General features: G+C 41.3%; 1 protein-coding gene across 1 annotated transcript; it reads right to left on the reverse strand.

Annotated features, from left to right (window-relative positions):
• Positions 1 to 7,236: 7,236 nt before the first annotated feature.
• Positions 7,237 to 118,790, reverse strand: crim1 (cysteine rich transmembrane BMP regulator 1 (chordin-like)). Its single transcript, XM_036592948.1, has 17 exons — positions 117,825 to 118,790; positions 104,241 to 104,414; positions 61,554 to 61,796; positions 60,328 to 60,448; positions 58,276 to 58,397; positions 38,400 to 38,582; positions 35,564 to 35,761; positions 23,891 to 24,019; positions 21,096 to 21,252; positions 17,001 to 17,122; positions 15,364 to 15,576; positions 14,011 to 14,226; positions 12,302 to 12,523; positions 11,871 to 12,059; positions 10,191 to 10,304; positions 9,214 to 9,401; positions 7,237 to 7,835 (listed from the first exon to the last, which is right to left on the reverse strand). Exons 1-17 carry the CDS (start codon positions 118,120 to 118,122, stop codon positions 7,659 to 7,661), a joined length of 3,066 nt encoding a protein of 1,021 aa, XP_036448841.1. The 5' UTR covers positions 118,123 to 118,790; the 3' UTR covers positions 7,237 to 7,658.
• Positions 118,791 to 144,179: the final 25,389 nt, after the last annotated feature.

Genomic DNA, 144,179 nt, shown 5'->3' on the forward strand with positions numbered 1-144,179 from the left:
TTAGCCATTGTAAATGCTCATGTGAAAGACACCTGTAAGGCAGCTTAGGTGTGTTTGGGTAGTTGCTTGTGTGAATGTTAGTGTTTCTTTGAATGAGAACATCAGTCAGTCAGTGACTCCTTTAGGAACAGCTTTTGTTGGGAGGACACAGTTGTAACTGGTTGTTTTTTAGATTGGAAGGATGAAAGAGTTAAAGGTTGAAGTGACAGTACAGAGCACAGAAGTGCGGAGTGGTCAAATTAAATACTGATAGATTCTGTTAGAAAAATGAATAACTTCACTGTTTGGTCCAAAAATTAAACAGACAAAAGGTTGCTCTTTGTCTTGTTCAGTACAGGAGATGGGAAAATTTTCAGATTAAATGGGTTAAACCAGGGATTCTTAACTTTTTTACTCTGCAACGCTTTTTTGGGATTAAAAATATTCCGTAACCCTCTCTTTGCCAACCCACTCCCTGTCCTGCACCCCCTCACCACACATACTGGTATACACGATAATGAAATTACAGAAGAACAAACAAGTAGTTAGTCTACTCACTTACATAGCCTGCATTCCTTAGCTAGCACTTCAACAGAAACCACACATCTTTAGCCTGGTGCTTTAAAGACATGCTGTAAGTTCAGCGGTCAATTAAGACCCTCCCTCCGTGACGAGCTCACCAAATCATAACTGACACTAGCCTGTCTTCCATGGCCTGTAGGTGGATCCATTCAGCAGAGCTCGTATGCACTCATCAAAATTATTTTCTCTATGATTGATGTGGTATATTTGGTAAGTGACTCCCAAGGGGTCCCGACCCTCAGTTTAAGTATTTTAGAAGTAGTTAAACTATTTCTTAAAGAAGAACCCTATAGTCAGGTTATTCATAATTTGGGAACATGCTTTAAACCATACCCTTTTGTTATAGCCTACACATTAAAGCACAGACCGGAGGTGGGCAGATTGTGCAGATACTTGTGCTGAAATCTATGACCGTTTTACTTCTGCAAGCATTTTATAGCTCTTTGTCTCCCCTCTGTGGTTCAGCTGGGTATCACAAGGGTGTACATTACTAGTCTGAAATAGACATGACATTTACCAAGATGCTATAAGAGAGAACAAAAATCATTCATATGTTCATGCTTCACTAACACTGAGGCTAAATGCAGTCACTGTTACGAGGACATGTAAATAATATATATGCATTTCCACTTTAATCTGTGTGCTGCCTTCAGTCGAGCCACAAAGCCTTCACAACTGCAGCTGTTTGAAGTCCCATGTGAGCAGACCTATCATGTGCAATTTGTGGTGATGGCATTTTTATTGTTTTTTTTTTCTTTTTTTTATCCAGTTCAAGCTGTATGTTGTTTTAGTGTGGACTGCACTGCCATGACTGGGTCAACAGGTCTCTTCAGGGAAATCATCGTGGCACGTATTCAGAATCGGTCACAGGAGGTCACCTGAATTAAATTTGCTGATTGTTTCAAAACTATTTAATACAACTTTTCCTGCATTTTAGGACCTTCAAATGGTGAGCATAACCCTGGCCATTTCATAAGAAACATCTCCACCTTGTCCACCATGCTGCATGTTTATGTTGTTATTTACAGCCTGTTTTAGCATTGGTCTCGGCATTCATACATCAGTTTCTGACCACAGAACTGCTCTTGGCTGAGTATTTTTGGATGGTGGACGCCTTTCAACCCAGCAGTGATAATGAAGTATGTTAAAACCCCAGTAATACCACTGTGCTTGATCTACTCACACCAGCGCCACATCCACCTCTATTGTTAACACAACCCAAATAATACCTGGTCAACACCAGTCCTGTGATCAGAAACTGACCGCTGATGAACGAGACCAAAGGTGGCTAACAAATGCTGCAAAAACAGGCCGCAACTGTAAACCAGCAGTAGTATGCAAAAGTTTTGGCGCCCCTGGACAAATTACATTTTTATTGTGAAAATGTTACACATCCTCTACAGAGAACACACCTCTGCACAGTTTAATCCACAGTTTAACATACTTAACATTTTACTACATAAAATGTAGCCTGTGCAAAAGTTATGGCACATTTAACGTTTAGTTTTTTCCAATTTGTTAAACTCAGCAAATAAACAGAAATTGTGCACTAAATTTGAAAAAAGCAGCCATATTTGTGTGATCTCGGTAGAGGATTTGTTAACTTATTTTAACATAAAAAATCAAAAAAAGGTCATTTGACAGGGTGTTTTGTATATGACTGTATACAGTGGCCTATAACGTAGATGGAGCTCATAAAGTGTCCAGTGAGTGGAAATAACAAGGCAAGTATGGATTGTGAGTGTAAGCAGAGGAGGTTTCCAAACTTTTGGGGGCCCCTACGTGACATCCTAGTAGGCCCGCCATTCATGTACGTGATATTAGCTTGTGAAGAATGAAGGAAGAAAAAAAAATCGCTATGGTAAACACAAACAATTATTAACTATATATGGCGCAAATAGAACTAAAAATAAACTACAATACAAATAAAACAAAAAAGATATTGTTGCTGTTTTTGTTGCTTTTCATTTCTATTATGTGGAAATTTCATTAAGATTGATTCAAAAGAATTGACTTGTAATATAATTTCTTTATGCTAAATTGAAAAGCAAAAATAAGTTAGTATTTTGAATTTTGAAGGTTTTGGTCTGACAGTGACGAAATGTAAAATGAAATAAATAAATGCAAATAAACTGCAATGTTTATCTTCAGTGATGTATCTCAGGCATTTTTATCAATATCAATGTGAAATATTGATTTTATCAGTATCATAACAGAAATCAAATGATAACCTGCCAAAAAAACAAAAAAAAACCCAAAAACAAATACTGCTTAATGTTTATGTCCTGAGTGCAGGCAAAAATGACAGACACATGTAAATAAACCAGCAAAAAGGGATCAACTGTTTAAAAAGTATTTATTGTGCTGCAAAGAAACAAACAAAAATAATACATGAAAATTGAAAAAAGATCTGCTGTGCTACGGGAGTCAAATCTTCATCTACCCTCTTTAGAAATCTGCAATATCACCACCAGTACTGACAAGTCTTGCTTTTTTACATGAGCATAAAACACCAGTAGTATACAAACTCGAGAAGGGCTCTGTGGATAGACTGAGTGAGAAGGAAGAGGGGAGATCAGGAGAGAAATTTCTCCAAGTTCATTAAGCTTACTTACTGGAACGCAGGACTAGCCCCCTAACTTTTCCCTCATGGAAACAGCAATGTTCCAAAAACAAACAAACAAACAAGAATAGACATTAAAACAGTCGGGGAGGAAAAGAACAGCCTAAGTGTGGATGAAAAAGCATGTACTGTTTCTGAACTCAGTCATTTTGAAGCACTCTTGAGAGACCAAGACAACAACAAAACAAGTTGCACGATTTCAGCTGTGTCTTTGTTTGAAACTCCTATACGCTCAAATTGCTCTGCTCATCAATAAATTATTAAGGTAATTAAAAACAATAAATTAAATCTTTCATTTTTTTCTCTTTCCAACCTTTTTTGTCTTTTTTTTTAAGTTCTGTTTTGGCGAGTGACACTCAAGTATTTACAACAATACTTGGAGGATGCACTAAAAAAAATAAGATTTCACCCTGCGAGACCCCTCGAACGTGCAGATCTGCCACGAGCGGAGGCAGTCTATGGCGTTCCTCAGTCATTAGATAAAAGCAAAAACCTGCTCAGAAGGACTAAATAGGAAAGAAAGTTGCTTTGTCATGCGCGACATTGCATTTGAACTTGAAAGTGAGCTGCACATCCATTAGTGTGCTGCTCATTAATTATGCATGCGCCTCACTAAAGTCTGTCATATTTGCTTTGTAGAAGCGACGCAGCTTTGTGGTTTTATTCTACAAAACAATCCTTCACAGCGCTCCATTACGCTGTTTGTTTACTGCATCTCTCCGTTATGCTTTCCGACTTGGCGTGACTGCGAGGCAACTTTCAGTGAGTTGTCCTGTTTGCAGAGTGAGCCGAGTTGTTATGCAGAGTATCAATAAGAAGGAAACGTTCCTCATTAGCTCACATTACCCCGTTAACGCTCGCTTCAAACCCGTCAGAGATGTGGCCTAATCGTAAACCGCAAGGAGAGACGTTCTTTTTTCTTTAATTCGTTTTGGAACGAATGAACCGTCACTGCTCTGCATGGGATCCCGCAAGGTTTTTAGGAAAAACAAAAGGGCAACTTTTTTTTTATGAAAGGATTTGTTAGAAAACAAAACAAAACAAAAAAGAAGAAAGAAACACAAAGGTTACGTATTTCTCTATATAAAAGTGCCAAAATGTATAATTCTACAAACATTATCAGACAAGAGATTTAAGGTACAACCAAGACAAACTATCACAAGAGTACAGCCCCTCCCCCTCCCCGCCCCCCTCTCTTCAACAGCTTATGTCTGCCGAGGTTCCAGTAGTTGAGAAGCCTGCAGGGACCCGTGACCAGAACAAAGGAGCAACAACCAGCCACCAGCAACTCAGTCTCTGTGTTTCAGTATTATCCTTAACACGCCCTCGAATACTTCCTCAAACCTTCTTTCAACAAGAACGTACTTATTCTCAGTAACAAGCACAAAAACACCAGTTTAGGTGATTTGCTTGGCAGCTAACATGCTAAGATTGCTGCAAACTGTGTGAGCTGTAAGATGTTTTTGTGGGAAGACTATGATCCCAACATCGGCATGTTTATTTACTACCTGGGACAACCCTGCCCTAGTCGGAGAGAGCTTATTAGCTACACTCTTAAAAAGATGGTTCTTCAAAAGTTATTTAGTAAAAGGAACCATGAGGTCTATATAGAACCGTTTTATGCTTAAATGGTTATTTGCCTGGCGAAATGGTTCTTCAGATGGATGGAGAAATGTGCTTTAGATGGTTCTATATAGGACGTTTTTGAAAAGGATTCCATAAAGCACCAAAAGGGTTCTGCTATCGTTATACAATGTCAAGCTTGAAACAATAGAAGAACGCTTTTTGGTGCTAAATAGAACTCTTCTCAAAAAGGCTCTATATAGAATCATCTACAGCACATTCTCCATCAATCTGCAGAACCCCTTCATGATGCAAAGAACCATTTAATCATGCAAAGGGTTCTTTGAGTGTTTTCTTTTTAAAGAATGTATTACCATTTAAGTATGAAATGGTTTTGTATAGAACTCATGGCTCTAAATAGAACCATTCCCTTTACTAAAGAACCCTTGAAGAACCATCTTTAAGAGTGCAGCTAAGCAAATTCTGTGTTTTTTTTGAGAAGTACAAGCATAACATACATTAAGAACTAAGAAATTGGATAAGCTTGCAATTATTTCCATTTAATAATAATAATAATAATAATAATAATTCCGTTCCGCTCCTGAAGTCTACACTACTGCTGACTCGATACCTCAGTCCTCCAAAGAGCCATCTAACTTTGCTTGAGCTCATACAGTAACAAAACAGCTCTGAATGCTGCATTACGACAAGTCTCTTGTTAAAATTGAGTCAGGAGAAAAGAAAACACACTGAAATATGTGTTCATGTGCTGCTGCGAGTCTCTCTGTAAAGCCTGAAATTGTCAGTTAAAAGTCAGAAGTGTCAGTTCGGGTTTTGCGACATCATGTTTTTACATACATTCTAAAAGAATTTTTAAAAGAAGTCTTAAATGCAAAATTGACATTATACAGATGACGATATGATGTCAATAGTAAATAATTCACTTTGTTTCCCATCAGATTCATCTGCTTGGGGAAAGGGTTCGAAGCGTAGCCACGTTACAGAATATTCTTCCACATTTCACGTGCAATTACGTATTTCCATCAGAGAGGTCTCCAAATCCCAAAAACGTACATAGTGTAGCTTAAAGGGCAAGTCAATGAGGGCGTGTTAAAGACAGTCTGAAACGCAGAGAAATGTCGGATCACAACAGAGAGCCGCAGGACGCCAGAAGCGGAAGCAAAGACACTCAGCTGAAGAACACACCTTCCGGCCACAAACTGGCCCAGGGCCAGAAAAAAGTCAAAGGAAACCAAAATTACAAAAAAAGGAAACAAATAAAAATAGAATGAGATGTTCATCGTTTTCTTTCTGCCTTTTTACCGTCTGTCTTTCTCTCAACTTACTATCAAACAAGCAAGGCAATGGAATGCCTGTCATCATCGGTTTTCCATAGATAAAAATCTTTTTTTTTCTCAGTCATAAATACATTCAATAGGAAAAAATGAAACGGAGAACTTTACAGGTGAAGCAAAGTAAATGTGTGCATGCATGTGCGTTTGTGTGCACACGTACATACATGCTAACACAAACATACACACATACATATATACTCACACAATAGTTCAGGTCTTTTTCGTCGTAGCATTAATATGTACATAAATGTTCCTATAACGTGTGTAGGTTGTTCTGAAGCCAATTTCGAAGTAGACTGCTTTTTTTCCCCAAGCAAGGAAAAACAGAGAACAAAGGTGCTTCAATAACATTCCGAAGCTTCCAGAGGAGGAGGCAGGTTCGTAATCAGTAAAAACTAGGGAAAAAACACATTAAAGAGCGTTTTGCATCTCAAAACCCCCCCTAGCAAAAAGTCGTTTGATCATATTCTTTGATTCTATGTTTCCTTGCATCATTGTTTCCTAGAGGATGTAATTAATACTCTTTATAGTTCAACCCCTAGAAAACAAGGCTTAGAGAATCAAAGCAGAAAGCAGCACTTGTAGCATAGATTCATCAAACCAGTATAACTACCTTTTATATTATCTTTATACCATGTAACAACCCTTTCGTCGCAAAATATATTGTCACTTGAAGTGTGAGAAAGAGTGAGTCTGCCCTTTGTGGTAAAAATAAAGAAGCCAATGATTGTTATGTGAAAAGGGGCAAAATGCTTATACATCTAAGCAGAAATACTACAAAGAGACCAACACGAATCCATCTAGCAGGAAGAGCTATTGTCCACTGAGCCGCTCTCAGTCGTCTTCCGTTCGTCTTTCAAGGGGCGAAAAACAGCCAAACCGGACTGCGGTGACTGGGCGAGAAAAAGGAGGGAAGGGCCTCGACTGCACTCTACCAAAATCTTACTTTCGTTCGCTCCTTTTCCTCTCTCTTTTCCCTTCTCCGCCCCGGGGCTCTCCCAGAGAAGCTTTGGTTCCGTGTTCGCACAAAACACTTGAAGAGTTTTCTCTCTTTTCTTCAAACAGTTTTCAAATAGCTTTCTTATTTTAGAAAAGAAAAGCCGGAATGCACAAAAAATATCACTTTCGACACCCAAAACACCCCAGTCTGTCCTAATCCCAAATATGTACGTTTGATCTCATAAACCTCCAACCGCGCAGACACACACACTTACACGCATTCTCTAATGCACAAAAATATTCCGAGGAAGCTTTCAGCTCCTCCGGTTCAAATAAATACACTCCCCGCAGCGACCGGCGTGGTAACGTTATCCCGTCCCGATGAGACCGTCAGTTGTCTGCGTGCGTTTCGGAGTGACGTTCTATTAACATGGGTATTATGATTGTTATTCTTTACCGGGGCGTCTACCACTCTCCACATTTCTTTGTCCATCACTGTAGTTAGTAGCAGTTGGTAATGTGCTCTCTCAGGTTTCGGCAGCAGACCCTGGTCTTAGTCTCTCTCTCTCTCTCCCTCTCTCTCTCTCTCTCTCGCACTCTTTCTGGCTCTTGCTCGCTCACGCAGTCTGGTAGAAGTTGTCTGCCTGCAGGTTGTTGTGTTTGGGCATGCTGTAGTAGCCGCTGTAGCGCGAGTCCGGGTCGGCGATGCGGAGCATGCGCTGTGAGCTGTCCACCTGGACCTTCGTCCCCTTCTGGCAGTCCACGTACACCAGCTGGTTATTCAGACACGTGGGCTGTTTCAAACAGACACATACACACACACACACAGTGAGCTTTCACATAAGTACAAACACACATCTTGTTTCACACCTTTTCCTACTTTCTGGCCAAAACTAAGGATGATCTGATCCGAAAGATGGGAGCCAATCAAGTAGCCTTGGGCTGATAATTATTACTAGCGAATATTGTGATATTTTAAAAGTGCCCATATTTTACAAATTATCGTTCTTTTGTTTTTTTCACATGCTGAGTGATTTAACCACTCCTAATGTATAACCAGTCTAATCTAGTTTTAAAAAATGTTGCGCTGCACTTAATTATTGGCTGTTCACACAGAACATCGCCAACTCATTAACTACACAAATACATACTCTGAATAATCACTTTGAGGGATTATAACGTAGATTTTCAGTCCGGCAAATAATGCTGGAGTGCAAATGAAACAAAGAAATGCTTGTATGGAAGATCTACTGCACAGCAGACAGTTACATCCTCAGTTGGACAATATTTTTTTATTTGGTTTCCAACCAAGCAAACATGGAGAACCACTGGATGTGAGAAGTAACAGCTTTTTGACAGCTACACATCCTTTCAGACTCACAGTGTCTCTCAAAGATTCATGTTTTTTCTTGGAATTTCCTTTCTGCAAGTGGATTATCTTATATCTAATTGCCTCATAAATATCTCCAAAAAATGAATAACTTCTACTTAATTAATAGCCTGTACAATTTTGACTGGATATAATAAATATATTAAGGGTGGTCCCTGACTTTTGCACAGTGCTGTAGTTATCATTATAAATGCTAAAATAATATCAGTGTGTAATATTATTTGTATTAGTAACATGAGGGAAAATGAAAGCTATTGGGTAACATTCACATGTGGTGCTTCGTAACTGATTTGGTTCACAATTACATTGTTTATTACGACAATTCTGCAGATGATAAGTGTCTAAATTAATGATTTGGATCAAGGCATATTTTAACAGATCAGTATTGGTTATATTAAGTCTAGTTCTGATATTTTGCTCAGGATTTTTACCCAATTACATTCTATTTACACAACAACTGCAGAGGTGACCAAGTTAACCAAGTTGGAAGTTAACTGGTTCATCTGCAGTGTGGAACTATTTTAAAGTTGAAAGTGCAAACAGCCTGTGGGTAACCTCGAAGTTCACACTGTGAGGTTTTATCTATGAAAACATAAATATCAGATCAGAATTGGCCTCGGCAGATATATTAGTATTGAATGACTTGAATCAAACACTTGATGGGGACATCCCCAATCTGAATCATTTCAACTACCCAGGCAGCCTAGGCAATGAACAACTGGGGAAGACTGAAATGCCTTAAAAAGACACCATATATAGAGGTGGTTACAGTGCACACCTACCTTAGTGGGAGTGCGATAGCAAGGCACAGGGATCCACTGCTTCCTCTGATTGACCAACAGCAGGGCGGTGACAGTGAGCACCATCATGAGGATGGGCAAGGCCACCCAGGCCCAGTGAAGGCTAGGATCCTCACTGGGCAACGGCGTCTTCCCATCCAGATATGGCATCTGTAGGCTCCCAAAGTCACCTACAGCAACCACATGCCCATTAGCACTCTTACAGCTAACCTCATAAGAACCATTTTAGGAGACCATGTTATTTAAGAAGCATCAAACAAGTCTGAAATGTCTGTCTCTTCACTATGAACAGTGTCTACTAAATAGCCCAAAGTGGCAGTCACTATGAAATGCTTACGTGCCCATATAACAATGTCCACACAACAATTATGGTAAGAGTGTGCAGAGAATTTAGGGCCAAGCACAAGCTTAAACGAGAGAAAAACAGATGAAAGGAAAACAAATAATTGGCAAATACAAAAGCAAATCAGGCTTTTCATCAAATTTGTTCAAATCAGAAAAAAATGTACTTCAATTTACTTCAATATACTGTTATGTAGTTATCTACAATAACAGATTTTGCCACAAAACTGAGACAAGCTGGCAGAAATCACAGTGGCTGTGGTTTGAGCTGAATGCCATTCTGAATTCATTTCATCATTTAAATCACCTGTGTTTTGTTTGTGTTCCTCTCACAAGCAAACAATACATAGCAGTTTCTAATGGATGTTATTCTGAATCCCCATCATCTTGTAAGTGGAGCCATTCTGCTCTAACTGTGAGTGATGTCTGCACTTGCGTCATCTTAGTTTAATGGCTAGTGTTACATTATGTTTGTAAGGGAGTCTGTTTAACAAATAAGGAAGCTGCATTATTGTTTGCTGTCACATGTTTCAGCTAAGCAACTGGCAAAAGTGTTTGAAAACATGAGCGTAATCTGTTCAGCAGGGGGCTGATAGGAGTTAGAGGTGAACTCTAACCTCTGAACTGCGGCATGATGTCGTTCTCGCTGTGCGTAGGCCAGGCTGGCCGATGCCTCAGTCTGTCTCCATGCTGGTCTGTCTTCTCTATGGGCACATTAGTGGGGACTATTTCTATAGGGAAAAATCAACATTATTTTAGTTATAACCACTTTCAGAATCTTTACTATCTGAGCATAAAGGTTCTTTAGCTTCTTGTTTTGTCTGTATAGCTGCATAACATATTGTGCTAAACACATTACAAACACATTGACACATAATAAATGCATAGTATTGCATTTACTGTCTGACTGCAGCTTTATGTTTGTGAAGTCAGATTTATGTGGAAGAAAATGGTTTTGCCTGAATGTAAAAAGCACTTCAGCTTGGTGGAAACCTGTCCAGCACAACTTCATCACAAAGCAGTGGTAAAAGACTGTGTCCAGTGTTCACTTCTTCTCATTAATTGTCTTGAAGTAGATTTGACACATAGAACAGCTTGAACGTGGAAAGAAAGCAGTGTTGCACATTAAAAGCACATCGTCAGCCTCGGAGAAAAGTGAGAAAAAACGCTAAAGGATGTGTGTTTGTGCCAAGCAGGGCATGCTCCAGGAGCATGCAGTGCCTCTCTGCTCTCCGGCTCCTCATTGATCTCGCTGCGAGTGACACAGCAATAAAGAGGGCCATGATCAATGGTTTTATCTCCCAAACGCACAGAGAGCTAATTTAGGTCCCCGACCAGACGCATCTGAATCCCTTTAAACGATTCATCTTAATGAGCCCACATTCTGTAAAGCCCCACTCAATTAGAGTAAACACTACTTTATGAGAGTGAGTGTGTGTGAGAGAGAGAGCGAGAGATATGAGTGAGTGAAAGAACTGAAAAGAGTGCAGCTGCAGGGCATGGACTCAGTCAAGGCCTCTCTCTGTCTGCAGGCACATTGTGTGATATACTCCAGCTTTCTTGACATCAGTGTTGTCTGTATTTCACATACCACATGCTTAAAGGCTGTGGCTTCTCAAGCCAGTCTGAAATGACACACAGCCCAGGGGCGCTAGATAATAAATGCCGGAGCTAAAAATGTGTGAAATGCAATGGTGCACGACAAATTTGCTTTGGGGATAAGAGATTATTCGGGTCAAATTTGCTGCGCGGATCATAAGCTCAAGGTAGCTAACATGCTGTACAGGCCTAAAGTATAGAAACAAGCACTATTTTGACAGTATTTTAATATTTCAAATATTTTATAATCAACAACTAACATAGTACAAAACCTTCCACTGGCTCGCATGTACTCTTACTCAAATGTGTGATATGGAAAAGGTGAGGCTGTATGGGAATTAGGGCTGTCACTATCAATTCTATGAGTTTCAAAATGAGTCCATACAGTCCCTGCAAAAACAGCTTGTTTTGAATGTAGTGTTTTCATAATAATATGAAAGCCACACATTTAGATGGTTCTTTCTGTAAGAGAGAGCAGTAGGAGAATTAACATCATGCAAAATGCCAACTATTCCCTGCTGAATCACAGAGATGCTACATTTTGATATAATTTTTTAAATAACTGAGTAATAATTAATAATAATTAATCTATTAATTGTGACAACTGTAGTCTCTTCCAAAGGTTTGGCCCGTAGTGTAGATCCCATGTGACAAAGTTTCCAGATGAACCCTGTAGTGTAGCATGAGAGAAAGCTGACCTGGGCACATGGGGCAGCAGCTGCCCTCCACTGTGATTGGCTGGTTGCAGGGCAGGGCGGGGCAGCTGACAGTGGAGCACAGCGTCTGGCCCTGTAGGCAGTAGCAGTGTGTGCAGCTGTCGATGTCCCATCGCTCCTCGTCCACGTACGTCTTCCCGTTGAAGTGGCACACGGCCCTCGGAGTGGCATCTAGCCGGGAGACGGCCGGCAGGAGAAACAGATGTTAAGTGTCAGCGAACACGACACCCACGTACAATCAGGCTGAAGCCAACATGTCTAAGCAGAGCAGTTACAGCTCTATCTCCATCTATGTTATGCCTCTCACTTAATGTTTGCAATTTGATGTACAGATGGTAATACATATTGCCAGGCTGTGACAGAACATGCTGTAATGCGCAGTGAAACAGCCTGTGGTTGGCATGTTAATGTACCTAGACAGTAGGGGCAGCACTGGCCCTTACGCAGGACAGGCCGGGCGCAGTTCACCGGAGGGCAGGACTCGGAGAAGCAGCTGATAACTCCGTCCAGGCACACACAGCTGGAGCAGACATTGGGCTTCCAGGACTCGGCGGCCAGGAAGATGTCACCCTCCTCGTTGCGGCAGTAACTGGGCATGCTGTCGTTGCTGGGAGCTGCCGGTGTTACTGGCTCATCTGAAACACAAGATAAACACACAAACAAATGAAATATCCTATTCATGCTCTGCCCACCAGTTAGTTCTTCTGCAGACACTATTGCTAGCTTGGACCAAATTTACAGAACACTGACAAAAATCTCTTTTGACCTAATGAAAAAGTGTAGTGCATAATGTGCACAACACCTATATTTAGAAAGTATGATTTCAAATGATTTTTATTTGTATACAGGGAAAATGGGGGTTATTTTGTATTAAAAAGATAAAGAATTTAACTTTATAATAACTTGTGCATAGTAAAGACCTATGTGTATTTGCCTTAGGGAGGAGTTTATATTCTTTTAAGTTTTACTTCCATTTTTCAAAATCTGCACAGTTTAATGCTGCATTTTCATAACAGCTTAATTGCTACTATTGCTGTTAGTCAATTCTCGCTAAAACACTTGAGACGGCCAGAGAAAAAGTTGCAGAGCTAATGTGTGTTTTGTACGCTCAATCTCAGCGTGTAGCAACTATGGGTGTAACACATTAGTTACTGCCACAATCTGATTTGTTGCAGCTCATTTGCAAGATGGGATTTCGGTTATTAAAAAATTGTATATTTTTGGCTTGACATCCCTGTGTACATATATGCTGATTTCCGTGGTATGTGCCCCTTTACGGTATTGACAAAAAACCCCACAACTCAGCCCGTTCATCCAAATTACTGTGTAAAAATTGAAACAGTTGCTGCAGACGCTGTTAGTGCAGGAGTGAGTGTGAGCATATTTTCTAAAAGAAAGGTATGACCCTTCCTCCTTCAGCTTCCGCCAGGCAGCTTCCTCACGCTCCACCTGGCTGCACGGCCCTGACTCAGGTCCATCAATATTCATGGGCCTCTCCAACAAAGCGCATCAACCTCCCCAGGTGTCTTCATTCTCTCACTCCAGCTGGAGACTGCAGGCTTATCTCAGCACGAGGGAGGACGTGTCGAACAGGGCCAGTCAGCCTGGTGTAAATGAGTCGGTTCATGTGTTCTTCAAGTCCAATGAAACAAGCCTATTGTACTGTACTGTCTCTGACACTCAGTAGGCGTGCCATGTACCACTTTCACCATACACTATTCATAAGTAGCCCCACTGTGCTTATACATTATGCACAATCGTAAGTCTTCTTGCAAACTTTTCTTCATGTCATGGGTTTCCACCATGCCAAACGTGTCTGGATCTAACACAGAAAAAAATCGGTCGTCACTGGGCCGTTGAGTTTTTGTCCTTTTTTGTGTCACTTTTGTGTAACTGTCACTGGACGTGGCTATAAGAACTTCCCTGACTTTGCTGCGATCTTGGTGTTCTTCTAATATGAGGCTGAAAGGGCTTACAGCTGAGCAGGGAAGCCTTGCGGCCGTGCCCAGGGCAGTAGCAGTATTTGCAGGCTGCCCTCTAAAAAATATCTGAATATAAAACAGCAGAGGTTTTAAAAATACATAAGGGTTGGAGTGGAACCAGAGGTTACAGGACAGCTCACCTGGGCAGTGTGGGCAGCAGGAGTCCTGTGTTCTGATTGGGCTCTGGCAGAGCAGCGGTGGACAAACCTCAGTCTCACAGAGCACACGACCAACGTGGCAGGTACACTGGGTGCAGGAGTCGATGTTCCACGTTTCACCTTCCACAAAGTACTCCCCACCTGGGGCCAAGCACACGGACGCCTCGCTCAGCTCCGGCTTATGAGAGCCTGACTCATCTGGATGAAGGAGAGATGTTTTAGAGCATGTAACATCAAACATTGGACTGCAAAGCAAAAATCATAGACAATTTATTCCAGACACTAATAAAGCCTAAAGCAAAACAGACCATGTAAATTAGTCTGAGATTACAGTCAAAGGTTAAATAGTTTGGCAGAAGATAAAACTATTTGGCCAAACAGCAGTCGATCCAGGTGACCAGCTACATTTGGGGTAGGGCTGTCACTATTTAGAATATATAGAGGAACTGGGTAATGTATCTTTTTTTGCCAATTAATCCAGTAATCAGTTTTTTTGCTTGTTTGTTTTTTGTGTAACTGAACTCTAACATACTGTACAGAGCCTTTCAATTTCAATTCTTAAATTTTTTCAAGATTCAAGAATACTTTCCTCAAAAAGATTAGGGGGGAGTCTGTAAATAATTTATATATAAATAAAACACTGCATGTAAAAATACATAAAATCATTATACTGTAGTATGTGGTAGTTTAATGCAGAGATCCCCACTTTATACGTAGTCTGAGTACGACAAGGCTAACAACTTCTGCTATCGCTTCTATGGTCATTTCAATGTTTTGTTAGGACCAAGCCAGCAGTGGTGTTCACTTGTCACACAGGGTTTAATACTACCTTGCCTAGCTCTGCTTGAACATCTGAAGCATTTGAAGCTTGTAACAGACATTCAAGTAGCATATTTTTTTACTTTGCACATTGCAGTTCTACAGTGCATCTTTATTGGAGTAGTGTGTTAGCACGTTCAGCCGAGACCTTGTTACTTCATATGTACAGAATTTGTAAACTTTTCATTTTACTTCACATACAAGTTTGTAAATACAAATATATGAGCGCTAATAGTTACCCTTTGTAGCTACTGCTGAACACGGCTTTATAATGATTTCATTTATGTCATTATCATTCAGACCACAAACTATTTAATAAGCAAATTAAAAACATAAACTGAACAGATTAATTTTGTAATTAATTGATTTTATTATTATTCATTGATATTAATTGAAGTATTTGTATTTGTGTAGTTTGGGGTAAGGGGAAAATTTTGTAAACTTGATTTTTGCCTTAGAAGAAACAGCTGGATGACAATGTCAGGTAATTAAATTGAAAAAGAAAGGTTACTGAACCTGGACACGTGGGGCAGCACTGGCCAGCGTGGATGCTGGGGTTGTCGCAGGAGGGCACTGGGCAGGAAATGAGGGCACACATCTCTCGGCCGGCATGGCAGTAACACTCCCTGCAGCCGTCGTGCCAGCTTTGACCGTTCTCATGTCTCCGACCATCCATAGACAAACACGAGCCCAGTTTAACCGAGGGGCCGGCAGAAGAGGAGCTCTGGTCTGGAAGCACAAGCCCACAGCTCATTGAGCAAGTAATGTTTAAGAGTCAGTAATGAGTGTATTTCAAATAGGGCACAGTTCAAACATCCTTGGAAGGCAGCATAACTTGGCTCCCAGTAAAGCAATTCGTTCTAGTTCAAATGGAGCACTGACTGACTAACTCCTTCACTAAAAAACATGAGAAAACCACAAGCTCCTTCAGCCAGCTGTATTTACATTTAAATTCCTGCCACTTGACCTCATCAGTGAGGTGCCACTGCCAACAGTGGGCGGCTGCACTATGTGCAATAAACGTCTTACACCCACAAGCCCCCCGTCCTAGCGCACTCCTTCTAATCTCACTGTATCCGCCAACAGCCTCTCCTCTCAATGCCTCTCCATAACAGCGGCAGCGGCCAACCAGCCTCAGATCAATACCACTGAGAGAACTCACCTTGATTAAAATCCTGCCTGCGAGATATGAGGCGGATGCGCTTTTTCAGAAATTCAAAGAGGGATAGATTATGAAAAAAAAAACGGAAAAAAGAGTTATTCTTTGCTTCTCGTTAATCAGATCCTGGCTCAGTGCTCCTCATGAATATTTCACGTGCGAGAATTCATTATTTAGGGCAAATCAAATGAGAACACAAGGTACACGAAAGCACAAGGGAGGATGAAGCTAGCCTTCGCGAGCAACAGGACAGCTTGGAAAGAGAAAATATGGAGAGGCTGACTAAGGTATGGAATCTGATCTTGTTTTGATGTCTGCTCTCCACATAATCTAGAGTTCACTCAGCAACACAGTCAACAACGGCTGCGGCACCGATGAAAGGTATGCAGCTATGACATTTCAATAAAAGAACGTGGGCCTACACAAGGCCGCAGCTATCCTCTTGACAATGAAACTGGACATTACAAGGTTCTCATAATGCCTGTTTTATTGGATTCTTATGAGCTTACATAAATCTCTGAGGACTGATTTGGAGGCTATACCTGAGCTGTTATTTGTGTTGACTACTTGAGCCACAGTGCAGCACGAAGAAAAACTGCCTCACATTAGTATGGACCAGATCACAGTAACAGAAAATGGCACTCACTGTCCGTAAGTAGCTTTTTACACGAGCTGTGCTGCACTTAAACTTCAGTAGGCCATATTTTGGCACCTCTACTGGTTTGGAAAGAAAAATGACACTTTTTACTCCAAACATTTTCTGCAGATAGATTTTGCAATAAAAAACCCTCTAAGCAGTGAGAACGTTTGTTCACAAATGCAGTCGAAAAATAAATGGACAATTTTAGAGAATTTGCATATTCGCAGACCTGAACTGTGGTATTCACTGAGCTGTGTAAACCCATAATTGCATGCATTTAAAATAAGCACTGAAATAATTACCATTAAATATGTTCAGTCTCACTTCCAAAAGCGTAAACGAACAGAAGCTTACCTCGACACTGGCATATCAGGCAGCCTAGCTCGTCCTGCTGGAAGCCCATTGGACACGGCTTGTCACACGGGAGCTCAGGGCACTTCTTACAGCGACAGGTGTCGCAGCCATGCTTGTTTTTACTGACAAAGGAAAGAAGAGAGAAACTGTTAGAGCGGTTACACTAGCGTGTGATCTGCTGTGGGAAAGAAATGGACACATAGAGTAACAGTCAAAAGTTTGGACACACCTGAATGCATGTTTTTCATTATCTTTAAGACTTTTGCTTAAATTCATTAAATCTGATTCCAAGATAAACAGAAAGTAAATTACATTTTTCAAAGAAAATGTTAGAAAAGCAACACAAGTGGCTCCTCATGAAGCTTCTTGAGAGAATGTAAAAAGTATATAATGCTCAATGCAAAGGCATGGAAGCCCATTCCTGCCAAGTACAGGAGAAAAAATAGTCCACTTTTTCTCTTCTCCTCTTTCTGGCAACAGTATGTCATAATTCTGATGTAGTATCACAACATAAATGCATATATATTTTTTAAGATTTTAACTGAGTGTTTCGAAATAATGACTTGTATCCCTAAATAATCACTTACTTTCTTTAAATTGAATAACAAAATCTTGACAAGTCAAAAATTTGAGAACAGAAATCATTTTGACATGGTAAGTCAAACCTTTGAGAAAATATATTATTTTATTTAGTACGTCAGAATCTTGAGAACATAAATCATCACTTTGAGATATTAAATGCAAATTTAGAGAAAATATGTCATTAATATGAGATACTAAGTCAATATTTCAGGTCAAAATTTTGACATTCTGCTCCCAGAAAACTGAGTAGGAAAAAAAAAGTTTTCCCCTCTACTTGCTGGGAAAGGGCTTCCATACAAAGGCGAGCTAGAATCAACAATATCACATAGTTTTGATTTAATGCTTTTTGATTGCTGTGCTTTTTAACCCTTTCGTATGAATTCACTATTATTCTAAAATGTAGAAAACAGCAAAAATATGAAAAAACTTTCCCTGGGCAGGTGTGTCTAAACTTCGAGTGGCACAGTGTATGGACACTAAGCTCTTTGGGACCGCTCATGGCTGCTGAGACACTGAATCAGTCAGGATATGTTGAAGTTTTGAGCCACCAAACAACTTTCTATTAAACTGCTATAACCACAGAGTGGACTTTGTCATTGCTTATGTACATATTGATGCGTTTATATTGTGCATGCGTAACGCACCAGGTGCTGAAGATGAAGCCCAATGTCATCAGTTAACGCAGGACAGAGAGTAAGAGAGAGCGAGTGAAAGAGAAAGAGGGAGACTAGCCGTCTTTAATGACCTTACATGTAGGAATGTCAGCAGATGGCACATTAAAAATGACTAACTAAAGGGACGTATCAAGTGCTCACATCACCCGGGCACCTTTATTCAGCCTGCGGTCCACTCTGCTGGAGCCTCCGCTGCCCCCTACACACATACACACACAAACTCCTTCCCTCTGTCCGTCGCTCCTCCTTATCTCATGAATAATAGCCGTGAGAAGCAGCCATGTGCAATGTGAATTCTGTTTGGTGATAAGGAGCTATCAGGTGTGATTTCACTGTTGGGGAATATCAATAGACTGTGCAGGAATGGGTAGACAGCACGTCACCTCATGCATTATTCACACACTGGCGCTGTGCTGGCTTGAACAATGGCCATCACTTTGAGGGAGCATAAATAGATATCTAAAATTAGAATCTAAGATGCGAGCATTCCCGCTCACACACGATGGCGGAATTGACAGGGGAAGCGGAGATGGAGCTGTGGTGACGTCACGCTGATGACAAAGAGAGGAGGCTACACTTTTAATCTGTGACAACTGAGAAACTCACTGTGACGGCTACAGCTGCATAATATATCATTCCTTAATCGTTATCGCAATACTGGCCGCCAAGAGGCTGATATCGTAGAGGTCTGCAATATGCAAATGAGCCTCTAACCAATCACTGAATGTTTAGTTGTGTGATGTATTCTGACCAATCACAGATGTTGTCTGGATGTTTGAAGTGTATCAATTAGGCTACTGAACAAGCGAACTTTTGCACAAGAAACCTCTTATACGCTGGAAGAGCCATGAAAAAAAAACAGGTCAGTTACTGAGACAAAACGGCGTCTATAATTTATACGGGCATGATGAAAGTTTTGGCCTTTGGAGGTAGAAACACAGATTTTTATCTCATTACAATGTCAGGCTAAAATATGCACAGAATAGCACAGTAGATGTTACATCTTGAAATTTGAAAATGGTCAAAATTTGAAAAAAAAGTCAAAATGACCATCTCATTTTAGTGTTAAAAATTTCGTCTTAGAGAGAGGAGAAAATCAAGCTCCCCTCTTGCTTTAGATCTAAAGAAATCCACAGGTGTTTCTGTCCGTCCTTCCACTGTGAGAAGATAACTCAACCCTATGAGTATGAAAGTATGTGTAGCTGTCAAGGAGCTGCTACTGAGAAAAGAAAATAAAACAAAAAGGAGGGAAATTTGCAAATCAAACTGACTGACCAGAGAGAGTCAAACATCTCATCATCACTGAATGCGTCTGGGATTATTTGGATCGTGAGAAGCAGAAAATGCAACCCACCTCTAAGACTGATATTTGGAGGTATGGAAAAGTACTCCTGTAGATTTCTTTGAAAAACTGAAAGCAAGAATGGAAGCTGCAATAATGACACCAAAATAGGATTTAGTGTTTGGACACCAAATACTAAAAAAATTTAAAATTACATTTAGGTGTCCAGGCTTCTGTGTATTTTTCTGTCAAATATGGAGTTTTTTTTGCTGAAGCTGAAAAATGAATAACTACCTAAATAAACTGAATAAACTAAATAAATGAAGGGTGGCCTTTGACTTTTGCGTAGTACTGTATGGTGGATTAAATGGGTTTATATTGAGGTTCCAATAATAGTATTGGCAGTATTCTGTATTGTGTTGATCTTTAACACCAAATTAAATTTTATGTAGAGTTTGTATTCAACAGTAATGCTAGAACAGTGACTCTGGAGCAAACATATCAAATACACAAAAACTCGCCACTGACAGCAGAAAAACCAGGCGAAACACAGAAAGAAATCATGAGATTAATACCACCTGATGCCTATCAAAACCAAGGACCCCATAGTCTTTTGCAGCACAGTGAATTAATGTAATACCTAGCAGGGCCTGTTTGTATCAGCCATTCCTGAAAAGAGCAGTACTCGGTATCTGGTCACAACGAAAGGTATCTGTGCAATTCTAGTTAGTAACAGAGATACAGCAGTGCAGGGGTGACTTTTAAAGAGTGCCTGTGAGCACTACACTGAGGAGGAAAAAGCCCAATGAGAATCATTGAATCTCAGATTATCAGATATCATTTCAATGATCAAGCAGCGATCTGTATTAAAGACAATGCTTTTAATTGTGTCTGTGGCATTTTTGGTTTCATCAGACAGTTTTGACAGTCATCCTCCCACACTGAGCTGCGAGTGTGTGAGCCAGGTGCTCTCCGTGCCTCGCTGTGGATGTGTGTACAGTCCCTCATTAACCTGCTGACAGAATAACTCTGCAAAAGTTTTTCTAAAGCGCCTCGCTGTAATTGATATGGGTGTGCACGCTCACGGAGGACTGGCGCTGGGTTTATTTGCAACGGCACAGGTACACGCTGTTTGTGAAGATTAGACCTTCAGTTCCACTATCGCAGGCCATCCTTTACCTGGGCCAATCGCCGGCGCTAATCTGAGTCTGGGCTAATTAGCTGTCAGATACATACCTGCAGCAGCCTGGTCCAAAACGAGCCGCCTGCTCTAGGGAGCAGGGTTTCGTCATTCAAAAATCAAGCCAAGCATGCAAGCAAACTGCAAGGAAGAGGTTTAGCTTGTGCTGACAGCTCTGCGGTTCTGCTTTGTCAGGGGTGACATGTCAAAATGAAGGTGTGATATGGGGAAAGAGGGGAAAAAACAGATTGAAACGTCTCCAAGATGAGGCTTAGGAGAGAGATAGAGGGGGCTGTCGACAGTAGAGGAAGGAGAGAGAGAGAGATGATGGTTTTGAAAGCACAGAGGATGCTAATGGTAAATGCTGGCAGTCTTACACGAAGCCAAAGGGGCAGTTCTTGGCGCAGGCTACCGGCTTGCACTTCTTGTGGCGCTGCCGGCACTGGCACAGGGCACAGCCATGGGCATCTGTCTGGAACCCGAATGGGCACTTCAGAGTGCAGCCTGAGATCAGACCCCTGCACAGCTCCTCTCCTAGAGACGAGAACATGCCAGACACCAGAGGTTATTTCCTCATTTACAGATTGAAAGCAAGTTTTAGCTTGAAAGAAATTAAACAGTTAAAGGACTCTTTCATTGATGCAGCTTAAAAGGTGATAATCAGCATGTTGGGAAAGAAAACTGAGGACTTCAGGACTAATTTAACCTTTAACAGCTTGCTAAATAATATTAAATACTGAATACGGTAAAATTATGAAAATACAATAATTCATGTATCCATTAATGCATCCAAAACTGGACCTCTATGCTATTACAACAGAATACATCTTGTTTTTAATATGTAAAGCATGTAGACACAGTTTTGGAGCTCCCTATCTAGCAGAGTTGCTTTAAGCTGGGCATAAAATCCAAACAGCTTTCTAAAACAGAGAGCATCATAAACTTAACGTCAGATTGTGAAAATCTGTCAAAAAGAGTAAATCAGGGTTAAAATTAGGGTACTGTAAGTCCAGTTTTAATGTTCGTCATTTAGAGAAGAAACAGCCATGAACCTCAGCAGGAGCTAACAAACACATGTCTGCAGTAACAGCTTTCAAAAACAGAGGTTAGAAAGTTTATTACCAAAAGACACTGAGTTACTCAGTATTATTAATTTTATCAAATCAGTTAATCCTAAAAAAAAAGACTGTATACAGTGATACACATGCAATTTGCACTGTGCTGGTCTCAGCCTCAGACACTGTGACTACATATAAACAGAGCTCTTTTCCATGTTAGGCTGGCCACCAGTATTGTCAGGTCCTTTGATTGGCTATCCAGGTTTCAATAGTAAACAAAGATAAGAAGAGTGTGAAGATCACAGAATCTTGTCTTTAAAAGTTATTCAAGTTTCCTTTGTAGCATTTAGTAGCTTTTAAGTGAGACATCCTCAAGTGCTTGCTAACACAATATGTTTCCTGCATGTTTTTGTGGCCCCTTTTTGAAAATCCCTAGCCTCCACATGTCATGCTACTACTCTGGTCTGTAGTTGGTTATTCTGTATGTCAGTAAAGCGGCTCTTTCCTGTCAAAGCAGGCAGTTCTAGGCCACGGTAAGGGCCAAAACACACCAGACACAGAAGTCTGGCTTGCAAGGCTAGCACAGTGCCTATTAGTTGGCGTAAACTCCTGATGCTTGTCAGACAGACAGGCCTCATAGCTCCATGGCAAAACTAAAGAACCAGACTTTAGACACCAAGCAAGTCTTGGCTGATCGACTATGTCTGAAATAGAAGAAACGCTGTGTAAATGTGATTTTCATTTCTTCAAGCTGAACTTATTCTCACAGGTATGAACAGTAAAACAAAGTGAACTACAGTCAGCTAAGCCTGCCTTCCACATGTCTGAAATGAAACTCTGAAAACATGATGGGAAGAGCTCACAGCTTTAGAAATAAACACCTGGCAGGCTTTTTCCTTTTAACAGAATCACACTGCAAGAGTTGCGAGCCCTTGATGTGACTGAAAAACATCAAACAAGCCGTGTTTTGTGCCACACAGCTGGTTTTTCAGTCCTCCATCGGCTAAATCAGCACTATCCTTCTTTTGATATGTGTCGCCCCACACACTCTCTCCCTCTCTTAGCATACTAAACAATGAGCTAATCCAGCAGCCTTCTCTGCGAGCGCTCTCCTGAATCCACTACTGCCTGGAGAGTTCGCAGCTAAACACTCAGTGACAGGTGGCTCTCCTGCCTCCATTGCAGGAGGACTGTAAAGCAGGCACACCTTCTCCAGTGGTCCGAAATAAGGTGATCTGGTTAATCCTAATAGGCACCCATGGCATTTTAGACATTAAACTATTTTCTTAGATTTCATTTCATTATTTCCCACTCGTAGCACTTTGAAACAAGGGGATGTTGCCAAAAGAGGGGATTCTAAAGTCCATATTTTATCTCATACTATGATCTGAATTTGATAAATTTAAAAACAAACAAAGAATTCAGAAGTGCAACCTTTCAATATGGAATGTAAATCAAAAATACATGTAATTCATTTTGTAACTAACTATGAATTAAGTAACTGCATTTAAGCAATAATGTAATGTAGATCTAATACAGCACATTATGACAATAATCCGATCATAATCGGATTTCTGCAGTTATCTGATTAATCAAATGGTCATGTAAACAGCAAACTCCGATTTCTTAGATTGCAGTAAGACCTAGAAATCCGATTAAGAAATCAGAAGAGAGCTGGATTTTAGCCTAGTAATCAGATTTCTCAGTGCATGTAAACTCTTACTTTACTTTACTTTCAGATTTCTCAGTCTGCGCATGTGTGAATCAGACTGCGGTACCGGAAGTAAGCAAACAGCGTTGCTGCGAGTTCTGGAGCGACGCTGAAACCAACTACATGTGTGACGAATTGAAGGATATAAATTTTCTTCATCTTCTAGATGATATATTCATAATTTTAGGTAAAGTGGAGCTCATAAGTGGAGCTCATAAGTGGATAACTCATTGATGACTTAAGGGGTTAAGTACAGAGCAGGCCATTTGTAATGTGCTTGACAAAAGAAATTCAGACAGCACTGCTTTGTTAAAACACAACACACACGTAATTCGTTATGGACTAAACTTTTTGTAAAGGTACTTAATTATGTAGTTCCATTCAAATGCACAATAGGTCTCACTTGTTTTGCAGCTGCAAGTGCGACAGCCGTCCTGGTCCAGCTGGAAGCCGTACAGGCAGTCCTTCTCCGTCAGCGTGCAGTTCTCCAACGGGCCACAGGCAGGGGGCGCCAGGGTGATGTAGGTGGGCTCTGGAAAAAAAAGGAGAAAAAAAAATCATACACACGAATCCCCCCAGTGGAGGTGAGTCAGGCTGTGTAAGTCTGTGTGTGTGAGCGAGAGACAGAAAAAGATAGAGAAAGAGGGAGCTGTGAGGGAATGTGGAGACTCATACGGGACGAGGCTTATGAGTCATGGGAGTTGAAAGCAATTTTCCACACACCTCTCTTCTTAGCTGCTGTTAATGGCTGAGAGTGAGATGACAGAGAGCACAACAACAGGAGACAGGAGAGAGAGAGAGAGAGAGAGAGAGAGAGAGAGAGAGAGAGAGAGAGAGAGATAACATATGTTGAAAGGTCCTTATCTATTTTCTGTTTCCCTTTCATGCCCCTCATACTGACATCTAATTCTAATGTGAATTCCTGGTGGTTATAATTTATTTGTTAGAATCCATTAAAAGATTATGGGTGGTTTTTAATATGGGCGAGCGTGCGTGCTGTATATCAGTGGCGTGCGACCCCGACTCGCAGTTTAGGTTATGACAGCTCTGACAAGCTGCAGCGCCGTCGCTGTCATCGCCACTCTAAATCATGCCATGCTCTCAGCCCAAACACTGCCACTGAGCCCATGGAGCTGGACCACCAGTACATCCTGAGAGAGATGAGGAATCAGGAAAGGGAGACAAGCTGTCAGGGGGACTACTCATGAGATGCTTTACTGGACACCTGTCTACAGCTGACACACGTAGCTTTCATCACAAGTGATGCAAATGAGGTAGGAAATAACACATAAGGCTACATTCTAAGGCCCACCCAATATACCAGCCTATATTAGCATCTGTCTAACTTACTGTAAAATAAAACACATATACTTAATGTCTTGCTTAGTACTGTAACAAACAGATGCCCCTGATACAAGAATAACTAAGAATTCTGAGGATTACTGGATTCTTATGCTCATAAGCTTTAGACTACTTTTATACCTGACATTTACCTGATATTTCAAGTATTTGACAGTCAATGTCACATCAGTCACTAAAGCACTGTTGCCTCAAAACTACTGATGTCTGTTTACATTTATTTAAATTATACTGTCAGTATAATCAGTCACAAAACGGATACTGGTCACACTACAGCCCTGAATCAAATTTTTCTGAACAAATCAGATTTTTCTAGAGCTGTGTGAACACAAAATCCGGATTACCATGAGACTGTGCTGACATAACAATTAATGCGATTCACATCACTTTACTGCATGTGCATTTCACTATGATCATCTTCCAGCATCTATGGTGTGTCAGCAGTGGCTAACTTCATGATAAAATGTGTGCACTGTGTACTTTTAAAGGTTTATTTACACAAATGACAGATACGGGTCACTTATAAGCACAAGAGTGTGAACCATCAAAGCAGAAAGATCTGTGGCCTGTGATTTGAATGCAGCCTTAAAACAGAGCACTTTTTAAAGAACAGTGGTAGGAGAATGGGGTAGCCATCCATAGCGGCACGTCTAGGGATGACAAAACGCTGATGTCATGGGTCCACCGTGGCCAAGAGGCAGCTGAAGCATGCCGGCTATTTGGGCTGGCGGTCAGAGGTCGTTTTGTTGAAAATTCCCACGGGCTGTTTGCGAAGAACGAGGAATGAGGCTGAAGGCTGAGGAATTGCTATTATTTTCTGGACGAGAAATTTAATTAAGCGGGATCAGATAGGGGCTGAGAATGACGAAGTCTTTCTTTCTCTTTTTCTACCACTCTTTTGGCCTGATTTTTTTTTTACTAGTTCTCTTTCTCAGTGCGCCTCTGCCCAAGGTTATTTTGTCTCAATCGTTTATGGACCCTTTTTTCTGAGAATATATGGTTATTATGAATTAAAAATGAACTCACTCTTATGGTCCTGAGGGCAAAGATGCAGAGTCTTTCCTCGATTCATTAAAAGAGCTGCTTTTCATTAAGCCTCAATGCCCTTTCCTTGACAGGGCCTGTGCGTGTGTGGGCCCGGAGCAAAAACAAGGCAAATCAACCACACACAAATAAACTAAAGCACAGAGATATTCTTGTGCAAACACAGAAATAGAGCCCGTCATACATACACATAGACACACTGGATGAGGTGTAACTCAGGCGTGGATCCCTTGGCGTTTGTGAGCCTCGCTAAGCGCGGTGTGAGCTCATAGCAGCTCGTCCCAGTCTGACAGTCTTAGTTTGTTTAATTACACACCCGGCGTCTGGCACAAAACTCCCCTCGGACAGGAAGAAGGGGTGTCACCTTGAGCAAAACAAGGTCTCTCAACAAATAACATTCAGGGAATAAAAATGCATGAGCACAGAGTGACCAGTAAGGAGCTGAAGATCAGGCCTAGCCGGAGAGCCAGGGCTAAATCTAGCAGGACTCGTGGGGTCTGGACGCAGTGAGTGTCTGAATGGCCATACAGAATGCTGTGGTTTGCCAGTGGTGCCAAAAAGCTGAGTACTGGCTCTCACTCAGCTGCTAGCAGCTAATACAGGCTGATACATTGTGTTCTAGCTTTGCGATGTTAGAAGCACATTGTGTTGCCAGGCAAATGAGTCAATTACTATTTCACAGTATCCCACTCCTGCCCTACATATTTTGACATTTTCCCTACTCTGACACCCCTGAATCAAGCTCTCAGTTAAGGGACACGTATCATGGAAAACTGTATTTTCCTCACTTTCTTGAAGCATAACTGATGTAGTTTGTGAAGTTTCAAACATACTGTTCACTCATCAGTTCACACAGCCCATAGGTGGAGACTAAGCTGTGAAAATGACCCATTTGAATTTGTTGTTTTTGTGACGTCATAAAAACCTTGTATTTACATATATCCGCCTATTTAGCCTACAGCTCACTTTAGCCCTGCCCACTCTTGCTGAAGTTATAAGGAGTGTTTCAGCCCGAACTGCTGTTTGAACGAGGCATAACACAGGGCAGCCAATTGAGTTCATTTACATATACAGTCGTATGCAAAGGTTTGGTGTTTCTGGTTAAATAACATGTTATGTTGATTTATTGAAAAAAAGTATACATCCTCAGCAAAGAAAACAATTCTGCACATTTTAATGCACGATTTGGCTGGGGGTGTTTCAACTTTTATAGATGACTGTGTCAGTCTTAAAGGCACAGTAACAGAAACAGCCTGTTTAATTATAAAAGATAAAGAGAGGTTGGAAAATACTAATACAAAAATTAATTATGACTATTTTTGTGGACCTCAGGGTAAAAATACAAAATACTAAAAAAAATGTAGGATATGGGCCCTTTAGTTGCTAAGGACTTGTATAAGGGTCCACATTTCCGTCCTTCACTCTCATAATCTTAAATCTTATGATAGTTACTAAATACCACTTCCGAAGATTCATAACTGAATAATAAGCCTGCAGTTAATGGGGTTAAAAGTAAAAGCATATGAAAATCAGCCCCCTAACATGTTAAGTTCAAGTCAGAATTCCACCGCACATGTCTGAGTCAGTGGTCATATTTTTATATGTATGATCATATTATATGTCAGGGTCACTGACATAAGCACACCCAATGTCACAGCCAAAACAGCAGTGTGCATTACAGACAGTGAGCATACTTACTCCCTTTGCATTTTCTTAAAAAAACATTTGTTTTCTTGTCTGAAAATGTACTACAACGTAGTACTAATGTAAGTCATCTTAAGATGCCCACAAATCCTATGGTTTGCAGTTTGCTGCAGGCATCCACGTTTTTCCGAGTAGAAGCAAAGGGCAGCATTAAGATTGGAAACTGGGAACACCAACTCAGAAATATCTGACTTACGAGTACAACAGAAAGCAGCAGGAAAAACACTAAAATGCGCAGGTCAGGAAGACCAGGGTTGGCAATCACTGATGCAACGTCATGAGCAGCAGTAGTCAGTGGTTTCAAAAAGACTTTTCACGCACTAGAGGTTTCACAGACCAGTCAAGCAGATGACTTGTCGACTAATAAAGCCACTAGTCGGCGCTGTGGGCAGCAGTTGAGCAGTCGAGGACAATTTAATAATGAAATACAGCAGCTTAGCAATGAAATACAGCAGCAGAAAAAACAGCAGTGAACAGCCAGGAGGAGACTCAAACAGTTTTTCTGCTAAACACAAAGCCCCGAGTACTTCATCAGTGTAGAAATACTACACAAGGTGAAACCAATTTCACTGCAAGCAGCTAACACCACGCTGAAATACAGTCTTGCAAGCCAGTCTGTGCAGGTTTCGAGAACCGCCGACTTTGATAGGAAAGGGCCATTTGATTGACCAATCACAAACCGTTTAACGTGACCTGTGTGCAATGGAAAACAAATGCATGTAGTACACCAGCCACCAAGGATATCTCATTCAGCTGCTACAAACAGTCTAAAACTAGTGGTGCACAGAAGCGCAGACAGAATATTTTTCTTATATTTTTTTCCTCAGACACCACTTATGATATTTGTGTGGTTAAAGTATCAAAAACAGTTACAATACATTTTTACAGGATTTTCCACCCTTTCTTCATCCTGTAGAATTTCACAGTCTGTCTATTTCTGTGCCTATAATAATGATATATGTAAATGGGCTCTGTTTTGATTGGCAGTCCGGTTTTGTGCCTTATTCAAAAAGTTGTCCAGGCTGAAACATCCCCTTCCAACTTCAGCATAAACAGCTGCTGCAGGCTGAATAGGAGGATATTTGTAAATGTGTTGACATCAGAGATCATTTGAGTTCAAAACAGCAGCTGTTCTATGTATGTACTGTATGGACTGGGGAGAGAAAGGTATGCTCTAAAACTCAGTGTTTACCTACTACATTAAACTCTTTTATTTGAAAAAAGTGAGGACAATTCAGCTTTCCACGATATGTACCTATGGCATGCGCCCGTACCCCAGGCCTCGACGACGGCCGCAAGAACCGGTAGGAAGGCGGGGCCTGAACTCCAGGCGAGGACAGAAGAACTGGTGGACGGTGGGGGACAGTGCACAAATCCTGAACACTGTCGAGGGACGCGAGTGATGGCGGGAGGAGGACGTCAGCGCCCGGGAGGGGACGACGACAATGACTGCTACAAGAGGCATGAAGGCGGGATGCAAGTCCGAACTCGACTGCTCGGGCCCCGCTTCCTGTTCCGCAGAGAGGCCGCTTCACTACTCCTCCCGTTCGATCCAGGCGGTCGAGATGATGGGGAGGCGGAGCAACAAGCTCTCTTTCCCTCTCAGCTCAGGCGAGTGACTTGCTAAAAGAGCAGAGAGGGAACACAGGGAACAGAGAGAGGGACGAGCAGAAGCAGCAAGAGCTGAAAAGCTCAAGTGAGAAAAGGACTGAAACGTCTAGCTTGAAGCCTCTGAAACGTGGGCAGCATAGATTTTGGTTTTGTTTGGTTTGTTTTGTGTGTTTGGAGAGAAAATTAAAGTTAAATGGCTGCTACGGCCCTGAACCCTGCCTGCAGCGTCGTCCTTGTGCCCAGGGTAGTACACGTGCTACCGTACCCTTTAATGTGGTTCCCACAATCCTTTTTTTAACTGGCTTACATGGATGCTATGGACTCCATGCTCTCTTACACACTTCCCACATGTTGTCCTTGCCATAGTGCTTAACATTCAAACTTGACCAGCAGCCACCACTGCACTATATAATGCTCCTTCTTGTGTAGGTGCTTCTAGAACACAGTTAAAAAAGAAGCACTTTCAGGCTTCTAACTGAAGTCAACAGCCTGACTCTAGGCTAATCTGAACATGCTTATAGACACACAAAAACATGCACACACTTTTACTCACATTCTCAGGGGTCTGTGTGGATGCAATTTTGAGCAGCCTATCATTTCCCTCATTGTGCCCTCTCTCACCTGCTCCCCAGGTGCCAGCTAATGTATAGTGCTGGCAGCCGAAGCGGTAAAATGGTTTTCATGTGACATAACTGCCTCCTCCCAAAGCATGGCACACACACACATGTGCACACATGCCTTATGTAAATGAGCAAGGGGGAATGGACAAAGAGTTCTGTAGTCCTTGCCAACAGGTATGGCTATTTTTAAAAGACATCTGTCTAGGGGGAGAGTGGGTATCGTTAGGGTCCTGTTTTATTTCCTACCGCCCTGTGCAATAATGGGGCCACAAATGGAAGGCCTGCATGTGTAGAGGCTTAGAGGGAAACGCAGCCTTGGCTAGCCGTACTCCCTCCCCTCCTCCATCCTCTGCTTTCGGTTGTGGAATCACAATGGGCTGAGGCGGCTATGGCGCTGGCAAAAATAAGTAAATAAAATAAAATAAAAAAACAAAAAAGAACAGCAAGGTCAGAAGGGCATGGTGTAGCACAGCACATTCAATACACAGGTAACGTAATACAGCGCACGCCCTGCAAATCAATACACCCTCTGTCCATGAGAAAGCTTTCCCAGAAACGAGAGCGCACAGAGCTGAGCCCACAGCAATGAATGTACTCTTTAAATGCAGAGAGGGTTATCATTATTTAAACAGCTGTCTTTAGCACACAGCCACGCAGAAGAAGATACTCAAATACACACTGTCTTACAGTGAAATATAGGGTAGTTCATATCAATTACTGAGCCCAGGAGGCTCCTGAGTGGGCTGAGCGCCGCCGTACAGTGTAAAAGTGTAAAAACACACTGGATTTCCCTAAGTTTACGCAGAGCACAGTGATGAGCAGCAGCCAGACACGGTTCTCTTTGATCCAAATCAGACTGTAGATGCCGGCCACAGAGAAAGAGAGAGAGAGAGAGAGAGAGAGAGAGAAATGGAGAGAAAAGGAGGGGGGGGGAGATAAGGGGGCAGAGAAAAAGAGAGAGATAGAGAGAGGGAGATAGAAATGGGGAAGGGGGCAGAGAAGGAGAGAGAGAGACAGAGAGAGGGAGAAGAAAGACAGAGAGCGATAAGGGGGGCAGAGAAAAGGAGAGAGAGACAGAGAAGGAAGACAGGGCGAGAAAGGGGAGAAAAAGGAGAAGAGGGGAGAGACAGAGAGACAGAAAGCGAAAGACACAACGAGGGAGAGGGAGAGGAAGGGGGGGGGAGAAGAAGGAAGAAGAGAGAAGGAGAGAACAATAGGGAGAAGAGAAAGATTAAAAGTGAGAGAGGAGAGAGAGAAAATGAGAGAAAGAGGGAGAGAGAGATAAGGGGCAGAGAAAAAGAGAGAAGGAAGAAAGGGGGGAAGAGGGAGAGAGAGAGACAGAAAGTGAAAGACAGAATGAGAGAGAGGGAGAGGATGAGAGAGAGGGAGGGGAGAGAAAGAAGAGAGAAGGATAGCAACAGGAAGAAGAGAAAAATTAAAAGTGAGAGAGAGAAAGAGAAAATGAGAGAAAGAGGGAGAGAGCAAGAGAGAGAGAGAGAGAGAAGTGAGGAGCAAGAGAGAGCAACAGAGAAAAAATGAGAATTATGAATCTTGAATCCAAGAGAGAGAAGGAGAGAGACAGAGAGAGAGAGAGAGAGAGAGAGAGAGAGGTGTGTGAAGGACTGGATTAGAATGCGGTTCTGGTATTGTATGTATGGAATGTTAAATGGAGCAATGGGGCTCCACCTGCCTGCCAGTCTGCCCCTCCACAGCCGTGTGTGTGTGTGTGTGTGAGAATGCATACCCTATACGTGCTTATGCACAGTCCGTCAGACTCACAACTCTAATTGCTTCACGGGCAGACAGCTGCATAAAAGATTAGTTGAAAACGCAGTGTGAAAGGAAGAGAGAGGCATGGACAGAAAGAGAGAGAGAAAGAAAGAGAGAGAAAGAGACAGAAAGAAAGAGGCAGAGAGACAGACCGTGCTGCCCATGCATGAGAGAGGAAGCCTGCGGGCATGCGGCTGCCTTCTTTCATTCATCCTCCTCTCCTCTTTTGCTCTTCCATCCCTTCTTCCAGCCAAAAATTTTCAGCAAAGCCGGCCCGGTCAGATGACCTGAGGCCATACGCCCTCTAATTGGACCCTTTGCATCCTGATTATAACAGGAGGTTATGAACGGACAGGAATCTGGCTGACGTGGTACATGCAGTGTAATATTCACTTTCCAGCTTTTTTTTTTTTGCCTTTTTTTCCTTTTACTGATGTATTGATCTGTAGAGAGGAGTGCTGCGCTGGTGTGGATGTTTAATTGGACGCAGGCCGGAGGAGCAGAGAGCAGAGTAGACAGACAGCAACCTTATTACACCTGCCCATGGACATTTACACAGGAGAAACACACATAATCACACCCAACGACGCAGTGGAGGAGGTTTACGCACAGTATCATAACCCTCTAAACCCAAAACATTACACTTTTTATTACTGCTTACTGCCTCACCTCCAATTTCCTTACAGCAATATTAGGCTACTGCTTCTCAGCCTAAAGTATTAGGAACTGTACATGTTTTATTTGTGAAGCACCTCATGGACTTGGCAACCAACTAAGGTTGGAGCAATGAGAGCCATGATCTGACAAACAACAGACACCAATGGATGGCAATGTGTAAAAATTACAATCCATTGTCCACTGGAAAAGTTGACCAGAGTGAACCACAATTGGAGACAATCTGGGGCAGGACTTCAGTCAGGTACAATCAGTGTTGTGAACAAGATGGTAGAGCTCACAGTCCAACTTTAAAGTGTGTGCACGAGTCTATCACGAAGAAAAACTGGCAGCAATTTTCACCTGTTTGAATTAATTTTCTGCTCTTTAGGAATGCAGCCTCACTCACTCACCTCGTCCCTCATTCGCTCCCTCACTTACGCATCTCTAGCAAGCTGAACGTTTCCAAAGTAGGGAGCTGTTAACACTGAAAGGGAGGAAACTAGTATGAACCTACATCAGCAGGATATCAGTAATGCACTGAAACACTCCCTACATAAGAAAGTGAAGGGCACATTTGACACGACTGCCGTTGCAGCACGACAACAACTATTTACTGATGTGGTAAACATTCACTCAATCAGAGGTGAGACGATCACAGAGTTGTGTAGAGGCTGAAAAAGCACCAGGGGTGCTTCACATCAATGACAATGCGTGTTCTTGTTATTTTCCGACTCAAAGAGATTAGACGAATTAGAAAGGTCTTGATAATCACTAGATGAATTGGATAAGGTGAGTAATGAAACATAATGTGAAGCAAATGTGCAGTGCATGGTGTACCCAAGACCAGAACTGAGAAGCATTAAGCAAATTACAATTAATAACAGCGGGGTGCAGACTGTGTTCTGACTGAGTGTTCCGTTCTTCGAGAATGTCACTGATTTTTTTGAGAAAATCACTGAGGCAAAAGCTTCACTCTGCGCATCCGCAGAGTGAAGCTGCTGAGAATCCTGACAGCGTACAGTGCTGATATCAAATCTATATCCTTCAGCTTGAGCTGAGGGAAGATGCCTTCGTTTCTCTGGCTTCAGCCAATCCAGAAAGACATTCATCATCTGACATAGCTGCCACTCATCTGTCAACTGCTTCTCCTTGTGTGTGTGCGTGTGCATCTGTAGATGTGTGTCTGCGGGCAGCCTACCTGAACCTCGCTTACACATAAGCTAAAATAAAAACACACTCAAACAGCATTCCCAAATGTCTGGGTGAAAATCCATACCAGAGTCTGCTTAATCAAAGCTTACAATTTGCAGCAAAACAACACAGCTCTCACCCGTGGCTCTCACTCAGCAGCCAGGCAAGACCGCTGCCGTGTGAGAGTGGTCCTGTGTGTAGCCCGACAGTCCTGAGAGTGTAATAGCAATCATATATTAGGCACATTGTACCTACACATTGGCCATTTTATCCAGTACACCGACCATTTAAGTGGCTGCTAAGCTGAGCACCAAAAGTTCAGCTACAGTGAGTAATTGTAAACCTATAAAATGCACCTATATGGCAGGTGTTTCTGATAAAATGTCCAATAAGAGTAGGTACAAGGTATGTGCATGTAATAAACGGGCAACTGAGTGAGGATCAATAGCTATAAAGCAGCATTTACGCACTATGTTTGTCCTGGGCAAAGAGTAAATGGGTAACGTGAAAGAGTTGGGCATTAATGGTAACTGCTGTAATGTGAGGGTACAAATACTTCTGGATGCACTTTAAATGCATTCCAGTCCCTCATTCTCATAACTATATGTCTTATATTACTTCATAGCAGTTCACAACTAATTTATAGTAGTTACTGAATCACAGGTCTTACGATGAGTAACTGACTAATAAGGTTGCAGCTTAAGGGAATAGCATGTAAAAAATGTTCCACAGAAATTAAACACACTGCACTTGGTGAGACCTAGTAACAAATGACCCATATACATGCACACACTGACCTACAAACAAGGCCAAAGTGTGTTAGGAACAATGGACAATCAGAAGGAGAGTGAAACAAGACGACAAGATAACACACTCTAGGGTTATCATGATAGCAGAATTTTGACTCATATGGAAAGTGGTATCACAGTCTTCTATACCAAAACAAAACTATGGCTAACACTTATCACCTGAACATCCAAGTGTTATCTAAAAGTAGTTTGTGCAATTTGATTAGCCTATCGGCAGAATACATCATCAACATCATTTAAGACATAAGTGAAAATCACTACTTCTGCATTTTAAGCTCTTCTCCTCTTCAAATGGCATTATCTATATTCTGTCATTCCACCTATTATGACAGGAAAATAGCAGTGTGGGCCTGAAATTTTGGTTTAAATGCAGCCTGACATGTAGCTGTCATGTTTTAAATCCAAACTGACCAGGATGGTTACCATGTAGTGACAATAAACGCAGTCATTAGATCATGGATAAATAAAAGTTAAAACATTCTAAAATAATATGCTATAATAAACGAATGAGCTGTTTAATTACAGCTTTAACAAATGTATTCATAAACAAATGTTTTCAAACAACATCCCAAACATTTTTAACCTGGATAAAATTTCTATACTGCACTGTTATTAGGCAGCGCAGTGCTGACATAGCAAGCCTTTACTTTAATTTAATCCTAAGACTCTACTGATTTACATAGAACATATTACAAACACACATGAAACATACAACATAAAACTTCATTTTGGCCAAACAAATTAAACGTCCTTTTGTCTGCACTAAACTGTACTTTAATGAATTGATTTGCTCTATCTATCTCTACAAGCGTGGGCCTCGTGGACCTCAATACTAAAAAACACAATGCCAGAAAAGATGTTTTAAAACAGAGAGGAAAAATAAAGTAAGGAATTTGGGCTGTGAGAACCCAAACATAAAATCTGAACCTGACAGGGCCCAACTGCTCACGTATATAAATATTTCAAGCTCTAAAAAACAGAACAAGATGGGAAAACAAAAATTCATGGATTGTAGTCATGAACTACCACCTTTCATGTAGTGGAGAACATCACAGTGCCACCAAGAATGTTCATGTAGGACATGGATGTGCATTTATATCATTAAAATTATTTTAAATGTGATAATTCAGTCAGTCATAGATCTGGCCATCTCTACGACTAGAGGGCGTACAAGAAGGGGCTACTTACAAAGTGCAGAAGATACAGAAGTATTAGTAGTTGGGGTGTTGAACTGATTCCTACACAGTCCTGCTGAAAAAGCATCTGATACAGCATGTCACACACGCACTCAAACACACTCCTTGTCCTTACCCTCACACACAGGGCAGCACTCTCCGGGCACGGTGACGGGGTTGAGGCAGCTATGGCCGCAGGCGGCCGCCACGCAGCGGGCTTCTCCACTCACACACTGGCAGAACGTACAATCATCCTCACGCCAGTGGTCACCATGAGCCAGGATCTGCCCATTCACATAGCAGCCTGCAAAATTCAGAGCTGGGAAGATAGGATCTGCAGAGAGAGGCAGAGAAAGACAGAGAGAATAATAGTCGGTGAAAGGAACATTCAACATGGATTCATATACTGGAGGTTGATATGTTGGGGCACGCAAACAGCGTCAGTGTAAACATCCAATAAAGCACTACACCCTGTATTACATTCAATACTCACCTCTCAACTACAGCTCTGACAATTACCTCAAATTCAGCGCGTCTAGGGTAGGTCATGCAGCCAGAGAGCAGCATCTCTAACAGCCTGACTCTACAACTCAGCCTTTTAAAACAGGTTTTGATCCATGGCATTGTATCCTTCTCTCATGAGTCAGCCTTGCTATTGGTAGCATGCTGCCACTGCTACAACTGCACTTCAAAACGCTGTAAGAACACAAGCTCAAAAGGGCAGCAAATCTAAACCTAAAAAAACAACGCAAGCCAAAAGTTTAATTTAAGTGTATCCATATAATCATAAAAAACACTCACACAGCAGAGTGCAGGGTTCGTCTGCTCTGCTAGACCTTCTACAGCTCCTTACGAGTATAAAAATGTAACTTTTTATCAGCATCGACATGTTGCTTGCTTGTAAAATTCACAGCGGTGAAATTCACTGAGCAAATACTGGGGGTGGCTGTAATGGTAACTTCATCTTAATTAAGCAGAGCGCTGCAGAATCATTAGGAAAACTCATCTCCACATGAACACAATCTGATAAGTCTAATATCAGCAGGCAAAGGTAGCGAGTTAATAGAAAAAAAGTAATATGGTGGGAAGAAACGTCTACCCAGGAGAGGCGCAGAGCAATCGAAATTACATGCTCCCAGGCACGCTATTACTGGTTGTCTACAAAGTAAAACAACAAGCAGTTCCCTGAACTAATTAACCCAGGACGCTTGTTTAATTGGGAGAATAAAAAGTATGCAAAGAATTCATCACGCGCTGCTGCCAAGTCCAGTCGTTAGGGTCCTCCCTCATGCTTCATTTTTAATGCAGTTCTTAATGCACTTCATTTTGAAAAATTCCTGCTGCCATTTAATTGCTCCAGCAGCTTGTTTCCGGTGGCGAAAGTGTTTATTAGCATTCTTGCTCGGAAAATCGCCATCTGAATCAATTTGAGCCAGACAATAAATAGGAGACGCAAAAAGCCCTTGGGCTGAGCCGTTCGTTATAATTCCTGTGACTGTAGCTGGGTTTGTTCTGGTGATTAGTGGGGCCTGTTCATGAAAAATGCCTTTTTTCTTTCTTGGAGTTTTTGATAAAAACTTCCACACTTTCAGTAACAATGTGATCTTGTTTTAGAGCTGCTTCAAAAGAAAGAACGGCCTCTCAGTTTGAGATCACATGCGGCTCTACTGAAATCTCCCTGCACTGAGGCAAGTGAGCCCTTATGGAGCAACTTGTTTGACGGCTGTTTAAATGCCTGTTATGTTGATGCTGATAACATGCAGTTACAGGTTGGGCAGAGTTGCTTTGATCATACAGTATGTGGAAGGGCTGAGTCCTTTTGACATTAATAAATGTGTGCTACAGATCTGAGGCTGTGCAGAGTAACAGCGTGTGATTTTAACTGTACATATTTGAAACTCATTTGTAATTATACATATTTCATTGTGCAAGTGTTTCTGATAATGATAATGCACCTGTTGACCAAAAGTATCCACACATCCTGTCTGATTAGAGAATTTTGCTACCTTTAAGGTGCATCCACTGCTGACATAGGCGTTCAATTATGCACTCACAGTTTGTATAATCTCCACAGAAAAGCACTGGCAATAGAATAAGATACTGGAGCTTAAGGTCACCATGTCCAGTGCAAAGCATTGCCAAGAGGGCTATTAACCCCCCAGCACTGGGCTGACCTTAGTAGCGCTCTCATGGCAATCAAATCCTCACAGCAATATTCCAATATATAGCGCAGTGGTTTTCAACAAGGGGCAAGGGGGCATCATCTTGGTAGAGACAGTGTTCAGTGTGATGCTCACTCTACCATGTAAAAATCTTCTTTGTGTTAAAGACACTTTTAGGATCGGTTAAGTCTTCTTGTGGGCTATAGGAGCTTTTGTAGTTGTTTGTGTGTGCTGTGAGTTGTAAAAGGCTGGAAACCCCTTATGTAATGTATAGCCCTTCCAGAAAATTAGAGGCTTATACTGCTGCAAAGAGAGGACAAACTCCTTATTAACCCCTTAACTGGTCAGGATCCACCGGAGTGCTCTTAACTTTTATTACCTTTAATAATCTAGGAACAGCAGTTTTCATTGTATTCCATATAGTTACTGAATAATAAGCCTTGAGATTTTAGGGGTCAATATCTATGATTTCAGAAGAAACCATGGATGAACAGGAGTCTGCTATTAACTTTTAGACATACATTGTACTCCCACACAATTTTAATGATTTATAATGCAACTGCAGACAAATCCTTGTATTTGATGAATAAAGATTCAAATTCATTTCAGGCCTTTGTTACAGGAACCCTTTACCCCCTCCAAAGAGCAATTGCTGCTAATAAACAATCAAAGACACTAGGAGCCTATTAGCATTGCCTAGAACAGATCATGCTACCTGGCACCCAACGGCTTTGATTCATTCTTAGTTACGTTTGATGAAATATTCCTTTAATCACAAGGACAGAGCTTTTGATGTGTGCTTATGGTCACCTTCACAGACGGGGCAGCACTCTCCCTCAGGTACGTAGTAGCGTTCGCAGTGGAGGACACCGCACTGTGCAGTGAAGCACACAGACACCCCACCCTGGCAGCGGCAGAAGCGGCAGGCGTCCATCCTGAACATGTCGCCATCGCGGTACTCCACCCCACTGAAGGTACAGGCCGGCTTGGTCTCTGCAAAACACAGACAATCCATTACCCGCTTATGCCATTACATGTCTGTAAATGCCTCATGGGCAGAACCAAATGGGCCGGAGAGAAGAGAGAGCGGGACAAACAGAGACGGGGTACACAGGGGCCCTCTCAATCATGGACCCAGTGTCCAAGAGCTTTTAGCAGCTGACTTTCAAACCTGCAATGGAATTGGTCTGTGCTGGTCACCATGGCAACGCTAGGTGCAAAATTCACCTTTCAGCCGGCGTGTTGCGCTGCCTGCAGTTGTACTGAACCAGAGAGCCGCACATTCATGCTTGAAAAGCCATTATCTCCTTTAATGTCACACCCAAACAATTTCAGCACCATTACATAGTAAGAGCAGCATCAGAACTCGAGCTTAGTTCTTGGAAATAGATTATGGTTTGTAAACAAAATACTTCAACAAAAAATGTAATGTGTCAGCTCATTTTCCTCTGTGCTTTATGTTCGTGATGGATGACGCTGAAGTTGTCCTTGAAAACATCCTCTGCGTCAAGAATCCTGCATTTCTGTGCAAGGCCGCCATGCGTTCGGCACATCTTTTACTCTGAAAGACTTGTGACAGTTTGAAAGGAATTGATTTTATTAGAAACCTGACATCCAAAGAAAACAACAACCCCTAACGGCACATATGAATGAGTTTCGTCACGCTCTCTGCTGTTAGCACGTAACAATCCCAGAGACTTGTTTGGTCAATTAGTAGTGGTTCAGTGAATTACACAATGAGAAGCTGCACAGTTGTCACACCAGCCAGGAAGGAAAGATGGCTGTACGGATTCGCTGGATTTTGTAATCAAAGCCTTTCTCTTCCATCTGTTTGCTTTCCTCTCTCTCTCTCTGTCTTCTCTTTACATCCCACCCCTTTGACGACTGCTATAGATAAGGTGCTATTTACAGGCCTAACGACCACAAATCCAAAACAGTGAGAAAATAACACACTGCTCATTATTTGATGTTAATAAGAGAATAATATGAGCTATAATTATTGACACAGAAATAAAAGAGAGGATAGCTCTGGGTCTCTGTGAACGCAAAATCAGCCAAAGTGGTGTGTATTGACGAGGACCTTCGTGATGACAAGTGGACGTGAATGATACAAAGGTGTCAACAATGCTGTTATTAGTCAGACAGTTATTATGACCAATTTAATCTGAGTGTTTCCACTTTGTAGTGCATGCAACAGGTAAACAAAGATTGCTGTGTGTCAATACAGCATTCGGTATGAGGATAAAATCTATGGCATGCTGAACACTAGAGACTGGTTACACCAACAGATGAATTAAAGATGAGTGAATATATACAATTACATTAAGGCAAAGCAACAGGCCTACAGCTTCAAGGAAAGAATACAAAACTAGCTGCACAGACTGTTCATATCACCACACAACATATTACTGTACTAGATGCTGAGTTGCCAGTTTATTAGGTACCTGCACTCACTGGCCATTTTATAAGAAACACCTACAATGTAGATGCATTTTGTAGGTTTACAGTTGCTGACTTTAGTTCATCTGTTGCTGCAAATATGTCATTACCCCCTTTACCCCATCTATCATTGAAAAGGGACCATCATAGGACCACCAGACATTAGTGGGGTGGTGGACCATTCTCAGCACAGCAGTCACATCAACAATGTATGCATGTACACTGAAATGGTGATTTGAGTTTACATGATTCAAATGTGTTGCACATAAATAAAGTAACATTACATCAACACAGCTGCTGTGTTTCCTTCTGTTTGCTTCTTTTGGCAAGAATTATGCAACTGACTGACACATTTAGTTTATGTAAATTCAATGCACTATTTTTTCAGTGTAGGTATTATAAGGTACAATATTGTGAAAAAGTCCACCCTTCATTTATTATTCATTTCCAGTCAAAATTGTGCAGGTGCAAGTTATTCATACAATATGAACTTTTCAGTACTTATTGAGTTTGCTCTTAATACAGCTTCCATGTTTGATTTGCAAATTTTGAAAGCTTTAAGTACTGTTTAGCTAATGATGACAGTTTTGGTGGTCTATCAGGTCTTGCATGGTTGTTAGGGGTCCCATTTCTCTGTATCTTTCGATAACTGAGCCCCTCCAAGGAAATACCATATATTAATCATTCCAAACTTTTTTGGGTTGTCAGTTATTTTGCTTTCTTCTCAACCTATGCTTTATTTACACTTTAGTGAAATATCTCCTGAAAAAGAATAACTTACTGTCATACTTACTGCCTGTTTTGACTGGAAATCACAAATAAATGAAGAGTGGTCTATGACTTTTGTAGAGTACTGTACCCATAAACTAACAACTGATTGCAGCAACTCTGTATACTTTCAATATTCTCAGGTAATATAACACTTGTTGGTTAATCTGGAGTCTGCTAATGGGACGCTCTTCCCAAAAAAAAAAACATCTGGAATACCATATGCCTATCTGCAATGAAAATAAATCAGCTCATCACATCTAACTGATAAATGGCCAGGCAGCTGGTTCGATGTAGGGAGAGTTTAATGAATTCAGTCCTGTGAGCAGTCCAGCATGGTCAGATTGTGGTGAAGGGTCAGGGGGAATGCTGGGAAATTAGTGAGGTGAGCCTGAGAGGCAGCAACAAAGGCATCCCAAACCTTCCAGATGTTCACTGCATGATTTCCCAGCCTCGTGGGCACAGTTATTTATAAATGAGACAGTTATTCTCTGCCATGCAGCATCAAGGTCCACCATTAGTCCACCAAGGACACGTGGGGGAACTGGCCTTGGAGCTGGTTTCTGCCTATTCTGTATCAGCCAGCAGACACAGGAAAAATGTACAACAAACAAAAACACAGTCATTTCTGAGTGTGTCATATTGTCTGCCAGAAAAAAAAAAAACGAATAAGTACATATTTTTCTTTGGTTTTATTTTTACAACATTTTAAATTGCCAGAAAAATGGAACAGAAAAGGCTCATAATTACCTCAAATAAAATATAGTTGCATCATAAGATGTTAAGATCCTTTTAATCTTCTCCTATAAAGTTACTGCTACTGAAAATACAAGATTTTCCTATGACAGCAATAATATGTCCAATTAGAGCTGTTACAGTCGATTATATTAGCAATTCAGTAATCAATTATTTACCTGTACTAATTAATTGGATGATTAATTGAATAATCAGTATTTTAAAATGAGTTCAAGCAACAAAAATGGACTTTACGGAACAATAAGACATAACAATAACCATGCAGAGCCTTTCAAAGATTTCAACATACATTACTGGGAAAACCTGGAAGCCTTTAAAATCATCATGCTAATCAATCACCGATGTATCAAGAAGGTCATTTTATATCACTGATTTTCTAAACTGAGCGATAATTTTTGACAAGAACTGAAGGGCTAGAACTGGATTTAACAAGTGGAGATTTCTCAGAAAGCAAACAGTGTGTTGAGTCCCACCTGCCTTGCCACTTAGTATGACCTCTCTAGGATAAAAAACAACAGACTAGAGATACGGCAGGTTTGGCTTTAGCGCTCCTGTAGCCGCATTCCTGTTTCTGAAGGGCATAACTTCACCAGTGGTGCAGAAACGCTCAGTTTGCCCCCCTGTGCTACAGCTATGCTTATTTCCTCCATGACCAGCTCGCCGAACAAATATGCTAAGTACGTCATGCTCAGATTCCTAAGCCTTTCTGCTGTTCTGTCGACAAAAGTGGCTGTCTGGTTTCAGAACTTCCTCCATCACAAAGGATTATACAACTGAAGCAAATTGCTTCATAGTTTTATGTAAAAGTCTCTGCCTTGGAACCCTCTGGCACTACAGACTGTGCTTCATGCAAAGAGAACAAACATGAATGCGGCCCCCCGCTACCATTCAGAACGTCATCAGAACAGTAATCCACTAAAGGCTCGGACCAAGAAAGAACTGCCGTCTGAATTTCTTTTGTCAAGGACATTACCAATGGACTGCTTTATGCAGCTTGTGCTTAGCAAAATAAACTTCACCCTACATTCCAGCTTTCAGAGCATGTGAAAGCAATGCTAGGAAATAGTCTTGTGAACGTGGAGACGTTATTCTCTAGTAAACAAGAGAGCCAGAAGAAAATCATTACATACTGTTATATGTCAGATTTACATTTAATTTATTGAAATATAATTATTTATCAAATACTGAAATTAGTAAGCAGAATGACATAATTACATAATATTTAGTTATTAACTGAATTGCATTCATATTGAATTTACTTTATGCATTGACAGGTTTGAGTCTGCAACTTTGGCCATTTCCTGTTTGTTTCAATGCCAGAAAATGACAAAAACATGGCAAAAATGTATGTGACCATTTTTCTTTCCACAACACAAGACTGCATGCCCAACGTTACCATTTTGTCACATCTTTATCCTCTTACAAACACAAATATGGTGTTGATTGAAAGATTAAAACCCTCATTTTAAAAAGTATTTCAATGAACTTTCAATTACAACATGATCTTGTTTATCACCAATTACAACTGTGACTTGTAAGGGTTTACAATGGAAATCACAGGAATCAGCAGAAGCACCCTAAATTTCACATCAGCACCTGCAGAAGTCCAATTGAGTGCATGAGATGGATGCTGCTGACTATGTAGTCTCTCTGAGCTGCTCAGCCGTAATCCCATAAGCGGCCCACCGTGCAGCCTGAAGGCAGGGGTCCAAAACAACCCACCCAATTCTGGCTACAGATTAAGCCCAGCGTAATTAAATTCAGCACAAAAACACCTTAATAAACACCTTTGTAATCAACTTTTGCACCAGTCTGTGCAGTCACAGCATTTGGCACTGCTGATCCACCACGAAGTGCCAAGAGCGCATGATTGTCAAAAAAAACAACAAAACATTCCCCCCGCAATTTCATTTCAAATGTGTTTGGTGAGTGGAACTCTGGATGGGGGGAAAAAAATTAATTGCTGTGCCGCAGGTGATGATTTCTAGTAAACCTTGCTTTGTAATCCAGCTCTGTCCTCTTACGGCTGATCACTATCTTTACTGTACACGCAACCGCTCTGGATGTCTAATCTACTGCCGGAGAGTAAAACCCTAACAGGTTGCTTTACATATTTCATCAAGTAATACAATTTTTTTCTGTTTATGTGTCACATTAATGCACATTAATCAACCTGAAGGTAAATGTGCCAGAGTTGATGCCACTGGCTCATTTTCAGCTGCGGTCTCTGAGGCCTGATGTTATGAGCCAGAACCAATTCAAATGTTCTGTTGTGGCTCCACAGCAGAATTAGATTTTTTGGATGGTCTTAAATGCGGAAGTTAATTCATAAACGGTCTTAAACACTGCTAATTTATCCTTAAACCCTAAAGATCGGTGCGCAGACTGCTGGTCACCCGGCAACGCAGACAGCAATCTTGCCTAGCTAGTAGCTAACGAAATGTCAAAGAAGAGAAAGATTTAAGACGAACGTCGATAATGTGGAGATGAATGGACAGATCTATTTGCATTCATAAGCACTCCAGCTGCTTTTCCAATATGCTTAATATGCAACAAGAAACCGTCAAACACTACTAAGTCACGAAACTGAAGTCAGCTTCTCATTCGCCAGCTACTTACATTCTGGCACCTCAGGCACCATTTAAGGTAGAACAGGAAAATTCGACCAAGAAGCTGGCGAATAAGAAGCTGACTTCAGCCTCTTAAGAACTTCAACGTTAACAACTGTTGTACTTCTGCGGAAAAGTTTCCTGCCGAAGATGCCAGAAAAGCGGCTATAGCTGAGCTAAAGCTTAAAGCCGAGCAAAAGAAATGTTGTGGTTGATTTTTGTTGAAATGACTCTACTGTATTGTATTTTATAAAATAATTCTGATCTCTGAATCGTGGTAAAATATGAGATTTCATGACGCACTGAATCTTTTTCCACAGAATGGTATTCAAACTGAACAGCTGTGAGGTCAGAGATCTCTGTAACAAACATGAAGCAGTCCATTCTTTCTTTAAAATTCCATGCTTGTGTGTCAATCAACAGATGGGCATCCACAGTTCTGGTGACAGAGGGCTGTTTTCTTTTTCTATGGCCAATGCTACTCCTTCTCCTCCTCTCTCAGGGGGCCTGATGGTCAGTGGCTGGAAAGTGGCCTCTCCTGAGCCGCTTGAGCACCCTCTAGGTCTCAAGTGTGTTGAGGAAAGCCTGGAGAAGCATATGCAGCCTACATGACTGCCCAATCTCTCACCCACTCATATGTGTGCATGAGTGGAATAAGTGAGAGTGAAGCAAATCAAACATGTCAATGTTTATTATGCTCGTTCTCACATGAACGTTTACAAAGTCACTCACATGAACGCAGACACACAGACACCGACACAAACACACGGATGGGAAGCTTATCTTCAGACAGAGCATATCAGAAGCAGAAGGAAGCAGGCTTCATCGATACTGCTTCTGTGTGGAGACCTTTTCCGAAATTCTCTCTCTCTGCAGATTTAAAGCAGCTCCCAATCTCAACCTCCCAGTTCCTGAGCTGAGAACACACAGAGCACAAGCTCCAAATAACGCTGATTACAACCCAGCACCCGCCAACCTTCACTCGGGAGCAGATTTACATAATATCACCCATAATGTACTTACTTAGGCAAATCTCGCCCAGGCTCATTTAGTCTCATAATGTAGAGAGGAAACGGAAAGCGAACTGGAGCTAAAGCGTCGAAGGCTTATAGTTGGGAGTCAAACCATGAACTTGTAAACCAAGCCTATATAAATACACTCAAACACATGCACACAACTTGTTTTTATAGCTCGTCAGGACACGGGTTCATACATACAGTCTATCCAATATGTAAATATGTGAATTTTCTAAGTGCAAGTTAGTTAACACATACTCTGCAGGGAGCACACTTAAATACAATATTTTTTGCTATTTTTAGAGCACAATTTCTATTTATTTGCTTAGTTTAACATGTTTGGAAAAAAATAAAACATAAAATATATGCACAGGCCACATCTTATGCGCTTTTTTCAGCATGTTAAAATCAGCAAATGAACAGTAATCATACATAAAATGTGGATAAGTGTGTTCTCTGTAGAGGATGTGTACATATTTTCACTTTCAAATCAACAACACTTTTGCATATGACTGTACACAGATAAACCTATGGCACACAAGCGTTTGCCCACAGCTTCTTCTCTGTGAAAAATGTTTTACGTCCAAATTTCTAAAGTTGTTTGTCTAATAGGTGCCCTATATTGTTATATATACAACCACGACCTTCAGACACTGCTGGAAGGTGATAAACACTACATGTCACTCACGCTATCCATACCAGCTGTGAAGCTGCAGAACCTTGGCTTGTTGCAATGACCACTTTGTGGTGGATTAGGTAAACAGTATAGAATGTATGTTTTTAACTCATTTTCCCAACTAGCTGGGACTCTTTCCATCAGACAGTTTCACAAGGCATTGTCTCCCCTTGGGCTCCCAGTTATAGCTAGGGCATCACTGGCGTTCAAACTCACAACCTCCTGAAGGGGGTGTGAATGCATAGCCCACTGCACTACTCACTCACTGCACTACTATATATATATATACACACACACACACACACACATATATATGCGTATATATATATGCATCTACTTGTACCTAAAAAAGATATTCTAAAAAAACTGCTAAAACTCAGAAACCAATACTAAATGGTTGAGCCGTTCAGTTTTAAAAAGCAAAACACGTAGCTTTCATAGAAAGTGCTTTACCTCATCAAGACATTTTTTTAAGGCTATCCTTGTTTTTGTCCACTTTTCCAACATCGTCTGAACATTTTGTCTCCACACACACACAATCTTTAGACAAGCACTGCTCAGTCAGAATCCACCCACATATTTCCTTAACACCATATCGAAGTGCAAACACCAGCAGGGTGAGGTTCTGGATCACAAAGACAACCCGAAGCCTGAAGCCTAAAGTGACTGCTGTTCTCAGCTCCTAATGGCGAGCGTTTTCCCAGCAGGCCTGGGGGCTGGGGGGGGGGAGAATGCTCTCTGCTGTGTTTTCCTCTCCTCCACTGTGGCTCAGGCACCGCACGGCCCACCAGCCACTGCCTCCCAGCCAGCCTGCAGTGGCCCTCCCCTATGCCGGCTTGTTTTGGCTGCAGCTGCTAGCACGACAGACTAAATAATGCGATAACGCGCACAGAGCTGCAGGTGCGCCCCGCCCCAGCAGGCTCGCCCAGCTCAGGCCATGCAAATCACGTCCTCCGCGCAACACCTGCGAATCAACACAAACTTTACAAAAACGCTTTTGTGCAAATGTTTTGGAATACTTTATCAGGGAGAACATAGCAGACACTCTTTTGAGAGAGAGAGACCAAAAAAAAAACAAACATATGCTGTCCATCAAAAGTAGCTATCTTTTCTTTTTTTCTTGCAATAACATAAAAACTGGAAGTGTAATCTTAGGAACAACGCCATGCTTAATACACTTTATCCCATAGTTTTGATGTCAGTATTGAAGCCACTTTTGGAGGCAAAAGATTTTCAACGTTTGTAAAAGAAAACTTTCAAATCATTACTCTTCAGACCAAGTGTTGCAAAATATATCAAAAGTATCAGGACATGTTTAAATAAGTAATAAAACTCTTGTAAGCATTTTTCCTTCCTTAAATGGAAAAAGCAAGAAAATCTGAATTTCAAATGACAGCAAGGTGTTGTCATACTTTTGATGGGCAGTGTCTTATGAACTCAGCTGGGAGGAGATTGTGTAGAGGGAGCAATGAGGAGTGGAGAGAAAGCACAGCGTCCTGTCAATCACGGCAGGCTTCATAGGACAGCCATAATGCAGCTAGTCCCACGGTGACTGGTAATGTACTTGGACCTTAATATCCCTTTCCGCCTCTGAGTGAGCTTCTATTCACTTGACTCCCTCTGAAAAGAAAGCAAATGGGGGGACATACCTCTCGCTACGCCATGACACGACCAGTTTAGGCTGCCACTCAAACACTGCAAATGTTATGTTGCATACATAAGCCGACAAACAAAACACGGCAGTTTAAGGTTAGTAGGTTCTTGGAAGTATGGGTCACAGCTTGAGCTCCTTGCCGCTGCTTGAGCTCCTTGCTTCAGAACAGTGTGTGTATGCGTGTGGGTCTTAATGCAAGCCGTGTCCATTGAAAGAGGGCCCCTTGTTCTCCAATTTCCACACGTCTCTTGTGACGGAACAATAGGTGAGTATTTACAGGGCTAATCCTGGTGCTTACCGCTTAGACGACTGCTACGTAGTTAGCATCCACCAAGCCCCATAAGAACACTCTCTCCACAAAGGGAAGTAAAAAGGGAAGTGCTGGCAGCATGAAACTGACCTATCCAAGTTCTGCCCACAAATGCTTTCTTTTGTAGTTACTGTCGTGAGGTCGGACAAGCAGAAAGTTGGAAAAAATCCTATTCAGTCTGAAGGGGAATTGCAGCACACATTGCTTACAGCTGTTTCCAGCGTAGCCTCTTTCTGCAGGCCCTAAATGTCTATTCCACTGGTAGAAGGGAAACAGAGTCTGATATTTTTTTATATTAATATAATCAAATAAAATATTTTTCCCTGTAACTCTGTTATCAGATTAACTAGGACCTGTTGGCTCTCTGAGTGTAAAATGTCGAGCCTTTAGCGAGCAATGAGGGGAGAAAGGCAAGGGGTAAGAACCCTCTGCTGAGAAAACAATTCACAATTTATCACAAAAGAAAAAAACAACTGCGACACAAAAAACAACTAGCATTTAAACATAAGAAAACTATTTTATACACGTTGACCACACTGAATTACACTATAAGTCCAAAAGTTTGTAGACACTTGCTCATCCAGCCCTTCTTGTGGATTTATTTATATATATATACACATATATAAATATGGAATCGGTTCTATATAGCACCAAAAAGGGTTCTACTATTGTTACAATGTCAAGCCTGTAACAACAGAAGAACTCTTTTTCTATACAGAACCATGTTCATGTGAGGCTACTCCAGAATGGCCTATTCTACTGTCAATGCTTTTCTATGGAGATTATACAAGCTGGGTGAACAAATGGACATCCAAATGGGTGTCTGGATGCTTTTGGACAGATAGTGTATAATTCATAAATGTTACTGAAGAAACAATGCATAGTGCAAAAACTGAGGAACGTCCAAAACTGCATTTGATGGCTACTGTGAACAAGGGTTAAAATGTCATGATACGGAGTCAGACTGTATTTTTGTAGCTAATGGAAACTGGGCAGGTCTGAAAGAACTACCACCATGCCAAAGTTACACAACAAAAACCGTTTCATCTATTATGACGCTACAGTTTCACATTATGTTGAATGGGGATTTTTTTTATATATATATAGTGTGCAACCTAGCAACAGTTGCTATGAAAGAATGCATTTGTGGGCGGAGCATGAATAGGTCAGCTGGGATTTCTAAGGTGTGCTGTATTTTTCTTCCCAAAGAGCTTGGAGCGGCTTACATAAACCGCCAATCATCCTCCTCAATATGACAGCCCCTCTCTGAGCAAACATTACTGTAATGACGGGCCTCTGTATGGCAGGACTGGGGGAGCACAGGCTGACAGGTGGAACGGGGTGGGGGTGTGTGTGTGTGTGTGTGTGTGTGTGTGTGTGTGTGTGTCAGCACACAAAGCTAATCAGGCTCCTAAAAATATCACTAATGACATGCCAAGTCCACAGCACATAAACACATCAGAGCAGAACAGAAAGGGGCTCCAATTCTCATCCGCATGTTTGTGTATTGGCTCGTAAATAACATTATCTCCATTTCCTCAGAAATGCAGCGATTCCACGATAAGTGGACTCAAGGCGGCCAACGTGACAAAGGTGAAAAGTTGTGGTTTTTATGAGCAAACAAATGGCAGACAAAGCTCTATTATTAAACAGACACAGATGGGACTAGCAGAGCTAGAAGAGAGAGCAAACTGCTCACTGCTCATTCACAACAGGCAAAGGCCTGTGAACAAGGACAACTGCGAGACAACAGAGACACACTAAGACCACATTAGGCAAAAAGAGATGCCTAGCATTAGAACTGAGAGAGCCTGAGTGATGAATGCACATATAGTACAGTTTAAAAGAGATCACCCTAAATTCATTTATGTCAGCAATGTAAGCAAGTAAGTTATTGCTTTTTTTCAGGAAAAAAGCTTTAACATTTAACAGAACATTACACAGAACTCTGAACAACTAAATATTATATACATTTTTAGTATGTAGTGTATCCAGACTTTATTACAGCTTCCATTCTTTTCATGAGACTTTCATTCAGCTTTTCAAAGAAATCTGCAAGTTATTTTTCCACTCCTGCAAAGTTCAGTCTTAGAAGTTGGTTACATTTTCTGCTTCTAACAATCCAAGTAATCCCAAACACATTTAATGATGTTGAGGTCTGGACTCTGGAGTGGTTAGTCCATTGTTCTGAGCACACCAGCAGCTTCATTGTTTCATTTGCAAAATTTCTTCTTTTGTCTATTTACTTTGGCAGCTACACATCCTTTCAGACTTTTAACTAGTGTTGAGTTGTCTTCTCACAGTGGAAGGACAGGGCTTGATTTTCACCTCTCTCTCAATGATGAAAGCTTTAAGTACTGTTTATCTGATGGTGACAGGTTTGGTGGTCTACCAGGTCTTGAATGGTTGTTAGGAGTTCCATTTTCTTTTAATCTTTTTCATCTTTAAATAATTCCAGTTTTTGAAACTCTATTTTTTCCACTTTCTTTCCGTTGACTTTCCTCATGCAGGTGGATTATCTTAAGTGTAATCTCCTCAGAAATAATCTCCTGAAAAATGAATGACTTGTACCTTGAGGTTGTTTAAACCTTGCATAAACTTGTGTTTGCAGTGATCAGATCATGTTTGGATTTCACCTGACTGCATGAAAAGCCAGGTGTAAACACATCTGCTGTGATGGATTATGAACAGAACATTCAAAAGTGGTCAGAGACAGATCTTGACCACATTCAACAAAAGTGTGAATGAAATGCATTTTCTATATCTGCATACAATGATGTAAGCAGGAATACACCTGCCGAGTACTGACTAGCAGGTGTGAGTATAAACAAGGAAACAAGGGAAGACAGAAATAAGCAAGGCTGGAGTTTTCCCCAAATCAAGTGCCATTTTGCCTCATTCTGGGCCGATGGGTCCAAGCCAAGCTTGCTGAATTGTGCAGAAATGGGAAAACGTAAACGAAAGTAAATTATAACTGATGTATGTGTTGATGTGGATTTTCCTATAGTATCTCATCTGGCCCCACTGGGAACACATTTTAGATAAAAACTGTAAATGGAATCCAGCCAAAGTACATCCAGATATGATCTGGACATGAAACAGATATTAATGCAAGGTGTAAACACCCTCCTTGTGCATCAGCTGATACAGATCCAATATGTTTTCTTTAAAAACTTCTAAGCAAAACAAGCTCTTTTCAATTAAAGCGCCTTCACCCAAGGGGCCCACATCCTACATTTGTCTTGGAATTTAATTTTTTCCCCACAGGTCCACTTAACATTTTTGTTAGTTTATGTACCAAAAAGAGTCATAATTCATTTTTACATTACCATTTTCTAGCCTCACTTTATCCCTTAGAATAAAATGGGCTGTTTTTGCTACCGTGCCTTGGATATATGTAAATGAGCTCTATTCTGATAGGCTTTCTCTTTCAAAAAGCAGTTCAGGCTGAAACAATTCAGCATGAGTGGGTAGAGCTGAACTGTGTGTTGAATAAGTGGATATATGTAAATGTATTGGTTTTGTGACATCACAAAAAGTACTGATATCAAAACGGACTGTTTTTTGCAGCTTAGTTTCCATATGATCCAGCATTTTTTGCTGATATCAGCCAGACATTGATACTTGGTACTGGATCAATCCCATCTATAACATATAAATTTTTGAACATCCCTGTTACATGTTTTGTTGATTTTCTAATGTAAATAAATTAACACACCCTCTATAGAAAACATACTATAGCAACTGTAGGGCACACATTTGATGTATTTCCTATTTAACATATAGGAAAAAAACACAACATATAAAAAGTGCTATAACTTTTGTCCAGGCCACAATTTATGTTTAATTTTTCCCCAATATGTTAAATACAGCAAATATACACTAACTGAGCACTTTATTAGGAATGCCCCCTTTTATCTACACTCATTTTTTTGTACCTTTTACCAGCTTCACTTACTATATAGTTGCACTCTGTAGTTCTACAGTTACAGACTGTCGTCCATCTGTTTCTCTGCATACTTTGTTAGCCCCCTTTTACCCAGTTCAGTGGTCAGGAAACCCATGGACCCTCACAGAGCAGGTACTGTTTGGTGTGTTAGTGTGTGTTGCGCTGGTTCGAGTGGATCAGGCACAGCAGTGCTGCTGGTGTTTTTAAACACCTCAGTGTCACTGCTGGACTGAGAACAGTCCACCAACCAAAAATATCCAGTCAACAGTGTCCTGTGACCACTGATGAAGGACTAGAGGATGACCAACACAAACTGAGTGCCTAATACAGTGGACAATAATTGGACACTCTAAGCTATGTTTAAAAACTTCAACAGCACTGCTGTTTCTGATCCACTCGTATCAGCGCAACACACACTAACACACCACCACCAAGTTTGTGTTATCGCAGTGCTGAGAATGATCCACCACCCAAACAGTACCTGCTCTGTGAGGGTCCATGGGGGTCCTGACCACTGAACTGGGGAAAAGGGGGCTAACAGAGTATGCAGAGAAACAGATGGACTACAGTCTGTAACTGTAGAACTACAGAGTTCACCTATATGGTAAAAGGAGCTGAAAAAATGGACAATGAGTGTAGAAACAAGGAGGTGTTCCTAATAAAGTGCTCACTGAGTGTACATTATTTGTGCACTAAAATGAGCAAAAGTGTGCTTATTTTCACCCACATACACACTCACACACACATATTCACATATACACACTCATACACACTCAGTCACATTCACACACCCACTCTCACATGGACAAAGCTAATCAAACTCTTATCTGCTCTCCAGGAGGGTGACATCACTGTCTGACAGAGAAATCTGGTGAACAAACACACTGTCTGAGAACGCGCTCTCCTTCGCCATCCCAAACACACACCCTCACATGTGTGTGTGCGTGCGAGACTGCACTCTGTCTCCTGCAAACATCTGCTGATGACGGAATGATCTAGCTAGCGGTTTGCTTGGAGATGGCACAGTTGATCCAGCCAGCTTGTATGAGCGTGTGAGAGGAGTTTAGAGCCTGTTCGCCTCTACAGAGCAAACCGCGAGCAGACAACAGAGGCCTCACCAACCCCTCACCCCCAACACAATCACTGCACTGGCCTAATCAGACAAATACTGACTTGCTTAATTGCACCACGGCAGGAGCAGCAGTCCTCCTGAACGCCGGCTGCACTGAGTAGATCTTATCAGCGTCAGGTGAGTGTACGGTTGACTGGAGGGGTGAGATTGATCGAGAGCAGATTGCTCTTTCGCTGTGCAAAGACTCATGTGGGTTGTATCTAACAGGTGCAGATGTTTTATCAGAGCTGTGCTCGTGTCAGGCCGTTTACAGGATTAAAGAAATAATTCAGCAAATAAATCTAATTAACACGATTTTCTCCTTATTTAAATCAGCCAACGCATGTCTGGTGTCCAAACTTTGTTTCTTTGGTTTGTTCCCAATAAAAAAGTACAGACACATATCATGGCCCCAAAAAGTATCTGGACATTTGTGCCACGCCTGAACAAAACAAACAAACAAAATAAAACAAAAATTTCAAACCAAATGGTATCTATCCTAAAAAGACCATTTCAATATTTTAATTTCCTTTTTGGAAATTGGAAATCACTCTCTGACCCTAAGCTTGTAGTGGCGTCTCCGGCCTTGGCAAAAATGTACTTAGTGTTGTTTCATGTCTGAACCTCTCATATTATTTGTCTCATGTGTCCAGTACACTGACATCACCTGATGCAGCTGACCGAGTGAGGCAGAGACAGAAGCAAGCGGTCTGGTGTCCATGCTAGGCTAAAGGTGAACTGACTGTTCCTTTCATATATCTCTCTGATGTCCTGTGCTAATAAATTGGACTATCTCAGACTGCAATTGACTACGCAGTGGGGTGTGACTGGCTGGTTTCATTTTTATTTTTTCTTGAAATGCGACTGATTCTATTTTCACTTGAAATGCAACTAACTTTGTAATCCAGCTAAACGGGCTACCCTTAGTGTGCTTAAGTGTGGCAAAGTGGCATAAATGTTAGGACAAAACTAAATGAACTGGTATATCACCTACTATTCTTTCCACCTCTGTTCTGTACAGCTGGAATTGGCTGGAATTCTTTTCCAAGCTCTCTCCACAAAGAGTCCAATGTTGTGCTAAAAGTGCTTCTATAAATCTAATTTTATTATTAAGTAAAATGAAGAACTTCATTAAAATTGTGTCCAAATATGTTTTGGGATCACTTCATCCATTTTTATAGATTATGTGTGTAATACAGAGTCAAAACCCACATAAGCAATTCTAGTTAAGATTATTTAACTATTTCACAAGCTTTAAAGCAAGGGTGTAACAATTTAGGCACGTAGTTTGCACAAAGCTAAACGGTGGTCATTAGCTTCCATTACTTTTTAGCGACATCAGCCAAAATAAAGATGTCTTGCTTTATTAACTAAGGAGAAAACTGCACACTTTTGTCAAATGTGTGCATAATGTACTGTAGCTCAGCATCATAAATAGCTGTGCCACAGCAGGATTTTATCCTTTTACATTAATCTGATGGTGTTGTGACAAAATCTTGAGTTGGGTAGCGAGGATTCCTGTGATGGTGATGATGGAAGTGGGACAGCTGTGGTTTATTGATCTGCGTTTTGGTTTACACCCATGGAGATGAGTTCATCTTCTCTATCAATCTCTCTCACTCGCTCTCTCTCTCTCTCTCTCTCTGCCTCCCCCCTCCGGCTGTGGAATATTAACACAGGCTCGGCACTGGATGTAGCCACCAGTGGCCAGATGTTCAATCAGGGTGTATTTCTGTTGCGGGGGCTTTGATGCTCCCTGCGCTGATCTCCAGCCTCTGCCTCTTTGTTCTCTAATCAGCCGCCAGACGCGGGGCGGTTTCACAGCACGCCGCAGAGATGACACACAACCTGGCTCACCATCTCACACAGATGTTTGTTCTTGTTGCTTTGCGTGTGTTTGTGTTCATGTGCATATCTTTGTGTGCTGAAGGGAGTGGCTGCTCCGTCCTTCTCTTATCTGCCAAGCATCAAGTACAGAAGACTCTTATTACGTGCCCTCTCTCTTATTCTCTCTCTCTCTCTCATGGCAGCATGTGCCTCAGGCTTGACTGTAGGATAAACAGGAAAGAAATAAACACCTGCAGGGGAAGTGGAATCATTTTTGTGTTCTGGGTTGTTTTTTTCCCTTTTTCCCATATGCCACTCCAGTCTTCTTTAGTTTTTTTATGAAACACTTTTTCCTGGTGGCCTTCATATGACATCACTTCCTGTATTAACATATAAATGGCTCCGTACTCACAACACTAGGCAGTTTGACATGGACATGTATATTATACACATACCTGAACTCATTTTAGTGTTTGTTCACTTATCTCATAAGTTTGACTGGGGATGCGCATTAATATCAGAATCATATCAGTATTGGCAGATGACTGATTACAAAAACAGGAAACTGGAAAGACGTTCAGATTTCAAAACCAATTTTTGAGGATGTATTTACTGTACACAAAAAAAGTTCTGCTACTGTTCTAAAATATCATTATTTTATCCATTTTACAGCATTTGTAACCCTCTACAAATAAATGTCCTATATCTCCACAATGCTAATCTTAGAAAAATGTAGTTCCAATTTCTAAATTTTATAAATGTTTATGTCTTGTCATCAGTATCAACAGATTAAAATCTTAAGTTAAAAGTGAAAAAAGTGAAAATATAAAGTGAGACCACTGGGATTAGAACGTATGTAGTTATAAATGTATTTGCGGTCTGCAGCTGGGCAGTATTTAACAGGGGGATTTCTTACCCCAAAAATGTTAAAGATTTTCTTGCTATAAATAAACAAAACCACCTGCTGTTCCAGTGAATACTAACTTTGTGTAGGCTTATGCATCATACAGTTTAGCTTTACAGTAAACAGACATTGGGCCTCATTCTCCAGTATCTTCTCCAGTTTTTTCTTGTGTTCTTGTGAAAGGTCCAAAGAAAAAGTCTACGTCAGACTCATGACCCATAGTTTCCGATAATATTTGTTTAAAAATAAAAAAACAGACCACCCTGGATGCCACTTTACCTTAGAACTAGCGCTGAATGATTTGAGTAAAATATCTAATTGTGAATTACTGGCCAATATTATGACTGCAATTTAAATTGTGATTATTTTGTATAAATTATGCCTGTTTTCTTTTGGCCAAAGAGACCAGCATATCCACTTTTTATGGCTTGAGACTTGGGCGCTGAATGTAGTGTGTCAGACTGCCAGTTAGTTGTGGTCCTGTGTATTGTACACAGCACATGGGTCCTTGGGTGCTTCTGAGTGGGCTAATTTATCTACAGGCAGTTCACAAGCTCTGTGTTATTAGGCTGAAATTTCCCACCCACATAAAAATTTGGACAAACTGCTGATAAAGTAAGCTATAATAAAAATTGCAGCTCTCACGATTTGAAAATTTCACTCTTTCAAACTGCACTTTCGATGTATATATGACAAGTCTTTCAGCCATACTTCTGGCCTCACCAGCTTGTTTCCCACTGTCTTATTCTCATCTTAGACACCTTTCTGTGGTCCTCCGTCTCTTTCTCTCTCTCTCATGTGTCTGTCTGTCTCCATTTCTCTCTCTTCATCACTGAGGCTGTCCAGGCTTTAATAGTGAGAGGGAGAGATTGTGTGTGTGTGAGATCATCCTCTGAATGCTTTACTGAGTGTCTGTCTCTCTGTGAGTTACCTGTCCTCTCACACACTGCTAACAATCTGCTCAGCAGACCCTTATCACCACCAACACACCCCAGCAAACACACACACACACCAACAACACACACACACACACCAACAACACACACACAAACACACAAAAATACCTTCATCTTCTCACTGCCTTTACACACCACTGGATGTGATGTCGATTCTAGCAATCACCTAAGTTTAGAAACAGCATAGCCGGAGTAATGGGCTCCTGTACTGCATTTCCAGGAACATCCAAACAGACTAAATGTAGCACTACAGAGGAACTGCTGTACCCTGTTACATGAACACACAGGTTGCTTTTCTCCAGTGAATCATATAACCGCCCATATTAGAGCTGCACAGTGTACTGCTGTTAGTTGTTGTCGCAATATGGGCCTTTTTGATGATATCCCAGAAGGCTGCGATATATATATATATATAATATATAGATAATATATAATAATATAGAAAGACTTTTTCCAGTTTAACTAAAAGAACAAAACAGCTTAATCAGAATGTATTTATTAATTTCAATAATTCCATATGTTATATTCATGGTGGGGTTCAAATACACTTGAACATGAAAATCAACGTACAATGAGAGCAACAGTGACTGCACCTTCCAATCCAGTAAGTGTTAATACCATATATATCATATATACATTCACTGTTTCAAACTCTGTGACTGTAGCCTCTCGCTCTCATACTGCTGCTTTGGTTGGTATAGCATAGTGTGCAGCACCTCTGCCCTGGTGCTTGATTCCCTGCTGTGTCAAGCACCCTGTGCTATACCAACAAGAGTCCTTGGGCTCCACCTTCGCCTACCTGTATAAAACGATCTAACTGTAAGTCGCTCTGGGTAAGAGCTTCGCCAAATGCTGTAAATGTAAATGCACTTCACATCTTGTTTCGAGAGGAACTGTAGTTTCCACTTTGCTGCTGCTTTTGTAGTTTTGTTGTTTGTTGGTTTACCCATAGTTCTCATACAAGCACTGTCCAATGTAGTCAGCCAAATCACTGATATTGCTGGCATGAATGTTGTGTTCTGCTTGTAAATGATACACAGGCTCAACATAAACAATTTCACAGCAGTGAAGCTGAAAATCAACGGGTCTTGCCATTTAAAAGCTGTATTTGAAGGCTAGGTCTACTATGGATCAACTATGGGTCAAACTAGGAAAATGTGTTAGCAGTGTTAAAATAATTAATGGCGTTAATCATTTAAATGATCATTCCTGCTGGCATTGGTGGCCTTCAGCTACGACATGATACTTGATTTTCACTACGGAACTAGAATCAAAACTACAGGATGTCTGACCGTATAGGTTTGCTCAGTCAGGTGTGGCTATTTACACAAAACACTGTCTAGAATGCAGCAGCAACAACATTTTCTTTTGCTAAAGGGCAAAAAGGTAATCACTTAGATGCAAACGAGCAGCTCTTTGTTTCCTGGAAACAAAATGTCATGTTTAAAAGTTGCCAGTAATCCTTTCTAAGCTGTTTAAATGAGCTGCTGTGACTGCACTGCTTTAAAGCACCCACAGGTCAGCGTTACGTGTTCACATGATCAGGTCACTCTGTCTCCTCTCAATGACGGTGTAAACTGTGTAAACGGCTACTGCTCTCAGTCTTGCGTCCTGTGACAAGACACTTCACCTGTGTGCCTCTCATTTGCACACACGCACACAGACACACACACACACACACACACACTCTCTGAGCAAACATAAGACTCACCGTTGACACACTCAAACACATCACAGCACCTCCCCGGTGTTCCATTGCCACGGGAGACCAAGTGGGGGGACGTTCCAGCCGAACACTGAGGGAAGGTGCAGGCGCCGGGCAAACACTCGCACCTGAAGAGGGAAAATGAGAGAGAGAGAGAGAGAGAGAGAGAGAGAGAAAGACAGGGGGTCCAGAGAGAGAGGAGAGAAAGAGAGAGAATGGGAGAGAGAGAGAAAGTGAGAAGAGGACAGAAAAAGAGAGAAATGAGATGGAATAAAAGAGAGATGTCACTTTTGTTATATAAAATAATGCTGATGTCATTCATTTCTTGCACAGTAATAGAAAAATACCCCAGTCGATAGAGCTGCTACATTCAGTATTGGACCCAATTCGGAATTTCATTCTACTAAACACTATAAAACCTGATTAAATAAAAGCATTAAAGCAGACAGTGAAACACTGCAGTGCTTTGGAAATAGACCTGCACAGAAACACCATGGAGATGAATGCTATGTGAGCTGTGTTTATGGCTGTGATGAAGGAGAGAGGTGGGGAAAGGTTTGGGTGATACAGGTAATTTTTACGTTCTGCAATATTGGTAACTATGTAATTCCTAATCCTCAGTGCTGAAAGTCTGAATAGTATTTTAAAGCCTAAAAAAACAAAACACTTCTTTTTGCTCTGTATTACATCTGATATTTACTTCTGGACTACAAGTTTACTTCTGGAAACTTTCTAAAGGAACAATGCAGCACAAAATACCCCATCATGTACAGTCAAAGTTGAAAATGTTGCATTTTGATAATTATAATTATTTCTTTCATCACCTGTGTTCCAAATTATTATGCAAGTAATATATTAGTAGGATTTCAGTATAATGATTTTAGGTTTTAGTTTTTTTAATAAAGTCTTTGTTTTATTTCTCATATCTGATCATACCATATCAGATATATGGTATCAACCTCAGACAGGTTTGTTAACTAGTTTGTCAGGTTATCCTGATTAAAGATAAAAGAGAATGTTCCACATTATTAAGCAAGTCACAGTTCTCATGCAATCTGGGGAGAAGATGGAAAGCGTGAAATAGTGCAATGTCTTGCAAAAGGAATGAAAACGACTGATATTTCATGAAAACTGAAGAGATATCATTGAGCTGTGAAAAGATGTGAGAAATTCAGAGCACAGGTGAATACAGTCAGATAAAGGCTTATTAAGGAAAGTTTCTGTCAGGCAAATTAATTGTATAAAAGGGCCACTACTGAGCAGCAAACAGGTATTTGAAGCTGCTGGTGTTTCTGGAGTCTCAAGAACTGCAGCCCCTAGGCTGATAGCTGTGCATAAAGCTGTATTTTGGATACCCCTAAGCAAAGCTCACAAAAAGAAACATTTACAGTGGGCTCGGAAATACATGAAGACTAATTTTCAAGCAGTTTTATTCACTGATGAATTCTGTGCTACACTAGATGGTCCACATGGATGGAGTTGTGGATGGTTAGTGAATGGCCACCCTGTTCCAACAAGACTGTTGGAATATTGGGAAGTGAGAGGGTAGATCCTTTTGGGGTCCCTGAGGATGTTAAAATGACCTCTGCAATTTCCTAACCAACTGTTTTCTGTCATGGTATAAAAAGAAGAGTCCCACGCTGCAAAAAACACCACTGACTCTTTGGCTGCTATGGGTATGAAAGGCGAAAAAAAATCATGGTTTGACCACCATCATTCCCTGACCTCAATCCTATTATCAATATGTAACTGGATCTGTAAATAGAATTTTTGATTTATTTTTGAAAAAAGATAAATAGAAATAGATTTTTGTCATAATGACCCATTGAATGTTTTCAAAAACTGCATTCTACATATAATTTGGAACAACGTATTTTGTTTTCTTTGCAAAATATCATTAAAGCCATTGCCAGTTTCAGTACTTCCACTTGTAATAACATCCACATTCTGATATAACTGAGGACAAAAAAATCTTTAAACATTTTGACTGGTTAGGAAAAACAAACAAAAATGTCACGTGCATAATAATTTGGAACGTGGTGTAATGGGTGCACTTACCTTGTGGGCAGGGTGCAGCAACCGTCTGCTGTCAGTCTGACCTGCGTCTCATAGCTGTCGGCTGGACACTGCACCGGCTGGACAGGAGGACACTCCACTGTGCTGCAGTCCACGCTGAAAACTGCCATGTGCACACACACGCATACACACACACACACACACACACACACGCACACACACACACACAACAATCACCAAGAACACTCCATCAAACACACGCTAAACCCTCAAGCATATGATGTGACTTTGATTTCACACTCAGAGCAGCTCAGTGAGGTTAAGTGTCAAAAACTGGAAACAAAACGGCAAAAATCAGCATCTGCAACCAGCATCTGTCTGCCCGTCATTCTGTTTACTACAGCCGCCAGGTCTTGACAAGAAAACAGGCGGTTTATGTGGCCATGTATATATATATATATACAGACACACACACACACATCTGCAGTTTGCCTAGGTGGCTTTAGCAAATGCATGTTCTTTTGCTCGCTAACAGAAGCAAACATCGCTGGTCAAATGTAATCGACCGCTCTAATAATCATTTGCTCATGCATAAGAGTGTAGAGCACTTAACACTTCTAGACTGTAGACTACCCCTCAAAAATGGTACTTCTTAGCGTACTTCTATAAAAAAAAGTATATATATACTTTTTTCATATTTTGCAACTCTCAGTTTTGTGTTAATCAAACTGTCTTCCATGGTATGAAAAGCAGGTTTTGTCTAAATAAAGATTTTTCTTTTCCAAACTACCTTTAAAAGCACTTACTGCAAATCTTTTGGCATAAAGGTGGTATAAAGGAGTGGCATGATTCCTAAGGTGATATTGATATTGTTTTTCTCTTAAAATACACCGCATCAATCCTTTGAAACCAAACATCTTGCCAGTGATACATTCAGAGACTTTAACTAAATCTCCCACCAAAGGAATTGCATATCCATGCTGGCCATAATAAAATGCATGTAGAACTGGTGCTTCCTGTGTGATACCTGAGATTGATATGCGACTATATTTCTGTAAGTATTAATCCTATAAGGATTCCTGTTTCCCTATTTTTATTGCTATAAGAAGCGTTGATTAAAGGGCAGACGTAGCCACCTTTCTGTGTCAGCCATTAATGGTAAATGCTATTTTATTCTGACAAAAAACATGCTTATTTGCATTTGCAGGTTTTGGAAATGTACTCAAAACTTTACAGGCAGTGTGCATTGTTCATGAATTCATCCTTACCTGGTTTGCACTCGTACAGGTCACAGCACTCTCCAGGTTTGCCTGAGCTTTTGGACACCAGGATGTTGAGGTAGCCTGGCTGGCACACTTTCCTCAAACACCCCGCGGGGCTGCACACACAGCGGCTGGGCAGGGGACAACACTCGCCCGGCGGGGCGTAACCCTCAATCAGCACTGAGTCCTCCGGGCAGCGCGGTGAAAACTGAACCTCACATCTGGCCTTGGAACAGTCCGGTCTCTCCTCTAAGGACAGAGACAGAGAGAGACACAGACAGAAAGAGCAGAGAAAGAGCGGAAGAGAACATATTAGAAATGATTGTGGCTGTGGTGGACAAAGAGTGCAGAGTTCCATTATATATAAGGTTTTAAATTTAAACTGTGATCTTATTTCTCACCATTTTATTTGACAAATATCAGATATCAAACAAATCATCGAATTAGCAGATATTACCAAAATGTGACAGTAAATTGTCAACATCACCATCACCTTTTTAATTTTTTTCTCTTTTTGACACCATAGATACTGCAATGATGATATTGTTGATGAATTATGATTAAAACAGTGTGTCTCTGACTGCATGTGCACCTAGTTCAGCCTCCTTTTATATACAATGTGAACATTAATCTAGCTAACTTCAACTTCAAAAAAAGAACCATTCACTGCTGTAAAATGGTAAAATAAAATAAAACTAATGAAATACTAAGTGCTAATGTCACAACTGCTAGTACCTTATGGTGATGCAGGTTTGTTGTGACAGTAGCCATTACTGCTTCCCACATTTTACACACAGCTCTGGGTCTAAGAATAATCATTGAGTTTGAAGTATTTTTACAGGCTAGTAATTAAAGCTAAATTTGTTACTGAGCTGTGTGTGCTTTGAAACTGACTTTACAGCAGAGTGGTTAAGTTACTAGCTCTACACATGGAAAACCAGGGTTCGAACCTGGCTCATGGGAGTACACTGCTCCTTGTTATTCTTGCACAGCAAGCATGCAATGTGATTGGATTTATGCTGTCAACTCATATTGCAATGAGAATAAACAGCAAAAAAACTTACAAAACTGTTTAAGTCGTATTTAAGTCAAGTCAAATTCTGTTTATACTGTACTTTTTACAACAGGTGTTGTCACAAACCAGCTTTACAGAAAAATCTAGCGTCCAAGCTGCCATGTGCAAGCCAGTGGCGACAGCGGCAGGGAAAAACTCCCTAAGATAAACAGGAAGAAACTTTAAGAGGAACCAAGAAGGGAAAAACCCATCCTCTTCTGGTCAACACCGGACAGCAAAACAATAACACAAGAGCAATATGAATAGAGAATAAGGTTTTACCATTAGTGTGAAATATTAAAACACAGAAAAAGGGAAAAGCAGGTGAAGGAATGGCTACGATTAAATAGTTTGAGTCTGTGCAGCAGCAGTATCATCTGGAGGGTCTGTGGCATGCAGGTGAGGTTTGCACAGCACTGCACAGCAGGAAATTAACAGGTATTTAATAGGCAACATAACAGACGTTATGTTTAGAACTTTCTTTTCCTTCTATACAGTTAGCATTTTCAAGACAGCGTTTTCTTATGATAGCAACAGTATATTCTGTTATAGCAAATGAAATGTTTTGATGGATTTACGTTATCATGTCAGTTTTTAGATCATTTGTGTAAGACATAGGGGTCTGTTTGGTGTCTGTTTGGTATCATGCATGGAAAGATTAAACACATTTTTCAGACCACTGTCTTTCTCAGCTACTTTCCTGCATTAGTTATTTGTGCTCCTGTTACAGCACCAGTTGGTGAACAGACTAGCAGGAGCTGAGGCCAGTCCTACTCTCTCTTAAGCTAGCAAAAGGGCCCAGTTTGCCAGATACCAACACATTAAACAGCATATTGTCCACTGTGGTCAAAGTGCACCACTTTGTGAACACACATTTGATGCTGAAGGCACAGCTGACCACGTTTGACCTTTACACTTTTCCAAAACGAGGAGGAATGAGGAATGAGGGAAACAGAGCACAGGCAATAAAAGAGAGGTAAAACCAAAGCATTCGGCGTTGATGTGACCCAGCGCAAATGTCAGTAGGAGGAGAGAACGCACACAGCATCGACACTCTATCACACTAACGCAGCTCTGAGTGAAGCAGGCGGGATATTAATGCGGCCCAAACTCTTCTCTTAGTAAACCCTGGAGGAGGTGCTGCCAGATTCTTGCTGCTTGCTGGAGTTCAGCCAGAGCACAAGGTGAAGAGGCTGCAGCACTGCAGGCCTGTAGGGACCAAACAGCTTTACAAAACCACACCGTCGTTGAAACAGTCCTGAAGACGACTGCCCTCAAAACACTCTGGACACTTTTTATAAAGTAAATGAGAGCCATATTTTATATTTTAGATGAACCCTACAATATTTGTCCTTCATTCCTTTACAAAGATACTCAGCACAACTTTTCCACATGCTTTAAAAACCACTGTAGTCAGGTAACTATTCAAAAAACCTAGTCTAGATCGACCAGCTTTGCTTAAAGTGAACATAAAATCAAAACTGACCTTGTTATTTCATGTTCTTGGTCACAAGTCATCATACTGACCATTTAGAAAATGTCATGAGATGTGATTACTTCTTCCTGCAGGCAAGCAGGCAAGGAAAAATAATATTCACCAATAATTCTCCTTTCCCTCCCACCACCCCCACCCATCATTGAGCTAAATGCTTAGCCTAAAATCTTGGTCCAAACCGAATACAGACCAAGAATTAACCCGACACACAGCATGGCATTTAGAGTCCAAATCCAGCCCAAGCCCAGCAAAATTATTTCTGAACTTGACCTGAACTGACCCAAAAACTCTGAAACCGCCCCACCCATCACCCAAAGTAAAGTAAAAAGGTAGTTCATAAACAGCTTAATGACTGTGCAAACAACAGTACTATATATGACAAAATCTGATTTCATAAAGACTCTACTGAACCTTTATGGCACTTTATGATTATATGTTGAAGTTGAAGAGTAAATGGTGATGAAAACAATGTTTCAGTCCTTGTTTCACTGGATCTAAGCGCTGCTTTTGGTTCATAGCTCATAGTATAATCCTAAATATACCTGACAAATGGTTTGGACTGAACTCATTTGCAACATACTAAAAGACAATTCTGAAAGATAATACACTTTCCATGGCTCTGATAGGCATGACATTCTCAGTGGTGAACCCCAAGGATCTGTACTTGGTCCCCAGTTATTGTCTTTGTACATGCTGCCCAAACTCCATATTAACACAGTTTTAACTTTCATACCCATGAAGATGATATACATTTACAAATAAAAGGAGATTCCTTCAAAAAGCAATTCTAAAATGAGCTTACACAATTTTAATTATATTTTTTAATAAATGTCTAATTATATTTTTCTTGTCTTTTTTTATCTTTCTTTGCATTTTACTGGATTTATTTTTATTATCTTGTCGTCTTATTTTTTGTGATCTTATTGTGGTTTATTTTGCTTTTTAACACTTTGAACTGTTGTTTGTATGTATGACAACTGTTGTAAAAAAGTGTTATTATTATTATTATTATTATTATTATTATTATTACATTCTTTGAAGCAACCGGACAAAAAATGGTTAAAAACCTGACGGTGCTAACTACTTTCAGCACCTGAAAGCATCAGCTCATGAGAAACAGTGCATGCTTCTTGTAGACACTGTACAGTGATAGGTCCAGGCTTTCAGTTTGATATTAGTCACACAGAAAGACAATCACATATAATGTATGAAATACATCTATTATGCAGAGACAATATGGCCCATTACTTCCTTTTGATGTGCGAACAGAGCAGAGTCCACTGTGGAGCAGCGCTTCTCTCCTGAGAAAGAGAGGGTAATTACCTCAAATGAAGGGTAGCCAGAGAGAGAGAGAGAGAGAGAGAGAGAGAGATAAAGAGAGAGGGAACAGCGCATAATGCCTGCAAATACACAATAAGAGTAGTGCAGAGACACCATCTATTTAAAAATGTGGTCATATTTAAGTGCTGTGTTTATGTGTCATTATGCAAGAGCATGTCACAGGGCCTTTTGTTCTGGATAAGGAATTGGAGAAAATGAGGATGGCATTATGCTCAGCTCACGGTAAACGCAGCTTGCATTTGGAATGATTTGACAAGCAGAGAAATAACCCCGAAAGATGAAGAGAAGCAAAATTAAAAGCCATTTCTGGTAAAAAAGAAAAAAAAAGTTGCATGCAAGAACAAGCATGTGAAATAAAGCAGCATCCAAGAAAATGAAGTACGCAGACACTCGGAGCAGACGCAGCCTGCTGGAGCTGACGTGCAGTGGAACCCGGTTCAAACAGCAGTTGAAAAGACTCTAAATGCTTTGATAACGGTCACTGGCTAAAAAGTGCATCATCCCGGGCAGAAAAAAAAACCACCACGTCTACTATTTGGCACTCAGTAGAAACTCAGTATGTGGAAGCTTTTCTGTGTTTGAAAGATGAAATGGCGAGCATGTTTGAAGTGGGTTATTTGCTGAATAGAATGAGCATCTATGGTAATGACGCACATTTTTCTAAGCCCCACTCACTCTCTCTTGCTCAAGGCTCTCCGACCCCTTTTTCCCGCTCTTTCCATTGGCCTAAACTCATCTTAATGTGCTCGAGAACTTGCGCAAAAGCTTTGCTCAAAGCAGACATATCCACCAGCCGCTCTTCATATGTTCCATTACTTTGCTGATGCACGGCCGCGGTCAGACTTTTAATCAATTTGATCAATTTGGTTTCTATGCAAGGAACATCAACAACAGGCCCCGACCCACAGGCACTGACCCGCAAGACCCTCTCAACATATTACACTGCCGTCTCTTTATGAACCTGTTCATCATTGAAGGATTGTGGGTAATGTCCTAGGCACTAATTTCCCCCTTCATTTATTTGTTCTGCGAGCAGAATATGGGCTCAAAAACAGCAGGAATATGGAAACCCCTGCAAGGATCCATTATGACGCAGAAATGGCCCTGCCCGGGTCGCTTTTGGCACAGGGTTGTTGGGGGTAAATTAGGCACGGTAATGGAGTATTGGTGGAAAAGCGGCAGGAGAAAGAGGACTCCATCCTAACAGCCCGGCTATAAGAGTTGCTGCTTGAAAGCCTTTTCTTCCTCTTTCACAGCCATTTCTCTCTCTTTTTTCCTGATAATGACAGCTGTTCGCCACCGATCACATGCACGCTGTTGCCAGGCATCTGCCGCAGCATGGTAGCAGCTTGTTACACACAACTTCAATACAGGAACAGTGGCAGCCCCCAGCGACTTGTCAGCGACACGCCCTCGGTCAGGAGAGGAAACCTGCACCTCGCTATAATGAAGCCCACATAGACCTGACACAACGCGAACACGACTGAGACCAAGGCTAGCATCTGTCCTGAACAACTGAGGAGTCCAAAAATGGACTGGGTAGTCTCTGGGTAGTAAATGGCATGTTTTGACAATTTAACAATGTTTACCTATTACTTCAAGCTACTTTCCAAAAAGCAAGAGAAACTCGGATTTCCATGCCACGGGCCATTTAAGGTTGCACAGAGTTTTCAATGCGGTTTAGGACACAGTCAAACTTTCTGTGAACTCTAAAAATGAAGAAAACTTCACAGTGTAGCTCAAAGCACTGGGCAGTCAACAGATGTGCCAAATTTTCAATCCCCTTAAACAGGCAGGCAAATGGACGCTACAGGTTATGTTTGTGTTCTGTTGTTTTCTGTTCATCTCACAATTTTGAACTAGGATATGTTTAAAGTATATGTTTTAGTAATGTATCTGTTTTCAAAGCACTCAAAACAAATATTACTACAGACTGAACTTGAAAACAATACAGTACTTGTACATAATGTCAATTTTTGACTGGAAATTAAACAAATGAAAGGTTGGTCTCAGACCTTTGCACAGCACTGTATATGTCAGTTTCTTTTGAGAAATGTTTTTCTCAAATCACTCTCCAAAGTTTTCACTTTCCTTGTCAATCTAACGTGTTTATTCGCCCCCTGAGAAGAGTGTCTTGCTTTTTTTTAAGCGCAAGGCTGGACAAGCCTCATGTTTAAAAAGACACTGTCTGCCTGCCCTTATTATTTCTTGATTTTACAATGTTTAGTTGTCACGATTATTGCTGACGCAAACCAAAAACTATCCAAGACATACTGAATATCAAACAGAAAAATAAACAATAAAATATCAATAATTATTAATAATTTCGTCCAAAGTTATGGATTTTTCATTACTGCTTTTTGCCCCAGCCCTGTGGCTAAGTTCAGATTCCAAGCCTTATTGCTCAATTCTGCAAATCTTTTGCTTAGATCCAGCTTTCTGCCACGAGGGTTCAAATTTATGTTTGTCAGTGACCCTTATCTGTTATTAGTTTGACCTCTGCCCTGAAACAACCACCATGCACAAATTTAACCTCTTTATTAAGAAACCCTGCAAACAATGGATGACCATATGAGTGATGTAAAAAAAAAAAAGTCCAGTCTCACTGTTCTCATTATGTTCAAATGGCCACATGTGTATCTGATCTGGGCCTATATATGAAAGTAGCTCACAGGTGATTTGATTCATTTAAGCTGATAATCTGATTTGTGTCACTGTAATCCTGTAATGCGAATGTAGCCATACAGCAGAAACACTCAACCAGTCGCATAATGTTGACCAATTGAGTCATCCAATGCTTGTAGAATCGAACAACACAAAGCTAAGTCCACGCATGCATCATCCCAGTGGCGGTTATTGATAGAGACAGGGCTCTGGCTGGGAGCGGCAGGTTAGCTTGGCACAATAATGCCATTATTTGATATTCCACAGTGGCAGTGCAGCCTGCAGAATCCTACCTGGGGTGAGAGTGAGTGAGAGAGAGAGGGAGAGAAAGAGAGAGAGAGGAGAGCTACATGGGATAAATCCAGATAAACACGCACACTGTTCTGTGCTATCCAACTGGCTTCTGTATTTGCAGATTCAAATCCAAAAAAAGCCCACAGCAGTCAAAATCTATGAAAAGGGCTTATTTTATCTCATGAAATTAATTTACAATGTGCCAATCAAACATTTACCAACACACGGTCTGTAATCTCAGCCATCTGCCTCACTGTCACAGCATCCACGGTCTAGATATAATAATCAAACAAGATTATTCATCCAGGATTCATCGATTATTTATTCAATATTCATTCAATAAAGCAAAAAAAAATTAAATGTTGAAAGGACAGGATAAAATTACAAAAATGTCAAGGAAGTTCAGTCGTTCTCCGCTGAGAAACGTCTGCCCCAGAGTCTCACAAAGACAGCTTTGTGGATTTCCTCTTGTGTATTTCTTGCATTCTTTTTATACAGCAAAAGTTCAAACTGGATAAAACTATTTAATACTGTGTGGGTAACAAAAGGTCGCCCAAGTTTCTGGTCTGGAATTTTCTTTCCTGCTTTATAACTTCACTGTGCGGCATAGAGTCAATCAAAATATTACTACTACTGTGAGAAAACGGCACGTGAAAAAGTTAAGCATCATAAACAAGCATCAATTTTACATTCAGCATGACTGAATTAGTGACGAACTGCTATATATAACCTTGCAGACTCCAGCAGTAGTGTATACCTGTGCGATTACAAGTAGGCTACACTTGCGTTTGTCTTGCACTAATGAGCTACACAGTGAGTGAAGTGCGGCCAGCTTGCGCTCTGTATACTGCTGTGAAACACGACTCCGAAGCGCGAGAGCTGCTCGGCACTAAGCTGCTGAAATGAATCGCCTCTCTTCTCCTATCCCTCTCCTCGTATTTCAGCCGGGAGTGGACGCGCCATGCAGATGGAGGCAGCCGAGGGTATCCATGGAGAGAGATGAGATTAAAATGGGCCTGCATCGATACAGCCCTCCATTGACTTATTAACAGCCCTGCTTAATCTAGTCTGTCAGAGAGAGCTTGCTACAGCCTAATGCGCACACATGCACACGTTTCAGCAAACACACGGCTTTACAGAGCCTCCAACGAATTTATGGTAAAGCCACTCACAGTAGCTGTGATCAGTGCATGGTGTATATTGAACGTTCCAGGAATCACAGCGCTCCAGTGCCGAAGCCTGTCTAATAGAGTTCATTCTAATGGTTTATGGTGCTTTAAAACAACTGACTTACCTTTAGTTAATTGTATAAACCTAGTACTAATAAGTACAGTGTATATATAAATAAAGACAATTTAAACGGCTCAAGGCCACTACCTTCGTAAATTCTTCTTAAAATTCTGCAGAGATATTCCTCCACATCTCTGAAGTTCAGTCTTAGAAGCTGGTTGCATTTTCTGCTTTTCACGATCCAAGTAATCCAAAACACATGCAGTGATGGTGAAGACTGGACTTGTGGACAGTCCATTGTTCTGAGAATGCTAGCAGCTTTTTTTCTGTTTTTGTCTATTTTTTTTTCTCAGTAACAGCTTCTTGACAGCTACACATCCTTTTACGCTCATAGTGTTGAGTTGTCTTTTCACAGTGGAAGGAAGAAAACACCTGTAGAGTGGAGCTTGATTCTCTCCTGCCTCTCAAAGATGAAAGCCGTCAGTACTGTAGGTCTGATGGTGGCAGTTTTAGTGGTCTACCAGGTCTTGTATGGGTGTTAGAAATCCCATTTTCTCTTTTAGGGAGTCTCATTTTTCTCTCTTGTAAAATGTTTTTTGAAACTCTTCCTTTTCACTTTTTGACTTTCCCATTCCTTATTCTCTATATACAGGAGGATTATCTAATCTCCTCAGAAATATATCCTGAAAAAGGAAAAACTTGTACATAATGGCCATTTTAACTGAAAAATAAATCAACAGTTGTAAAAACCAAACAAAACATTTGCACAGTACTATTTTTTCTGTGAAAAGTAATCTATGTTTAACATTTAGTTCTTAATACATTTTTTGGGGAGGTATATGTTGTTATTTTACATTGGAATTGGTCACATATCTGGTCTGTCATTTATTTTAGATGAAATAGGCACCAGAAAGGACAATAGCGCTTGACAAACTTGAGTACATATGCTGACAGATGTTGGACACACTAAGAAGCTTCACTGCAGAAACTTCCTATCTTTAGTCCTAAATTCAGATCTGACAAGATCAAGATAATATTTCTTGCAAGTTCACATTACAAAAGCAAACCTACCTTTACACTGGAATTATATCTTAACTTACAGCATCTTATATCACGGTAGGAAATCCTAAACAATCGAATCGAATCAAGACTGATTATCAACTGCCATATCTGTTCCCAAGCACTCTGCAATACATGCACAGCTGAAATGCAAATGCGTAATCAAAATAATGGAGATATTAATATAACTAGTTAGACAGATAAATAGCTAGACAGCTACCCTTGTAAAAAACTGAAGTATGATGAAAGTTAAGAATAGTCTTGCTGCACCTCTGGTTTCAGTCTCCATTTCCCAAGGCTTTAGCCACGCATTCAACTCTGTCTCCTTTGGGGTCAGCTCCACTGGGGTCATTCTACAGTTGGGACACTATTTAGAAATTTTTGTATACTGTGAAACTTTTCTTATCTTGATTTTGGATAAGATCATGAATTTAGGAAATGTTACTCTGCCATAGCTTTTATAGAGTAAAAGTCTGTATACAAACCTTAACTGAAGCTGTCATGGTGACTAAACAGATAAGATTTCAAAGTCAGGATATTTCTGTAATGTGGTCCTTTGTGTATAAGTCATTCAGTATTCAAGTGGATTATGACCTGGTACTTTTGTACTTCTACTCAAGTTGTTACTTGGAAAGGTACTTTTAACTGAGTCCCTTTTTCACAATACTTTTACTTGAATGTGGGTTTAGTTGTAACAGCTGTTACAAAACTGCTACAATCCTAAAAAGAATGTTGATGTATGGCACTATGGTACATTAGTCTGTACTGTATATTTACATACTACAAAACACAATGCTCTAACTGAGCACTGGTATTGGTTTAGGATGGACCGATACCCTCAGTCACATATCAGTATCAGGACTAAACAAGTCAGATTCCTGCATGACTAATTTTTGTGCAGCACTTGCGGACAAATACACTGATGAACTTGGACCATAATGGATACTGCAGTGAGCGTGGGACTGAGAAGCGCTCCCTGCTCTCTATGAAAATCGTCAGTGTGCGATTATCAAGGTTTCGTTCTGACCTCTTGTCACTAAGGCAACCTTTTTCTCCTCATCACTTGTTTCTCTGGCAACCAATTTGGAGTGTGCTCGCTCACCCTTGAAGTGGGGAACTCCTATAACAGTTCCTCCACTGGCTTTCTCCAGGAGAGTGCCTTGAGTACCAGTTTAGTGAAAGGGCTGAGAGAGAAAGAGAGAAAGAGAGAGACAGAGAGAGAGACACATAGAGAGAGAAATCGGTACTGAACACAGAATCATTAGACAGTGATGGACTGCCCCTTCATAGCTCATTCAAATACACATCCACCACATGAGCCGCAGCTGATTTAACGTTTGCATAAGCAATAAGTCACAGATGACTTTTTCACCATCTACATATAAGCTCAGATGAGTGGCCTTGAACGGTAGGTCAGAGGAATAGTGACTAAGCTATTGTTTACAATGTCATATAATATATCTGTTTATACCAAAGACGCTAGCCTTTTCCCTCTAGAATTATATACATGTTTTCCATTACTCGTTGTCATCAGTGATGTCAGTTTAGCCTCAAAACTGCTGACCAGCCACCAAATCCTTACTGAATATCATTTTGAGGTTAACAGCACATCTGCTATATATTTAAGGAATCCATCTGGCTACTTTGCTGGGAGAAAGTATTCCAAAGTGTCTAACAGAATGGAATACAATCAGACAGCATCACAGCAGTAGTTGACGTGTTTAGTGTCTTATATTTGCTCCTTTAGTTTTACACTGGAGCTACAAGGCATATATATATATATATATGTATATATTGTGGCAAGTGAAATAATCTTATTCAATATATCTGGCAGTTTGCAAGATGACACTGTTGTAAGCATATTATAATGTTATTTAACTTATTTCTAGACATTTTTACTTGTTTTAGCTCATTTTTTCCACTGAACTCTACTTGTCATATTGTACTGGCAGATATTTGGCTTTAAAGGAATGGTTTGGCCACTGTCCACAGTCCACTGTCCACTTACCCATTTACGTGTAGTAGATATGACAAGACATTTATGGTGTCCAAATTTTGCTTCTTTAGTTTAGTGCTGGAGCCTCAAGGCTAATGTTGCTAAGAAAAAGTCAACAGTCACCCAAATCTTTCCCTTAAATTCAGCCCTACACTTCTCTCAGCCCCACTCAAACCACATCCAGGTCTTCTTTAAAGTTAAGCAGACTTGTTGATGTGGTTTAGAGCACACTATGGCTATCAGTGAACTAAAAAAAATGTTGTCTAAACACCTGTTGCCTAAAATGGCTGCCTGCGGCATTCAGCTACAGAGTGAATTTTTTATAGTTCACAGTAAGTCATACTGTGCTCTAAACCACGTTGACAAGTCTGCACAACCTAAAAGAAGACCTGGATCTGGTTTGAGCAGGTTGAGAGAGGTTTTGGGGATGTATTTACACCCAAGGGCTAAACTAAAGAAGTACAGTTTGGATGCCAAACATGTCTTGGCTGATCAACTACATCTGGGTAAATGGAAAACTGTGGAAATTTGAAATTTTTTGCCCAAGTATTCCTTTATATATATATATATATATATATATATATATATATATATATATATACACACACACACACACACACACACACACTTTAAACGTTGTTTCTTGAAACAAGAAAAACTATTTGCTAGTAGTACAGGGAGATGTGCTCCTCTGTATATGGAGCTTCGCACAAGCTGGGATGCCCCTGCGTCGGAGCGATGAGGTAGGCGCCGGACAGCCGACGCGACGTTTAACCTCCATTTGCAACTTCCAGGTGCATACCCCCGTACCCCTTCATGTGTCTAGCAGAAAACGGAGATCACTTCCAGCATTGCAAGTAATGCAATCAATTACACATACGTCAGGGTATGTAGCATATTTTTTGGTTCAGGTTGCTTCATCCTAACGGGAGTTACAACAGAATATTCAGGGCCTCTTTCGAGTGAATCTCCCTGTATAAGTCAATTTCTGTACATAAAATTGCCTAAAGCAAGTAACATCTAGAAACAAGCTGAAGAATCCTATCACTTTCTCATGACAATCTCATAGTGAGAAATATTCAATACGGTGAGAAGATGTTTATGCAGTCTGAAATATAAAGGTGATGTTCACTGGTAAACAGGAATACCTATTAGCATCATGCAAACTGCATGCTTAAAGTATTTGCTTGCCTTCAACCACATAGAACTGTCGTGATTTCATTATATATTTTCTGACATACTATTATTTGTAAAATGGGACAAAAGAAAACTGGATAGCTAAAATAAGTAGAAGCAGCCATTTTCAAGGCTGAAGTCTGAATTTTGTCTGCACTTTAATCCATTCATAGTAACTTCCATTACTTGTTAGCTAAATCAGTCTTTTAGCTCCAGTGCAAAACTGAAGAGGCAAACTTAAAGACACCAGGCCTGTCTTGATTTGGGATTTGGGAAAATTATATACATTCATTTTTTATCAAACTATAGCTTTCAAACCAAAAAAAAAACCTGGTGGTGTAGGAAGGGAAGATTTATACATGATCTGGTGACCCTAACCTGTCCATATGGATGGAGTCTCCACCTCTTGCTAGAGCAGACACAGCTGAATCCACCCAGAGAGTGAGTGTTACACTCAGCTGCGCTGCTCTGAGACCTGCTCTCCACCATGCCACTGCAAATGAGGTCCAACCTCAGCCATGGTTGAGTCACAGCGGCCAGCGCGGGGAACGTGCTGAACAGGAGCGCGTCTGTCTGTCACTGTCAGCCTCTCATTAGCTCCATCAGCAGCACTCGCTCTCTCTCTGTAGAGAGGTGCTTTATTGGCCCAGAGAGGCTGCTCTGTTTGTTCATTACTGTGCCCTCCATGCTGACAGAGGCCTCCGCTGTACTGTCAATACCTTTAGCATGACAGCAAAGACGGAGTGGCCTGATGAAAAGGGGTACAGAATCCCACATGACGTCTCACAGAAGTACAGACGGTCATAAGAACACCTTATTTTTCTTATGCCTTTTGAAAACAAAAGCTGCCCTTTACATTGAACATTTTGTGATAGAAATACTTCTAAGTCACAACAACAAGGGGCGCTCCTGAGCACATGAAGAATGTTGACAGTTTTAAAGCAAGCCCTTTAATGGTGAGATCTGAACCAGAAAATCAGGCTGTGGCACGCCCCTGTCCCCTGGGCCCCAGTGACAGCTGTGAGAGCCGGCAGGAAGGTGGGGCCCGAACTCCGAGCCTAGACAAAACCCCGCGAAGGTAATGCGCAGATCAACATCAGCTGGCACCTGAGCTGAGTAAGAAAGAGAGCTCAGTGCTCTACCTCCCCATCTCCGGCCCTGCTCCGCATCTCGGCCGCTGAGGTCAAACGTGAGGCAAATTAATGTGGCCTTGCGTCAGGACCATAGGTGGTGCCCAGGTGGTGGGGCTCAGGCCTTGTGCGCCGTCCCAAATTTCCTTGCGGATTTCATCCTCTCCCCGCTGTCTTTACGGGGGTTCATCTGGGCTTGGAGTTCGGGCCCCGCCTGACTGCTGGCTCTCGCAGACGTCATCGGGGCCCAGGGGGACGGACGCATGCCACACAAACCTCTGTAACCATTCATTTAATTGTATACACACTGCTCTTGGTTTACCGGTGTTTTCCGATTTTTCATTATGTAGTCAACTTCTGGGACAAAACTATGTCAACAGGCCACTAAAGTAGTCCTTGTCTAGCGCGGTTCACATAAGCAGTGTTCATGGCGAAGTTACTTCAACAGATGTAAAGATCTTTTTCCCTTTTTGAATAAAGTTCCCAGTTTAAAGATAAGCTGTTTTCTAACGAGAGAAGCAACAGAACGGTTCAATATCTTAGAAACAGAGCGTCCAATGGTCGACATGCTCGTTCTTTGGGGAGATAAGCAACAAACACCAGCTTTAGCCAGGCTAACTGCTTTGAGAAAAGGTATTAGAGAGGGGAGCACCGATCAGATCACCATTGAGCACAAGCTCCACCGCTAACTGACAGCTACTGGTGTAGGAGCATTGGATTTGACACCAAAGGCACTGGGCTGACAGGTGGAATCATAAACGGGTCAATCTTCTCTCTACACGTTCCGCCTGTCTGTAGAATACAGGAGCAGGCGTCAAGGATGAGTCTGTGGACAGAATACTGATTCGCATAAAAAAGTACAAATAGACATGACTTGAAGACGCCCTGAGTAGGCCTCCCTGTCCATTCGGCGACACTGGCGTCAGAGCTGGGCGGGACGCACTCTGGAGCATTTGGAAAGGTGCGTCCGTTTGCCACTGCAGGTAAAGACGCAACTCCATCTCCTCAGGCTAACGCTTTCATCCTGCTGACAGCCGGACCACCGTCTGTTTTTCTGCCGTGTGTGAGGATGGGGAGAGTGGAGAGTAACCATACACAAATTTCACAGTACCGTATGCATTGTGGTTTTCACATATGAATATAAAACATTTTTAAAACAGTAGAAATGCAGACTTTTAGTTTGCTTTTTTTTTTGTTAAAGTCCACATGCCAAAATAAGACCAGGACCTCTTAAGGAACAGTAACAACAAAACAAGTAATTTTCATATAAAGTCTGAATTGTTTCAGTTGCAGTGCAGAGGAGGTTTTTTTCTTACTTTTGTGCCTGTCAGGAATAGAGAATACAGAATTCTTAAAAAATTCTATTTGTAATACATTTATAATTTACACTGTAATTTATAAATCATTTGTTGAGATGTAAAACAAAGTCATGATAGGAACCAGAGGCTGTGATGTCTACTGCGCAAATATAGTAAACAAGTGTTTACTTGTTGAAAAATATACTTTGTGAGACAAACTAAACAAAAATCTACACATTTTTGGTTTTGTTAGATAATGTTCTTTACATATCAAATAAACGCAGCATAGCCATGTTGTTGTTTGCCCTTAAATAGTTAATATTTACTGAACTACTGAATTTGCTCTGATAAGAAGTTTTCCATCTTGCCAAGATCACCAGTTCTCAGTGTTTAGTTTGAGCTTTATGTCTGTAGTCTTGACTAAATGTCGTTCAGTAAATAAAGCTGCGGGTCTGGTCAGCTGCCACCATCAGGTGTAAGGAAGAACTGCAACATACTGGCTGAAGGGCTGCTTAAAATACACTGTAAAACAGATGCCAGGGGCCAATTAAAATCTGTCCGTAGGCCACATTTGGCCCTGGGGCCCGACTACCCCTGCCCTGCTCTAGTATACACTGCCATTATCTAAAATACACTTTTCCAAGTGCAAGTTTGGTTAAAAAGAGAATTAGTAATTAGTGCAGCACAGCGTGTGAAACGTTGCATGTTTTTTTTTTCCCCAAACATGGCACTACTTGGTTCGTTATGAAAACATCTTGAAGCATCGTGAAGCTCTGTTCTCAAGCGTCAGGCAGCATATTCATTATCATTTCATGTAATAACTTTCTGTAAGGTAGTTTTTTGAAGAAGTGAACTTCAGACGTCTGGTTCCCAAGTTTCTCTCACATTTCAAAGCAAACCACTCTGACCAACTTTGTTTACATTTTAATGGCTGAATTACGTTGAAATTGTCCCCTTTAATAGAACAGCACAAATCATTCCCATTTATGTCTGTATGTCCGACATTACAAGTATTTATATCATCAAATTTCACAGTTTTCGTATTGAAAAACAAATATTAATATGTGCAACGTAGCACCCCTGGTAGAGAGAGTCTGAGAGAGAAAAAGAAAGTGAGAACGAGAGAGAGCCTTTGATGGGATAAAATGGGAAAAGAGCCAAGCACGTCGAGAGGTGGAAGCCAGGGGAATTGTAAAAAGCAAAGTGAAGCAGAAAATAGACACAGACAGAAAAAGTAAAAGAGAGAGCAAAAAAAAAAAGACAATAAAAACAGACAGAGCGAGGTGAAAAGAGAGAAAGAAAGAGAGAGCAGAGAGCGATGCGCAGCTCCCTGACCCGTAGCTAGGCAGGGTGAGGATCAATGTGCGTCGGGCTCCAGCAGTCAGGCGCAGGAGTTTTGCATGAATAATGCGCCCTGATTCTCAGCCTTTGTTCTGGCTGGGATCTGCATACAGAACAACCGCCGAGCTCCGCTCAAACGCAACCCCTGCTTATTTGTGTGTTTATTTGCTTTATTTCGCGGCAGCTGCGTTGGCACACAAAATCACGCTAATTTCCTGACTGCACAGTGGATGTGGGTGTGGAGTGCTGATTAAATAAATGGAGCAAGGAGCTAAATGAGGGGCATGTGCAGGATACAAAAACTCCTGTGCCCTCTTGTTGTACGTCTGCGATGAACAACAAGAGACTTTATCATTATTCTCTGACAGAATGAGTTCAGTAAGAGGGAATTCTCATGGAGAACACGGTGCTGCATCAAAACATTACTCAGCAAACCGAGTGACTGATCTACCCTGCTGCTGCAGTTTAGCACCACCACAGTTACACAGCAAATAGTTCACAAGTGATTAGTTAACAGAATATAATTTTTCTTTTCTTCAAATATGCTCGATCTTCCAAGACATATTTAATGTCCAAATTTTGCTTCATTAGTTGCACTGGACCTATGAGGCCAATGCAGCTAAGACATAATTATGATAGTGCATAAGGGGCAGCTAACTAGTGGTGCAGTAGTTACATTTATACGCTGTAAACTGACTTTTATTCTGAGCTGTTCCTGTATGCTGACTTCTAATGAGTTTATGCATCTATTTTTTATTCCAAGATGCCTCACAGGAAGAAGTCAGGAAGAAGAAAAACATTACCTGCAGCATAATTTGCTAGCCATCAAACAATTTTGGTTCATTTGTTTCTATGGACACAGCCACTGGATGGGAGAGTGTACTTATGTTCCCAAAGTCATATATTTCCAGAGTCCTATGTCCCCAAAGTCATATGTTTCCAGGCTCCTATGTTTCCAGAGTCCTATGTTCCCAAAGTCATATGTTTCCAGGGTCCTATAATCGCAAAGTCATATGTTTCCAGCGTCCTATGTTCCCAAAGTCATATGTTTACAGAGTTCTATGTCCCCAGCGTCTTATGTTCCCCAGGTCCTATTTTCCCAGGGCCATATGTTCCCAGGGTCTTATGTCCCCAGGGTTCAATGTTCCCAAGGTCCCAAGTTCCTAGTGGCCTATGTTCCCAAGGCCCTATGTTACCAGGGTCCTATTTCCACAGGGTCTTATGTCCCCAGGGTTCTATGTTCCCAAAGTCCTAAGTTCCTAGCGGCCTATGTTCCCAAGGTCCTAAGCTCCTAGTGGCCTATGTTCCCAAGGCTCTATGTTACTAGGGTCATATGTCCCCAGGGTTCTATGTTCCCAAGCTCCTATGTTCCCAGGGTCCTATGCCTCCAGGGTCTTATTGTTCCAGCATTCTATGTTCCCAAGGTCCTATGTTCCTAACGTCTTATATTCCCAAGGCCCTGTGTTCCAAGGGTCTTATGTCCTCAGGGCTTTATGTTCCCAGGGTTCTATGTTCCCAAGGTCCTATGTTTTGCTCTTTGTATGATAGGTACATCATACCCCAATAAGATATATTAAGGGAACCTATGAAAAGGGTCCCAAGGTCATGGTAAACATCCATAAAGGGCCATATGCGGAAAACAATGAGGAGCAGAGTTTTCAACAGGAAAGCACTTTGCCTTAGCTGGGTTAGCCTCAGTGAGATAATTAGGTAGCTAAGCAAACTTTGTAGTTCAAACCATTTGTGAATAAACTTTTTCAAAAATTGCTCTGGCTGATGTAATTGTGCTGCACTCTCCTCCTTTTCTGTTCCTGCTAGCTATGCAGCCCTTAGCTTGTATACTAGCAAGTTAGCAGAATAAAGTAACAAACTTGAGCTGGTATAAAGATGGTGAGAGGCAAGACGATGAGGGAATGTTAAAACAGTACTGAAACGGAGGGCAGATGCTGCTGTTGAGGATGGGCTCAAAGATTCCATTGTTAGTACAACTCTTGTTGTGTGAAATGCTCCGCCAGAGTGTGTCAGAGAAACTTTCTGGAAGCAACATGTACATAAACACAATTTCAGATTGTATTTACTAGACATAAAACACTGGAAGATCTACATTAGTAAATAAACCAGAGGTGAAGACGTCACTCTTATTTCAATGTTGAGGAAATATAGTTGAGGCAACATAGAAACATAAAGCTATTTCTCATGAAAATTTCAATGAGGGAACATAGGATACTGGGAATATACTGCCCTGGAAATACAGGAATGTTTCCAGTATGACAAAGTGGGAACAGAGAGCCTGGTGAGCATAGGGCCCTGGACACACAGGACTGTTTCTTGCTAATTTCAATGAGAAAATAAAGGGCCTGGGGAACAAAGGGCCCTGGGAGTAGTTTGAAAAGGTGTTGTCTGAACCCCTGTGCCTAAATCATCACAAACGTGCCTCAAACTGCATCAACTTTTTAAAGACTTGTTGAGACTTGCCTATATGGTTTCTGATACTGTACGACATATCATTATCTATAAAAGTAACTAAAGCCGGGCGTGCACTGTGTAAATCATACACTAGACCAGGGGTCGACAACCCAAATGTTAAGAAGAGCCATTCTGTTGATTTTCAACAAAAATCAAACCACTTTGGGAGCCACAACATTTCATGCCCATTTTACTGAAGTAACGTTTCACCAACTTGGCTGTAAATATGTCTCAGTATTTGCTAATGTGCTAGTATAGGTTACAAATATAATATAAATGAAAACCCAGACTTACTTTGCTGTACTTTAAGCTTTAGCTCAGCTATAGCCACTTTTCTCGCAGTAGAAGAGTTTCTTGTAAACTGTCTCTTCACGTTTGACTTTTTATGAGGTTGAAATCAGCTTCTCATTTACCAGCTTCTTGTTCGAATTTTCCTGTTCCACCTTATATGGTGACTGAGGCGCTAGAATGTAGCTAACTATGTAGCTAACTGTTGCACCATTTAAGATGGATTGTGAAAGATCGAGCAAGAAGCTGGCGAAAGAGAAGCTGACTTCAGCTTTGTGACTTTTTAGTGTTTGACAGTTTCCCATTGCAGATTAAATGTATCAGGAAACCAGCTGAGTGCTTATAAATGCAAATAAGTTAATTTGTCTCCAAATCATTGATGTTCGTCTTAAATCTTTCTCTTTGCCTTCTTGTTAGCTACTAGCTACTAGACGAGATTGTCATGTGTTATTATGTAAACAGCAGTCTGAACGCCCACCTTCAGTGTTAAAGGGTGAATCTGCAGTACATTACTCCAGCGTTTAACATCATTTATTGTTAAACTGTGTTAGAACGATAAGTAGAGCTTTTTTTTTTACTGCAAAGGAGGATTTTTTTACCTAAAAATCTAATTCTGCTGTGGAGCCGCAGCAGGCCGTAAAAGAGCCGCGTGTTGCCAAACCCTGCACTAGACAGTTAGGCAAAAAGAAGGTATCACACATAATGAGTTTCAGCTACGGATAAACATTTAGCTCCATTATCATATGATACAAACAAAGCAGGAACCGACAGCTGACATGAGATTAAAAAGGTAGCACCTTCAGTTTCTGCACCACACACTATAAATATTTGACAAAGCAGCTCTTCCATCTCTGTGATCTGAGTTCATACACGTCCCTTCACCCTTGGCTCTCTCACTGGCTACTGACTGCATTCTTACTCAGTTACATTGCTGACCATCTTACACTACAGAACTCATGAGCAAGATATCGGAAGGCCTCCAATCACTCAGGAGCTCGATCCGAAGGCTTAAGATTGACTCATCTCCTCTCTCACACCATCATGCACTCTATCCATCACTTTCAACCTGGAAATCTGCTTCAAATTTGAAAAACTGCCATCTTCATGCGTAAATACTTCTGGACAATCCTGGCTAATATGGATGAGGGAAAAATTGTGTACATTTGATGTTGTGCCAAGCTATTCATGAAAGTGTGGCTTAAGGATGAGTTATTATCTATTTTCCCTTCTTCCTCATTTTGTGCCTTATCCAAATAGCTTAAAAGGCATTGACTTTGATCAGAAAAAATCCATACCAAGCGCTTAAAACCTTAAATCATCTTATTTCTGCCAACAGCAAAAAAAATTCCAATAGAGCAAAAGCACATATAGGAGTTACAGCTCGACAAACCCTGCAGAGAGCAGTAAAGTGTAGGCATGTCTGTCAGGCTGCATTACTGTTAAGGGCTTTGGAAGGTGATAAAGAGTGAAAGCAACACCTGAGAGTCTGTGTCTGACTATCTCTCACTCTCTCTCTCTCTCTCTCTCTCTCTCTCTCTCCCTTAACCAACACTTTCGGTTTACTGCTTCTGAGTTATTTAGTGTGACCTTGCTGAAGGTGTGCAAGTGTGTGTGTGTGTGGACGGGTGGGGCTCATCAGGAGCCAGACGGATTAGTGAGTTTCTGTCTTATTAAAAACCCTTGGCTTCTGCAAAAATGTGCCGCGTGTGTCCCAGCCTATAACGAACGCGCATGCTGGATTAGGCCGGAGGTGCAAAGCGAGCAATTTCATCACCAGCCAAAAAACACCTCCCCCAGCTGTTTTTAAACATTCCTCTGTTCAATGAAAAGATAAAAACACCCGCAACAGTTCCTCGCACAAACACGAAACCACAGCATGCCCCAGAAACAGCACTTTTGTTGAGATACCTCCGAAAGACTAAAGCTAATTGCGAGCTGTTCAGAGAAAAAACAACCTCACAACAATCAAGCAGATCTACAAATGTCTAACTGTGTTTTGCGTGAGGTTGGAGGCCTGTCGGAATCACATCTTTCCTCCAGATATGAAATAAGATTAGTGTGGTTTCAAAACCAAATTCCTCAGGGGATTAAGGATGTCTGGAAAAAAAAGGAAAGAAAAAGAATTGCGAAAGTTGGACTTGATTTCTGTGCTCTCCAAAACCCCGCAGTGAGGAGCCATTTTAAGACAAAAGCCAAACCCACGCACTTCATCATTCTGTCTGCTGCGGTTCCCTCAGACTGTATCGTGGCTCGTCTTAATAAACACCATTGATTTTCGCTGACTTTTTTCGACTTTAAAGTGCACCTATGCATTGATCACAGCTTCAGGGTCAGCGCTGCTTGGGCAAAAGTGCTCGGAGGCGGCTATCTCATACAGACAACACCTACAAGCCGATGGAAATCTCAGCATTATAGATGCACTCGGCCTGAGCAAAGCCGGCCGCGTTATGAAGCGCTCAAGATATGAGCCACGAGGCGTGGCGCCGTTATCGCTACTGTAAACACATCTTTCTCCACGGGGTTTCTCATAAGCACAGGGTTTGCAATGGAAAACAAAAAATGGTAAAAATGTTATTTTGCTCCACACTCTGGGCCGGCCAGGGCCACTGTGAAGCTATGGGGTCAGTACATGGATTAGGATTAGCACACTAACAGCGGAAGGATGCTAATTGCAGGCCCACCTGCTTCTACAGGGCTGTGAAAAAGTATCTGCCCCCTTCCCAGTTTCTTCTGTTTTTGTATATTTGTCACGCTTGAATGTTTCAGATCATTAAATTAATTTTTAATATTAGACAAAGATAACCCACATAAACACAAAAGGCTGTTTTGAAATGATGACTTTGTTTATTGAAGGAAGAATGCTAGTCAGCCCTACCTGGTTCTATGTAAAAGTAATTGCCCCCTTAGCTACTAAATCAACCAGTTAACCAAACTAAACTGACTACTGGGTTCAATTTCATGAGCCACAGGCAGGCATGATTACTGCCTGACCTGTTGAATCCAAGCATCATTTTAATAGAACCTGTCTGGAAATGTGAAGCAGGCTAGAAGATCTCAAAAAGCAGCACATGATGCCTTGTTCTAAAGAGGTTCAAATACAGATGCAAAGTCATTAAAATCTACCAGTCTGGAAAGGGTTACTAAGTCATCACTAAAGCTCTGGGACTCCAGGGAACCACAATAAGAGCCATTCTCCACCAATGGAGAAAACCTGAAACAGTGGCGTACAGTCCCAGGAGTGGTCAGCCTACCAAAATTTCACTAAAAGCGCATCAATGACTCATCCAGGAGGTCACAAAAGAACCCAGATGGACATCTGAAGAACTGCAGGCCTCACCCGCCTCAGTTAAGGCCAGTGTACACGATACCACAATAAGAAAGACACGTTAAAAAACGGCATCCATGGGAGAGCTGCAAAGCACAAACCACTGCTGATCAGAAAGAACACACAGGCTCATCTTGCATTTGCTAAAAACATCTAGATGACCTGCAAGACCTTAGGGATAATATTCTGTGGACTGATGAGCCAAAGGTGTAAAGCTAACACCGCATTTCACCATAAGACCACCATACCAACAGTCAAACATGGTGGAGGTAGTGTGATAGTCTGGGGCTGCTTTGCGTCTGCAGGACCTGGACAACTAGCCATATTTGATGGAACCATGCATTCTGCTCTATATCAGCAAATCCTGAAGATGAATGCCCGCCTGTCAGTTTGTGACCTCAAGCTCAAGCGCAGTTGGGTTATGCAGCAAGGCACTGACCCGAAACATGCAAGCATGTCCACCTCTGAATGGTTCAAAGAAACAAAATTAAGGTTTTGGAGTGGCCAAGTCAAAGTTCTGACCTAAATCCCATTGAGATGCTGTGGCAAGATCTTAAACTGGCAGTTCACACTCAAAAACCCTCCAATGTAGCGAATTAAAACAATTCTGCAGAGAAGAGTGGGCCAAAATTCCTCCACAGTGATGTAAAAGACTAATCGCAAGTTATTGGAAAAGTCTGACTGCAGCTGTTACTGCCAAGAGTGGCATATTTAGAGGACAATTACTTTTTCACATGGATGATAAAAGTTTTGAATAAATCTTTATCTCCAATAAATGGAACGATCATTTAAAGTCTGCATTTTGTGTTTACTCGTTTTGTCTTTGTCTTGTATTAAAATTAGCTGGATGATCTGAAACATTTAAATGTGACAAATTAGCAAAAATAGAAGAAATTGGGTGAGGGGCAAATACTTCTTCACAGCACTGTGTGCTTCTACTAAGGCCTGGGAAACTAAGGGGTCACCTCTGCATCTTTGTACTAGACAGAGAAGAAAGAGGCAAAGGGGGAATGGAGGAAAGGAAAGGAGGAATGCTTTCAGAATGACTCTGCGCTCAGCTATGCGCTCCACCCACGCACGGTGGGAATGGCCATATTTTGGCCATTTAGGCCGGGCTAACACCCACCTACACACTCTCTCTTTCCTCTGTCTCTCTCTTTCACTCACTCTCTCGCCCATCTCAAATCCTGGACTTCTTGAGTCTTGGTACACTTTGAGGACCAGTCTTCCAGAAGAAAAACAGCATAAGAAAGAGAGTGTGTGTGTAAGAGCGACAGAGAGAGACAGAGAAAGTGAGAAAGAGAGAAACAGGCTCAGTTGAAATGAGCTGGTAAGATGAGTGCTTCAGATGGAATGGCAAATGAAAGTGCTCATCCGAGCGAAAGAAATAAATAACAAGGATGTAGTCCAGATGAAATTGCCACCCGGTATGGAGAAATGACTTGAAAGATTAGTGTGTTTCTAACATGAAAAAGGTGGGGGGGAGGGAGGAAACGAAAAGAAGCTCAGGGATAATGACCTCATCTCCATGCTCTGGCTGCCAAGGCCCAAATTCCCTAAGGAAGGCTCATAACAGCAATATGCATAACAGCTCTGCTTTAACTTCGCCTTTTTCCTCGTAGACGGAGAGCGAAAACTTCAGCTTCATCCAGATTCCGAAAAGCCTGCCGTTTGGCCGGCGTGCCGTGGATCAACACGCCCGACCTATTATGAGAAGCATTCCAAAAATGACTCAGCAGATGATGAGGATGACTATGGAGAACAAAGCGGGAGATGGCTTGGGGAAGACGTGACGAACGCGGCGTGGTTCATTATCACAGTGACAGGAGAAAGGCCAGCGGCAGCCATCTCATCTGCACATCATTAGAAGCTGATAAGGGTCACGTTCAACAGCCTTAGGTGGTGGCGCAGCTATGAGAAGCGTGTGAGACTGATAAGGCCCTGCTGTCCCTGTCACACTCACCAAGAGGGGTCATACTGCATTCACAAGCTATGAAAATTACTTTAAATTCCTGTTCCGGAAATTCCTGATCTGAAAATTGCACAAACATCCCTTCAAATCATAACTAAGTGGGAGTTTCATGAACAACTTCACTACCTGCGTTTCTGATCTTTACTCTTTTATCATGGCTGTGGAAAGAACAGTTTCAGTGGTCGACAGCAGATAGTTCTTCTTTTTTCTAGATACAATTTACTTTCAGTAGCAATATTAAGATAACTGCTTACATCTGTAACTGTTAGTTGCACTGTGTGTGTTTTTATAATGAAGGAAAGATTGGAAGATCCCAAAATGCCCTCTCAAAAATAAGGATGCAGTGGATCTCAAACGGCTTCTCAGGGATCTTTTGATAGTCCATATTTTCGCTCTATCCCTGTGTTGCAAAAATGTGGACCATCTGGGGGTCCCAGACGAAAAGACTGTCCTAAAGACCCTTTAAACAGATGGTAGCGTTGTTCTAAAACCACCAAATATAATACTTACTCATTAAACTGGTCTTTGTATTCAGTAAAACAAGCACAGTAGCATTACATGCTAAAACACTGAAATGTGCATAGGCCCACACTATGGGTGGGCAATATGACACATGGATATCATCAGTACTTACAGAACATCGACAAAATGCATGTTTAATTACAAACACAGCATAATTAGATGTGGTGCAATGTGTGCAAGTTTTTCAGAGTATTTTTATGTTATATTGTTTGTTTATCTCTATTTTAACTTATCAAACCACAGAAAAAATGAAAGCTTTAGTGCAGGTTCTGCCAGGGAGACTCCAATGCTACATCACTCATTACTCTGACCAATCACAAGCTTCCACCTGCCTTTAAAATGACTTAACTTAGACGTCTGCTTTGCTGCCTTCAAATGTTTTGTTTAGTCAAAACCCCTGCTGTCCCCATACGGCAGGATCTGTTACGTTCGAAGACCTGGGCCAATGACGGGGCCTGCGCCAGGGACTTTAACTTACAAAAAATTGTTATCTATGAAATTTTTAAATATTACTGAAAATATTTTTTCTTCCTTCACGTTCGTCTCTGGAGTCGTTCTGGTAGAAGTATATTTTAGATTAACATCGAGTAAAGTGGAAATGTGTTGAAGTATCGTAATCTAATTTTTTGCGCCTACCCTACACTGTTTCATACTTAGTGAAATACCGAATAGATAAACAATAAGGTAATAATGATATATTTTCAACACTGCTGTTTGGATGCATTACTACAATCATATGCAATACCGCTACCAGAAGCACAAAGTGCTAGGGTGCAAAAGCTGAAATATTTGCTTAATACTACAATATTTAAAAAAGTGACAAACGGGAGTATTTTGTAAACAGCAGAAAAAAGCCTCAAAGCTTTTAAAACTACCTTCCAACACTGATGCAGAAAGCATAACCGCCCTGTGTTCACTTCTTCAGGTTCCTGAAGATGCACTGGTGCAGTGCAGAAACCACGCAGCTGCCCCTTCTGATCTAAAAAGACCTTCATTTGGCTCGGCTCTCATGACAAATCAAAAGAATATGCCTATGGTTCTACTCAACCCACTTGTCCCTAGACTTAATATCACCAATAGGTCAAAGCCCAGTTTGAAAAACACTGCATTAGGTAAGCTCTGTTGTAAATGAGATGTAAGTGTGAAGAATCTTCTTTAAACTTTTAAGAATCTCAACCATGCCAGTTAAAAATTCTTAGGAACCCCTATTTTTGAGAGTGTAGTTCAGGCTAGCTAACAAGCTAACATCAGGGGTGTACTAAACTAAACAGGTACTAAACAGGCTTGGCTAGCACACCCTCCATTGTTCTGACTACACTCAACTCAAAGACCTCAGAATTACAGCTATGCGAGTGAGGAATAGAAGCATCTGAGGGGCATGTGAAGGCAGCAATGCGAGCCAAAGAATATGCGCTGTTCAAATGGCGCGCTGTCTGTGCCAATGGCTCTGCCGTCACTTCTGTCCTTGTTCTCTTTCTCCCTCTCTCTCCCTGTCTCACCCTCAGGCTCTCCTCCGTGTATCTGTCCGTTCTTCTGCTCGTCCTTGAGGCACTCGAGCGACGCTACCTGTGTTCCTCCGGTGGTGTGTGTGCAGCCATGCGGAACTGTGCATGGCCTGCAACACACGTTCCACAAAGTTATTAATAAACGTCGCAGAGAGCAATGACTGGACCTTCCAAAGGGTAAGAGTGGAGAAGGGACTTTCCATGGAACGGACATGAGCAGAGCCTACATGGTTTGCTGTGTGGTCATGTCTATGCAATTTAGCTTTCTAAGAGTGTCCAGGATGACGGAGAACATTACATTTCGACATAATGGAGACATTTACACAAAATTATGAATTTATTTTAAAAATTGAAGAGATAAATACTTTATTTTGGTTCCTGAGGTTACAATTATAGCTGGGTTTAGTAACGCAGGGCAGCACTCAGCTACAACAATACAAGAATCAAAAGTCATGTCCCACAAAGACAGGAATACAAGTGTGCATGTGTGAGACAGAGAGAGATAAAATGTGTGTGCACATCTCTGTGGCTAATATTCACCAGCTGCCCTTTTGCATTTTTCTGTCTGTTTGAACACTATGTGGATAGATGGGTTTAGGACCAGGCCTGCCCACATACATTTAGACCAATGGCTCAGAAAGAATAAGGGTACCCCTTTTGTGGCAAACCCACCCATATTAAATATAACTAGAAGTAATCTGCGATCATATTTCTGAAGTATTACTACTGTTTGCAAGTAGTTAAATGGTAAAACTGCATACAGAGCTGTGTAAAAGATATTAAGAGATTAAGTACAAGTTATTCATTTTTTTCAGACATATTTCTGAGGAGATAAGATATAAGACAATCCACCTGCGTAAAGAAAAAGAAATTAACAAAAAAAAGGAGTTTCAAAAACGGACATTCAAATTGGACTCCACTCTGAGAGGACACCTCAAATCTATGTGTCTGAAAGGATGTGTAGCTGCCAAAAAGCTTTTACTGAGAAAAGGAAATCGCTAAAAAAGAAGATTCGCTAATCAAACATAGACGATGCTGGTGTTCTCAGAGCAATGGACTGACCGCCCCAGAGTCCAGATCTCAACATCACTGAATGTGTTTGGGATTACTTGGATTGTGAGAAGCAGAAAATGCAACCAACTTCTAAGACTGAACTTCAGAGGAGTGGAAAAATATCCTTGCAGACTTCTTTGAAAAACTGAAAGCAAGACTCCAGAAAAGAATAGACTGCAAATGAAATAACTGAAGGTTGGCAACTTTTGTACAGTATTTTATCAAACGTTGCTTTACCTTTCAGATCAAAAAGGTCTTGATACTTATTTATTCCACCAACAAGTCTATAATTATTGGGTCAGTGATAAATTCACTTTACCATAGCTGTACATTCAAATGCATTAGCCTCCATATGTTTAAGCACAAATCATTTTTCATTCTTTTAGGCTGTTGAAATGAGAGGTGAGGTACAGGTTAATGAGAAATGAGAGAAATGGGAGGCACTTCGGCCCGTGAAGTTAAAGTGGTGCTAGTCTCATCCTCAGACACTCCGCCCACACATACATGAGGCATCTGATGTTGAACTTTTGCAAGCAGTTGCTTGCTCTGCACGCCTTAATGAGCATTTTGGGAGGCAGATATAGTCACTGGACTGGAATAAGTCTGTGAAATTCGCTGCTTCACATGTTTAAAAGTTATTCAGGAGAATTTTGTATCTACTAAGCGAGATATCCTTGCATGTTTTCCAATGCATACCATGTTCTCCTCTGTGGATGTGTTTGTTGTAGCCCTATATTAAAAGTCGCTGCCCCTACATATCCAGCCACAACAAGACTAAAGCGGTGGTGTCTCTCGTCCTTCTGCTTATCCCTGGTTGGGATACTAGACCAAAATTCCTGCTCTCAAAACACTGGCTGGCGGTGCAGGACTTTAATTCCATCAGATGAGTTTATTAGCTTCATGATCAAAGGAGCTGAGGGTTAACTGCATATCCTATTACATCATAAACAAATGAAACAGAATCCTACTACTGTCCTTCACAACAACATTACATCAGCACAGTGACTGTGTTGTGCCTGGAATAGCCAGGCATGTTTGGGTCTATTTTTTGCTCGTGGCACTACATTTGCGGTTCCACACTGCAGTGCGGTTAAAGACCGTGAGCGGAATTCTCTTTGAGAACACATAACACCTCGGCATTCACATGTCAACAGCACCTAGCTCCCAATGAGGGATCGTCAAGAATCGCCACCTAGAAAATGCTAAGTACAGCACGACCAAGTTATTGCAGGCCTTTCAGATGGCAGAAGGGAGAAAAGCCCTGCCAGAGTTGCACAGCTGACTTTGTTAAAATGTTTGATCTATGTAAAACCTGAATTGCTCTCACGTTCATCCATTTATCAATTGCTTTTCACCCCTCACTAACAGAGGAGCGGACTGCTGCATAGAAACAACCCCCCCCCCAATCATTCCTCAGCAGTGCTGCATTCGCACACACACCTCACCTTCAGCCGTTGCTGCGAAAAATAAAACACCTCACTGGGTGCATTAATCATATCAATAAAGCCCCAGCAAGTGGCTTGACGGAGATGGATCAGTTGATTGCCAGTGAACGCACTACTTGCAGAACGCCAAACTTTCTCTCCCTCCCTCTCTTTCTTTCTCGCTCTCTGTCCTCCCCCAACTCCCATTTTTTGGCAGGCCTCCCTTTTTTAATCTCTCTTCGACGTTCTACTTGAATCTGTTAAATAAAACATCGCAGTAATAGGTCTCCACAGATCCTGTACCACTCCCTGTAGGACTAGCACTCATACAAATTGTCTGTCCAATGTCAATCTATTAAATATGACTGTGCACCTAAAAATGGAACCCATCAATCAATAATAAGTTACTCTTATCTGCTGGCACAACACATCTCAATCAGTAATGTAGAGCGGTTACACTGCTTTACATAACGTTATCTTATTTTCATTTTTCATGTGATTTAGTCAGCTAATCCTGAAGGTATTATAAATTCTATCCCCACTGATGACTCATATCCTCAGGTGCTTTATGATAAAATCAACTGGTCTAAAAAGAGGTTTACCGCTGTAAACGGTGGCCACGCATAAAGATCCTCACTCAAACTGAAACTATCTCTGCTTTAACTAGTCATCTGTATCAGTTTTGACTAATCCGTCCAGCACTGTACTTTGTCAATGACAAACTATCAACTACGTTACAGTGAGCAAACAGCACAGCAGCATTTTCATGTACTATTACACCTAGCAGCCAAAAAAAAGTTGCTTTTTAATTCACAAACACCACAGCGAGAGATAGCATGCAAACCCAAGCACACATCATACCTCATCGTTACGGTGATCAAACTTTGTATTAGCATCATTACCGCCAGCCCTTTGAAATCCATCACACTTCTCACAGACTCTCTCCTGCAGCAATCTCTAAAAATACCTCTTGCCAGAGTTAATCAGTAAATATCTTCATAAACCATTAATCCTCGGTATTCAGATGCACATTACAAGCTTCTATTCATGTTTTTCACCACAACCTCTCCTTTTATGACTACGTGTGTCAAAGAGCCTCTAAATCACTGTCTCGATGCAGTCTGAGCGTGGGATCAGAAGAGGATTTCTCCGAAAGGATAGGTAGCCGAGGAAAGATAAGAGCATGCGGCCGGCCCACTGGCTTTCAAAAGATAGCGAGTCTTGTGGTGAAAACTCCGTCTCTCCTCCGTCACGACTAGATGATCTCAAAGTCCTCTGAGCTTTTGCTGTGGCGCTGGATGTTGACCCCTGATTACGCACGTGGTCTTTGCCACTCAAAGAAGTCTGCGTTTATCTGAAATCTTACGCTGGGAGATGCTTAGAGGTCTTTACATGGACATACACCATTTTATTTTCAAAACGTACTGGTGAATTTTTCTCATTCAGGGCAAAGCCTCCATACTCTTTCAAGGTGCATTAGCCTTGTGCGCTGCTTCACTCAGAAATTCCAGAGAGAAAGATCAAGCTGCAATGCAATAACAGCAGGAACATCGACTGCTCTACAGTCAAAACATACACACACACACACACACACATGTGTCATATCTATATACTATATATCTATGTATATATATATATATATATATATATATATTATATATATATATATATATTATACACACACATACACTTTATTAAGCATACCTCCTTTTATCTGTACATTTTTTTAGCTCCACTTACCATACAGGTGCATTTTGTAGTTCTACAATTAAACACCATAGTCCATCTGTTTCTCTGCATACTTTGTTAGCTCACTTCACCCTTTTCTTCAATGGCCAGGACCCCCACAGGACCACCACAGAGCAGGTATTATTTGGTTTGTGGATCATTCTCAGTGACACTGATGTGGTCGTAGTGTTGTCCTACTATAAGTGGATTAGACATTAAAAACATGGTGAAACGGGGCTGACAAACCATACAGAGAAACAACTGGACTACAGTCTGTGATTGTAGAATTATATAGTAAGTGGAGTTGATAAAATGGACAAAGAGATAAAAGGGGGTGTACTTAATGTAAAAGCCGGTCAATGTATTTCAAGGGTACAGTATGCGACAAAGCAATATGGGGCATGTATGGAGGAGCGGCCTTGACTACCGCTCAGACTACCTCTCAGTTTTGGTAAAGCAAGTCCATTATTTCTACCTCTCCCTCTGTTGCCTTATTTTTTTCACACAGAATTACAGTGACAGAAAAATGTTGTGACCAATAACACATAATTGCTGCAATCTTCCATTATTGCTGGAGTCCCTGAAAGAGATTGAGAAGAATTTTTTCTTTTTTATCTTTTTAGAATCTTTTTAGAGTCCAAGCACATTTGTAAATGAACAGGTCTTTAACACACAAACATGTTTAATGTTTAACATTCCTTGAATTCCACACAGACAAATACAAAAAGACACATACACATAATCACACGCACAAACATCCTGCAAGTATGACATGCAGCGCAGCGGCACAGAGCTGACACGCCGCGTCATCTCTTCCCTAATCTTCACCATTAAAATCTGCAGCAGCTTTCTCTTGTCAAAAGCCTTCCTGTCAAGAGCAAATCGGTCACACATGACGACAGAGCGTGGCGCTGTGGGAATTCATTGTGCTTCTGGCGGTGGCCACATTCTTCTTTAATGTCCTATATTCTTGAGCTATGCTCTGCTTGTTCAAAGGAATTCACCCCCGAATTGAACACAGCCTCAAATAAAGACAGACAGATGTCACCACAAATAAGACCGGATTCCCTCTGTGCCAGGCTCTGAGTGCAAATCAACAGAGCTCTGCTCTGAACTGCTGAAGGTTCAAACGTAGTAGCAGTTCTGTTTGGCAAGGCCGTTGCCATGCTGGTGTTTAATATTTTCCAAAGAATTTATCTGTTCGGCACAGCGGGCATTACAAACAGGGAGTATCCCACAGAGGCAATTTGCGGGGAGTTTCTACAGGCTGTGTGTGGCCTGGAGACGAGTGGCGTGGGACGGCTTGTGCTGCCTGCTTATCAGAAGAATGAATATGATGGGTGGGTATTAGTGGGTATTAATCAGTGGGGACGACTGCAGCCCTGCCTGGGGTCTCCCTCGAGCTGGCGGACAGGAACGGCCACCTAAAGCAGCAGCGAGCCTCAGCTGGAGCTTCACTGCAGTGGAAGAAAAAGGTGTACACACTTTCAAATTTCTCACTAATCAGCCGACTCATGCAAAAAAGTGCATCAGCAGCCTGAACACGCAACATATCCTCATAACTACTGGGCGCTGAGATTTTCTCATTACCCCAGTTAAAGCTCAGGCAGGCCCAATCACAGCCCCAGGACCGCCTGGTTCTAACCCGGACAAACACTTCCTGTAAGACTGTACTTAATAGACTTACTTAAATCTTATCGCAATATTTTTCCATGCCTTTTGATATTGATAATTATCAATGATTAATTACTATATGTATTTCCTAATGCACAATTTTAGTCTGAAAAGTCTGAACCCAAAAGAACAAAAACAAAAATCTGATTTAAAAAGAACAATTCCACGCAACTCTACAAACAATGTGGGGTCTTTCTTGCCACAATCTCCTCATCCTGAGACGTTTTCCTCACATAACGGCCATTTTATTATTCATAATTTCAAAATTGAACAGAGTCAGCTACGTAACTCTCTTGTCACACTAGTTTGTGCTGTTAGATCAGTTCTCCCAACCTATCTATTGCGTAAGACATCACTACCTAGTGTAATGAAATAGACATTATTCAAAGTTCAAGTCTTTGCTGCTAAAATCGCACTGAGAAACAGGATGACACAATGATTTTATAAAAAATATTTCAAATATGGTTTTGATGATTAAAAATATGTCTAATTTTAATAATTACCATTATTATTTCATCGCCTACGCATAACTGTTGGGCTCTAATCTGGACAAACACCGCTGGTTTCCAGTCTGGACATACGTCTTCAGCTCTGGCAGCTCCCGCCGCAGCACATCAATCGTCCTCACCCCCACGTCGCTCGCTGAAAACGGAGGCCGCTGGTATAAGAGTTTGAAAGTGCTTCATTTTTTCTGCTCTGGGGTTTTTCGGGCTAGTGGGGCAGTGATGGATGCGGCCGTGTGGAGCGCAGGCGGCTTGGTGCAGGGTGAGCGAGTGAGCGTGCAGAGCTGGGACAAAGTCGCCCAAACCCAGCAACTTCTCAGCACGCATAGATCAATGGGGAGCGACACGGCATAGAGCTGAAGCTGACAAGCAGATAAGCACCACTCCGACAGGTCTATCTATCACATGTCTTTATCCCCCACCGCTAAGGGTCTTCTTCATAGAGGGGAACACCTATGTGTGTCTTTCCACACATCGGCAATTTTTTGGGTGAGGGTGAGGGAGGTAGGGGATGAGGTAGTTTTGCTGCCACTTCCAAGTTCCATGGTAATAGTGCTCTAGGCAGTAGTCCTCATCAAGTCAGAAAGTCGGAAAATTGTCACATCGCTAAATAAGAACTACTAGTTTGCGTAGTCAAAGGCAACTGGTACATTAATCACACTGACAATATGCATTTCCCTTGGGATGGACCAATAGCGTCACTGCAAAAAAACAGCCTAGTCTACAGTGTTCACGTAGGATCAGTGAATACTGCTCCTTCCTATACCACCTCAGCTCCACCTCCACATCCTCCTGCTTCATTGCGAAGTTCATCATTTCCTGTTCAAAGCCTCAGTAGAACTGATTTATATAAACCTCTTTCCTTGCCCTGGCTTGAAAACCATTTATTTCTAACTCAAGTTTCTGACCTGGTTTTCTTCTCCATTGTTTCAACTCACTGACCAAATTATGTTTCTGATTGTTGCCAAGCCTACAGCGTTCCATCTACACATGCATTCTCTGCTGTTCTCTGTTTTTGGATATACCAGTTTGGGTCATTAAAAACTTGCCTTGCACATGAATCCTGTTGTCAAGACTAGTTTGTTAACCTACACAGATAAGACCAAAATCTTAAACACCTTGATAAAGTCTTGAACATGCAAAGGATACCGGTTAATGTGGGATACTGTATGAAATAGTCTCAAGTCTTTGAGTAGTGCTTTATCTTTGTGGATGTAGTCTTACAATAAAAAAAAAACAGCAGATGACCCCAGTTTGGTTAGTCATTAGACACAATTAGCAAAAATGTTCGTACAGTACATTCTGAAAAGTAAGTGCGCACCATTGTCATTAGACTCTTACCTTTTCCCTTTTGTGCCTTTTCTTTAAGAAAGATTCACAATAACAAAGAAGAACCTTCAATTACCATTTGACTTTACAGTTTTTTAATGTGTTTCCTCCTTTTATGTGGTTGAATCAACAGAAAGTAAGTGGTAGCCCATTTTTTCTAACCCCAGGAGACCAGTGGTTAAGTGCGAGATAGAAGAGAATTTTATCTTTCCATAAATTTCAAGAAAACCACCTCTGGAAAAATAGATTCTCTCAGAGCTGTTCTGTATCTTCTCTTACCAAGCACATCAATTAGACATAACGTCAGCTCATTTAAGGCTTTCTCTGCTGTTGACATAATGTAAACGCTACATAAAGACAGATAAATCCATTGCTAGCTATCCGGCATTTGCTGCATTCGTGTCTGTCTGTCAACCTCGGTGAATCAATATTGTTGACCTTTATGATGGCCGTCATATTGAAAGCCCTGTTCGCCTGAAAACTCACTTTTGGCAGCTGTACTGAAATTTGATCAGAGAAAAGGGAGCGTCCATTCACTCAAGACACAGATACTACAGAATGTGCGGTGGTGCATTAGGGTGTCCAGGAAAGAGTGACTCCTGTATAGACTCTGGAGGGATCTTAAATTCAATACACCAGTCAATCGTGCTCTCTATCTGTGTTCTATAAGCTACAGAATTTAATTGAGCACACAACCTTGGTTGATAATAGGATGGACTGTTTGGTACAGTGGATCACTGTCCCCTCTTCTCCTTCTATTCGTTTTTGGGGAAGGAATCCTATCATTCACCCACACCGATATCCACCTCAAGGCCTATGTGGGCTCTCCAGACAAGAGGGCAGCATGACGACCTCTGCAGGTCTACTGTTTGTGCGCATGTATTTGTAATGAAGCGGAAAGAAAGACAGAAAGCACAGGGTGAAAGAGAGAAAACATTTGAGAATTAAAGCTCATAGGAAGAACAAGGACAAGGGTGAGAGAGAGAAAGAAATGAATCCAGCTTTAAAAAAGAAAAAGGGGCTCGACTGAAGGAGCTTTGCAATGCCACACATTCCAGACGATAAGCCCAAACATGCTCTCCCGGAGAGAGCCACGACAAATATTCGGTTACGTAAGGCACGTAACCATTAGCCTGTTGATGCGATCATGTTTCTGGAGAAACAGGGATCAAAGGCTTTCTTGACTTGAAATGATTATGAGCATCGTGTCATTGCAGTAGAGCTCTCTTCTCCTCCAGCGAAAGGACAGATCCCATGTACAGGGACCATGAGTCATGATAACCACATGGACAGCCCTCCCAACACTAAAGCACCTCCTAAAGTTCCTGAGAGAGCCCACTGATTTCCCATCATGTCAAACTGGATCAAAAAACTACATCTATTCAACATTAATCCAAATACCGGATATCTAATTCTGGGAATAATTTGGCAGAGATTGGCTGCTCTATGTTCCTATTTATAACTAAAACCATGTCTCCAGTCGAGTGGTATCATATCTAAATATGTGGACTGTGGTCTATTTGTAGCGTCACTGAGACACAAAGTTCCTTTTTCTGTCTCGGAATCAGCCCCGTGTTCTGCCCCGTGCCCCGTGTTCTGAAACATCTTCCTTCCTCATCTCAAGAATGAGCACATTCATGAGCAGACATACATACATTTGTTTCTTTTTGTTCTTACTGCAGTGAAATTTTGTTGCAAGCGTCTTTCTTCCCTTCGTTCTCTCTCTTGCAGTGCGATTGCCAGTCAAAACACCACATGACCCTCTGGGGTCCTCCACAGTCAACAAACAATAAACTCTTGTTTTGCACGTTTCCCTTTTTTTCTTAGAGATGCTCAGTGCTTTGGCTGCTGAATTAAGCTCTCTGAGAAGAAAAGAAAAAGCTCCATCCTTTACCCCTCAAATTCAAACCCACATAGACGCTCATAACCTACACGCGTGCTTTTGTCAAAACAAACTCAAACAGGCATGCGGCCTCACCCTGCTGTATGTACAGAGTAAACAGGCTAGGATGACCTCTGCAGAGCTGTGGTGGGTTGACAGGAGATTGCATGCTAGCAGCACTTCACAGTATGCAATCCATCCGTCACCTTGCCTCTTGAGAGGTCGCCATTAAAAAAAAGGCCTAAAAAGCGTTAAATGCCAACTCCACACAGAGGCTTAGCTAAATGGGATCAACTAGGTAAGGCCGCGAGAGAGTCACAGAGCCTCCTCTGCATCAGCTTTTATCTCTGTTCAGCTCTGAGAGTGGATGCATCCAGTTCCTCACGAGCAAGCTGACAATAATGGCTAACAATAGATGTGCAAACCTCTACCCTGTTCTGCCAAGCGACTCACGGAGAGAATGCATTTGTGTGTAAAGTGCCAAATGAATGATGTCACTCATAGAAGACATTTTCATTAACTGCTTTTAGCTGGTCTAGTCGTGTTATTGTTAGCTCGGAGATGCAGATCCTTTACAACGACTGTTAAAGTGCAGACTGCTCACAGGAAGGCTGAATACAAATCTACAAAAGTCCCTGACAGAATAGAACCACAGAGCCTTTTCATAAACATGGTGCCTCGATTCTACATCTCATTAGTGACAAAACAGGAATGAATATTCTTGCGCACATTAACAGAATTCAGACTTGGTACAATCAGGGCAGCAAGTCAGAAAGCAGCTTGAAGATCAGTTCACATGCCAACACAGTGTGGAGGACAGTTTCATCTAAAAGGTTTCCTCCTCTTTTCCAATTGAAGGACAAACAAGTGGCGCACTTGAACTCTCCCCAGTGTGATTCATCTTTATCAGCGTGCCACACCACACGTTCCTACCCAGCCATCGCTGACGGACTCACCAAGGGATACCGGAATGTCAACAGCTGCCTGGCAAACAAACAAAACACCTCGGCCTCCCAAAATATTAGCAAACTTGCCATTTTGTGTCCGAAACCATTCGCTCAAACGCCTCCGCTTGGTAATCTCTGGCCTGAAGGTGGAACCAGGGGAAATGAGCTTATCACAAACAAGGCAGTTTTGTAGCAATCATAGGGAACGGAAGAAAATGAAAGAAAGGGACAAAGTGACTTTCTGCAAAGGATGCAATCGTCACGGGCAATCACTGGTCTAAATGTCAACAGCCCTATTTTAAGTGAACTCATTTTTTGCATCAAGGCACGCTGTTAAACAACTGTGCTGTCACTGTGACATCTGTAATAACCAGGCCCAACTGAACTTTCTAAAACGCATAAATAACTGCACACTGTAGTACAGGATCATTTAAGTAAAAATTTACGTCAAAGCCCTTTAGATGTTACCCAAAACCCCAAGAGAAACTAAAACTGACTGTATTAATGAATGCTTCTTTGTAATCCTCTGGCTATTGCTCTACCTTAGACCAAAGATGTACTTTCATCAGACAGATGAAAGCATGTGGGCTGTGGGAGTGGTACTAAATAATAATAGCTGCTCTGGATTACCACCGTCTGCTCACCGCTTTCATTGACAATGATATCCAGTTCTGGTAAGTCGAGCTTCCAAAGCAGCTAATGTGAGCCAAACTGGTGGTACCATCTCATCATCTTGACATGCTTGTGTCAATCTTTGGCCTGTACACTTCCACTCCAGGGAAGCTGCCAATAGCATTATCTCAGCAAATAGAATAATGACCCCTGAGGTCTGGCTGTGAGGGTGTGAGGGAGTGCTAATTATTGGAAAATGGCCACATTGCAATTGGAGACTTCCGATAATTTGATTCGATTGACTTTGCTCCATATACAAAGGACACAGTGCCCCTTTTTTGCTGCGGAGAAGCAGGGCAGAGTGTGAATCACTAGGCTTCAGTAGAGCCTTGACTGGGTCATGCAGGAGAAGAGTGAACTCACTGCTGAGTTTCGGGCTAACCTCAGAACCCAGAATCCAGCTCCTATTTGACTTGAAGATTCTGGGATCAGGCCTTTTTTACAGTGAGCAAGAAAACACTGGTACCCAAGATATTTCCATGCTTGCCATCAGACTTTGCAGCATTCTGTAGAGTGGTGATGATGGGAAACTGCCGCCTGTGGAGGCAATCTGTGTGGTGAGTACTTTGAAATGAGTTAAGTGGCTATTCAAATCATACTACATCCCTTGTGCTTTACCCCTGAGGAAAGTGATGGTGGGCCACAAGCTTCAAGATTTTCTCAAGAACATGAGAAATAGCTAGCCAGACATAGCACCTGTCAGTAGTATTGCTGCAATTCAGTTAATCAGTCTGTTGCAATTCCGTAGATCTAGATCCAAAGGTGAAAAATGCAGAAGAAGAAGTACTCACATACAGCTTTAAGAAGTGAAAAGAATTTTTTTGTTAATTCTCTTATATTATGATGAAGTACTCAATGAAAAATGTCAATATCAAGCACACACCCACTGCTGCTGCTACTGGAATTGTTCATTAGATACTCTCAGACCAAGATCCATTTGAAAGTTAAGTGAACCTGACTCAATTTTCTAGCTGATAAGCTCTGAAGAAGTTCAACTAATAGGCTCTACTTCTTTGGCCCAGAATGCAACTAGCTAGGGTGATGGAATCAATGGCAGCTTAATAACATTACTAATTCTCTGCCTCAGGAGAGTAGAGGAAAACTCTACCAACGCTGTGGGCTTACAGGGGTCGAGCCATCCCTGTAAATGTGACAGAACTACATCTCATTATCACTTGTTTCCAGAGCGGAGGCGTTCTAGTTTCCAAAAGTCTAGCGCATCCTGCTGCCCAGACAGATTGATGTGAGCAAGTTCAGGGAGCCGCAGTGGCTCTAAATCTTGGCGTCCGGTGAGGAGGAGGTGGACCACGCTCACGCTGAATAGACAGATGTCCCCAAACATTCTCATCCGCCAAAGTCAAGGGAGGAGAAAATAACACACAGCAGGAATGCCGAGGATCTGTTTACGGAGCTTTCAATAGCCACCAAGATTAATTACACTCTGCCCCCTCAAATAATCAATTAATGTACATGCCAATGAACAGGAATGGCCATCTTTAAACTTTCATGAACCTTTAACTGTTTCTTCATGTCATACTGTAGCCAGAAGGGCTCTGGAAAAAATCCACATCACAGTTCAGCCCTTTTCAAATATGCATTGTGTGCACTGCTTCACAGGACGAGGCTGCAATGAAAAGTACAGTACTTTTATGCATTCCGTTGCTGGGCTCGCCCCCTCCCCCTCCATTCTCTCCTTGAAAACAGGACATTGTTGAGCCGAACAGAAACATGTTGCTTTTGGCATGAGCGCCTGCTCTCTCTCCGCACACAACAGGGCCTGCAATTAGCATGGCCGGCTCCCCAGAACAAATATTCTTCACTGTAATCCTGCCAGAGCGTCAGAGACACGGCTCTGCGGCAGGAATGCTAGGCATTTCCTTTAATGTGCTTTGGCCTAGCTGGGTCAGAGGAACCAACACTCACAGCGCAGCAGACTCCCAGAGAACAAAACTTCCTGCCTCTCACTCTCCCCTAAAAAAGGACTCTCACTCTCATCTCATATTTCAATTCCCCTAGACTCTTATCTGCAGCTCTTGTCCGCAGTCTGCCTTTTAAAAGGTAGTTTCTTTCTCTCTCACACACACACACACGCACACCGATGTGCTATTCTTGTCTCTGCTTTCTGGGTTTTATCTTAAACAGTTTTCCAGACAGACTTGTGACTTAATATCAAAAGCAAAGAGTGTGTTCATAATCGCTCCCCTATCTGGAGTCGCCTTCTAAAAGTAGTTTTGGTAGCTTACAGAATTACCCCAACCTATGGGTCAGAGGGCTAAACTGGGTCTTTGGAAGACTACCATTTACCTCCATGTTAATTTCAAATGCAGACACTCTTCACAAGTTATGGTGGTTTCCCATAGCCCTCTTATCACTTTAGCACTCTTTGTATTTCCCAAGCCAGTTCTACATGATAGCAAGAACTCTCTCGTCACCAGGGATCCAAAGAACGTCCATTTACAGAAGCCCTGGCTGATGCCACACAAGGTCCGTTTTGAATGGTAAAAGATATACTGTCAGGTCCAAAGTAAAACAACTTTTGTATCTTTATGTTTGTATGCATGCACAGAACACTGAAATTCCCATTCTATCTTCAACCGTTCTTTCACTTTGCGAAAGAGTGTTTTGTTTTTCCTCCTCTGTAAGCTGGCAGTCAGGCATGGCTGAGTAATGCTGACTCATTATGGCATGGTAAAATGTTAACTTTGCAAAAAGCTGGAAATGTACTTGGATAATTCCATCAGAGAAACTTGATTGGTATCTCCAAGCAGTCTATTGGACCTACATCTACAGCTCTGCACCAGAATGGCTTAACTCTTAAGGTCAATCTCTACCGTCCACTGTCTGACTATGATTTACTACTCTGACATTTTTTTCACACCTTGAGAAAATCTAGTTAGCCATCAAAGGTCAACATATTATTCCAGTTTTATTGAGGATTGATTTCCTGTAGTGGGAATGGTCCAGAGGAAAACAGGTGTCATTAGGGAGCCATTGAGGAAAGCTGAGGAACATCATTATCAGTCTCCTTCTGCCCTTTCAGGTGTCCTCTCTTTCTTGGCGTTTAGAATTATTACAGGCTACACAAGACTCCAGAGGTCAGAGCACCTCTGAAAAACATGGCACACGCTGATTCACTGCCGATATTATCGCTCTTCTCTTCAGCATACGCCCTTGCGTATGCAGGATGCCTGTAAATACATTAAATTCCTCCGCTAGCACGGAACTTTTTCCGATGAGATAGGGTGAATGACCTTTAAGGACGAGCCCATATTTCAGCTCGTTCCCATTCGGTTACATGTGCAGTTGTTTAAATGCGGTTCTGTCTCTTTCCGCCCCTTTGCTGTCGGCAACGCAGCAAGGAGTGGATGTGGGAGGATGAGATGGAGTTTAATCGCATTATGGAGAAGGTTCCAGTTCTGTGTGACAGAAGCAATTGTTTAATGTAAAATCAATAAGATCTCACTATGTCTTCAGACTCCAAGTGCAAAAAGATGGGCTTAGTTGATGGATCACGACAGTAATGTTTTTCTTATGTAAATGATAACCGCTGAGCGCATACAATTACGACAGCGCAAAAATGTGCCCCCGCCCCCCCAAGCCCTTGCCATACTGAGCACAAACAGATGCATGAAGATATTGAAAGAAAAACAAGTTCCCTTTTACACAACTACCAAAAAATGAACCACTTTCTCAAGCAGGAAAAAGCCCATTATGTTCTGAGGTTGCTGGTGAAGGTGGGTAGTCTTTATACATGCCTCATTAAAGAGAAGCCAGCGTGTATAGTGTACGAACTTGATAGTACAAGACAACTAAGCATGAGCAGCACAATGCTGTTGTAAAATTGAAATGAAAAACAACATACTAGGACCAGTCTGAGTATAAAAGGCCCATCTACATATAGATGAAGAAAACAGCAGGTATACTTCAGCAACACTGAGCTGCCAAAGACACAGCACAACAGCAGCCACAACTAGACAAAATATCACTAAACACGTGACAACTGCACACACGCCCATTAAACAGTAGCCCAACCTAGACACAACATCATAATAAACAAGTGGCAACTGCGTGACAGACAATGACTTCAAAGCCCAATCAGTCAAAACAACATAACAGCCACCTATTATTAAGACAAAACACTGAAGGGAAAGCAGCCTGCTGCAGGGCCGACGAAAGTACACAAGCCAAAATAAAACAACAAGGGCCATCACCCGTTGCTAGGACCGTTACGATAACAAGCATATATTTTTCAGTTTAATTGCCAGTGTGCTGCCAGTCCAGGGTGAACACACAGGCGCAGGCAGGGAATGCAGTGTGTATCCATCAGGGAGCGCGTTCTTCAACGCAACATTTGCATTCTGATAGCCCTATAAGGGGCCTTATCAGCTTTGGGTAAATAAAGTCATTTGTTAGTTTAATCACAGACGTCTGAAGAAACTTGTCATATAAACAACACGGACCTGAAAAAAAGAGGAAAGAAAAACATTCACTCTTCCTACCACACCTCTTGCAAAAGAAAAAGCAAAAGAAAAGACCATATCAAAATAAGATAAAAAGCGTTTAGCTCCAGGGATTTCAAGGGAGTTGTTATCCAGTGGTTTGAGCAAGCGCAAAAATGCATTAGAAAAACAGTCAGGTAAACATGCTTTGGGTAGCACTTTCTGACAAATTCTGAGAGTAATCTGTTAATAAACAGTTCAGTGGATCCAAATTAATATAATTACAGGAGAAAAGACAAGATAAGTGGGACAAATATAAACAGTATGACAAACAGAAAATATGGGCAAATATAAGCAGCGTCACGGAATATGACATTTACATCCACCTGAATCTGATGCCCATCCATCAGATTAAGTTCAAATTAATTCCCTGAAGGAGATCATAGGTTAAATCAGTCCTAAAATGATCCTAAGAGACTGCTGCTTATTTGATTCATTCATGATCATTTTGGAACTAACAACAATGTCCATTCCAATTACCAAGTTAATCACAGATAATTTAGCATAGCAGAAGTATGTATTATACCCTTTATCCACAAAGGGAGGGAGTGCTTCTCGAAATGAGACACACAACACTAAGACAGCAGACGATAAATAGCCTCCCTCCAAGACCATTAATCAGCCCTGTAATGTTTATTTGGGTAAACTCAGTGAATCGAGTAGCCGGGGGTGTCCAAATGAAAGGTTTAGGCCTGACACGCATCAGTGAAGTTTGATGTTGCACAACGACATATTCTGAATGCTATATTAAAACATGACCATGCATGTACAAGCTTCTGAGTTAGTTATTCACACAGCGATAGAGAGAAGGAGGGAGTGAGAGTACCTTCGATCTTCCTCAGGGCTGTCTGACAAGCTTCCTGGCTGGCAAACTCAAATGGGTTGTTGCATGTTCGTACGCTGTCACATTCACACTTCCCATCGATGATGTTACAGCCCGTAACCAGGTTCTCATTGCACGGCTCAAATCCCAAGAGCTGGTCGTCATCCCAGTTTTCATCTGAGAAAGGTTCAAAGAGAAACAAGTATTTATGATGCTGAAACAATTCCAAACCCTGATGGATAAGGGCCTTTAAGTTCCACATAAGGGAACTCAAAGGGCCTATATAATGGAAAACTGAATTTTTCTCACTTTTATGAATTTAAGAAGGTTGATGAACTATGTATACACTGTCAAAGTATCAGAATGTACTCTGTACTCCCCATTCCATAGGGTCCATAAATGCATTCTGAATTTGTTGTTTCTGTCATCACAAAAACCAATACATTTATGTATATCCACCTGTCCACCCATATGCAAAGGAAATACATTGTCATATCTATTTTCTTCTATATTTTTCATGTGAAGTTTGTGGTATATTTCCATATATCTTTGAAATGTATGAAAACACTTAAATTGGACACCCTTATATACATATATATAATAATATATATCATTAATATATATACACACATTTATATGTACACATATACATGAATGCTAAAACATATATTGCATATATTTTTAACCTGCATGAAGAGAGGTTTGAAAATGGTCATGTAAAATTAAACTAAGTAGACCCCGGGAAATTAAAAATTATGGGAAAAGTATATATGTGCCATTTTAACATTTAAAAATGTTGCCTATAGTTCTCTGCACAACTGAAAAGAAGCAACTGAACTACAACTGAGGTGAATATACATTAGGCTATAGATTCACTGCTGAGGTAATGAGAGTAGAGGAAAGTAGATTAAAGCAGAACCACTCTATGTCCAATTATAAGTGACCATGACTGACAAACAGTACCTGAAAATCTTAGGAATGAGAAAGAGAAAAATACAATCCACTTGTTCTTAATGTATAATGCTTCTTCTGCATAATGTGTCTCTTTCACATTTACTTTATGGTGACATTTCAACAAAGAGCAGCAATTTTGAAAACAAGAATGACCCTGAACCTTGCAACACTGCAATCTCCCAGCAACATTATGAAGTGTTATTTGCAGTGCAAACACATATTATTGATATGGGGTCTGGTGTTTCAGCTTACTGTGTGCCCACCTTATCAGCGTGCGTGTGTGCATGTGTGTTCAGAGGAGAGAGAATACATTGGGCTGTATATGCACATTCTACAAGTGCCTGTGCATGCACAGAGGTGCATTTGCATGTGTGCAATGTGTGTCTTTCCCAGAATCTGCCTCTGAGGAATGCAGCCTGCTCCCCAGTAAATAAAGGCCAGTAGATTTCTATGGACACTTCCTTCTTCACGAAGGTCACTGAGTTGCCTAGTGAAATCCTTACTTACCCAACATTGGCTATATAACACAGTGAGTAACAAGACGGTATCTGACTGCACAATAAATTGCGTTGTGTGTGATTTTCTTGACCAACGCCAACATCAATCTTGTAGTTGGCCACAGTTACATCAGATATGTGCTGCTTAGTGCCCTTAAACTTGTCCAAAACACCCTCTGGACTGATCCCTTTAAATACTTTTGGGTGAGGACAAACAAGCAGTGGAAAAATGCTTGGAGAACACTGGTGTGCTGTTGGCCGGGTGGGTGTATGGCTACTGGTGGGAGTGCAGCAAAAGACTCCCAAAGGCAGACCATAGATTCAGCCTCTGGGATTGAACATGGTGGGTGTGATCACAGCTGCACAGCACAACGCCCATGGATACAGGACCTGTATTGCGCTCCAACACTGACCAAATGTGGGAGTGCCATTTACTGTTTAGCCTGTGTGTGTTGGAGGCACAAAAATCCACCAATGCATCACCATGCATCAATACGAAGATGGCAATTCAACTGCCTTGATTTTGGAATGTCAGAATCTATTACAATAAAGCGTGCCCTCAGCTTGTGGCCAGTTCTCTGGTTATTTTCAAATACAAAAATCCTCTAAATCCACATCAGCATGTGGCAGCAGTCGGCAGGCCAAAGAGTAGGGGTGAGAAATATGCTAGTTATGTCTGATCTTCAGCATCTAGCAGAGTTCTTCAGCATCTAGCTCTAGCAGTTCAAAAGCTTTTATTGTCTATATCTCACCAGACTGTTCCTCAAGTCACATCTGTGTTTTAGTGTAGTTTTAAAAATAAAATCTAGCCCTTTCACAATTATTACATAATAGCCTGGTCACAATTATTTGACCTGACTGTAATTACCTCAAGGGCCGATATCCTATATTTTATTAAATGCAAAGCACTGATTTGTAATTCACTCACTCACTCACGTTTAACAAGACTGTCCACAAGGGGGAGCTACTGACACCCTTGTAACTAAATGAAACTAACCTTGTGTCAGCTTAAATAAGTCTACTGAACACTGTGGACACGCAAGAAGCAGACGATTTCTAGGACTTTTAGGGTACTACATGCTGGTGCTTTGCACCAAAGACGTTGTGTCCTTGTTCTTGTATTTTATATTTTTTCCCTCGTGTTCATGTAACATTTGTGTTAGTTTTACGTATCGAAAATAGCTGTCATTATTTTTTTTATGTGACCACTTTGCAACCTCTCTTTATACCTTAGAACAGGCTGTTTTTGTTACCCTGCCTTTAATACTGTTATTACCTCTAAAAGCACAGCTTTTAATCCAGAGACATGGAGAAGCATAAAAAAGCCACCTACGCCTTCCGTAAAACCATAAAATCAGCCAAACTTGAGTACAGAGCAAAGATAGTATCACAGTTCAACACCACCAATGTGTGAAGCATGTGGCTGGGGCTAAACACAATAATGGACTTTAAGGGGAAAACTCACAGTGTGACTAACACCAGTGCTGTGCTTCCTGACGAGCTTAACACTTTTTTATGCTCATTTTAAAGGAAATCATGCCGAATCTCTGAGAAAGCACTCAATACATTAAAAGTATTCTTCGTCGTGTGAATACAGCGACACACTCTAGTAGTTTGTTCAGTATGGAAACAAGGTTTTAGTTTTTCTCTCCTGCAGCCTCATGTTTGTTTTTACCACTTCACTCATCTTTAATTTTATTTTGCACCTTGTATTTGGTGTAAAATGATATTTCACTGTTTGCCATATCTAACAAAGACAACCCACTACACCAGACTTGTTAGGTTTATCACATTTAGTTGTTCCTCACCCAATGGATGGGTTTTGAGCTGAATCGTTCTTCTTTGTCATGCTTAACAGTTTCCTGGTCTACCAGGCTTGAAACGACTGCCCACTCACAAGTCAGAACCCTGTCCAGGGTAAATAAACGTACAGCGCTCTTTCAAGAATTGTATTTTTACTGAGCAAAGTGACATATTTGATGCCAGATGCTATGCCAGGGGCAGAAACGTGGGACGCAGGAACTGATTTCAGGATTGCAACTGTGAAAAATAATTACATTAATAAAACATTCTGAACTTTATAATAATTTAAGTGTAGTAAAGACTCGTGTGCTTGTTTTAGAGTGGAGTTTGTATTTTTATATTAAATATATTACATATTCAAAATCTGCAGTAACCGTGTATTTTTTAAATGAAAGCCGTACTTTCGTTATAGTGAAGTTCACTTTGTGGCTCAAACACACGCACTTTGAAGTTCAAAGAGAGAAGGTCTACAGCCAGTTCTGAGCCCCAAAGTGACCTGATGTTGCTTTTATCAGCTTAAAAAAATCATGTAATGTAATAATAACATTTATAACCCATTATTTCTCCTGCTCAGTGAATCTGGCAAACCTGAGTAACAAACAAAAATGTGTTTTGTTAAACACAGACCTAAGGCTCTGGTCCAACAGAGCAAAACACACACACATTATCTACGCCGCTTATCCTTCTGGGTTGTAAAGGGTGCTGCAGCCTATCCCAGCAGTCATTGGGCGAAAGGCACAAAAAACCCTGGCCAAGTCGCCAGTCCATCATAAGGGCAGCAGAGTGAAGCAAAAAAGTTAAAACAGAAAGCCTCAAAAAGTAAAGACTTCATGTGCTTCTCACTTCCTGCTGCACTGGACCCACTGCAATTTGTCTAAAGAGATCCAATGATTCTTTGTCCCTGACACTGTACACTGCCCTCTCCCATCTGGACGAAAGGAACACACATATGTGAGAATGCTGTTTGTGGATTACAAGCTTAGCATTCAATACCATTGTGCCCTCAATGCTCAACATTAAGTTTCGTGCTCTGGGGCTGAACAGTTCTCTGTGCAGCTGGAGCCTGAACTTTCTGTCAGGCCGTTGCCAGGTGGTAAAAGAAGGGAAGCCTCCTCACTGACCCTCAAGGGAAAAGTCCACACACCCATCTCGATCAACGGGGCTACTGTTGACAGTCAGGAGCTTCAGGTTCCTCGCCATACACATCACAGAGGACCTTACATGGTCAGAACACACCACACATGTGGTGAAGAAGGCACAGCAGCACCTCTTCTACCTCAGAAGGCTAAGGAGATTTGGTAAGAACCCTGTATTCATTTTACACCTGCACTGTTGAGAGTGACATGACTGGCTGTGTCACTGTCTTGTACAGGAACTGCACTGCTTTTGAACACAAAGCTCTGCAGAGGGTGATGCAGACAACATAGCAGATCACTGAGGTTCAGCTTCCATCTCTCCTGGAGTTATACACCAGTCACTGTCTAAAGACGAGTAAGAAAATCATAAAGGACTCCACCCACCCAAACCACTGTCTGTTCTCACTGCTGCCGAGTAGTAGGCGGTAAAGAAGCACAAAGGTCCAGATTCTGCTGATTTTCAGGACAGCTTCTTTACCCAGGCCATTAAGCTACTGAACAGCCAGTAGCTACGCAGTGAATTGTACATGTGGCCTGCACTCACACAGCACACCTAACCTTATGGACTCACATGAACAATCCCCATCTCATCCTCAACCCTTTATGAACCACATATGAAGCCTAAGTCACTCTGTATTTTTATCATACAGTAACAATACAGCCCAATGCACACCATTTACAGACTGTCACCCACTTTCTCACCTCTATACTATGCATCAAGTACTGCACAGTGCCTTTTCAGGGTCGCTTATATTAGACAGGTTGTCTATAAAAAACATTACTATGTGTGTTCTAGTGTGTATGAAGTATATTTGATTGTATGTGTTCTCTGTGTACCTTATATAAATGGCAATACTGGACTGCTGCTAAGCGTGTATAATAATGTGTGCATCTCAAATATTTATACTGTGTAATACACGATCACAGTATTCACATTTGCATACTTTTGCATTCAATTTTTTGCAATAAAAATCTTACATAGTCATACCCATGTCTATAATGTGGATATCTTATGTGGTGGCATAGTGCATACATAATCATAGTGAGTACGGTAACATGTATAAGTTGTATATTTCTATCTTTATATTTGTGTGAGTAAAGTGCAATAGTATGTTTGTTAATAGGTATGCTTTGCAGATTTAATACTGTGCTTTGTGATGGGCTAAGCACCTAAGATTTTCACTCACCTTCACATCCATGTAAATGTGATGGGACAATAAAAGTGATTTGACTTGTTCTAATTGACTGTATCGTCCCTTGTTCAAAAAGCACTCAGAGCTGCAATTATTTTTCACAGTTAGCTTGAAATCTGAGTTTTAATAATGCACCAAATCACAATCAAATCAAAGATTTATACCTCTGCAAAGTGTGTGAACGTTTGTGTGTGCATGTGAGAAAGAGAGTCCAAGGTTGCGACGTGATGTTCAGGAGCTACGTCCTTGTCTTTTTCACCTCCGCCTTGGGGAGCGAGGGCCATGAATAGCTGCTGTCAACAGGCGATCCTTCAGTAACTAAGCCCGGCTCTCTGGACTGGCCCTGGGTCACTTAGCGGGGTGAGGAGGTTCGAGACAGAGCAGGCCCAGCCAAACATGTCTGCCAGTAGCCTGGCATGGGGCTTGTATGATAAACATACCCTTGGTGGTCTGAGCCACACACAGAGTCTCGGCCTGGCAACATCACGGAAAGAGATGTGTTGCTGTGGTCCCTCACCTCCTCGAAGCTTCCACACGAAAAGATGCCTTGGACGAAGGGTGCCGTTTCAAGTCCCCGAGCCACGGTACGCTCCAGAAGAAGTCGTATATAGCTGCTGAGATTAGATTTCCATTCCCAGAGACCAAGGACAGAACATCTTTTAAAAGCGTGGTTGTGTTTTGACACTGCTCCTGAGCCAAGCACACCACGAACATACACCAACAAAAGGAGAGTTAAAGGAAACCACATTCTGCTGTGTTCTACGAAGAGGATGACAGTTCCATTAGTAGGTTTAAGGATAAGGTGACAGTTTTATTAAACCTACATACAAACAAGAAACCCCTACTTCTATTAAGGCCGTACAAGGGGATGCTGCACGGCTTCTCTCTGAAAAAAAAACAAACAAAACAAATATCTTTGTGTTCCAGCGTAGGCCAGAGCGTTTACCACTACCTTGCCTCAGACAGATAAATAATGAGGAAAAAACGCAGCCAGTAACATTACCTAATACATATCGGCCGGTAAACAAACAGGCAGCTTAAGCATTCCACTAAAAAGTATGCGAATAACACCTAAGGCTGAATCTGGAACAAACCTACAAACAACAAACTCTTCAACTTCAGTATGCTGGTGGGACTGAAAAATCAGTGCAGTCAAAGCACAAGTGAAAGGCTACCATGGCAGCGCTTTCCTCATATCTCGGCATGGCATCGAATTACAGCTCTTCCCGTTAGCCGCTACATGAGCCCTCATTCCGCTGCCGCGCACCACAGTGGCACCTGCTTGATCTCCAGGCAGGAGGCCATCCTGAAGCACAAAGCCTTTGTTAATTTGATTCCAAGGTAACTATTAATTACTTTGCTGTGAAAAGAATAGATTTTTAACATGGATAGCATTACATTCAGGGCAAAAAACAACAGCAGGAGTGGGCACGGAGAGGGGATTAAAATGCAGATTACGAACACCAATGGATGAAATTCATTTTGCCGCTCCTGGTTTCGCCTTAAGGAAGCTGCAGGTTTTTTGGGCCAAGCTGTGAAGCTCTTCTGCCCAGAAGCAGTGTCCTCCTCTCTTAATTCAAACAAGGGAGGTTTTTCGTTACAGCCCCGCTTCTCTAGCCTGAGGGCTGGAACCGTAACCCCTGCAAAGACTTGAACTTTTCCCCACTGCGCTGTCCTCCATCCACACGAGGATACCCACTGCTATACTGCTTCAGAGCCCCAGAGGAGAGAGGGGCTGACAGAGAGGCTGCCACAGGGAAGGGAAGCATTTCCACTTGTCTTCCCTGACTGCACAGGACAACCTGCTTTCAAAACAAATTGAATCTGGCCTCCACTGTCCCTTTTTGTGGACAGAAGGAAAAAAACAAACAAAACAAAAAAAGCAAGGTAAAAGGGCACACATCCACAGTTGCTGACAGTGACATTCAATTTTTAAAGAGAGGAAGTTGAGCGCTTTGGTCTAAAGAGTTTTTAAGACCTGGTCAGGAACTTGCCTCTTCTGCTAGCATCACAGCAACTGAGGAGGGAGCAAACGTAGAGCCAAGAGCTCTGCAGGAACATAAAACAATCTGATAATGGAAAGAAATATAAGGAAAAGTGCGGGCTCGGAAGTGCTCAGAAACTTCCAGTCTAATCTGCTTCATATTCAGTTTGCTTCGATCATGAAAGTACCGCAGGAATCACTTAACCCTTGTTTTGATGGGTCATTTAGCATTTTGGCAGAGGAATTCCATACAAAAAAGGCCTGGATGACATTGATTAAGAGCAATGTGGAGCTCCTTTGTTAACAGACAGAGGCCTGTGTATGTGTGGATGACACTAATGAGGATAGACATGCCTGCATTCTTCAGGTGTTCTCTCTGAACAGATTGCCCATAATCCGCATCCCGTTCTCCCCGCTCTCCAGTCATTTAGGAGATAAAGACCACTGATCACTCTCACACCTAGACACATTATTTTAGAGCAAAGCCTTCACATGTTGGCAGCAGTGACTTGGTGCAGGAGTCTGGCAGTACAGTTGTGTGCAAAGGTATTAGCACCCCAGCCAAATTACATATTTTGTTGGGTTTTGAAGCAGAAAGAAGTAAATATCACCTCTGCACTAAAGTACTCTCACTAGTAACATTTGTTGTAAATGTTAATGCATAGTTACTTTATATTTGACTAACTTAACTAAAAAAATTTAAAAAATGAATTAGTAATCATGGTATGTGCAAACATTTGGACACCTTACTAAGTTAGTACTAACTAACACCCCCTTTGGCATACATCATAGCTTTTGGAGCCAGCTAGGAGACTTTTTGTTCTTTTTTTTAGGAATTTGTCCCCCACTCTTCCTTGCAAAATGCTTCTATCAATATTACCCAGAAGATCTACCCAGATTTTCAATACTCTTTATGTTAAGGGACAGTGAGGGTCATTCCAAAAGCTTCAGCAGGTTTTTTTCTGCTTAGAGAATTGAGAAGCTGCCACCTCCGTCCAATTTCGTGCCGCCTTCAGCTCTCAACAAAATTCTGACAAGTGTCTTCATGGAAAACACTGTTTTCTAACAAGCATTGCACACAGTGGATTTATATAATTTGTAACTGAAACTGAATGTGCTGGCACTGTATCGTAATCAGCACAGTGAAAACTGGAGCAGCAGTAAAGCATGGTTGCAACTAGCTACGATGACAGTGAGGTCCGGACTTCAGTAGTTTTAGAGTTTCAGAGGGGTTTTTCATGTATCTACACACATGATTTTTGATGTGGAAACAGCGCCATTCTGATAATGCGGTAGCGACTCGGGCGCAGCCCTTACAGGTCAACCCAATCAAACAGGGAGAGAATATCTATTAAGCCACACTTTTATACATACATACATACGCACACACACGTTTTTTCAGTTTAAAATGAATGTGTCAATAAACAGTTAAATTAAAAATTAAACAAAATTAAACAATAGTGAGTTTATACTAATAGCAGTTTATAGAAGACAGGAACAACATTATACTGATGAAGATATGATGACAACTGAAGATCCTTCACTTATATCCTCGGAAAACATCAAGTTTTGACTGAATTCTCTTTTGATACTCCTTCAACGTGCTTGCAAACACTAGATTCAAGAGCACAACCAACATTAACAATGTTCTTCCGGAAATTTCAAGCAATTACGCATTTCCACCAGAGAAGTCTCTAAATCCCCAAATGTTACCTTGTGCAGCTTTAAAGAGTCAGATTCATTATGCTCCGGGTCTGTCACCAACTGACAATGCCCACTGGCAATTCTCGACCTGCCTAATCAGTCATAACGAGTCAATTAAGGCCTAACGAGTGAATTCACAACTGGAAAGATGTAAAAACTTTTGTACATATCACAATCAATATTTTCATTTTTTTTATTGTTAAGTTGATGTAATTAGGGATGCCCAAACTTTTGCATATAACTGCAACTACATTGTCATCATGTCAAAAATGCTAGCCCTGAGTGCCAAACCATGCAAATAAATTAACACTGTCCCTGCTAAACCTCTATGCCTTCACATGCCAAGGTGAACCGAGAACGGAAGGCAGTGAAAAAAATACTGGTTAGAACATGCAAGTAAATGCACACGCTTCGCAGAGCCAGCGTCTGTGCTGTATGTGCTCCTTTCTTAGTAGATTAATACGTTGTTTTTAAGGCGGTAAATTATTTGGCATCAGTCAGTCGGGCTGACATGCAGCCAGAGGGCTGAAAGCTCAGAGAGGCAGCTACAGGCCAAGTGCACACATTCCTCCGGTAAACTGCAAAAACAAGGGGAAGAGGATGTGTTCTGAGTGTGTTCACTTTTTCTGCTCCTTCCTGGTTCTGCGCTGCTAGGACAGCCTCCACTGAACCCTCCAGCTGCTTTCAGGAGCAAGCGAAGCCATCTTTGGACAGTTTCTCTCTTTCTGACGCTGGCTGTAATTATTTTAAAATATGCAGGAACGCATGATCAACAAAGCAAACGTCAATGGCTCTTAAAGGTACAGGCAGTACTGGGAATAGACTTTCTGGAGCCTTCACACTGCATAAAGCTATCTTTGATTTGTTTGGGCCAAACAGACTTTTTGCAATAATAAAGCCTTTATGACAGTGTGCAAATTTGCTCAGCACTTCTGAAAAATATTCTGGATTGCATCCTGTACAAACATCCTCTTTGATCACATTCACAAGTGTATACTTTTGATATGGAAACAAATGCAAAGAACCACATTTATACACACAAAGTAATTCCTTAAGCTGCCAGCATTAAAAGACTGTATTAAATGTAGAACAATTAAATTTCCAAATGCCTCATTCTTCAGACTTACTTTCATACCTTTTATCTCGAGTGGTTAAGTGAGAATGACAACACTCCTTGTCAGCAGTGTCCTACAGCTATTAGAATGGGCCTCCTAAGCTCCATTCTCTTTAAACCTCACTCTGCCTAGCTCCTGCAATAGAGCAGAATCTCTCCTGGCCAAGCAGGACACCGACCCATCCAATTAATATGTTTATATACAAAGCTGTCTAGTTTTATTTCTTATTAAATTAATAGCATGAAAAGTACCTACTTACAGCAGCTATTTATACATTATGAAAACACATTCATGGTGAAGATCAGGGGAAATTGTCATCAAACAATCAACACTATGAAAACGTTCGTGGCTGCAGAAATTCAGGAAAAAAGCAGGGATGCACCGATACAGCAATTCCGGGCCGATGCCCATATCCAATATTTTTCATGTATATATCTGCTGATGCTGATACAATTACATATATTCTACATTCATAAAACACAGAAATTGGGACTACTTCTACCTGGATTCTCATTACAGAGAAATATAATATTTATTTATATCAGATTGCAAATGTAATAAAATTAATAAAGTGCAGACAGAGGTAACGCTACATAAGCACTGAATAACATTTAAAAAGTAGTATGTGATATTTATGAATGGCTTATATAGATATTTTAAACATCAAATAACTTTTTATTGACATAATGGCCCTTAAAACTAAAGTGACAAGTCATTAGTTCAACTTATGTTATGAAGTTTTTAGGCCTCTGCCTTGTAAGTTTCAAGTATCAGAAATTTAAACATCTGCCAATGTTCTGTTTTAAATCAATTATCTGCTGATGCCAATGATTCTGATATCAACATGCCTTACTAAAAACATCTACATAAAGGATTTCCTCACAAATTTCTTCTGATCGCTTTAACAGAACCTACTGATAGTTTTACCAGAAAGCATTCCAAACTTTTACATTACATCAGATTCCATTACACAACATAGAAAACACCTCCTGCTCTTGGCACAGGTCAGCAAAATGGACTAACGTGCAGAAGCTGAGTATGAACCGCTCAGATGTACGTTGCCTGCAGGGGCCGGTACAGGCTGCGTGTTTAGCGTACTGGGCTGTGCTACGTGATGCTGTGGCGGGGCCTTTGGTGATTGGTTCTCACGGAGCCAGGGTCTAATGCAACTCCGCTGTGGAGTGAAGGCAGAGACCCAGGGGAGCCCTCCAGCACTCCTGTTAATGGAGGGCATGGAACATCACCCATCCGCTCCCAAGGCACAGCTCACTACAGGGATTCTGACACTACCCATTGGAAGAGATGCGACGGGCAACACAGGCCTCCCCAGGCACTCTCAGGGTGCTTCAGCATCACCGTGACCTGTCCGGAGCAATCTCATACTCATCCTGAACGAGTCACAAGTTCAGACATGGATCTAGTGGTCAGTCGACAGGGAGAAATACATTGACTATGGATGAAAGTTGTCATGACTGTATAAATCCTGGGTGTCACAAACTTTGCACTTAAGAAAAGGGATGTCCAATTCTGGTTCAGGGCCCAGTTTGATGCTTTCCCTGCTCAAACAGGTCTAGGTGCTTGGTCAGAGCTGGGAAATCACCAAACTGTGCTCGACTGTGGCCTGGGCTGAGTTTGTAGGATACTCATAATTTGGCCTGCAGGACTGCCAGAAGATTTGAAGCTTAATATAAAAGCATGTCCACCAGAGATTATGGAGCAGTTTACTGGCAAGACCATGCAGGACCTCCTAAGTTGTTATGAGGTTATGATTGGTGTTACCATGGCAGGACATACCGGCAAAACTCCAGCTCACGCAGCCCTCCCTTTGATCATGCTCACTCTTGGCTTTGACACTTTATGCCAATCTGTTTTCTTGGCTAGGCTACATTAGATGCCACCTGAGAGATTACATGCCGAACAGTCGAGACGCCATCAGCATGTTTTCATAACCAGCCATGTTGCAATCTGAGCCACAGCATCGCACAGCACGTCCCCTGACCAAGCCTCTGTGCAGAGCAGGACTGGGCCATAAAAACAGAAGCAAAACAACCAGCAGGCCTCTCTGCCGCTCTCCCTCTCTCCTCACTCTCTCAGTCACGGATCTGCACAGAAAATCTGAGTTTGAGTTCTACCACAAATCTCTTGAGTTATTCCCGCAAATAATTCATCTCTTTTGTTCTCCACTCCAAGCAAACCCACGTGGCTGCAGCTCTTCTCAAGTTCACAGCCCCTGTGTGATTTGCGTGGAGTTAACGTGCTCCAGCTCAACAGGTGGACACAAATTTACTCTGAAGTCGTAACGCTCTCAGATACAACAGCAGCCGCACTGACCGAGACATCGCGGAGTGTGTTAAGAGGCATCCTGGCGAGGAAAAGGCACACTTGTGACTCGACGCTGACGTCCCTTCTGTAAAATATACTGTCTGACGCGCAAGCTGAGTTGCATAGCAGACATTCCAGCGAAAAACCAACAAGCCTCGGCGGAAAGACTGGGGCTGGCACCGCGTCCAAAAACAGCACGGAATCCGTTAGCAATACCCCAAAGAAATGGAAAACCGACATGCTGCAAACACATTAACTAGCCTGCTCGCTCCATCTCCCCTCCTCTCTCTCTCTCTCTCTCTCAGCGTCGCTTACTGTAAACGCGTGGAGGCCAAACGGGTAAGACAGAAAAGCTATACTCTTCCTCAGCAATGAGGGTAAGTTCGAGTCAGCGTGACGCGGCTGATAATAACGACTCGCTGATTATCTAGTGCTACTGCTGGCTTCATTTACAGCTTCAGGCTAAAATTAACAGTCGTAATTCACAGTTTATTCCTGTTTCCCCCTTCAGGAACCTCTCCCAGACTGCAAGTCTATCAAGCCAAGTCTTCAAGTGCAAATACCTTGTTTTCGTAGTACAAAACGTCTTAATTACTTCGCCCTGCTTCTTTACAGAGAAGTCGCATAAATTTCATTTTGTAGACTTTACATGTTAAATATGTGACTTTTCTGTAAGGGTTATTTATGTACAGTTGCACAAAACTCAACTTTCTCCTCTGGTGGTCTCGGAATACCCCTTCTCTACATATTTAGGTGTTTTCCTCTGCTCTAATACAACTAAATCAGCTCAAACAGTCCTTCCTGAGTTGAAGTAAGAAGGGAAAAAGGACTGAAAAACACTGTTTTGTACAGCCTTGGCAGGCAGGTAGGCACACGCACCTTCGCAAACTCCGACCTCGTACTGGGTGATGGAGGCGCCGTCGAGCGGCGGGCGGATGACGCAGCGCAGCCCCGCGTCGCACGTCCCGTACAGCCCGTACACGCCGCCGCAGCTCTCGTTCTTCTGCTTGGCGCACACGGAGCAGCAGCCGCAGATGCCCAGCACTACGGCGCCCGTGCACTGCTTGGGCTCCTCGCACTTGGACTCGTCGCAGGGCAGACACAGGAGCGCCGCGCCGCCGCGCAGCACCAGCACCGCCAGCTGCGAGACCAGCACGCATTTCACCAAGCGGTGCATCCTGGAAAAAGAGGCCGTGAAGAGAGTGCAAAGAGGTGGAGGAAAGTAGCCGAAAATATATGTTCAAACGTATATCCAAACCCACCACCGCCCCCAACCTCCAAGTTCTCCCTCTAGAAAAAAACACACCGTGCAACGGCGGGGATTCCAGCAAAGCGATCAAACGCGGTGAACAATGGCTCTAAACGAGCGTGTAATGGGGGCTCCTGGTTTTACAGCGTCCGTCGAAGGAACGAGGAGGCGTAAACTTTTTCTCTTCTTCGCCGAAGCTCGTCGTTCAGGCAAAGCCGCTGGAAGGCGCGACACAAAGCGGCTCTTAGCCCACGCTGCTGACGGCGGACATGGCCCCGGACTCAGCGCTGCTCCAGCACCACCAAAACTTTCCTCCTCGTCCTCATGCGTCTCTCTCTCTCTCTCGCTCTGCGAGTCCTCTCCCTTTCTCTTTCTCCTGCTCTGTTTTTTTAAGATAGAGAAGCTGGGGGGATTTCAGTGGTTTCTTCCTGTTCAGCGTTTACGATGGAGGTCCATAAAAGCACGATAATTCCCTTTCTGAAGAGTGAAGAGAAAGAAAAGCCGGTGGTCGTGTTCTGTAGGCACTGAGCTGAGCGCGACTGAAGAAGAAGAAAAAACGGGCGCTGCTCTTCACTTCCCTCAGTCAGAGTCTCTCTCTCTCTCTTTCTCTCTCTCTCTCTCTCTCGGCTCCGCTCCGCCGTGACCTCAGGACGGAACCACGCCCATCTTGCGTTGCGTTCAGGCCAGATATGGAGCACAGGAAGCATTGGGCCGCGCGGAGGGGCGGGAGGGGGTCTCAACAGGCCGCGTGGTTAGAACCCGGTGCTGGTGGGGAATGTGGGGGCCCCGCACAGCTCCGAAACAATTACATTCCCTCTCTCTCTCCCTCTCCCTGTCTCTCTCTCTTTTACAGTAAACCATTTTTTTTGTGCAGGGAGAGAAAAACAGGGCATGTGGCTGAACATTTGAGGCCTCCAGAGAAAGCACTGATGTGGAAAGAAGAGGCTTGTAGAATTGATGTATATATTACATTTTTGGTTTTTAATCAAAGGCTTATTAAAAAACTGTTGTGGTGTTTCTGACATGAGGTCATACGCCCAAGAAAGACTTGATGTTTATCAACCTTTTTCGGGGTCATGAAACAGGCATATGGTTGCACGTTGAGATCTCCCAAGAAAGCCTTGATGTAGACACAAAAAAGTCCTACTTAAATATGACTATCATTTTGGAAGATTTGTGCAAACCTCAATTCTAGAAAAGTTGAGACAGTTTATGAAATGCTAAAGAAAAACTGAGAGCAGTGGTTTGTAAATTCAATTAAAAAAAGATCCAACAGTTTAAGATCATTCCTCAATGAGAGATTTGAAGGATTTTAGGTTTTTCACCCTCTACAGTGCGTCTGTGATGGATATCACCACATGGTCTCTTGGATACTTTGAAAAACTGTTGTCAATAAACATTGTTCATTGCCGTATCCACAGATACAGGTTAAGACTGTACCATGCACAGAGGAAGCCATATGACAACAACGTCCAAACATGCTGCATGTTGCACAGCAGAAACATGTACTGTTGTCTGCCAGATCAACCTTTCGGATTGTTTGTGGAAATAAAGGACGTTGTGTTCTCTGGGCCAAAGAAGAAAACAATCATCCAGATTGTTACCAGCATAAGGTTTAAAAGCCAGGGTCTGTCATAGTATTCAATTACATTTCCAAGAGAAAAAAATGCATCTTTTTTTACCTAAATTGTCATTTAGACCTTCAAAGTACAAAGCCAGGAGATTTTTCTCTTTTTTCTTGCCAATCAGTCAACTTACTGAGCATTTTTGTTTTTTTTTTTTCTATTAAGACAGCTAACCAATTTCATATCAGTGTAAAATGAAACTGCCTACAGCTATGCTAATTTATTCTGATTGGTGAGGGACGTTATTCTCACCAATCAAGCGGATATGGGTTGTCCCACCCACATAGCTTTAACAAAACCGTGTCCCCTAATAGTCTCTTTCTCTCTGTTCAGTTTGGAGAAACTTGAGTTTTGGAGGTTTAATATAACGCTCCAATTGTAATATCATACAAACCTTTTTAATATTTTACACGGTGTCCCCTGGGACTTTAAGTACAGTTTCTCTGTGCTTTTCCACCCCAGTATATTCCTATATTAGCGAATATTTAATATTTATGTCATGTTATGTACAAATTTGTAATCTGCAGCCTAACTAAGCCCAGGCTGGGAGCAGCACCGTCTGGGGCAGTAGGGATTTGAATGCCTTGCCCAAAGACACAACCAGGTATACCCAGTCAGTCCTGGGACTTGAACCCATGACCTTCCGGTTGCTGGCTCATCTTTCCTATCAGGCTCAAAGCCTAATGCAATCTTATATAACTACTGTTTGAGGTCACACTCCTAAGAAAGGCTTGATGTACATCACCATTTCAAGGCAAGTGAAATATTATCATATTATGCTATCACTGCATTGTATAACAGGCATGGATATATAAATATATTGGTTTTTAATCAAAGACTAAAGCAAGCTGGGTGTCTAGGTTATTACAGGATGTCTATCATGAAGACATGCTGTTTCAGATTTTTATAGCATAAAAGGAGAGGGAAAAAAACACAATTGCCTGTGAGAGTCCAGGCAAAGCTCAATACGGCACATTAGCCCAGACAGTGTTAAGGGATTCCATATGATATTGGGTTCGTGCATGGTCTCATTGATCTCTCCTCCCCACTCGGCTCCTCTCAGTTACCCCCTGAAGCGCTATCAGATGTAATAATCCTGCAGGTGTTGAGTGATACACAGGGGTGTGAGCCAAAAACACAGTCCTCTTGTTGCCTTAAGAAACCATTAGCACAGACATCTCAGGAGAAATCAGATACCTTTGGATTGTATGTGCTGTACTTTCTTCCCCCCCCTTTGCTGACTGCCACAGTGTCTTGCTCCTGGCTGGAAGCCAGATAGCAGTGGCCTTTGAACTAGCTGGCCGTGTGTGCCAATGTCAGATGTGGTCTCTGTTGCTGCGGTCCTGACTGCGGCATTGTTCTTGGCTGTCGGCTCGTTGAGCCAGGTGTGTGATAGCTGGCAGAACAGCATTGTTTAGTGCCCGTAATCATTTTGTCCATGCAGGACTCGCTTGTCCTCTAGAATCGAGGAACCAGGAGCATCGCGACTGATGTGGAGATGCAGTTTTATGGATCAATAAAGCACAATCTTGGTTGCGTCCACCTCCAAATTCGCTGTCACCTATCACATATTTGACAGGTGCTGGAGATCTCATCACAGGCCTCAGAGATTGCACAGAGCATTTGGATACAAACCTCATAAAGACGAACACCAAAATTGTTGACAATGTCTCCCGCCAAAAAAAAATATATATATATAGTTTCATCACATTCCCTCGTGTTCTATTGCTTGATTGCTGTTACTTAGCAACTGGCAGTCAGTGCTGTTATCAGTTATAATAGCATTAATAGAACAAAATTCAGCTGCTGTATAATATTCAGTAGCTATTTAGAAAACAATGCTCAATGACTGTGTTATTATTTAAGCTACATCCCAGCCAAAATTAAACAAATTAACCAGGACTTTTTGGGGTGGACTTTGGGGGGTGGGCTCTTTGAACTTTTTTTTCCACAAGCTGGTGAATGCAGATAGCTTACATTACTTCCAAGATGCTGGATATGCTATCACAAGCATATAACTGTGGCAACTGTCTTCAAATCATGATTACAATGGAGAAAATGGATTGCTCATCAAATTCAACAAGCTGTAAGCTAAAGTTAGCAAGGTAACTGGGTATCTAGATATCCTACAAATCGACTTCTTTTCTATGCTGTCTATTATGAGCTAAATACAGATAACTCTTTTCTTTACGATTTAGTCTGACGACCAAAGTTAGAGTTACAGAGATGCTACCTTGGTTATATTTATTGAACTATCGATCCGTGGCTAGACTTGCAGTTAGAATTGGTTGACACCACAGGGATTCCCAATGGTTCGCATAATCCATGCTGGGTATTGCAGTGAGAGAATACTGATGAACGAAAGCCCTTTTGAAAAATCTTGAATTCTGTCAAACCAGTGAGACTAAATACAGAATACTGCACAACATAACATATTAAAGTCTAGTTACAGGCCAGAATGCTCCTTTAAGTTATAAGAATAAGGACATCTGACACCCATGAAGGGCCACTTTATTATACTTAATTACAAGATGATCCTCAACTGACTAAGCAGGTAGTAAAGTAAAGAGAGCAAGTGCTCAAAATGACCCAGAGTTACGCTTTTCCTTTATGATGACAGACCTTTTAGAGAGACACTCCTGTAAAATGGCATCACTGTCCAGAGAAAAACATACATTTCCAAAATAGTAACTTTGCAAGAGAAGGCAAAAACATTCTTAACTTTTAATGTAAGTTTATGTAAAGAGGATTTATTCCAAGTGATTTTGGATCATTTTTATTGCTCCATTTATCATGATTTTTTTCACAAATATAAACAACATCTGTTCAAATGAAAAAAATAGACAAAAAAAAACAAACCAAAAAAAGTGAACAGTGGCAATATTTTTTTTGTTTTCAGAGACCTTTCTAAGACAAAGGCCCTGACTTTGTCAATAGGAGTTAACTGGAGCGATGTTCTGTGTCACTTTAATTTGGATGAGTCTAATTGCGTAATGATGTTAGGCGCTGGCTAATTGAACACCCACTGTTCCAGCACCACTGTGTTTGTTGTGATAGTTACTGGGGAGAAAGCCACAGGTGCTCCTGCGCCCTATTGAATTAGCTCTGGTGAGCCAGGTCTTATCAGGCATCTGACTGCAGCAGGAATACGACCCTTGCAAGTCCTCTCTTGAAACAGAAAAACATTATGAACGCCAAGGACCAGGAGGAATGTTTTTCCAGCTGAAGATTCCTTGCTCAATCACAACAATCTCACTCATCAGCCCTCATGCATTGTGTTCAAATGGAGGTAGAGTTGGCTAAATGTTTTTGGAGAACATTCTGGATATTTAGGCATATTTAGCTGTTAAACTAGCCCTTTCATTTAGGGCAGTCCCTTCACACCTCCAGTTATCAACCTTTCAAACATGCCGCCCCTAGCGAGGAGCAAGATTAGATTTTATGCTAAAATGGCCAGCATTGCTGAAATCCCAGCACGCACTTCCACGGTCAGGGCCCTCGTTCTGAATCATTTCTATTATGTTGTGATGGCGCGGCGTGGAGGCGCTGACACGTTTACCCGTCCGACCTGTCGCGATGAAATCAAGCGCCACTGAGTGCCATCGCTTGGCGACAATGCGCGAAAGTGCGCCTGCTGTGATTCAGACATCTCTCATCTGCTGTTTTTTCCACCCGAAACATGAAGAATGCGCAGCTCTCCCCAGCAGACGCTAGCACGCGGACTTGCCGCTTACTCAGTCACATTCAGTAATCATTAAGTGCTGTTGCCTTTCTTTTCTCGGTGTCATCATGTTTTGCAGGCCGCTGATTGACAGCTGGCCATTGTGGAGCGGACAATGTCCTAGACAGCACATTCTTTTATCTTTCAGAGGCGATCCTGAGATGCATTGTGCCCTATGGAAATGGTAATCTCTGTGGCATCTCCTTTTGTGGGTGCTTCTGTACTTAAGCAGGGTGATTTGATATTATCTCGCGTGGCAGCACTTGTGAAACCCGGCCTGTTTCATGGAGGTCAGTGAGAAGAGGGAGATGAGGCTGTGAATAACACAGCGAGGCAGCTGCTTGTTTTATGGCGATTCTTCTGTGTGTGCATCATCCGTGCCCGATCCCGCCATTACCATCAGCACCATTTCAGAATGCTTTGCTCTCGCTCCCCCACAGCTGTCCACTCTATTATGTAATTTGTGCTAAAGCATGTTTGGCACCTTTGCGCTCAATCGAGGGCTGATTAGAAGCCAACAGTGCCGATGGCAATTGTGTTCTGTATCTATCCATTCTGCAGCCCTTCTGCACTCCGAAGTTCTACTTTGGCAGTTACTGCTCTGTTGCCCTGTTTTCTTCACACTTACTCTGAAACAATAGCTTAGATTAATGGTATATCTTAAATTAAATAAGAAAAGCCACAGCCAATAGACTTCACTCTCAACAAAGGGTAGGGGAGTGAAGACCGAAGGGAAAAAAAAAGAACAAAAAAGCAAATAATTAATGTCCACACAAGGAGTGGCGGCTGAGATTCATGAGGCAATTTTTTCCCTAGGCCTGTGGAAGGCGCGGGTGCCGTAAACGTGGGGGCCAGAGAGCAGTGTCGGAGCACGGAGAGGCACTGATGACGGCCAGTAGAGTCACTGTGACTGGAGCATCGGCGCTGCAGGCAGTGGGCTAACTGCACCATTAATCATCCACGCAGGCCTGCACATCACCCCCCTCAATGCACACCAGCATAAAGCTAGCCGTTTATCCAAGAATGCACAGAAAAGGGAGTAGAGTGTAGGGGCCTTATTTTGTTTATTGGCGCCATCGGTGGGTAATCGGGAGAGCTGGGAGAGTTCCTGGTGGGCTGGCAGCGTTTTGGGCTCATATGTTGAAATTTAGGGCTTAGGATTTAGAAAAGCCACCTCACAATAGAAAGTACTTAAAATTATGATTTTGTCTATATTTAGCTTATTACTGTATACTCTAAATATTTAGCATATAATAGATCATAACATAACCCTTGTAAAAATCTAAGGTCTGAATACTTAATTGTTTCTTTAAGTATTCTTTTTACTGTGAAACCACAGTTTGAAAAGATTTGGTCAAATGGTCCACATCTGAAGTTAAACCAGTGGCCCCCACCCTCAAGTGGAACAGCCCCAATTTGCTTATTGTAATGTCTAGTCTGTCCTGACCTTAAATGATGTAGCAGGTACATTCAGATGCCTGTACAGGCACTAGCCTGTAACTGCTGCTCTATTTAAGGTAAAAAGGCAATTTGAACAGGAAGCTAACATCAGCCTCGAGTGATTAGCATATCAAATTCAGAGTGACGGTGTGAATCTGCTACTGGCTGACACAGCAGGCAGTGCTCTACAGAGTTCATTACTTTTTTTTGCATTACCGATGTGGCAAGTTTCACACAAACTGCAAAACACCAAAGTAGAACCAAGAAGTCAAGAAAGAAAAAGCTACTTAAGGAGGATGAGGATATAACCAAGCAGGCAGGCAGTGAGAGATAGTGGTGGTGATTGTAGTAGAGATAGAAGGATCGCTTGACTATGTATTGGTATCGGCAGATTTTCAGCCCAAATATGCAAACCTACAATATTTTTTGTATAAGTACGAAAGCGATCTACCTCAACTGATTTAAGAGCTGATCAGTGACCTAAAACATATGAGCCATATTTCGCCTTAGGAGCCAGAATGTAACTGCTGCAGCATTTAAGGTGGAATGGGAAAATTCAAATGAGAAGCTGGCGAATGTAAAACCAACTTCAGCCTTGTTATATCTATTTCACTAATTAAAAACCTTTCTCCTAAGTATATTATTACATATTTAGCTTCTATTTCACTGTAAACTCATTGTGTAAACGCTAGAGCTGTAATTAACATTTTTTGTTGTCAAAGCTTTGAGGATTCTTTTCTATTAGCATGTTAGCATCCAAGATGAGGACATTGCTCTGTCTCTGCTTGACAGGTGGATAACATTAACTTATGTCCACATTGTTTCATCCCGTTTGCTAATGTCTGTGATAGCTAATCTCAACTGGTTAGCAGTAGCAATTGTAGTGACCAACAACCTAGCTAACGTTAGTTATGTTACATGCTGTGTTGTTGTTCACTCTAATGTTATATTACGGCGTATTATTTTGCATGCAGGCAATGCTCTGTGTGTATGCGTGTGTGTATGTAAGTTTATGTGTAGCAGGAGAAATACAGTTAGAGTTTAAGGTGGGCTGGTCTGCATCATGTAATTCCCGGTCTGAAAACAAGTCCCACTCCAGTCCTGGTTGGCACTATCAATTCGCCACTTTGCTTTTACAATTTGCTTGTGCTTAAGTTATGGCTGCATATACAGATTGATGTACTGTTACCTTGTTTTTCATTTGCCTATTTTGACTCAAACTGTGCCTTTTAATTGACAAAACCGTTTTTCATTGTAGCAGCTGCTTAATTACAAGAGCTGATATGGAGCCGTTTCTGCCTCGACACAGAAGGCATATTTGGATTGTTAGATGCAGGGGTCCTAGCCAGCAGAGGCCCCCACATGGCCAGTGCAGGAAATGGTTAATGTCTTGTTGAAGATGTTGTTTCCAGACTTTACTTTGCATGGCTGAAGTATGTGAACCGTAAGCCAATCCTCTGGGAATAACCACAGCCCAAACTCTTTGACGTTGAAAGAATCTACATTGAATAAATGTTTTGTGTTGACAGAACAATTACCTCGTAATTGAGTTTGCGGCTTATTGTCCGTGAGGCACACAGAGTCGAGGCTAACGGCTTTCATTCGACTGACAGCCAGCATTCATCTGCACTCATCAGAGCATTCCAAACATCTCAACAATTCCACAGCTCACTGAAGTTTCTACCCTGGAATGCAAGTAATATGAAGATGACAATTAACAGCAACTGTGTGCTTTTAGCTTTTACACTGCATGCAAAACATAACAAATCTTATTCTCTTTTAGATAAATTGTCTCATGTGTTTTGATTTTTGCCCCAGTGTAATCCTAAATCATTTCTATGTGTGTAATACTACAGATGAATGTGCTTTAGGTGCTTTTTCTGCTTTTTATATCACACAGATGCACAATGGCCCAAAACTAAGACTATGTGTATAACAGAGACCAAGACTGAAGACCAAAACAACTAGACAGAATCTTTTCCCATAGATTTAAGAAGCTATGGAATGGTTCTTTCTGGAATTAAAGGGTTCTCCACCCTTTATGTGATCAGATTTTTTTAGCGAGCTGTTCTGTGCCACCAGCAAAGAATCCAAAGTAACCATTTAGAAGGCCAAAATGGTTTTGCAAGGTTCCATTTCAGTGCTTCAAAGCAAGACCCTGCACCCTAAAACCCTTTAGTAACACATTTTGGCCAGCTGGGACAGTAGGGCTTAGCTCTGTACTGCTAAGCTATGCTTTTGCTGGGCTAATTCAAGGGGAAATACCAGTGGTGGACTGTGACTAATAAAGCTATGCCTTCAGTTCAGGCCATATATGTTTAAAGTATGTAGAAAAAAAGACAAACACTACTGCAATAATACTAATTTCTGCAAGTGTCCCTATGAAATTTCTTTTAGTAAGCTAGCGCTGAGCTAACGCTGGTGCACATAAACATTTTTTGGCCACAAACATTTAAGCCTTGTAAAAGACATTACATAAGTTTTGTTTGAAGCTTGTCACAGATATTAACATATATTTTACCTTGTGCATTGCTGTTTTACAATGACTCTATATGTGGCACAGAGCTGCTGCTGTTGTGTTTCCTTTTCTAATTTCTGACTGAAACCTGGTTAAACTACACTGTTAGAAATAAAGGTGCTGCGCATTCATTAAGGCATAAACAATGTAAATGTGCCCTCAAAGGTACAATAGTGGTTTTAAGGTCCAGTTGTGTACCCTAAATAATTTCTTTCGAGGTGAATAGTATGCATTTATACCTTTTCATAGCCTAACGTTTCAAAACAGAACAATAAAATCAAAAGCCTGGAGATGAGACGGGGTGTGTGGAGTCAATACAACTTAGAAAATATAATTTCAATGGATTATGATACAATTATGTTCCCTGACTAAAGGTAATGAGATGTACCCTTGAGGGTACCACACCAGCCACAAAAGGGGTACTGCCCAGACAGATGTTCAGATGTTAACCCTTTATTTTCCATCCAAAGCTTGACACCAACAATAGGAGTATCACTACAATACTTGCAGAGTTTAAATACACCAAGTGCTCTACTGAATAAAACTTTAAAAGAACACATAACAGACATTTATTTATTACTTTCCAGAAATCATTAGGCTTTCTCTGAAAGTCTAGAAGGCCCTGAGGGTTCCCCACTGGCATATACATATTTGATCATTGTACGTTGTCAAATAATCTATAGCAGTCACATACATTATTCACACAGTTTTATGTGTCCATGTGCATTACATGCCTAAAAGTTCATGTAAGCATAACACAAGCACTGTTCACCCATTTGTCAAACTTGACCTTGAAATGACAAAGACCTGTTTTCTATGTTTTCTATTAGCGTTCTGGATTCAAATGTAAATGTCCCAATAGCTACTCACAAGAACTCTTTTCCACATGCAGCAACTGACTGTAATATTTTTTTCACTTGTCTCTCTCCCTCTTTTTTTTTCAGCTCGTTCTTTTTCATGAGCACATGACGAAAGAATGCATGGAATGCCAGTGAGCGGCGCGCCAGCAGTGTTTCCAGTAGCACCAGCCTGTGAGAACTGGGAGTCGGGGGGGGGGGCGTGCTGGCCCTGTAGTCTGGACTCTTTACTGTGTTTGGGGAAATTACAGCTTTTTTCCATATAAAGAAGTGCATACCACAGCCTGACCAGCAAACATAATCCTCCTCTCGCTCTGAGGGAGAGAGAGGCAGAGAGAGATAAAGAAATAGGGAAGGAGAGGAAGTAAGAGAGAGAAAGAGTGCAGGAGGAGGACAGAAACAGCAGTACTGTCAGGACACAGTAAGGGGTATTTTAGACACACTTTCAGCGTCCTGTAGCTTAGGCCAAAAGCAGGGGGTGAATTCAAGCCTGAATACAGGCCATTCACAGTACTTATAAGCAGACAGTCATTGGTAAATGCTGTGGATTAACCAGTCTGAGCATTCTATTGCATAACACCCCAAGTGTGCTTAGAGACTGCTCTCTCATTGTGTTACTGCTGTGGGCCCCAAACGTACAGAACAAAATGTCACAGTCCATCAGCAAATGAAAGAACTATGGACTTATATGGGATTGTATATGATTCACCATCATTAGTCCAAACTATGTATTAATAATTAGCCACAGTCAAAGAAAGAGCTTCCATAGAGGTGGTAATGAATTCACAGTCCAATGAAGGAACTCACACAAAAGGCCACATTTAATACATTTCAGTCATTTTCCTGTGTGCAGATCCATGATGACACTCTTGCTTTGTAATAGACTTGAGTAGGAGTCCATTCAAACTTTTTGAAAGGATATTAAATTGAATTTTACTTCATATAAAGTAAAGAATTCCTATCAAATTTTCTCTATTATCCCATCCTCTCAAATTCAGCATGTGGAAAGTGTGCTTTCATTCCACCGCTTCCACAGGCCTCCAAGGTTCAGCTCTGGGGCCCTTTTAAAACACACAAAATGGTTGGTCACAGGTGGTGCCGCAAAGATGAGACGACCCATAGAGACGGCTCATAGTAAGTGAATGGTTTGTGGATATCACCTATGCAAATGTGATGCTATGCCCTTGTATGTCTGTTTGTCTGTCTGAGCAACTGTTTGTGTGATCACTGCAGCCATGCTCCATCTGGTTTTGAACTTGATCCCTTCTGTTCCCTTCATCAAACCTGCTGGAGTACCCCACACACAGCTGCCTAGAAGAAGCCTCCAAGCACAGCAGCAAAAAATAAATCACACCTGCACAAAATAAAAGCAAAACTTCTCTCTTCTGCATTTTTCTTCCACCCTGTCTTAGCTCGTATACTGCCTTCATGTGCTCACTGAATGGTCCTATTTCTAACCCACTTGTGAACTTCTAATTACTAAGTCTTGGTGTTGAAGGGCTTTTTAGTTTGAGACATGAAAGATTTGTCTGTTTGGTAAATGCACTGTTAACATCTAGTTAGCTGGCCTGCTCTATTTCAGTATCTTTTAGGGGCTAAAAATGCTTAAGTAAATGTACTTCGTTAAAGCAATTAAGTATTTTTTGGAAGATTTCCACTTTATTGAAGTATTATTTAAACTGAATACTGTAACCTTGTTACATTTCCAAGAGAAAACAAACAAACTTGCCCCTTTCATTTCCATTTAGATCTTCCAAGTTGTTAAGCAAACATTTCTCAAAGACCATGAGACTTTTTTTCTTTTTCTAAATTTTTCTATTGCCAAATGTTTGAAGTCCCACTCATTAGCCACCCACCACATACCACCATAAAAACAAAATTTATATATAATATATATCATTTTTACTCAATTATGATTTAGCTAGATTTTGTCATAGTACCCATACATTTACTTAAGTACATTTTCCTCCATTGTAAAAATGTGCAATGGAAGCAATAGTTACAGAAGGGAACCAAATGTGATATGACCTTATTGGTGACTACTAAAGTCTACAAAAACAAAGAACTACCTATTATTGACCACTAAAACTGTCTTCACCACCATGATGTAAAGGTAAAGGTTAGTAAAAAGCAGTGGCAGGTCATGGTAATGTCAACGGGGGTGGCAGTCTTATTATTAATCAACCACTACCCTTTCGCTTATTTATTCATTAATACAGAGGCTCAGTCTCACACCAGACTCAGCTGCCTTGCCCTATTCACAGCGTGAATCCACTCTTTCACAGCACCCTTGCTGCTTTTATCTCTGGTCAACCTAGCTGATGAAATTGATGTCCCTCATATTATAACCATCATAACTTCCATTTCTGTTATTTATGTTCCATTCTAATGATGCACCCAAAACATATCACAGTGCCAATAGCACCCTCTTGAGGAGGATATTCAGACTGCTAAATTTAAATAAGCGTGAGCTGACAATCCAGGTCTATGATGTGCCTCGCATATAAAACTAAAACTCTGAATTTCTTCATATGCACATTGTTTTAGAGATGTTATGTGTTTAAAATGACAGACAAAGCAGAATGGAACAGATGATAAAAACACATTAAAAAACAGCTGGACAGCACATACCACTATCAAGCACATCAACCTATAGATAAACAGCACAAGACCAATTGAACACTTTCAGAACCAGCCAATTCAAAAAACAATCAGCACAGTGAGACAATGGAAGTGTAGCAGACTAAGGACAGCCCTTCTTATTAGCAAATTCAGCTGCTTTAAGGTGCAGCCATTGCTGACACAGTGTGTACAATCTCCATATTAAGGCACTGCCAATAGAAAGGGATGCTCTGGAGCAGGTGCACCTGAGCCTAAGGTCACCATGCCCAATGCCAGGCATTGGCTAAAGGGGTGTAAAGCCCTGAACTTGGGGAGCAATGGAAATGTGTTCTCTGGAGAGATGGAGTTCCATACAATACCTTTGGGAAGAGTTAGACTGGCATTTCCAGAACTAATCGTCCTATACTTATCATGTAATTATATATGTATGTATTTGATTATTCTGATTGTGTTTTCATCATGAAGACTCTCAAATGATTTAAAATTGCCACCTCAACTAGCAGGCCATGTGGTGCTAAACCTGGCGACAGAAGCTTTGGATCAAAGAAAATGTGGCCAGTCATTTTGTTAAAAAATTCAAATTTATGTGTTAATTTTGCCTTGCATAGGCCACTTGATTGGTCAAGGGCATTTTCTTTAGCGCCTTATTACTAATAATATTAGTATTTTTCTGTGCTGCTGATTGGCTAAGGACAGTGCACTGAATTTGATTTGATGGATTTATGCAATTTTACTCACAAATAATTCATAAATAAACTACTTGGTTAAAAAAAACATATATATATATATTTTTTAAAACAGCACCCATAATGGACAAAATGTCTCTGGTAACAAGTTGGGTATCAAAACTGTCCCCAACCTGAAGGGACATTCATGTGCAACTTTTAAGTCACAGGCAACATAAGAGTCGTTCTGTTAGGCCACCTTTGGAAAAGGCCTGAGATGCTGCAGCTGAGAAACAAGCTGTATGCACTTGCTCGGCTGAAGTGCAGCGTTAGGGAACGGCGGAACAGGGGAGGGTGAGTCGCCATTAGAGAAATCACAAGGGCTTATCCTTCTCCCGACACTTAATGAACAATGGCAGAGGCTCAAACCCATAATCTGCTAATGTGTTTTGGGCTTTCATAGCAAGCTCCAGTGAGCAGCCTTTGTCAGTGCGATTCTCTCTCTCCCTCTCTCTTTTTTGAACCCACGTGCAAAGTGCGATGAAGCTTCTCAGCTCAGGAGCGGAAATGGACAAGAGGGACATGCTAGTTCTGGCTCAAACAGAGTGGATTTGTAACATAGGCTTCCGTTTCACTGAAGATGCCTTTCAAACTTTCAAAATTTGTAATTTATTGTTTTTTATGAGCTACATGATAGAAGGAAAGCTGCTTTTTCTTGGCCATTTCTGGGTGTATGGTGTTAACAGCAAATTGCCATCACACATACACATTTGCCGGTGATGTAGGCGCTGCACGACCCCTTGACCTTCATGATCTATTGTTGCAAAGCCAGTTGCCATGACGACCACCAGACATGGTAGCCATATTTTATCTGTTGGTTTTAGCTTTTATCTCTATCCATTTGTCAACAGAGTGAATTTGCCTACATCGTTCCTATTTGTTTTTCACAAATTGGGACGCTCAATTTATCTCAGGTGAGGCTTCTTCCTTTACCTCTCCACCGAGTAAATGTTGCTGTAGCAGGGGTGTACAATCAGTATTCTTTTAGCACCCTTTAGCCAGCTGGAGTAGGCACCTCCGCATGCATCTCCACTGCGTCCCTGTTTAAACCATCATTTGTTCAGTCGTTTATTTCTCATTCATCTTCCTCTCTCCATCCCATCTGTCCTCCCCGCTTTTCTGAAAGCTTCTCTGAAAATGGTACACTGGCTTTGGCTGACGCTCAGAAGGCTCCCTGTGAATGAAATGCATTTCGCTGCGGGAAATAGCATCATTTTGCCAGTTCTCATGACGGATGGATATGGCTGCTATAGTGGTTCTGTGTAGCTATAGATGGTTCTGGGTTAGAAGGTGCTTGCTTTAGTATGAGCACCAGAGGACATGGTTAGCAGATAACGAACTCAGAAGCTAGCAGTGCGGAACATAAGGCACCTGCAGAGACAGCATGTTCAAGTAATGACCCTTAATGCAGTAGTACATCTACATTCTTAACTGCTGCTTCTGGGCGTGTGACCTGTGTGCCCCCTGTGTTGCATGTACTTTGCAGCAACTGAAATCACTCTTGCGTAAAGGCAAGACTGGTCCAGCTTTGCTCTCAAAAAGCGTGATCCCCAACAGACCTTTAACTGACCTTTAGATGACCTTGATGGCTGTCCCCAGCATGAGAGGGTTCCACATTCCACTGAAAGCGACCTACATGAAAAAAGGACAAAATTTGCAAAAATCAGAGACCACCCTGTTGTTTATTTCATTTCCAGTCCTAATGTCAGTGATTAAGTACAACATATTTATTTTTCAGGGTCAGAAAAAAGCAGTAAACACATATTTAACAGACAATTACACAAAAGCTTCCAACACTAAGCATTTTAAATCTATCAGTATGTAACTGCTCCACTCTTTTCTGCATATCAGTGCTGTGCAAGAGACCCTTCATTTATATAAAAAATGTTCTTCAGTTTCAGGAGATACATCTAAGAACATAATCCAGTGGATTTCAATTTCCAATCCAATAGATTTCCATACAACAGATGAACACCATTGCACAGAAGCAAATGCATTGTGAAATGTCACCACAATTTGATTTGTTTTAAATTGATTTATTTAAAAAAGAAGACACAAATGTGACTTTACATTTTGCTATTTGTTTCAATGTGCAATGAAAAAAACAACACAAAATGTAAACGATGTTTTTCTTTCTGCAAATTAAAACTGTACAACCAGCAATAACTAAGATCCAAATAAAATATCTTTCTCTGCTTAACAAAGTAATGTCAAAAACAAACAAAAATATAAGGTCAGTAGGAAATTAGAATACTCAGTTTCATTCAAACTTGTCCCTGTGTGTCAATGAGATGAATGATTACAAGTTTGAATGAAACTGATATATATATATATATATATATATATATATACATATACATATATATACATATATATATATATACACACATATATACACATATATATATACGTTTACATATATTTGTATATATATATATATATATATATATATACATATATATATATATATATACATATATAAATATGTGTGTGTGTGTGTTACTGTGCAAAAGACTACACTGCATTAATTGATTTTATTTCTTGCCAAAACAACCATCAACTACAAGTTATCCATTAGCAATATCACTAAAAAGGAGAAAACTGAATATTTCAAAGAAAACAACTAAAATTTTTTTCTCAAAATAACATTTTTTTTTTTTAAATCTGCAGGGGTTTACATTTTTACACACCTCCAAAGTTCAGTCTTAGAGGTTGGTTACATTTTCTGCTTCTCACGATTCAAATAATCCCTAACATATTCAGTGATGTTATGATCTGAATTCTGGGGTGGTCAGTCCATTGTTCTGAGAACACAGGCAGCTTGTTTGATTTGCAAATGCCCTCCCTTCTGTCCACGCTCTTCACGTACGACTGTGTGGCCTCCCAGAACAACACCAGCATCATCAAGTTTGCTGATGATACTACAGTCGTTGGACTGATCACTGGTGAGGAAGAGACAGCGTACAGGAAGGAGGTGGCTGAGCTGGTGGCCTGGTGTCATGACAACAATCTTTCCTTGAATGCAGACAAGACCAAGGAAATGATTGTTGATCCAAGAAGGAAGCGGGAGCTGCACACACCCCTGTACATAGGTGAGACAGAGGTGGAGAGGGTGAAAACCTTCAAATTCCTTGCCATCAGTGAGGATCTCACCTGGTCTCACAACACACACCTCATCATCAGGAAGTCCTAGCAGCGACTGTACTTTCTGAGAAGGCTGAGGAAATTTGGCATGCCAGCCAAAATTCTCAGCGCCTTCTACAGGAGTACGATTGAGAGTGTTCTTACCAGCTCCATCACGGTCTGGTGTGGAAACTGCACTGCTCAGGACAGAAAGGCTCTCCAGCGTGTGATCAAAACTGCACAGTCCATCTCAGGAGCAGCCTTCCCCTCACTACAGGACATTTATCACACCAGGGTCTTCAGGAGGGCCCTCAACATAATCAGGGACAGTACACACCCCCAGCACAGACTCTTCATACTCCTACCTTCAAGCAGACGCTACAGGAGTGTGAAGTCCAGGACTACAAAACTGATGAACAGTTTCTATTCACAGGCCATCAGGCTTGTGAACACATCACTCACTACCTCTTCCGCCCTCCCACTCTGAACTGGTTTAACTTTTGGCTGACTTTGCACTCAATAACTGCACCTTACGTACACTGTACTGCTGCTGTCAGAATACTACTGTTCACATCTGTTACTTGCAACATGCACTTTCTGAACCGCTGCTCTACATACTTGCACATACGCACATGTAACTTTAATTTTTCTTTCAACTTTGCACATAAAACTGTAACTGTACTTTTTTACTTTTTTGTTTTTAGTGTATTTATACTTATTCAGTGTATTTAATATATTCTTATACTTTATAGTTTTTTTTCTAAGACTATGTTGGTGAATGGAGGAACAGCAAAGTAAGAATTTCATTGTACAGTGTAACTGCCTGTTTCTGCGGTGCATATGACAATAAAACTTAAAAAATAAAATTTTTCATCTATTTCCTTTTCTCAGTAACGGTTTCTTGACAGCTACAATTCCTTTCAGACCCACAGCGCTGACTTGTCTTCTCACAGTGGAAAGATGGACAGAAACACCTGTGGATTTTTCCAGATCTGAATAAAGAGTGGAGCTTGATTTCATGAAGATGAAAGCTTTAAGTACTTTAAATCCCATGTTCTCTATATCTTTTAAACATTTTTTGAAACTCCATGCTTCCTAATGCAAACAGATTAGCTTATAGGTAATCTTTTCAGAAATATCTCCTGAAAAATGAATAACTTGATGGCTGTTTTGACTGGAAATTAAATAAATGAAGGATGGTTACTGACTTTTGCACAGTGCGGTCTTTAATGTGAAATCACACCATGCTTTTGTTGTCATCTGTGACAACATCTGTGAAAGATGTCTAACGTTGCAAAATCAATGGACTTAACGCTGCCTTCAGGTAGATATCATCACAATGCGCTGATGCATTTTCACATCCCTATTTACTGGTCATACTGAGCATTACCGCTCTGCATGATTCTGCCTGACAGGCAGCAGCACTGAAAGAGGAAGTGGATCTTGGAGTATGCTATCGTAAAATGTCAGCAGGTTTTTCTGAATACAGATTTTGTATATGGCTTATATTTTTCAGCTCAGGGAAGCATTTTTCTTTTTTGGTACCAGCAATATATGCTCTAAACCTAGCACAGACGCTGACTTCTGCCCATCCTAATGCTTGCTTACTGCTGCGTCTGTGTGTGTAACTGCCTAGCCGAGTGTGTGTGTGTGTGTGTGTGTGTGTGTGTGTGTGTGTGTGTGTGTATGTGCGTGTGCTGAGCATTATTAGAGCAGAGCTGTGAAGCTGCTGGCTGACGGACGCTCCCGCAGGACCAGGTGACCCGACCTTCGTGTGTGCCTCGCCATGCTCAGCATGAGTTCCAACAGCTCGACTCTGTACCAGACACACTTCCCCAGATACACACACATACACACACGGACTCTAATTAATGCTGATGATGAGCAAGAAATCTGGGACCTCTGTGTCCATGTGTTGGTGTTTGTGGATGTGTTTGTGTATGTTTAACCGAGAGAGAGAGAGAGAGAGTGAGAGAGAGAGAGACTCAGGGAGAATTCATTTTTCCATAATCACTGTGGCTGACCATTTGTGACAGGAGATGACCTTGAGCTAATGAAATATATGCATATCACCAGTAATCATAAGGTGCTAATCCTGAAATAGTCCTCACAGCATCATAGACGTTAAAGGGCCCGTATCATGGAAAGAAATTCTGACGTAGTATGTAAACACACACGGTTTACTCCCCAGTCCATATGGCCCAGATGTGGAAACAAAGCTGCAAAAACAGCCCGTTTTGAAATTACTGTTTTTGTGATGTCACAAGGCACATTTATATATGTGTGGTGGCCTAGAGAAACACTTCACCTGGTAAAATGTTGACTTTCTTATGTTTCTTTAAAAAATAAAATAATAATAAAACACTAGTATTTATGAACATTTGTTAACACCTATAGACACTGTTCCATACAAATTTCATTGTTACTCATACATAAAAATAATAATAAATAATAATAGTGTGCTACTATTTCAACTATGCCAGTTGGACACCCTGCTGCAGACCCTTTCCAGCAGGCATCACACTCTGCCTGATTCACTTTCACTTTTGTTGTTGACATTTATCAGCTATTTCAGTTTATCTATGATTACAATGTTGCTCATGTTAACACGTATGCAGTGGTCGGCATTTAAGTTGGAACAGGAAAACTCAAACAAGAAGTTGGAGAATGACAAGCTGGCTTCAGCTTCATGACTCTTTAGTGTTTCACAGTTTGTCACTGCAGATTAAACATAACAGAAAACCAGCTGGACTGCTTATAAATGCAAATGAGTCTGTGTATTAATGTCTAAGTTATCAATGTTTGTCTTAAATCTTTCTTTTCTTTGCCTTTTCATTAGCTACTAGATGACTGTTGTTTGTGTTGCCATGTGACCAGTGCCAATTTTCAGGGTTAAAGGGTAAATTAGCAGTTGTACATTAACTCAAGTGTTTAAGACCATTTATTGTTAAAACTGTGTTAAAACGATCAGCACAGCTTTATTTTTCTTCAAAGGAGAACTATTTTATTTTTACCTAAATATCTAATTCTGCTGTGCAGCCGCAAAAGGGCAGTAAAAGGGCCACACGTGGCTTCAGAGCAGCATGTTGCTGATCCCTGCACTAGTGAGATCATTCAAATATCTGGCAGTATTTGCATTGTTCTTCAAAGTTTTCTACAGCACTGTGAGACAAGTCAACTGATGATGGGTAGACGTGCGCACACACAAAAACACACACACACAAACTGGTCACTTCTTCCTTACACATACTGTACAGTCATATGCAGAAGTACCACAGAAGTGTCCGTGTGTTTGTGCGGACGTGCATGCACACGAAGGGGATTCAGAATTCAGCACAACACCGGCACTGTTCAATTCCTCAGTGCGTCACAGAGACCACAGAAAGTCACAGTAAATTACAGTTGGCTTGAAATTCACACAAAGGCAGGCAGTTTTAGGTAAACAGAGAGATGCAGGGATGTGGGAAGTGGGGTTGCTAATGTGCAGGACCCCCTGATTTCAGAACTGTTAATAGGCTAATAATAACAATAATACTAGAACGTTCTGAACTGTCTAATAATCTGAGCGTAGTGTAGAGCCATGTGTGCTTGTTTTAGAGTGAAGTGTGTATTTTCATATTTTTTTAAATCTGCATTGCTGTGTTTTCATTACAGTGAGCCATAAGAGCTGGCCACTTTGGGCTGCATCGCTCTCACAGGTTAAGGTGCAAAGAGAGAGATTTATAGACCAGTTCTGAGTCCCAAAGCAGCCTAATGTTATTATTTTTTTTTAAACTAAACATACGTAACAACGTAATTATGAACAACCGTTATTTCTCCCGTTCAGTGTGCGCTTCAGCCTTAAACCTCACCGTGTGACTCTGGGCGTGACACAATCGGTTACCGTGCCACATATCAACAATCTGATTGGTCACCGTTCAGCTCATTTGCATAAAGTTCGTCCAGAATGAGAGCAGAGAGGACAAGTCAGCCGGCAGATGTGTCAGTTAGGCTGTGTGTATATTGTCGTCTCTTGTCTCGTTATAGCACTTTATGACACGTTCTGTTTAATGTGAATTAAAAATAAATAAATAAAATGTAGCCGCAAGCGGCAATGAGTGGGTTCAAGCATGCAACAGCAGTACGGGCCCTTCTGCAGGTTTAGCCCATTAGGCCTAAAAGGCCTCAAGCTTCTTGTTTAGCCCATTAGGCCTAAAAAGGCCTCAAGCTGTGGGTCTTATTCATAGGTAGAGTGAATAGAACTGAAAGGAACTCAGTTCATCAAAAGGCCTTCAGTTGCCTTAAACAATGAGTAGAGGTCTTTAAACACATTATAGGTTTACATTAATATGTACTGATCTACAGTGGTTTGTAGAACATTCAAGAGGTTGTCATCATAGATGTCAAAACTACATGACTAATGGCAGCATTTGTCACATAGTAGCACTTCCACAGTGGATTGGTTCTATATTTAAGCCATTGATTTGATATAGGCCATAATGAGGCCCAATGCACTCATAAGAGGCCCTATTGGTGTGAGGGGCTCAGTGACATTGGGTCAGAATTAGTGAAAAGGCCACAGTATGGTATCATTCTTGATCAGGGACCATATCCAAAGACGTTCACCAAGTTTTGGTCAGAATGACGTTTTGACCTTTGTATAATAAGTCTTTGTATAGTGAAATCTTTGAATGAATAAGCCAAAATAAAAGACAAGCAGTGCAATTTTTGACATAACATGTAATTAGATAGTTGTTCATCTTAGTGGACTGACTCACATGGCACCAATTGTTTATATGTCGACCTTGTAATAACATTGTAATAGCATTTCAATTGATTTTTAAGTGTTTTTGAGTGCTGAAGCGCCCCCTAAAGGCCTATCTGGACCAAACTTGGCAAAGTCCATTATAGTCTCAATTTATATAAATACACAAAGTTTGGAGATGATCTGACCAGTGACTGATGAGTTATAGCTGATCAGGCTAGCAATGCCATGGCCACAGTAATTAACTGATTGATCCACATGATCCTGAGTAGAAAAGTCAATATCTTTTTGATAATTCTTGAGGATCAGTGTCTTCTGAATCTTATCATACTAAATTGATCAAAATTGGCAAAAAATCCAGAGACTAGTTCGCAAGAATAGGTTTTTCACATTATGCAAATTAGCTTGAAAACTAAGGGGCTGGGGCAAAAATGGATGCTGTTCCTGTTCAGCAAGTCCCAAGGAATCAGCAGAAAAAAGAATTTTGTCTCTATCTCACTCTGATCAAAAGTTACAGGCAAAAATATGAGTAAAGTTGAAAAAGATGAAAAGTTGAAACATAGAACTAAAGTAAAGTATGAGCTCAGTGAAAGTGGGTCGGAATTAGTGAAAAGGCCACAGTATGGTATGATTTTTGATCAGAGGCCATATCCAAAGATGTTTACCAAGTTTTGGTCAGATTGACCTTTTGACCTTATGTGTATAATAAGCCTTCATATAATGTAGTCTTCGAATGATTAAGCCAAAATACCAGACAAACAGTACAATTTGTGACAGAACATGTACTTACAAAGTTGTTCATGTGAGTGATCTGAGTCGTATGGCACCATTTGTTTATCTGTCGACCTTGTAATAACATTGTAATAACATTTTAATTGATTTTTAAGTGTTTTTGGGTGCTAAACGCCCCCTAAAGGCCAATCTGGACCAAAATTGGCATACACCATTACAGTGCAAATATGTAAGCATCCATAAAGTTTGGACAGGATCTGACCAGTGACTTTAGAGTTATAGCTAATCAAGCTAACAATGCCATGGTCGCAGTAATTAATTGATTGATCCTGAGTAGAAAAGTCAAAATGTTTTTGATAATTATTTACCTACACATGCCAAAGAATTTTTCCAAACCAAGTTCGAAAAGATTGGATCAAAATCCAGGGACTAGTTCGAAAAGTAGGCTTTTTAAACAGTTACCGATTACAAAAAAACTATGCAGTTTTGTAAAAAATATGCATTTGCAAAATTGTTTGGAATAATGTACTACATATGATACACAAGGATGTTCAAGCAAACTTGTAATAAAATAGTAATAATATGTAATAATATGTTAATTTTTATGAATAGCGCCCCCCAGTGGTCAAATTTTTTGAAACTTGATTGGTTGTTAGAAAGTGGCTATATGTAGAGATCATTCAAGTTTCATGATGATTGGTCAATGTTAAGCCTGTCAAAAGCCTGCTAAATGCTGATTGGCCGATGGCGACCATGTACTTCAATGAATCAAATTGTTCCTATGGATTCACTTATAGATGGTATCTGCAAAGTTTCAGCCTGATTGGATGTACGGATGCTGAGAAACAGCCATGTAGCATTAACTCCGCCCCCTAATGACGTATGCGCATAAAAAGGGCTACCTCAGAATCTTCTCCCAAATGTGTCTGTCAAGTTTGAAATTTTTTGGCTGAAGGGTTGTCAAGTTACAGAATTTTAAATTAATTCTGAATTATTTTGAACTTATCCAGAAGGGTTCATTTGCATATGGCAGCCATGTTGTTTAGAAAACTCAAAATGTTTTTGATAATTATTGAGGTTCAGGCTCTTCTGAATTTTTTGACACCAAAAACATGAGGATTGGGCAAAAATTGTAGGACTAGGTCGCAAAAGTAGGTTTTGCATATTATGCAAATTAGCTCAAAATCTAAGTGGGCGGAGCTAAATGGTCCAAATGGCAAAGTTGTTTGTTTGGACCCAAGGAACTTGGAAAAAATTATGGCTTGTCTGGCAAAAATCTGGTTTAGGAGTTATAGACCCAAACGCGTCGACCTGCGCTATAGGGAAGTTTCAGGGAAGAAAAGGAATAGGAAGAAAAATCTTGACAATTACAATAGGGTTCAATGCATTGCATGCATAAATCATTTTGAAAAGGCAAATCATTTGCAAGACGTCATCGCCCAGTCACAAACATGCTGCTTAAAATTTCAGCACCCCAACTTAAAACACTTTCCCGCGTTCCTAGAGAGATGCTACAGGTCACTTAGACCTCAGCTAACATTCCTGTCCGAGCCTTTTTCAGCACGTCTCTTTTAGCTCGAAAACATACGTGATAATACAAGTGATGCCAAATGCTTTATTTCATTCAGTTTATACGAGTAGGGTGTAAAAATGAATCGCCAAATGTAGCTTTTACTGGCTCTCCCTGCCCGTGAATGTAACTGCTGCACCATTTAAGGTGGAACAGGAAAATTCGAATAAGAAGCTGACTTCAGTTTTAATGCTGGTAGTTTTTTGTTTGTTTGTTTTTTTGATAAGGAGTTTTATGTACAGACTTTCCTACCTGAGTAGCTGCAGGTTTTGCTTGTGTGAGCGGTGCTGTGGGAGACGTATACCGCAGCCAACGTCGCCTACACGTAAGGTGCACTCCAACATACAATAAATGCGTCATCAAATATCGGTTTGAAATACCGGTCAAATCTAAGCATCGATGCTGATGATGTTAAAGAAAGCAAATATGGGCCGATAATGATTTGATTCATTATCCATTCCTACTATATTTATCCAGTTACACTAGATTTACTTGACTGAAAAGGTTTTTTATTTTATTTTATTTTATTTTATTTTATTATTTTTTTTGCGGATGCGAAAAAGCTAAAATCAAGCTTTCAATATACAGGAGTTTAGCCCTGCCAGTTCAAGCTGAAGTTATACAGAATGTTTTGGCCTCAACTGCTTTTTGAATAAAGCAGCTAATACAAAACAGCCAATCAGAACAGAGGTCATTTACATATTAGTCTCAAGGGCAAAAGCAGCTTGTTTAATTCTTAGGGATAATAGAAGGTTAAAAATGGTCATGTAAAAAAGAATTATGACTGTTCTTGGTACATAAACTCACATAACTGTTATAAGTGAACCCTTAAAGAAATGAAGTACAAATACAAGACAAAATGTAGGATATGGGCCTTTTAGTACATTAGGAAGTTTCTCTCTCTTCCCTAATGAGGTATTGGGTGAATATCTTTTGGGATAATCTGGGCATGATATGATGAGGCTGTTGCTCGTGTTTTGTGCGGGCCGTGGACCCTGACAGGGCATGGAACACATGTAAAGAATGAACACTAACTTACTAACAGAGTGTCTGACCTTGCAGAGCATTTGGACACTGAGCTCATGAATATAATGTTCCCGCATACACATGGCCAGAGGACTTATTCCACATCGTTATCACATAATGCATGTGCTTTAGAGATGTCATTATTGCTGAATAATTCAGATACATTACATTGCAATGGTATTTGTGAGATAGAACATAAAATGTGAAGGCCTCGAGCGGTTTCATTTCATCTTCCTTATAGCATCCTTTGCTGTGTGTACTTTTTTGGTATTCGACACTATAGGAAACTTCAGGCTCAATGTATGACTCACAGCAACTCAAACGATCTTTGCAAATAATCAAAATTGCCTACATAATACAGAAATGATCTGATGGCTGTAATAAAAGTGTTAAAAGCCTTCGATGCATAGGGCAGAGCAAGATCTATTAATGGTGTGTTATTAAGCTACATTTCTCATTTTTGCTGAGTTGGACATTAAGTGATGGAAAATGAATGTAATAAAAAGTGACTAAGTGCAAGATCTCTCTGTGAACCACGTTGCTGCTCTTCTGGTAATGTGTGAAAAGCAGGGTTTTGATTTCAAGCAAAAATGTTAAACTGTGGAGCTTTGATTTCGATTATCCAACTCAAACGTTAAGAGCTATCAAATTTTGATGTGGCATATGTCTGCTTGGATCTAATGATGCCCTGATCTTCATTTAATGATGTCACATCTCACATCTAATTGTCAGTGTCAATGGATGACTTCATTAGTGCTTCAGCTCATAAGAGCCCTACACAGCTCCTCTTATTAGCATTATCTAGATTACACAGGCACACAGGCACATAGACACATACACACATACACACAAGCAGGACACAGGTACCAGAGCATGTGGTAATCTTAAAGGAATAGTTTGGTGAAAAATCAAATTACACAATATTCCACTGAAAAGAGGCTGATTGTTTAGTTTAGAGCTGGAGCTGCTGGCTAGCATTGTTAACAAACACTAGAAGTCAATAGTCACCCAAATCTTTTAAAGACATCTACAATACAAAAACTTTCTCAACCCATTCCAACTACATCCAGATCTCTGTTAAAGTCTTCCGGACTTGTCAATGTGCTTTAGGATGCAGCTTGTTCATTTTAATAGTTCACTGTACTCTAAACCACATCAACAAGTCTGCACAAACTTAACCAAGATCTGGATGTGTTTTGAAATGGTTGTGATGTATTTACAAAAAAGCTGTTGGTGACTATTGACTTCTAGTTAGGCTTACATCACCGGTGCTAAACTAAAG

Source organism: Colossoma macropomum, unplaced genomic scaffold (assembly GCF_904425465.1).
Source record: "Colossoma macropomum unplaced genomic scaffold, Colossoma_macropomum, whole genome shotgun sequence".
Classification (NCBI taxonomy): domain Eukaryota; kingdom Metazoa; phylum Chordata; class Actinopteri; order Characiformes; family Serrasalmidae; genus Colossoma; species Colossoma macropomum.

What these genes read in the sequence shown, in the direction of transcription:
- crim1 (XM_036592948.1), bottom strand. Translation starts at nt 118,122, where the DNA reads ATGCACCGCTTGGTGAAATGCGTGCTGGTCTCGCAGCTGGCGGTGCTG. An exon ending in TGCTGCACCCTGCCCACAAG is followed by an intron (nt 58,398 to 60,327) that starts GTAAGTGCACCC and finishes TTCCCTCTTCAG; the next exon opens with GTGCGAGTGTTTGCCCGGCG. An exon ending in CTGCTGCCCACACTGCCCAG is followed by an intron (nt 12,524 to 14,010) that starts GTGAGCTGTCCT and finishes CTTGTGTTTCAG; the next exon opens with ATGAGCCAGTAACACCGGCA.